General features: G+C 35.6%; 6 protein-coding genes, 2 long non-coding RNA genes and 1 pseudogene across 12 annotated transcripts; 5 read left to right on the plus strand and 4 right to left on the minus strand.

The window, feature by feature from the left end:
• Positions 1 to 122: 122 nt before the first annotated feature.
• Positions 123 to 1445, minus strand: LOC115961515. The gene is made up of 2 exons (XM_031080493.1): positions 1158 to 1445; positions 123 to 1058 (listed from the first exon to the last, which is right to left on the minus strand). The coding sequence occupies exons 1-2, from the start codon at positions 1443 to 1445 to the stop codon at positions 123 to 125; spliced, it is 1224 nt and encodes a 407-aa protein (XP_030936353.1).
• Positions 1446 to 4540: 3095 nt separating this feature from the next.
• Positions 4541 to 6530, plus strand: LOC115975020. The gene is made up of 3 exons (XR_004088048.1): positions 4541 to 4635; positions 6176 to 6250; positions 6360 to 6530. It is a non-coding gene; the product is annotated as an uncharacterized LOC115975020 (long non-coding RNA).
• Positions 6531 to 21074: 14544 nt separating this feature from the next.
• Positions 21075 to 36879, plus strand: LOC115975021 (putative laccase-9). The gene is made up of 6 exons (XM_031095647.1): positions 21075 to 21258; positions 21595 to 21746; positions 23897 to 24141; positions 33779 to 33904; positions 35072 to 35675; positions 36287 to 36879. Exons 1-6 carry the CDS (start codon positions 21151 to 21153, stop codon positions 36720 to 36722), a joined length of 1671 nt encoding a protein of 556 aa, XP_030951507.1. The 5' UTR covers positions 21075 to 21150; the 3' UTR covers positions 36723 to 36879.
• LOC115975022 lies at positions 30522 to 32273 on the plus strand. Its single transcript, XR_004088049.1, has 6 exons — positions 30522 to 30746; positions 30853 to 31062; positions 31214 to 31306; positions 31409 to 31480; positions 31573 to 31925; positions 32049 to 32273. It is a non-coding gene; the product is annotated as an uncharacterized LOC115975022 (long non-coding RNA).
• A 395-nt stretch (positions 36880 to 37274) lies between the features above and the next one.
• On the minus strand, positions 37275 to 67258 carry LOC115975023 (hydroxypyruvate reductase). 4 transcript variants are annotated; one of them, XM_031095649.1, is made up of 11 exons: positions 67116 to 67195; positions 64790 to 64997; positions 63134 to 63267; positions 46391 to 46535; positions 46179 to 46306; positions 44239 to 44310; positions 40078 to 40204; positions 39900 to 40003; positions 39345 to 39386; positions 37879 to 38091; positions 37275 to 37658 (listed from the first exon to the last, which is right to left on the minus strand). In XM_031095649.1, exons 2-11 carry the CDS (start codon positions 64857 to 64859, stop codon positions 37590 to 37592), a joined length of 1104 nt encoding a protein of 367 aa, XP_030951509.1. In that variant the 5' UTR covers positions 64860 to 64997; positions 67116 to 67195; the 3' UTR covers positions 37275 to 37589. The 4 variants fall into 4 exon arrangements, with proteins under 4 accessions (XP_030951509.1, XP_030951511.1, XP_030951508.1 ...); XM_031095651.1 differs by having other exon boundaries at positions 63134 to 63272; XM_031095648.1 differs by lacking the exon at positions 64790 to 64997 and having other exon boundaries at positions 67116 to 67258.
• Positions 67259 to 74689: 7431 nt separating this feature from the next.
• Positions 74690 to 75910, minus strand: LOC115961521. The gene has a single exon (XM_031080497.1). It carries the CDS (start codon positions 75908 to 75910, stop codon positions 74690 to 74692), a length of 1221 nt encoding a protein of 406 aa, XP_030936357.1.
• Positions 75911 to 77079: 1169 nt separating this feature from the next.
• LOC115961528 lies at positions 77080 to 77892 on the minus strand. The gene has a single exon (XM_031080503.1). The coding sequence runs from the start codon at positions 77890 to 77892 to the stop codon at positions 77080 to 77082; it is 813 nt and encodes a 270-aa protein (XP_030936363.1).
• A 23162-nt stretch (positions 77893 to 101054) lies between these two features.
• On the plus strand, positions 101055 to 106420 carry LOC115975025 (putative F-box/LRR-repeat/kelch-repeat protein At1g11620). 2 transcript variants are annotated; one of them, XM_031095654.1, is made up of 3 exons: positions 101055 to 101402; positions 103075 to 103111; positions 104938 to 106420. In XM_031095654.1, the coding sequence occupies exon 3, from the start codon at positions 104966 to 104968 to the stop codon at positions 106223 to 106225; it is 1260 nt and encodes a 419-aa protein (XP_030951514.1). In that variant the 5' UTR covers positions 101055 to 101402; positions 103075 to 103111; positions 104938 to 104965; the 3' UTR covers positions 106226 to 106420. The 2 variants fall into 2 exon arrangements, with proteins under 2 accessions (XP_030951514.1, XP_030951512.1); XM_031095652.1 differs by lacking the exon at positions 103075 to 103111 and having other exon boundaries at positions 101058 to 101402.
• A 4997-nt stretch (positions 106421 to 111417) lies between these two features.
• On the plus strand, positions 111418 to 127692 carry LOC115961535 (annotated as a pseudogene).
• Positions 127693 to 144179: the final 16487 nt, after the last annotated feature.

Consider the following 144179-nt stretch of genomic DNA (forward strand, 5'->3'; position numbering starts at 1 on the left):
ACATCTTTAGTTACTTGCTGCGAATATGCCCCCACCACTACAGGCAACGTGATGGTACCCACAGGCTGCACTTTCATTCCTCCAAACCCTATCAATGGCGAGCACACTGGACGAAGTTGATCTCATCCAAGCCTCATCTGTTGGAAGGCAGGGTAGTACAATATATCTGCTAAACTTCCGTTATCCACCAACACTCTCCTAGTTGTATAATCTGCGATGAGTAAAGTGATGACAATGGCATCGTCATATGGATGATGGATCCTTTCAGCTTCTTTGTCGGTGAATGAGATAGTTGACTCGTCAGTCCCCCTCGTCCTTGGTGATCGTCTAGAAAGCTGGACGTTTTGCACCACTTTGAGATACGTCTTCTTTGACTTGGAAAACTGTCCTACTGAAGTCCCTCCTATAATAACCCTTATCTCTCCAAGTGGGGGTTGTGATGATTCTTCCATTTTTCCCTTCAACTTCTCATCTTTATGATCTTTTCCAACGAAATGCCTCAACTTTCCCTGTCTAATAAGATTCTTAATCTGCTGCTTTAAGTCATAACATTCATTCGTGTCATGGCCATGATCTCTATGGAAGCGACAGTATTTATTTTTATTGCGCTTATTAGGATCGCCTTTCATCTTCTCTGGCCACTTCAAGGAAGGATCATCCTTTATCTGCATCAGCACTTGATCGAGTAGGGCATTTAAGGGTGTATAATTCTGATTCCTTGCTATGGGGCCTGTCTTCTTATTATCTCGGTCCTTTTTGTCGTCCGTCTGTCCCTTCTTTGGACGGGGGCCTTGTTCAAAGTGGCGGTTCGCTTCCATTTTCTGAGTTCTCTTCCTCTTCTTGGCTATGATTGCATCTTCTACATTCATAAATTTCTGAGTGGAATGGACGAGTTCAGCCATAGTTTGAGGCTCTTGCTTGTAAAGCTTGTGAATGAACAGATCTGAATTAAGTCTGTTATGGAAAGCTGCCAATAGCAACTTATCGTCCATCTCGTCCACCGTCAAAACTTCCCTATTAAAACGAGTGATGAAGGACCGCAAGCTTTCATTTTTCCCCTATTCTATAGTCAACAGGCTGGAAGAAGAACATTTGTGTCTCTGTCCTCCGATGAAGTTATTGACAAAAAATTTACTTAATTCTTCAAAAGAACTTACTGAATTCAGGGGTATTTTGTCGAACCACACTCGTGCTAGGCCCTTGAGGGTGGTAGGGAAGGCTCTGCACATTATTTCATCGGGAACCCCTTGAAGATGCATAGTGGTCTTAAAGGTGGCAATGTGATCAAAAGGGTCTTGTGTCCCATTATATGAATCTAGAGAAGGCAACTTGAACTTTGGTGGTAGAAGGTGACCATTGATGGAAGCCGTAAAGGTGGAATCAGTTCTATGGACCAAATCTTCTATAGGATTCACACTTCTCATGTTCTCTTTCATTTCTTCCATGACTTTCTTCATTTGGTCCATCTCTTCTTTCAAATGTGGCACCGTTCGTGAAGTGGTACCTCTTAACTGACTTCCAATTTCAGCATTTTCTCTATCATCATGACTCTGTGTTTGTCCTCCTCCTTCCCGCTCTTCATGTGTCTGCTTTCTCAGATTAATCTCCCTCCTTAATTCTTGGTTTTGGCAAGTTAACTCTGCCATTGCAGTCGCCATAGATTGCACATGGACAGATAATGTCTGCATGACCGGTGCAAATTGGCAATCGCGATGGGGGTTGCTTGAAGCGTCTCTGCTTCCCTAATGGCCTAGGCTAGTAGCCCTCGATCTGGTTCGTACCATTCAACCTTTTTTCACGGAAAAGAAAAACAACTGCAAAATAATCTTTCCCACAGACAGCGCCAACTGATGTTTCTCGGAAAATCAGTAGGTTGGATGATGCGGATTAAGATAATGTGTCGGACCTGAAAAAGAATTGACAAAAGTCAGAGGAGACCAGGGTGACCGGCCACAAATCCTCTGATGATGAAGTTAGCTTCTTTCTTTAGAAAATCTGAAATTTCAAGATTCTAGGAATATTGTCTAGAATGAACTTACCCTTCTTCACAGGAGTAGAAGTGTTTATATAGGTCGATGTAAGCGGTTATTCATCTCATAACTCCCTCTATTATTAAGAAGTCCGTAGGATTTGGAATCAACTCCTGTAACTGCCGTGGGAGTTATGTTTCTTGACTATCGTTTCCATAACTGTCGTTGGAAACGATTCATCACAAAGAGGCCTAATTTCCTTTATTAAGTGTAGAGCTCGTCCGTCCAAACGCTTCCAAATGACGGACGAGCTTTTTAAGAAACCTTGTCCGTCTAAACGCTTCTAAGGATGGACAAGGTCATTAAGGATGCCTAGGACGATCACTACATGCACTTGGTTCGCCCTAGTTGGTCTTTCTTTGGACGAGCCATATGGACGAGCTCAAGAGTTGACGTTTTTTGTAACACCATTAGTAGGTGGTCCAACTTATGCCCATTTGAATCAAATAGCTTCTGCAAATTACTAACTAACAAAAATAAAAGTTCTAAATATTCACTAAAATATGGTAGTTAAAACGTGAATTGTACTGTGAAAGCACGGACATAACATTTTGCCTGCTTTGCCTAAGTCACACGTACCTAATATGGGATACGCATGGGACACTGCTGCACGCATGTCCCAGATTTTTTTTTTTTTTTTTTTAATTATTGGACACGGCCTATGCCAAAAAGAGAGAAAAAAATAATCTATAACCTTGAATCTCCATTCTTCATCTTCAGTCTTAACTTTCTCTCTTTCATTTTTTGTTTTCAGAAAAACTTTTTTTTTTAGAGTTATGTGACAGACTACCTCCTCTTTTTCAATTTGACTTTTTAGTGGCTAGCAGTTAGCCACTTCTCTCTCAAACTCACGCGTCTCTTTATTTTTTTTACTCTTTCCCTGTCTCCCTTACGTCTCTTTTTTTCTTTTCTTTTTTTCAATTCAAATATCAGGATGACACTCACATAATAGGCTTTAATATACTTGGGACATGGGCTTAAATTATTAAAGGAGGTAAAATATTTTAGATCTCTATCATATATATATATATATATATATATATATATATATATTATAGACTCTTAAACTTTAATTAAATAAAATATTCATTATTGCTCTTAAATTGATACACGTATCTCTGTCATATCTGTATCCTAATTTTTTAGAAATTGTCGTATCATTGTGTTGTACCCATATCCAATATCCATATCCGTGCTTCCTAGTTAATAAGTAAACAATCTTTTAATCAATCTTTCCGTTTCTATATTAGTTTCACAAAAGTTTTCAATAAGTAAATATACATGCATGCACACATACCTAAGGACACTACATTAAAAACTGTGATATTTTCTATATATATATATATATATATATATATATATATTAGATTAACATGTTTGCTTTCGTAGATGGCCCATCTTCAAATATAAAACCATTTCAGCGCATGATGCTTCATTTCCAGCTGGAAAATGTTAGGACTATAATTTTTGCTACAACTTATTTACGTGGCAAGTTATAAGTGGTAGAGTAAAAGTACTGAGTTCATGTGGGTTCACAATTCCACTACTCACAACTCACCACATGAATAAGTTATGGCAAAGTTGTGACAAAAATTGTAATCATAACATTACTCTTCCCAGTTACATCACCCGGAATCCTTGCAACTTATTCCATGCTTGGTAGTGGCATTGATATCAATTCCTTCAGTAAGGTAATAGAACAAAAGTATATAAGAATCCAAATAAATGCATTAAGTTAATGTAAATTAACGACCACAACAATTACCTTCCACACCAATACCATACTACACGACAAAGTTTCATTTGAGTTGCATGAGAGAGAACATCTATATATATATATATATATATATAACCGAAACCTTTGAAACTCCCACAATTTTCCACGTCATCATTATTTTAAAAAAATTAAAAAACTATTTCTATTTCCTAGTCCAGGTCATCATTATTTTTAAATCATCATAATTATTTTTAAAAAAAAAATCTGCTAAAAAAAACCTATTTCTATTTTCCACGGCAATATCAAACCCGATACCCAAAATTTTTGTTCTCCTTCCCCAAAACCCAATTATGAATGCCATTCCTCTTTTCCTCTATTTCTCTCCCTTATCTCTCTTCTCTACCCTTTCAGCATCCTCTGATTTGTTTTTCAATCAAACCCGATAAAACCCTAAAACCTCTTCAAGAACTGACCACCACCGACTCTCACCGTTACAGTTTGCACACCCAGGCCAGGCCACAATATCTCCCGGTGCAATTTCTCAAGAACTCCTTGATAAGATCACCTTGAATCCTCAATCTTCCTTATCTTCTTCCTTTTTTGTTGCTGTTGTCCTAATCTATTTGCTTATAATTAATTTGTGGTTTTTGTTTCCATAGTTTCTGAACATTCTTGAATTAGGATGAAATCAAGATGACTTTGAGTCTGAAGGATTGATTTGGGGTTTTTATTAGTTTTGGGATTTTGGGGTTCCTAATTAGGGTTTGCTGAAATTATAGATTTCAATTGCTAATATGTTTCCTCTTTGTTCTTTTTTGTTTTTCTCAGGGGAACACCATAGAAGATCAAATTCTACCTAGGCTTTGTCTCTTGGCTTTTTGAGGAATGGTTGGTGATGTTTTTAATTTAATTTAGGATTTCCTCCCTAACCTATTCTCTTTATTTATTTGTTAGTCGGAGTGAAATTGTGGTTTTTGGGTCCAGTTTAGCACTTTGGTTTACTAATTTGTGTTTTTTTTTTTAATTTTATAAATAATTCAAAGCTTCTGAATAAGGTTTTAAATATATTTTGGGTTCTATTTGTTGTTATCCATATAATTGTAGACAAGTTATGAGTCTTCCATGTTTGAAAGACTTAATCTTCATCAAAATATATGAACACTAACAAAAATATTTTTAATTTTGCATTTCATAGGATTTAGTTTTCTGTATTTTGGTTGGTTGGTTTTGATTTAATTTATTGGGCATCAAACCTGTGAAGAATTCTGGAAAGCAAGCTTGATCAGCTTTGTGGAGGCTCTTTGTGTTCTAAACCTGCTTGTATGTTAGCTCTCAGTGCACCAATGAGTTCTAGCAAATCACACATCATCTCCTTGTAAGAGCAAAGTGTAGGTTAGCTCAGTATGTGTAACTTACTTATAAAAAAATGTAGGTTAGCTCAGTCTTTAGGCTTATCATAGCAATTTCTGTTGTAATTTTGTACAATATTAGCTTTGTCCCATTTCAATTCTTTTTATACATCGTATAGTTTCTTCTTATAGTGTTATAATTTTTTCAATGATATGATTGTGATTTAAAATGGTATGGAGAGCTGCAAAGATATTTTTGATCCAAATTCCAAAAGGAGCAGCTATGTTAATTGTTACTCCCTATAAGATGCATTTAGATTTTATTTATGCTGCCACTTCCCCTATTGTTATAGCATTGAATTATCCTCTAGACTTATTATATTTATAAATGCTCTTGACCGATTTCTATCTTTGAAAGAGACCCGAATAATGGTAAGTGGCCTACTTTGCAAATCAAATTCTTTTTGAAGCTACTGGCTGAATTCCACGTTGATGATAGAATATTGAAGGGTTGATTTGGAACCATTGTAATGTTTGAATAGTAGATCTACTAGGCAATACTACCAAAAGAGCATAATCAGCCCAACTTAGAGTTATCTAATCTAGAAGAAACTTGAAAGTCTTAAATTTTGGAAGCCTTGAACTATTTAGAATTGGTTTTCAAAAGGATCTTGCTGTTAGTCATTTACTGTTATTTTAATGACTTAATTTAAAAAAGATTGCATTAAATGACTTCATTTTAGGAGGTTTGGTTATTTTGGTGTTTTAGAAGGTGTAGAAGTGGTGGAAAAAGTTATGTTTACATAATGTATATTTTTTTACTTTGAAATCTTTGTGAACATGTACTTTTTTTTTCTTTCTTTTTTTTGCCTCCTATCCATATAGTTGTGGCATGTTCTTTTTGATTTTAGGGTAATTCTATTTTGCAAGTAACAATTGCAAAATTGCTGATTGATGTGCAATCATTAAAATGTTGAATTTTGGTTAAAAGGTTGATATCAACCTAATTTTTAGCATCTTTCACAATTTTAAGTGAATACATGTAAATTTGATCAAATGTTAATTTTTATGCCTTACAGGGCTTTGAGGAGTACATAAATATGATTTTGGAAGATGTTGGAAAAAGCCTCAAGAGGGAGAGCAAAAAACTTTAGGTGGGTTCATTTTCTCATTTTACTTTACTTTTAATCTCCCAAATGTGCATACTCTAAATGTGGTACATCTATTTTGTTATTTGTTGATTACATATCAAAAAATGTACAGGGTAGATTCTTCTTAAGAGATGCAACACAACAGTCACCCCTTTCTCTCTCTCTCTCTCTCAATAGTGGAAATAATGATTTCAGAAATTGTGTAAATTGGCATTATGTTGCCTTTTCAATCCCATTGAGGTCTAGCATCTTTGTTTACTAGCAATGTTAAAATTTAGATACATCTTGGACATCAAGAACGATTAATGTAATTTATGAAAGATACTTGATTGAATGAGTATGGAATTAACTATATTTGTGTAATTAATTGTATTGGAGTGTACTTATATCAGTTATATATTTTCTAAGAGAAATGATATGTCTACAACATTTTTACAATAAATCCTAAGTGGTAAGTTGTTACTAGTTGTTATTGTTGGAGCAAAAAAGTAATCTTAACGTTAGTTTGAAATTTGAACTAATAACAACTAATCACCTGTGATTTATTGTAAAAATATTGTAAAAATGTTGTAGTCGTAGCATCTTTCATTTTCTAAATATGATCTCTAGCTCTTGGTTATCATGATATCTCATTGTATGTGATAGATTTTATTACTTTGTAAGTGATAGATTTTATTGGTTTGGTATATAATTTATACCATGATATTGAAATATATATATATATATATATATATTTTTTTTATATTAGAGAAGTTATTAATAGATTTCCCGTGCATCGCACGGTTTAGCGACTAGTTTGATTAAAAATGAAAACTCTTATACAATGACAACCAGTCCAGTAACGTGTTAATTTATCTGTTTATGCTCTAATAGAAACTTTATTTGTATTATGCCTTCTTCCTAATTTTAAGAGCAAATGCGCAGAGAGAAGTAAGAAGAATCGTACAACAAGAGAGATAAAAGAGCTAGGAATGGTACAAAGTGAATGGGGTATAGGATTTTCTACCATAGTTCATTAATAAAAATTCTAAGATCCTGAATTACACAAATACCCTAGTAAAGTACAAAAGATCATCACATAGACATAGTGTTCTACAACACTTAAGTCATTAAAATAATTTACTGTATTTGAAGTATTTATTCAGAAAATTTTTGTGGAATGTTCCACCAAAAACATATCAACCTTTGATAGTACAAGGATGTTGGAGCATTTTAATATTAAATAATTAAAATGAATAAATGTTATAACATAAATGTAAAGATGTGGAAGTGAATATGGAAGATGAGAAGTTAGTGAAAATGTTTAATCCCACATTGAAAAGGAGAGAGACTATTTTATTCTTTTTAAGTGTGGTGATTAATGGGCTAACATGAATTGTCTCAGATATTGGGCTAGATACGTGCGCAAAGGGGAGGTGAAGGGTGGAGGTAGCCAACCAAGGGCTTGAATCTCCTTAAAGAGAGCGAGTGTCGTGTCTCAGTCCAAATAGTGTTATGTAATTTCTCTTTTTAAATTAATAAAATTCAAAAGTATTATTCAGTATCTCTTTGTGTTATTTCCATTATCATTGTGTTTGCACTAACAATTTTAAGGAGATTCATCACATGGAGCCTACACAAGAGAAACCAAATGAGCCTGTTGGAGATCTCAACAAGCCCTTTCACTTTAAGGGAGCCCACTTCAAGAGAGGGAAAGGAAAGGTCCTCTTGTACTTGAGTCTTCTCAAAGTCTCCTACATCCCCACTGACAAGAATCCATCAAAAGTTCCTACCGGTGAGATGAGTAAGGAAGAATATAGTCTCCATCAAAAAAAAATAGATAAGTATACAAAAGATGTGTTGGGTTCTAAACTTTAGGTTTAAATGTATTAGAACTTCGTTATGTAATGTTGGCAAACCATGATCAAAACGTTTAAACTTGTTCAAAGTATGTTTATGTGTAAAGTTGGAATCGAGTAATTGTAGAAAATTACCATTCAATTTCTGCAAGGTTCGATCTATCGAAAATTAGACTCGATCGATCGAACCTCGTGTAGAATGTTTTTTTTGCAGATTTTCTAACTCAACCTAAGCCCATTTGACATGTACGGTTTTATGTTTTTCCTTAAGTATAAAAGGAAAAACCCTAGCCACGTTTTATTTTGTTGTTTATGCTATGTATGTGAATATCTTGTGAGATCTAGAGGTGTTTGCCTTCACATATACTTAGGGTTATCAAGAATCAAGATTATGTCAAGACCTTGATGATCGATTCTGTTGCTGCATAAAGAGCTTAAAGATACAAAAGTGGGAGTACTTGTGCTTATTGTGAATCCAAGAAAGAAGTAGTCCGTGGACTTGGAGCTGTCACATGGTCATTGTAGTAAGTTTCCTACTTGAGGTAGCATTAGGATGTTAGTAGTCTAAGTCGCTATTGTGTAAACTTCAATTCTTTCATAGTGGATCTGTTTTACCCTAAGGATAGCTAGGTTAAATTCTCCCCAGGTTTTTTACCGGTTTGGTTTTCCTGAGTTATCATATCATTGTGTTCTTTATATTTCCACTGTTTTGCATGATATGATTGTTTTGTTTTAACCTAGATCTGAATAATAAACCTAAGTATTCACTTGGTTAAATAATTAGGTTAATCAACTTGTGCTTTAAGGGGTTTAAAAACGTACAAGATGAATATAATTGTCGCTCTTATCTTTTGAATTGTCTTGCCGATCATTTCTATGATTATTATGATATAACTTATAATTCTGCTAAGAAATTTTGGAAAGCTTTACAAAGCAAGTATGATACTGAGAAGGCTGGTGCCAAGAAGTATGCTGCTAGTAGATTTTTCCGTTACCAAATGGTGAATGGAAAATTGGTGGTGGATCAAGCACAATACTTTCAAATGATCGTGGCAGAATTAAGATCCGAAAGCATAAAGATTAGAGACAATTTGGTGGTAGCTGGCATAATTGATAAACTACCACAATCTTGGAGGGAGTTCCAAAAGACTTTGCGGCACAAACAAAAGGAGACATCCTTGGAGAGTTTGATCACATGCATCCGTGTGGAGGAGGCTAGAGGACAAGATGCACTCATGACACAAGAGAGCAATGGTAATTCCACCACAAAGGTAAACCTTATTTCAGTCAATAACAATATGCCCAAAAATCATTTTCCTAGAAATGGTCAATTGAAGCCCAAAAAGAGAGCCTTCACAAATAATAATAGACCTCAAGGAAGGGGAAACCCTAATAAAAATTACAATAAGAACCAAGGACCCCCTTCACAAGATTAATTTAATAGATCCTATTTTGTTTGTGGCAAGAGTGGGTATATTGCTCGATTTTGCAAATTTCGGAAATGTGAATCTATCCCGCAAGCTAATGTAACTGAAGAGCCTTTAGTGGCTATGATTACAGACATCAATATGGTGCAATATGTTGAAGGGTGGGGGGTAGATTCTGGTGCTAATAGACACGTCTGCTATGACAAAAATTGGTTCAAGTTGTACACTCCTTTTGAAGAAGAAAAAACTGGTATGCTTGGTGACTCTAGCAAAACCAAGGTTCTTGGGAGTGGTGAGGTTGAATTGAAATTTACTTCTGAACGTATGCTAACATTGAAAGATGTACTTTACACTCCGTCCATAAGGAAGAATTTGATGTCAAGTTTTTTGCTTAACAAGGCTGGCTTCAAGCAAACTATGGAATCTGATAATTATGTAATCACTAAAAAGGGATTATTCGTGGGCAAGGGTTATGCTTGTGATGGAATGTTTAAATTGAATGTTGAGAATAATAAAGCATCTACCAGTTCAGTTTATATGATTTCTTCTATTAATTTTTGGCATGCTCGTTTGTGTCATATAAATAGTAGATATATAGGAATCATGAGTAGTTTAGGATTAATTCCAAGACTGTCAAAAGATTTTGAAAAATGTAAAACTTGTAGTCAAGCTAAGATTACAAAAATGCCTCATAAAAGTGTTGTAAGAAATACCAAATTGCTTGAGTTAATTCACTCTGATTTATGTGAATTTGAGGAAATTTTAACTCGTGGAGGAATTAGATATACTGTCACTTTTATTGATGATTTCTCAAAATATACAACTATTTATTTGTTGAAAAATAAAAGTGATGCTTTTGAAAAATTTCAAGATTTTTTTAAAAGAAGTTGAAAATCAATTCGGTAGAAAAATAAAAAGAATAAGAAGTGATAAAGGCCGTGAGTATGAATCAAGTGCATTGAACTCATTTGTTCAGTCTTTGGAAATTATCCATGAAACTATTGCACCATATTCACCTGCTTCTAATGGTGTGGCTGAAAAAAAAAATAGAACTTTAATTGAGTTAACAAATGCCATGTTAATTGAATCTGGTGCACCTTTACATTTTTGGGATGAAGCTATTTTAACTGCATGTCATGTTTTGAATAGGGTGCCATATAAAAAGTCACACACCACACCTTTTGAGATGTGGAAAGGACATAAACCAAATTTGGGATATTTGAGAATATGGGGTTGTCTTGCTTATGTAAGGTTTACTGACCCTAAAATGCCTAAATTAGATATAAGAGCTACTACCTATGCTTTTCTTGGTTATGCGATTAATAGTGCAGCTTATAGATTTTTTTATCTTAAAAACAAAATAATTTTTGAATCTGGTGATGCAATTTTTCATGAAGAAAAATTTCCTTTTAAATTGAAAAATAGTGGAGTTGAAGAAAATATTTTGTCACAACCTAGTTCTTCTACTTCACATCTACAAAATCAAGAAAATTTTGAAATGGAACCTAGAAGAAGTAAAAGAGCTAGAGTTGAAAAGGATTTTGGTCTTGATTATTATGTTTTTAACATTGAGGAAAATCCCCAAAATTTAAAAGAGGCTTTAACATCACCTGATGCTATATTTTGGAAAGAGGCTATAAATGATGAAATGGAATCTCTAATTTCTAATAGAACTTGGAAATTTGTAGATCTTCCACCAGGTTGTAAGACCATATGTTGTAAATGGGTCCTTAGAAAAAAGTTGAAATCGGATGGATCAATAGATAAGTTTAAAGCTAGACTTGTTGCAAAAGACATTAAACAAAAAGCTAATCTTGATTTCTTTGATACTTTTTCTCCGGTAACAAGAATTGCATCTATTAGATTGTTAATTGCTATTGCTGCAATTTTTGATTTGAAAATTCATCAAATGAATATAAAAACTGCTTTTCTAAATGGGGACCTAGAGGAAGAGATTTATATGGATCAACGCAAAGGCTTTGTAGAGCTTGGACAAGAAAGCAAGGTATATAAGCTAACTAAATCCCTATATGGCTTAAAACAAGCACCTAAGTAGTGGCATGAAAAGTTTGATTCCTACATGATTGAGAATGGTTATAAATCAAATGAATGTGATAAATATATTTATTCTAAATTATGGAATAATTTACATGTTATTATTAGCCTTTATGCGGATGATATGTTGATTTTTGGCTCAAATATGCATGTTATAAATGAGACAAAAAATATGCTTAAAAGTCATTTTGATATGAAAGATCTTGGTGAGGCTAATTTTATTTTGGGCATGAAAATTACAAAAGCATGTGATGGAATATATCTTGATCAATCACATTATGTTGAGAAAATATTGAGGAAATATAATTTTCATGATCACAAAAGTGTAGCTACTCCTTTTGATTCTAGTGTTCATTTATTTCCTGTGAATAATGATGATGAGATTTTTAATCAAAAGGATTATGCTAGTGTCATTGGTAGTTTGCGTTATGCCACTGATTGTACTAGACCTGACATTGCATATGCAGTAGGAGTGCTTAACAGATTTACTAGCAAGCCTAGTAAAGATATTTAATTGGTAATGTCAGGTCTAGTACAATCATGAGATATTTAATTGGTATCAAAAGTTATGGCTTATTTTATAAAAAGTACTGAGATGCTAATTGGAATACTTTGTCAGGTAATTCTCTCTCTAACACTAGTTATATTTTTACCTTAGGTAGTGGTGCTATTTGTTAGAAATCTAAAAAGCAAACAATAATTGCTAATTCAACAATAGAAGCTAAATTAATAGCATTAACTTCAGCTAGTGAAGAGGCAAATTGGCTTAGAGATTTGTTATATGAAATTCCACTTTGGGAAAAGCCAATTCCACCTATATTAATTCCTTGTGATAGCACTGCCGCAATTGGTAGAGTTAAAAACCGTTACTACAATAGTAAATTCAGATTTATAAGAAGAAAGCACAGTACTGTACGATCTTATTTGAGTAGTGGCATCATAACTGTGGATTATATTAAATCTAATGATAATCTTGCAGATCCATTTACATAGGCCTTAGCAAAAGATAGAGTCTGGAATACATCGAGGGGGACGGGACTAAAGTCCATAGAATTATGAGCCATGTATGAGGATACCCAACCCAAGGACCAGAGATCCTAAGAATTAGGTTTAATGGGAAAAACGAATCATACGATGGTCCTAAGAAACGCACAATTTTTTTTTAATTATTTATTTTGTGAATAATTTTTTAATTGTTCATCCCTATGATGTAAGTGCATTTATCTTGTAATGTGGAGAGGTTGAGTAAAAAACTCTTAATGAAATTTGAAGCTCGTATGAGTGGGGTGTCAGAATTATAAGAGCACCCTTGACAAAATTTCACCTATATGAGTGTGGGGGTGGAGCCACTCCCTATGAGATTTGGACTTAATCTCAAATACACTCATGAAACTGGGATTAGCACACGGCCATAAAGTGCTAGGTATAAAAGCTCATGTCAACACCTGGGTTGTTATGTGTAAGCAGTGACGCTTAATTTCCCTAAAGTAGTCCTTGTTCAAGTCGGAGACCGCTACAACTCTGGAGTTGAGATCGCTGTTTTACTAAGTGAAGGTTCAATGCAGAGCACACCTTCATGATGCATAGTGACCCGTCTTTGCCTAGTAATCTCTCTTTAACTAAAAAATTTAATATTAAAATGAGTGGGGGATTGTTAGAGCATTTTAATATTAAATGCTTAAAATGAATAAATGTTATAACATAAATGTAAAGATGTGAGAGTGAATATGGAAGATGAGAAGTTAGTGAAAATATTTAATCCCACATTGAAAATGAGAGAGACTATTTAATTCTTTTTAATTGTAGTGATTAATGAGCTAATATAAATTGTCTTAGATACTGGACTAGATACATGTGCATGGGGAGGTGAAGGGTAGGGGTATTAAAAATAGAAATGAATCAGCCTCTTGGATCCTCCTACTTGACAGCCCATTCAGAGTAATTATCATATTCGTTGGTGAGTAAATGGCCCGAATTAATACTCTATTTTTATTATGGAAAATGAAAAGTCATTAACCCACTTAATGGACTATCCATTTGGACCTTTTTATTCTTCAAAAACTCCTTATCTCACCATTAATTGTGTAACTCTAGCCCATCAGATTAATATACAACAATTAATCTTATAACACCCACTACAGCAAAATAATGGACCTAATTAATCATGAAAGCTTAAAAATGTGTTAAAAACACAAGAGCTATTTAGACCCCCAAATTAAAGTTACGGCTCGATAGATTTTACACTAACTTAATTCTAAGTGCGGAATAGTGTAAATACGAGCGTATAAACAAACAAGCTACTCTAGTCCATAATCAAGACAACACAGCAGTAAAATGGAATGTAAAAGAGTAGGGAAGAGAAATGCAAACACAAGATAACACGCTAATGTGTTATCGAAGAATTCGGCGAAAAACCTCTCCGCCGCCCTTCAAGCGGTAATCGATCCACTAGATAATCAGTTGGGATACATGGGTTAGCAAGAGACCCTCCAAGCCTAATCTACCTAATATACCTAAACTCTCCAAGCTCCTACTCCAACAAGGCTTCTCGGAACCGTGTCTTGTCTAGCTCTTCGAATCCTACAACAAGCTCCATGTTGCATTTGCCATCCTTGGCTTCTTCCAATACTTCCCAGCAACACCAAAACCTCACTTGACACTCTGAAAGGGTGTGGTAAGTGTTTGGGCTATCAACCTCTCAATGGTATGGAAATGGAGAGGTAGGAGTTGAGGAAATCCACAAGCATATGTGTAGAGATATATGGGTATGATAATCTCTAACTCTTAAGGTTTGAGGCTAGGGTTTTCTCTCAGAAGTACTCTTTATCATTTGTGGATAATGTGGGTATATATAGTGTGGGTACAGATAGTGTGTATCAGATAGTACAGTCTGGCAGAAGAGAATGTTTCGCAGGTGTCTCGCAGGAACTGTGTCTTGTCTAGCTCTCCGGATCCTGCAACAAGCTCCATGTTGCATCTGCCATCCTTGGCTCCTTCCAATACTTCCCAACAACATCAAAACCTCACTCGACACTCTGAAATGGTGTGGTAAGTGTTTGGACTATCAACCTCTCAATGATATGAAAATGAAGAGATAGGAGTTGAGGAAATCCACAAGCATATGTGTAGAGATATATAGGTATGATAATATCTAACTCTCAAGGTTTGAGGTTAGGGTTTTCTCTCAGAAGTACTCTTTATCATTTGTGGGTAATGTGGGTATATATAGTGTGGGTACAAATAGTGTGTATCAAATAGTACAGTCTAGCAGAACAAAATGTTTTGCAGGTGTCTCGCAGGAAGGCCTTACCCGCAAGATACTCGCAAAACACAGCTATCTCCATCTGTACTGACTCTTCGCATTCCAGTCATGTACAAGGCACATGCTTCACTTCGCAGGATGCTTAGTTGCGAGCTACTCGTGAGAACTCTTCTGGCTTCAATTGCTTGAGTCTTCACACTCTCTCTCTAACACACAACCTTTACAATCAAATCCCACAATAAATACAGGGTACAAAATATTGAATATAATTACAATCAAATTTGGCACGGAATAAAAGCCAACAAAATACATATTTGTAAATCACAACTTTACAAATCAAAATAAATTGGGTTGTAATTTTGTGAGGCCCATTGAGCCTATAAATTGACTTATTCAAATCCAATCCAAGTTACTGCAATATACACACATACACACACACACACACAAAAATAAAATAAAATAAAATAGAGAGATTCTTAGCAAAGAAGAGTGTTCTTTTTGGTGGAGTTTTGGGCTTGAATACTTTGTGCAGAGGTCGTTCTAACCATACGACACTTGTTAGGCTGTTGTATCCTGGAGAAGACAAGTCAAAGAAGGTCTGCACCGGTTAGAAAGTTTAGCCAACCAAGGGCTTGAATCTCCTTAAAGAGAGCGAGTGCCACGCCTCAATCCAAATAATGTTGTGTAATTTCTCTCTTTAAATTAATAAAATTCAGAAGTATTATTCAGTTTCTCTTTGTGTTATTTCCATTATCATTGTGTTTGCAACAACAAAGGATTTTATTACAAGAAAAACATCAATCATCATAATCTACCACACTGTATCCACCATGCCATTGGTTATATAAAGCTTAAGAGCAAAAATGATACATTTATTAAGCTCATTAAGCCTTCCTTAATCATTAAATTTATTATCCTATTATTTTAAAATTGCTAGTTCAAACACCCAGGCATGATGGCCAAAACTAAGATTATGACAAATTTACAGAATATACAACTGATTTCTTAAATTCTTTTGCTTTTTGAACTTATTGTTACTTTCATGTTATGAAAGTGCACAATACTTTCTAACATAACCAAACTGAATGAGCACCTTAGTTTTCCACGTCCCCTTTGGAAAAATGGAGTATTTCTCATTACAGCAACACAAAATTCTTTGACACATGAATATTCTTAAGAAGAAACCCTCTTTCTTTATAGATCTACATTACTTAGCACCTTCCAAAATAGAATGTTAGCAAAGCAATCAATATTGTAAAGTAGGACAAAACCAAAACAGTGCAACTATAAAATTAAAGAACAAAAAAAAATTAAAGAGGGCGAGTGACCTACGAGCTAGGCCTGCATCTAGCAAGAGAAAGCAAACCTCAAAAAGTTAGCACCACACAATTAGAAAATTCCAAGGGAAATTTGTTTAATTAATTAACCCGTAATATGTATTCATAGGAGTACAATAGTATACTATGCCAAACCAAGGAGGTTGGCCAAGTTGGTTGAGCTCTTGGTCTCAAAGTGCTTGTACTTGGCTCGACTAGGTGTGTTCCCTAGTTCGAGTCCTGCTACCTGCACTTTGAAAATAATTTCCTTGGCCAGTGCTTTACCCCTTCGTGGGCTCACCCGGCACGAACAGTGATTAGTCTCTGGTTGAAAGCCTTGAGGAAACACTGTGGGAAACCAAAAAAAAAAATAGTATACTATGCCCATTTACACTATAAGGACAAAACTCTAATTGTAATTGACTAAGGAAACTTAATTTTAAGAGACATGGGAAATCCCAATTATTGAATATAAAATAGCCTTTATTCTAGGAAACAAATAATAATCTAGGATAAATTTTTATTTTGGTCCTCCAACTATTGAATAAAGTTCAATTTGATCTCTCAACTATTAATTGTATCAATTTAGTCTCTCTTCTTTCAAAATTGAGTCGGTTCATCCTTAGGTCTCTTGTCTATTTAAATTTTAATGGAATTAATAGTTGAAATTGATTTGATTTAAAAATATATACACTTTCTATAATAGGAGATTCATGGAAGAAATTGACTTGATTTTGAATGTTGAAGGACTAAATTGATTCAATTAATAGTTGAGAGACTAAAATGACACAATCAGTAATTGAGAGACCCAACTAAAATTGACCTTATAGTTGAAAGAACAAATTAGTAATTTAGCCTAAAAATCTAATAACCTAATTAACCACTCATACCTAAAATAAATCAGAATTAACCAATACAAATACAATTGACTTCCAAAATTAAAATAACTGTTGGCATGGGGGTGTCAATCTATTTTTTCCCTCTTTTTCTTTTTCTTTTTCTTTTTTGGGAAAAATACTATTTGGTTCCTAAACTTTACCAAAAGTTTGATTTTCATCCTTAAACTTTAAAAAGTTCATTTTTCGTTCTTAAACTATTAAAAAGTTCATATTTTATCCCTAAACTATTGGAAATTTATTTCCTTCAAGTTTACCAAAAGTTTTTTTTTTCATCCCTAAAGTATTGAAAAATGTTCTTATTCCATCCCTATTTTTGTCTCTAAACTATTGAAAAATTTCTTTACAAAGTTGAGGGATGAAAAAATAACTTTTTAAAGTTTAGGGATGAAAAACAAACTTTTTGCAAAGTTTAGGAAGCAAAATAGTATTTTACCCTTCTTATTCTTCTTTTTTTTTTCTTTTTTTTTCTTTTTTTTTTTTGAAGATTTGGGTTTTGCTAGGAGATGGATTTGGTGGCTTCACAATTTTTTTTTTCCTTTTGTAATAGATTTGACTGTGACCCATGGGGGATACTTGGAAAATATGATTAGATTTTTGCTCTGATACCAAATTTGATGCATAAAAAAAAAACCAAAAAAACCTAACAATAAAATTGAAAAACATAAGCTTAAAGGATTGATGACCAACACCTAGGCTTACTTAGATGCACCCTTGATATAGTAACTATTTTGGTGTTTGAAGCGCTAAAAATAGTTTTTTAGTGGTTTTACAACATATCTTACTTTAAATTCTTACAACATATCAACCTTATGATTTTTTTTTAAATTAAATTAAAAAAAATCCTTCTCATTAATTTTTTTCCGATCCCAGAACATGACTGTTCATGTTCTTCCAAAGAACATCGTTATTCATGTTCTTACTCAAACAATATGTTTGGTTGCTTAGAAAATTTTAAAATCAAGATTTTCTTTTTCTTTTCTTGCATTTTCTTAGCAACCAAACCCATAAAATCACCAAAACACTAAAACCGAGCAAAAACCCAACAATTTGAAACCTCTAGTAAACCAAACCAAAACCTCCAATAAATCGAACCCAGCAAATAAACTCATAAACCCAGCAAGAAAACACATAGAACACGCACAAGTATTCACACACATCAAAGCCCACAAATTACAATTAAAACATTCAAAGCACAAAGATTTTCAACTATATACATTTTCAATTTCCCAGTAGAAACCGATTCTTTCAAATGAAAACCTAAAGCCCAGCCAATTCTTTCAATTTTTTGATTCAAACAAATCCAAATGAAAAGTCAATAGCAAAAGGCCAACAAATATATTATTTCAATTTCCTAGTTCAAACAATCTCATATGAAACTAAGAAGCCAAATCCATATGAACATATCATACCACCAATCAATAAAAATATCAAAGTGACGATGGACAGATCAAATGTGTTTGCCACCATCGATTAGTCACCAATGGACACATCATATCAGATCATCGCGACCCATACCAATAATAAATCCAACCAACAACCCACCACCGGACCCAACCGACCAACACTTCACAACCATCACGACCGATCTCAGTCTCTCTCTCTTCTCTAAACTTAGATCAAAGCCAAATCCCAAACCACGTCAACCACCATTGATATCAGTTTCTCTCTCTATCTCTAAACCCATATCAAAGGCATATCCCAATGACCACAACCTACGCTGAGAGAGAGAGAGAGAGAGGAAAATGAAAAATGACCGAAGTGTGTAGCACTGTGGTTGTTGATAAATTTAATTTTTGTGTGTTTGATTGTCAAGAAGTTAAAAATAAAAAATAAAAAATAAAAAATAAAAAGTTGTTTTGATTTTTTTTTAATTTAAATTTAAATTGAGAAATTAAAATTTTTCTTAATTAAAATGTTGACTTGGAATTTTTTAAATGTCAAATAAAATTTATTTTAATGGTCACGTTAATGTCATGTCTACCACTAATGCACTCCATCTTTGATGTAAGATATTTTCATTAGTAAGATGATGATGGAGATTAAGTGCGCATTTGGGAACCGATTAAAAATTAAAATTATTTTACTATTCAGCTTATTTTTACTATTATTTATAGGCTCTACTACACTTTTTGGTACTATTTATTGACCTCATTATATTATTTTAACTAACTTTTACCTTTATCTACAAAACTTTCAGGAATAAGTTTTCAGTTTCAGTAAAATAAGCAGTATTTAAACACGTCCTAAATTAAAAATAATTTTCAATATTTAGTGACCAAAATAAGAATTTCAAAAAAAGATCAAAATGAAAAATGGCCAAAATGTAATCACAAAAAGATATTTTTACCTTTCAGTATATGTGCACGTTTCTTATATGGTTTTCAATTAAGAATTAGGCGGGCTCCAGGAGAACATGTCTGACAGCTCTTTCCTCGGGAACATTGCCACATGGCCCCTTTTGTCCCCTTCTGTCCCACTTTTCTTGCTCCACTTTATACTCCATCAATAAAAACATGCCACGTGTTCACCTAATTAATTAAATACTACTATTAATTAATAACGGTAGTATTAATAAGTCAATAATGATAGTATTTAATTAATTAGGTGAACACGTGGCATGTTTTTATTGGTGGAGTATAGGATGGAGCAGGAAAAGTGGGACAGAAAATTTGGACTTGACTTTAAAAACTTTGTACCTGCCGGAGATTAAGGCGCAACTAATGTAGTATATTTTTTTTAATGAGATTAAAGCGCAGCTATAATAGAGCAACATCCAATTATCGCATTCTATAGAGAATCTAAACTACCAGTCAACAAAACAAAAAGCTTTTTGTTTTATAAGTATTCTAACTACCAGTAAGCAAAACAAAAGACAACGGTCTACATTCAAAAATATGTATTTTTAGATCCTTAAAAAAAATAAAAAATAAAAAAATAAACTTTTTTTATAATCCATTATCTACCTATTAAAAGAATTCAGAAAGTTAATTACTATCTTTTTTACTTCAAAAAATACCTCAATTTAATTAATTTATTCTTATTTCTAAAACATAAAAAAAAATTATGTTAAAATTGTAAATCGACAAAATTTGAAAATAAAAAATCTACCCCATGTACACAACCAAAACAACCCCATGTTTTTATAAAATATATATATATATATATATATATATATATTAAAACAACCCCATGTTCTCTATATATATAAAATACCACAAGTTCCTATTAATAAAATAAATAAAAATAAAAATAAAACTACAAAAATAGAGTCTTATTGTATATGCAAAATACATGTGACAGGACTATTTTAAATAAAGCGAGTACGTTTACATAATAAATAAATAAATAAATCTAAAAAGCTTATTTTCCAAACAAAAAATAAGGCTTAACTTTACATAAAATTCAATTTAATTACGAAAATTCATTTTTGTTTAATTTAATTTTTTTAATTTTTCACTTTATTCAATTCAGTCATTTCTTTGACTTTTGTCATATAAATTGAATAAAATTAAAAGTTAAAAGACTAAATGGAATAAAAACGAAGTTTCGGGATTGAACTAAACTTTAGTTATAATTAGATGTTAGAATTTGTAATTTTGCCAAAAGCTACGTTTTCAATCCAAAAAAGGCAAAAACTCTTTGTAAAGTCTACATTAGTAATAGTACCCATGGCGTTTTTAGACGACGAACTCAAAGTAAACTACGCATACGTACGTACATATATGCCGGTTTATTCTTTTCTTTTCTTTTTTCTTTTTTTGAGGGGAATATGCCGGTTTATTCTTGTGCTGGTAGATAATCACATGCCTTGTTTAGGTAAGTTGTAGAATCACGTGATACATTTTTTGGAGCTGAAAATTTGGAAATAAAAATGAAGTCACTAGAACACCACGTTTACAAATTACAAGACACTTATTATTAAATTCCATTAAAAAAAAAAAGACACTTATTATTAAATAATATTAAAAAAAAAATTTATATATATATAAGACACTTTCCCAATCAGTAATGACCGTTCCATTTGAATGAGGGCAGGCCTATATTTGAAGCTCTCAAAGAACGACGTCAACATCTCAAAAGAAAGAGTGAGCTGAGGAAAGTAAGATATGAATTCCAAGAACAAAGAATGTCTGTTGAACTCCATTGGCTTTCTGTTTCTTTTTGCACAGTATCTTTCCATCGTCGAAGGAGAGGTCCATTTCTATGACTTTATTGTAAGTACTTAATTACCATATTATAGTTGTCTTTTTATCTTTTAATTACCGCTGTACTGTTTCTGAAATATTGCAAATTTTACTATATAAGATTTATAAATTAATGTAATACCAATCACAAAAAAAAATACTGATATTTATTTATTATGTTGTTGAAATCCATTATTCATATTCATTGTCATTGTAACTTTTTGTACTAAAATTTAATATAGTTTTAACATTTTACTTTCCAATACTGTGGTTTGAATGGATAAACTTGTCACCCGAATGAGAGAATTGTAGCTTACTGCTTTTGTTGTTACATTAATTTATTAATATATACTTCTTATTTCGCAGCTTACAGAGAAAAACTTCACGAGACTATGTAACACAACAAGAATGTTAGTTGTAAATGAGAGGATTCCAGGGCTAGTAATACAGGTACATAAAGGGGACACAATGTATGTCAATATTCACAACCAAGGTTCTTATGGGGTGACCATTCATTGGTAAGCTCAATCACTCTCTTCATAAACATGCACATGTAAATGCAAAATGCTTTTGAATGAGTATTACTGGTTTCTTATTAACTAAAAGTTTTTGAAAAAGAAAAAAAAAAAAAAAAAGCATAAAAAGAGGTTTTTTGGCATTCATATTTATATAAACGTAATGCTTGGGAATACATAAAAGAGTCTTCTAACTCAGTGACATAGCCTATTTTTTATAATTAGGAGAATTAGGATCCAAATCCACCCTCCCTATTGTAATATCAAATTATTTCTTGAAAAATAAAACTACAACATATAGATTTAGGAATGTAATGATGCTCATTTGATAAATTTTGTGAGAGTATGATATTCTCATATTAAACTCATTCACAGGAATTGTGAAGGATTACTAGTTAATCTAGAACACCATTGTATTATGTAAACATAAAATATTTTACACATTAAAAAAAAAAAAAAAAAACACAAGTAACATTATCTAATAAAAAATTAAAATATGAGAGCAGAGAGCCCCAAAAAAAAAAAAAATCCATGTACTAATTGTATTTGTAAATGTATGTTGATTAGTTTTGTATACCAAAAATAAATAAATAAATAACTAAGACATAGCATGGACTCTTCCTAATTACAAGTCTAATGGATAAACACGTTAATTGTATTGACACAGCATAAAGCTCATTTACATTCCTATGCTTTGTTGATTTAAATGCAGAATGATTTTTTTTTTTACAAGGTTTGATTACTTTAATACTTTTCAACATAGTACTAAACAATTGAGTAGTTTCTTAATCATTTTGGTATCTACTTTAAAAGTAGGTTCTTTAATTAAATTAGGATAATATTGATACACATTTTGGTATAGCAATCTACATTACACAAAATGTGAGGTTGTGTGATAATATGGATGCTGGTAATCTAGATTTTGTTAAATTATTTACATCCACATCATATAAATATAATACTTAAGAATCCTCTAAACATCAAAGGTGCCAATGAATCACAATCACAAAGCATCTTAAAACTAAACCAAGATTCAAAATATAAGATCAATAACATTATTATGGTAATGGTGGAGCATGAAGATTGTGTCGGCAGTAGAAATTCATTGCAGTACTAGTATGCATGGCCCTAACAATAGCCACAAAACTTCGTTAATGTACATGGTAAAAAAGCAGGTAGGAATAAGTCGAACATCTACCGTCCCTAAGCAAATTGTCTAGGTGTCATAAACCCAGGCATCTGTGTTTCTCACAAAAACATGAACTTTGGGGGAGTGGATCGATCAGATCAGATCAGGTAAGGTTATTTGATGGCACCAAGTTTTTACACAAGCATTCATCATTCATTACATTACTGTCTTTGCTATAGAAGTCCAAGGCAACCAAAGTAATAGTAAATCGAAGATCACAAAATATGAGAGAGAGTGAGAGAGAGAGAGAGAACAATTTAAAACTAAAAGTTCAATACGCTATAGAATTCTTATACTTAAAAAGAGTAAAACTATAACCACAAACTATCTTAAAATATTTTTACAAACTGCTAATATGACAAATTATTACTAGTCATCTTCTAGGCCTATTACTAACATAATTTTTTTTATTTACCAATAATCACCCACCACATTAATAGTTTGTAAAATAGTTTACTGTTTTAGCATTTTTCATTTAAAATTAAATGCAATAGTTATTATTGAGAGTGGTGTCATATTTTATGTAAAACTAAAAAATTCTAGATTGTTGCACTAAGTGATAAATACTGACACTAAAATTAATAAATTAATTTGACATTTGGCACAAAATTGAACTTTAATTTTTGAATCTAATTGGATTTTCTTTCAACTTTGAATATATATCTCTTTCACAATATCAAACAAGGAAATTGATAAATCCCTTTTCTCAAATTTCTGCCTCCTCCCAAATTTCTTATCCAAACACAGTTACACATAGACTCTGAACCAAAAAATAAATTGAAGTCTCTCTCTCTCTCTCATATACTCTAAACCAAAAATAAATTGAAGTCTCTCACACACATATTCATAAGGGAAAAAAATCAAACAAAACTAATGCAAGGAAAAAAAAAATCATCATTCTATCTCTTACATAAGTACTGCTCAACAAGATTCACATCCATGGATAATTTTATGGTTCTTTTAGGCACGGTGTAAAGCAACCGAGGAATCCATGGTCAGATAGCCCAGCATACATCACACAATGTCCTATTGAACCAGGATCAAACTTCACCTATGAGGTCATATTTTCCACTGAGGAGGGAACACTCTGGTGGCATGCACACAGTGATTGGACACAAGCCTATGTTCATGGTGCCATTGTTATCTTGCCTGCTATTGGAATAACTTATCCGTTTCCCAAACCAGATGATGAGGATATCATTATTCTTGGTATGCTTATATTTTTGAATTTCTCAATCCCACTAAATGTAAAAACAAAAAACAAAAACAAACGAGCAAACAAACTTTCACTTGTGTTCTGCATGGAATAAAGAGTCAACATCATTTAGCCCCCACCATCCCCATAATATAAAGCCAACGATGGAGTTACCATCTGGGTTAGTTTGCAATAGTGATGACTCATGGAATAACAAACTTTCACTTGTGTTCTACATGGAATAAAGAGCCAACATCATTTAGCCCCCACCATCTCCACAATATAAAGCCAACGATGGGACCATCTGGGTTGGTTTGCATTAGTTATGACTAGACGTGGCAAAACGGGCGGGTCGGGTCGGGTTCGGGTCGGGTCAATCGGGTTTGCAGGTTAAACGGGTCACGGGTCAAAACGGGTCATTTTTAAAACGGGTCAATCAGGTTGCGGGTCAAACGGGTCGCGGGTTGAGTCGGGTCGTGAGTCGGGTCGAGTTGACCCGTATTTTTCAAACAATTTTTTTTTTTTTTTGGGAAATAGATGCAATCTGTCAATTGTTTATGAGTTCTTTAATTGTGATTAGATTCTCACTAGTGATATTGTTACCAATTACCACTAAACACTTGAATTGATACCCAAATTTGGTGCAACTCCTATTCCAGCTTTCTAGAAACTAATCTTGGTATAATCTTCAATCTATTTAAAGTAGGAAGAGAAAATAAAGGTGGCAAATAAAAAATAACAAACTATAATGGAGTACATAACATATTAAGTAAAAAAGAATAAGTAAATATTTTATAAAAATTACACTTCAATCTAAATCTACTCAACATTGGTAAACGTGGCAAAACGTGCGGGTCGGGTTCGGGTTCGGGTCGGGTTAATCGGGTCGCGGGTCAATCGGGTCACGGGTCAAAACGGGTCATTTTTAAACGGGTCAATCGGGTTACGGGTCAAACGGGTTGCAGGTCAAACGGATCGGGTCAAAACGGGTCTGACCCGTTTTGCCATGTCTAGTTATGACTCATCACTTATATCATATCACCTACTATTCACAACTTTCCACCTAGACATTTATGAAGTATTATATCACCTACCATCACTTCTATTATTAGGATGTATAATAAAATAAAGATTGCAAACATCATCTAAAAAATTTAACTTTTTAAACTACATTATTTAATGTATGATGATATTCACTTTAAAAGGTAGGATTTTCTAGAGTCTTAACAATACAGATTAGAGCCACAGGAGGAGAAAAAAATTATAAAATAATGGATGTGAATGCTCAAATAAATTTATAATTCAAATAAATTGATACTAGTCATATTACAAATTTTATTAAAATTTTTAAAAACTAATATATCACCGACTATTAAAAAAATTTCAAATATTCACTCATGAGCTGATTGAGTTCTACTAATAATATTAATTACCCAATTTGACTATGGAATCAAATTTGCAAGAATGCATACCATTAAAAAAAAAACAAAAACAAAAAAAATTTTGCAAGAATGCAAATCTTCGGCACTACTCTCCCTATTTCATTCTATGTTTCACCAATAAAAATTTACTGCATGTACATTTATTTAATTAAATCTGCTTTTTTTTTTCTTATTTTGGGTTTTTTTTTTTTTTCCTATCAAAACCAAATTACCCAAAATAAATAAATAACCCAACACACAACAAGATCCGTCTCCCATGTTCACCCGATGCCATCAACGTTGCCGGTCACGGCCAACCACTGTCCCACTACCACCAAAAAAAATCCAAAACCAATCTCAAAGATCATAGGTAAATTCTGTCAGACCAGCAACCCCAGTTCAGTAGTTCAACCCAGCTAACAACCAAACAAAGATTCTCTCGTCGAACCCACTCGTTTGCTATTTGCAGTGATGGACTGATCCTTGCACTGAACATAAATCGTAAGTGTCAATTTAAACGCCACCTGTTGTAGTAGCCATTAGATGCAAGCACTCGGTCTTTGAAATCATATCTCCTAATGTTTACCCAAATGGAAGAGTTTGCATTTCAAGGCTTTTCCGAATTGTGTCAGAGAAAGTGTCTACGATGAGTTTGAGTGTGACAATGGGATTTGATTGGATTTAAAGAACTGTCCGGCAGTGGTGGATCTGCAGACGATGATTGACCATAACGGGCAAACGTGGGTGGTGGACTCGTTGGTGTGTTGGGTTATTTATTTATTTTGGGTAAGGATGTCAATTTTTCTCCACCCCGCTTGATCCACCCCTCCCCGCTTCGCCCCGCGCGGGTTTTCCCCTTCCCGCAAAAGCGATGGGGCAAGGATAGGGCAAGATTTTAGCCCCGCACCATGGGGCGGGGCAGGGATGGGTTTAGGCTTTTTAGACCCACCCCGTCCCGCCCCGCGTTACTAAAGGTTATAATTGTAAAATTTTCATACCCTAAAACTCTACTATTTAAACAAACATATTAATATTAGCATATTTTATTCTACCCAATGTGATTTTTTGCCTTTATTTTGTTGTGTTATACTATGAGATTTTTTTTTTTTTTTTTTAATGATTGTCTTGTTAAACACTTGGATATATTATTCAATTTTTCTAAAAATTGGTTTGATTTGATGGGATAAATTTAGTTGTAATTTCAAGTATATTTTTATTAATGAAATAGGTTTCATTAAAAAAATTGTACTAGTTGTAGGGCAAATTAACAAAAAGTAGAGTTTTATGGGGTGGGACGGGGCTTCGTGGGATCCCAAGGGGCGGGGATGGGGTGAGAAAGTATTCCCCGTCATGCGGAGCGGGGCGGGGATGGAACAAGACAAAACCATGCAGGGCGGGGACGAAGACCCCATCCTTTGGCCCCGTCCCGCCCCATTGCCATCCCTAATTTTGGGTGGTGGGAAGTTTTATATAATATGGTTTAGTTTTATAAATATTGGTAGGTTTTTTGCTTTTAATTTTTGTCAATTTACCATTTTAAACTCATTTTTATGTTTTAGGAATAAGGATAAATTAATTAAATTACGGGTATTTTTGAAAGTATAAAAGACAATATCTAACTTTCTAAATTCTCTTAATATATAGAGATAAATAGTTGTACATGTATATATATATATATATATATATATTTTATATGTAATATATAATTTCTATTCTAACCTAATCTAAGTGTATATGTGTGTGAAACTCCCTCTTGGAGACTTGAACCCCAGCCCTTGCCCCCTACACTCCATAAGCACTTATGCTTGTAGAGTGACCAACGCACCAAGGGTGCGCGGTGGTTATACATGTATATTTTTATTTGTGGAACATAGAGTTTGTAGCAATTGTGGAACATAGAAAAAAGTTGATTTGACGAATAAGAGAAAAAGAGGGGAGGAAGCCTTGTGTATATGGAAGAAGAGAAGTATATTTTTTAGTTTGCCTTATTAGGAGAACCACATGTTGCATCACAATCTTGATGTGATGCATATAGAAAAAAATGTGGTTGACAATATAATTGGCACAGTGTTGAACATGGATGGAAAGACGAAGGATAACTTAAAGGCACGCCTTGACTTAGAAGAAATGGGCATAAGAACTGAACTTTATCTTGAGGAGCTTGGTAGTGATAAGACATATAAGCCACCTGCTTGCTTTGAAATGACTACTAGTGAAAAAGATAGTTTTCTGCAAGTTTTGAAGGGTGTAAGTGTACCAGATGGCTATGCTTCAAATGTATCCCGTTGTGCTAAACTTAAAGAGCGCAAGATTTCTGGGATGAAGAGCCATGATAGTCATATCTTGATACAACAACTTTTTCCAATAGCTATCCGTAGATCTTTGCCGAATGAAGTGAGCAAGCATTTGATTGAGTTATCTTATTTCTTTAGGGAAATATGTTCCAAAGTATTGAGTTTGGAAGATCTTGAGAGTCTTCAGAAGATAATTGCAATGACGTTGTGTGAATTGGAAATGATATTCCCTCCTTCTTTCTTTACAGTTATGGTACATCTACTCATTCATTTTACTGACGAAGCCAAGATTGCTAGCCCAATTCATTATCATTGGATGTATCCCATAGAGCGGTAAGACATACATAGTAAGCCTGTCCATTTGCTTTCATTCAAATTCAATGTTCCATTGTTGATTTTCTTTATTCACATAGGTACTTGTCACGATTGAAGTCCTATGTTCGAAATAAGGCTTGTCCAAAAAGTTGTATTGCAGAAGGGTACTTGGCAGAGGAGTGCTTACAATTCTGTTCACGATATTTCAAAAATGTCGAAACTGTCTTCACTCGGCCTATAAGGAATGTTGAAGAATCTACAGGTGCGGTGTTGAGCATCACCTTAGACTCAAAATCATGGACCCAAGCGCATCGTTATGTGCTATTCAATTATGATGAAATTACCCCATTTCGCATGTAAGTAATTAAGACATCATTCAGTAGCGCTTAATGTCATAACATAACTTAAGTTTATGATACTAACACACATTTTCCTACACAGTGTGCACAAAGATCATTTAAAGGAATTTCACCCAAATGTAGCTAATGATGTTATTGAAAAGCAATACATAGAGAGATTTTGTCACTGGTTTAAGTATCATGTAAGTGTATGACATATAAAAGTATTTTTTGTTGTAACTTTCTTGAGATTATACTTTTAATAGAATACATCGTTTATATTAGGTGTTGTCAATGAATGTTGATGAGAGGGAGAAACTTCCTGAAAGAGTTATATGGCTTGCTCGATATCTAGATAATGAAGTTAAACGATTCAAGCATTATGTTCTAAATGGATTGAAGTTTCGCACCAAAGATTCTGAGGCAAATAGGAAAACTCAAAACAGTGGAGTTAGTGTTGCCACTAAAGGTGGCGTTACTTACTATGGTGTCTTAACTGACATTATTGAGTTGAACTATTCTAAGAAGTTACGACATGTATTATTCAAATGTGAATGGGTCAATGTGGATAGTGGAAGGGGATATAAGACAGACAAGTTTGGTTTCCCTCTTGTCAACTTTACAAGATTGATACATAAGAGTGATCGATTGATTGATGAGCCGTATGTCTTAGCTTCTCAAGCTTCGCAAGTCTTTTATGTGGAAGATCCAAGACATAAAGATTGGATGGTTGTTGTTAAAACAAAAGCTAGAAATGTTTTTGACGTTGGAACTGGTGCTTCATCTGATGATGATGTAGATAACTTTTGTGAGAATGTCCCTTATAATATAACCATTGAGAATGCACATGATGTAAATGATAACCTTCCATGGACTCGTAGAGATGTAGAAGGGACCATTTATGAAACACCGTTATTTGTTGAGCGTGAATTGGTTGAAGATGACAATATAGATGATGAAGAGTTCATTGATGACGTGTATAAGTCCAATGATGAGTCTACTAATGATGAGAATGAAGATGGTGAAGAGCTCAATGATGGGTCAAATGATGAGTCGACTGATGATGAGAGTTAATATGTCATTCATCTTTCTTATGTATTTCTATTTGCTTTGCTTGTGAAGAGTTTTAAAGTTATCTTGTGTAATCTTATTTGCATGTTTATGAAACTAAGTGGTTATGAAGTTGTTGTGTATTATAGGACAAGTTTATTTGTAATCCTTTGTAGATGGTTGTTGCTTGTTTCTTAAGATGTTAAAGACTTAGTCCATTTGTGTATTCCTATTTGCATGTTTATTAAACTATGTGGTTTTGAATATGTTGTGCATTGTATTTAAGTGTATGTGTAATTCTATTTCCATGGTTTTTGCTTAAGTTTGTAGAGATTCAAGACTTAATCCATTTGTGTGAATGAGAATATTGATAGACTTGATATAATTTGTTTAGTATATTTAAGATTATGTGTAATCTTTTTTGCATGTTATGAAACTATGTGGTTTTGAATATGTTGTGTACTATATTTAAGTGTATGTGTAATTCTACTTCCATGGTTTTTACTTAAGTTTGTAGAGATACAAGACTTAATCCATTTGTGTTAATGGGGATATAAATAGACTTGATGTGGTTTGTTTATTATATTTAAGATTATGTGTAATCTTATTTGCATGTTTATAAAACTACGTGATTTTGAATTTGTTGTGTAAATGAAGATATGGATAGAAATGGATATAAATCTTCTTTGCTTATTTTAGTTCTTGAAGGTATAAATGAAAATGAAAGGTTTAGTTATACGTGACGTTTCGGTAAGGTCGTCACAACAAGCCTCTAATGAAGATGTGGACCATGAGTCACAACAAGAAATTGGCCAATCATCCACAGTTAATCCATCAAATGCACCAAATCCAGGTATTTTATATATTTCTAAGATTATGTTTGTGATTATGGTTAATATTGTTTGACAAATATCCCATATTGCATGACAATGGCTTTTATTGTTTTATTCTCATTATAGTTTTGCCGCTTCCACGTGCTACTCGTGGTGCTAGCAAGTACTCAATCATTTGGAATCTCCCTGAAAATCACAAGATTGAATTGCCATTAACTAGTTCAAATCAGCCAATTAAGAAGGCAGGGAGGAACTTCACAGGTTGGTTGGGTACAATTGCACGAAACCCCCATTTGTGCCCAATTAAGTATAAGAATTGGACAAGAATGCCAGATGAATTTAAGGAACAAATATGGGATATTGTTCAGGTATTTAGGAAGTTATAGACTATATGTGTATTATTCTATCTTTTATTGAGTTTTACACAAATGTTTAGCTTGATATGGATTTTACTAACTAAGCTATTGCATGTAGTCAAAATGGATTTTGCCTGAAGAACCTGCTAAGTTAGAGGCAATGAAGAATAGGACATTGTCCTCAATTGCAAAATCTTGGAAGAACCACAAGTTAGCTTTGAAGAAGAAGTATTTCCTAGGAAGAGGAAATAGAGCACGAGTACCACCAAATGTAATTTCTGAAGATTATGAAGACCTTGTTCAGTATTAGAGTTTACCAAAAACGAAGGTATTATTCTATATTGATATGCTTTAATTGTTCTACATCATCATCAAAACAAGAACATTCATATGAATATCTTTATTCTACATTGAATATCTACCATGAAAAATATATTCAAATAATACTTTGTTTAAATATGTAATTTTTTTGAATGTAGGAGCTTGCTTTGAAAAACAAGAACAGTCGTTCTAAGCAGACAAATGTGCATACTGGTGGTTCAAAAAACTTTGCTTCATATGCAGAAGAAATGGTAATGACTTAATAATTATCTTGTAAATGACTTATTAGATTGTTGTTAAGTTTGTATGAAACCATTATTCCTAATTAAATAAATGAAATGACCATAATTTAGGTAACAACGCTTGGGCATCCTGTAGAGCGTGCGGATGGTACTCCAGTTAACACCGTAGCAGAAGGCAACATTGTTAGTAATATCATGATTTGCTAAGAGTAATATTGAATCTATTAACATTGTTAATTTCTAATGTGTTATTGTGTTCAAATTTTGAATATTAGGAAAAAATCAACGAACTGTTGAGTGAGTCCTCAAATCGTGTGCAATCATCTGACCTTACTGGTAGTATTGCATGGCACCAGATGATATATATGCTCAAGTGTTTGGTAATGAGCGCAATGGTCGTATTCGAGGTGTGGGATTTGGCCCAACTCCAAGTATGCATCCTGCCAAGAGCACTCCTGCAATTGCTCAAGTAAGAAGCCAAGAAAGGGATGCTGAAGTGACTCAGTTGGAGAATCAAGTGGCTTCTTTGACGGAGAAAGTGAATCGTTATGAAAACTTGGAGGAGCGAATGACCCAATTGATGCAACTAGTGCAAAATCAGCAAAATCATTCTTCAGAAGCTAGTCGGGTATTAAATTTTAATGTTTTAAGAATGTATTTGGTTTTTAAATTTTTTAAGTATAGTAACCATTATTTTGTTACTAGAAATGATTACTTTATGAACTTATTAGATACTTTAATTTGTATTCAGGGTGGTTTCGGTTTAGATCATCAATCTCCAACTCCTTACAGGTCACAGGCTTCATCCCATCAAGAAACTAGCATATAGCGGTACATGCAATGTTTTAAGGACTCCATGGGCTACTACATAGTTATTTTGAACAACCACAATTATTTTGGAACTATTGTACTTTGTTTATAATATTGTCATAGTTTGGGTGGTGGTTCTTTTTTGGTATAGGTAGACAAGTGTTTTGTTACAACCACATTTATTTTGGAAGTATTGTATTTTGTTTAATATTGTCATAGTTTAGGTGGTTGTTTTTATTTGTAGGTAGACAAGTATTTTGTTTAATTCAAGATGATATATGCATTGGTATTAAACACACACACACACACACACACACATATATATATATATTGAATCTATGGTTAACGTGTTATTGTGGAATATTGATGATCAATAGGTATATTTGATTTATTAAAAGTTTGTGTTAGTTATTGTTCAATTTTAAGCAGGTTTATATAGCATTTTTAGTATTTGAGAAAAAAAAAATGAGCAGGTTTTTGTGACGTTTTGAAAACGTCACTAAAAAGTAAGAGGAAATACTTTTTAGTGACACCTTTAAAACGTCGCAAATAATCAATCCTATAGCGACGTTTTAAAAATGTCACTAAAAACAAGGGGACAAATGCTTTTGTGACGTTTTTGAAACGTCACTATAGGTGTGATTATTTGCGGCGTTTTAAAAACGTCGCTAAATGTATTTTCCAACATTATATACAAAAATGTAATATTATTTAGTGACGTTTTATAAAACGTCGCTAAAAGTTTTTAAACATCACTACAGAATAACATATGGTGACGCTTTTCAAAGCGTCGCAATAGATCTATAGCAACCACTCTATTGTGACGTTTTTGAACGTCGCTATAGATCATTTGTGTCTATAGTGATTTTTTGGGTTTTTAGTAACGTTTTTAAAACGTCACCTAAACCCAGATTTCTTGTAGTGTGATATTTTTCAAGTCATAAATGAAATATATATTCGACTTTAATGCTTGCCAAACCTAACCCGTTTGTCATAATTTGAAAAGAGGTAAATGGAGATTGATGTGCTAGACAACGCATAGCAATTCAATTTCTTACAGGTCTACAATCGACCACCTAGGCCCTAGCCAGTAGCGATTGCTCCATATGAGTAATTCTTAGATACTCCTAGAGCATAAAAAATAGTCATCTCATATTCATAATGAGGTTCACTTATTATCATAGTAAAGTCCACCATGAATGTGAGAGAATGGAGCATTATTTATCTATATTCTTGGAATATCTAAGAATTTTTCACTCCTCATATTATGTTTCCTAATCTCACTATAATATATATGTATATTAGTGTCCAAGATTTTCATTTTTTTTTTTAAAAAAAAAAATGCTATGAGCAACCCAATCTTTTTGTATAATTGTATGTATAGAAACAACAGCCCCTAACAATACAAATTCCAAAATTTTGGAGGTAAAAAAACATTATTCCTAAATGTCAATGTTTTCTATAGTTATGAAGTAAAAAATTAAACTCTTCTAAAAAAAAAAAAGTAATAAATTAAACGTAGACTGTGTATTAATTGCATATTTAATAAATTTGATTATGCAAAATCATTTTGGTATCATCCCGTGCATTTTGCACAGGTTAACTGCTAGTGTAGGTCAATGAATAATATTATGCTATTGTATTTCTGATTAAGTTTTGTTGAGAATGCAGGGTCATTGTACAGTGGAAATTTAAAAGCCGAATTGGATTACGGCCTAATATATGGCAGTGACTTGCCACACTCTATTGCTTACACCATAAATGGCGAACCAGGAGATTTGTGTCCATGCTCCAAAGGTATTATGGTAGATTTTAGATTTTATAGCTCAGTGATACTTGGAATTAAGATCTTCTAGAATTTCTGAGAAACTCTATCACATAAAGATTTTTAATTTTGATATTTGGTTTTGTAATAAACGGTTCAAATTAAATCATGTCATAAATCCACTAGCAAGAATCTTAAAATGATAGTGTATTGCAATTAATACTCAATAAATTGGACACCTACATTGAGTCATTGATATCAATGTCAGCACGACAGTGAGAACAAAAGCGGAGGAGGACTAGAGGTACGAGCGTATGATAATGAAATTGGTTGTCCCATCATTTTTTTTAAGGTGTTTGCTAATATGAACCGTTTATTACAAAATAAAAGGTTAAAAGATTAAAACAACTCTATTTAGCATAATTTCCTAAAATCTTAATTCAAGATATCTACCCTGTTGGATCATTTTGTTACGGAAAATTTTAAATCTATGACAAAAAGCTTATAAGCTATAATGGCAATAAATGATATGGAAAATGTTAAAGGTATTACAAGTTTTTCTACATAACTGATGTGACAATAAACGTAATTGGTGGGTTTCAACCACCTCACAAATGAATATATATATATATATAGTAAAACTTGTAGTACCTATAACACTACTTTAAATGAAATTTATCATTTGTGTCACTTCAATAAAATAATAATAAAACGTTAAATACATTATAAATTTTACTATATAATCTTTACAAATTGATGTGACAATAATGAATACGATTGGTGAATGTCAAAAACATAATAAATGAATATCAAAATCACTTTTTTTTATGTGATCGGTGACACATAAATTTGTACAGGTTATGTAATAAAGAATATAATATCCCTAGCATCACTTGTAAGATAATAAATGAGTGTTTGAATTACTTTTTGTGATTAGTACATCAATTTGCACGACCTATATAGTAAAATCTATAGTATTTTTATCATCACTCTTTGTATTATCCCTAGCATTGACATTTTGCCAATCACACCCAAAAAAAAAAAAAAATGATTTCACATTCATTTATTAGGTTTTTGAAATCCATGATCATATTCTTTGTCATGTCAATTTACTAAAATTTGTATATATTTAGCATTATCCATAAATAAATAAAAAATCACTTATTGGAATTAATTGAGTCATAATCTTAATGTTGTAGAAACAACATACCGTCGGGTGGTTGATCATGGTAAGACCTATCTTCTTCGTCTAGTCAACTCAGTTGTGGCAGCAGATATGTTCTTTGCAATAGCTGAACACAACCTCACAATTGTTGGAATGGATGCAAATTATATCAAACCCATAACTACTAGTTACATAGTGATAAGCCCAGGACAAACCATGGATATTCTACTCACAGCAAATCAGACTCTTGGCCATTATTATATAGCTGCTCGACAATTCTGGAGCCAAGGTGTGGGAGTTACAGATTTTGACCATGTCAATGTCACTGCAATCATCGAATACAGAGGAAACTACACTATTCCATTATCTCCTTCCTTTCCAAGTACACTTCCCACTTACAAAGACTTAACAGCTGCCATAAAATTCTCAAACCTTTTTAGGAGCTTAGCAAGCAAAGACCATCCTGTAAATGTCCCCTTAAACATAACCACTAGAATGTATGTAACAGTTTCCATGAGTGAAATTGCTTGCCAAAATAGCACATGTACATCAAAAGGTGGAGATATATTAGCTACAAGCTCGAATAACATAAGTTGGAGTAACCCAGTTCCTATTGATATACTGCTTGCTTACTACAGGTTTTTTTTTCTCCCCTCTTTCCCTCTTTTATTTTATTTTTAATATACATTGTTTTATTTTTTGTAAAGAACGAAGTATCCAGTTTCAATGCTGTTCCATTTGTTCCTTTGCGATTGTGAGTGCGTTTAGATTTTGCTTATTTTTCTGGTAGTTTATTTTCATAGTATTTACCAAAAGATATAGTTTTGATAACTTTTATATTAAATTTATGACAAAAAGCTAAAAGTTCGATTATTTTCAAAAAAAAAAAAAAAAAAGGAACCCAAACGCACACTCTATGTCCTATGATACCACGGTAGTGATAGTTAAAAAGTTAGAATAAAAAACTATGACTTTTACTCAAATGACCGTGTAGAGTTTGATAATTACTTGGTCCTATTCCATATAATCAATTTATGTTTTAGTTATCTTTTTAGAGTTTTGATATTATCATTTGGTTGAGTTTTTTTTTTTTTTTTTTAATTGAATATTTTTATTAAAGGACTTCTGTCAAACATTGCATAGAATACTGACTAGATATGAATATTTTATCAAAAAGCAACATGATTATCCTTCTACCATATATGACAATACATTTTGATATTTGATTAAATTAAAATCTTTCATGCAGGAACATTAGTGGGGTTTACACTACAGATTTCCCAGACCAACCCCTTTATTATTATAACTTCACAGCTGACGAGCTCCCAACTGATATAGCAATAGCAGACCTTGGGAACAAGGTGAAGATGTTGAATTATAATGAAGTAGTTGAGGTTGTTTTTCAAGGTACTAATTTAATGAACGGCGCTGGGACTCATCCAATGCATTTGCATGGGCATAGCTTTTACGTGGTTGGATCTGGTTATGGAAATTATAACAATGAAACCGACCCAAAAACTTTTAATTTGGTTGATCCAGTCGAAGTGAATACCTTCGGTGTCCCTAAGAATGGATGGCTTGCCATTAGATTCGTAGCAAACAATCCAGGCAAGTTATTTTATCACTATCTTATATGTTTAGTTTATATGCATATACAAATTGATCTAATCTTCTGGTTGGTCTAAGAATTGTGGATGTTATTATCAATAATATTTGGCAGGTGTGTGGTTTTGGCATTGTCATATAGATAGACATATGACCTGGGGTATGGCTGCTGTTTTTATAGTAAAGAATGGAGGCACTGCTGAGACAAGTATCCACAAACCTCCTCCTCACTTGCCTTCATGTAATGTTCCATTAGAATTGCGGGTCCAAAACAATGATGGACCTGATGGAAAAGAAAATCAATCAATTTTTATCTAAATGGATTGATATACTTATGTACTAAATTTGTCAAACGTTGTATTGCATTAATTAACTCTATTTCCTAATCAAGAGAAATTGTTCAATAATCCTATAGCAATGTTCCTTCATTTCACATCTGCGAGATAAAATTCTACTCTAATCTAATATAAGTGTATATGTGTGTGAAACTCTTTCCTAGAGACTTGAACTCCAGTGCTTGTTAAGCTTTCAACAAGAAAATAAAACAATCTTGAACCTATATAATATAGCTTGTGTGATGAGTTTAAACTCAGCCTGTGTTCAAATAAAATTAAATGAAATCATTCTTGATATTTTAACTCTCAATTCGACTAATTTAAAAAGCTCGTGAACAAGATTGAGCTCGCTCAACAAGAAAATAAAAAGGCTTGAACACATAATATAACTTGGGGTTGAGTTTAAACTCGACTTGTGTTTGAATAAAATTAAATGAATCATTTTTGATATTTTAATACCCAATTCGACTCAATTGGTTTAATGGTGACAAAGGTAAAACCATGAAATAGCTTGGACATTCCAGCCCAAAATTTCTATGCTAGAAGCCTAAGATGGACAATCAAATGAAATATGAAATAGGCTTCACAATGAACACACTTCACTGAACCGAATCAGTTGACAAATTCTATCCCTGTCAATGAAGCGCCCGCATGAAGTTGAAGACTAACATCACCAACAACCTATCGCAAAATTAGCCAATTAGGTTAGTCAGTAGTAAAAGACTACTACCTGAATGTGTAAATTATCTGTACTTCTTCTTAAGTATTAAGTAGAAACTAGAAAAAGGCATTGAGAGAAGTATCATCCTTTCACTTATTTATTTATTGGCTTGGAAAGTGAACTACTATTGTTATCCACAACGTAAGCAGTGATCCAATATATATTAGATAAGGTGGATACCTTAGCCATGGATCTGTAAGAATGTTCTGTAACTCCAGCAACATGAGGTGTGATTATAACATTCTTGAACTTCAAAATTGGATCATCTGGATCAAATGGCTCAGTCCAAGCAACATCAATGGCCAAACCTCCTAAGTGGCCAGACTTAAGGTGATTAAGTACAGCCTCATAGTCCAAAAGACCCCCTCGAGCTATATTTACCAAAAGGGCGCCCTGAATTACCACGAGACAGAACAAAAGATTAGTAGAAATCAAATTTAAATGTATAAAGAAAAAAATGACAGGGAAGATGGCCTAAAAATTTACTTATTAGGTCTTGAGTAATTCGTTTCGAAAGTAATTTCTAGGAAAAAATATAAATTATACCCGTTAAGTTTGGTCAATGTCATTTTAGTCCTTTAAGTTTCACTTTAGCCATTTTAGTCTTGTAAGTTTACATTTTTGCTCATTGTCAATCCTTCTGTTTATAATTACCTTCAACTATTATTAAATTAATTTTTATATTAAAAATTTATTAAATTTTCTTTTAAAAAGTTTGTTATAAAAAAAAAACATGAATCCAGATATTCATACATGCCAAACACTCGAATTTTCTTAGATTATCAAACCAAGGAACCTAAAAAATAAAAATAAAACCACCAACCCAATACCATAAATAAACCATCGTAAAGCCACCCAAACAGCACCCATTGTCACTGAATTCAACCATCAAACCTACAACAACCCATCACTGATGACACAATGACGCCAAACCTGATTCTGGGCAGTCGCTGAGGTTGAGGTTGGTCTCAGTGTCAAAAACCATGCTATCTGATCCCTACACGTGGTGCACAACAACAATGACGTCAAGGCAGTGGGGCTTCACGGACACTGTCAATATCGTTGAATTTGCCACGGTTAAGAAATCGATTCCTCCCTATTCTTGACCGAAGAGAGAGACAAATTATGGAAAATATAAATGTCTCATATGCTTTGTTCTTCAGATCGGTAAATTGAAGTGTACTAGGAGCATCAAACTTTTCATGTTGATGAGGTCCATTAAAAAAGCTTTGAAAGATGGTCTCCTCCTTACCTTTTGACATCTGATATGGAAGAATAATTGGGGTTGTGAAAAGTTTTGCAATTGCATTAGCTTTCACAAGGAAGCCATTTTGCCTATGTTGATGAGATGAACTGAATGTGCTGCCAGTGAGAAGGGGGGGGGGGGGGGGGGGGGGGTAGGCAGAAAAAGAAGAGAGGATTTTATAAAACAAAATATATATATATATATATATATTGCAATGCTAACCAAGCACAGTTAAAATAACTTCACAACTGATAAATTGCAATCAGTCCACCAAACTATAGCCATTCAATTATACTGAAATACGAATAAAATGATTGAATTACGCAAAAATATATAATCTACATCATTGCAAACAGAAATTATATTTTCCTATTTAAACAACTAGCGCATAGAAACAAACCTTTCTCATTGAAGATATGAACGTCTCGTTTACAATGCCAGCCTGAAATTCAAAATAGATAAAATGTAAGTATGCACTAGACAATTAATTATTGGATGCTTCTGCAGAAAACTTGTTTATGTTTGAAGTCCCCACCGCTGGAAAGCACTTCAAGAATTGTCTAGCAGTGTCAGCCACATCTTGAGATGTCCAGGATTTTAATGAAACTTTTTATATTGAGGGACATTTCCAACATGTGTTTGTACAAAATGGACAAGAGGGAGACAATTATTGATAGATAAAATAGTACAATACTAGATTAGGATATATAGTAAAAGGTCCACATAAAACTTATGCAAAACATTTCGCATAATTAAAATAGAAGTGAGATTTATGTCCCTTTAGTGCCAACTTAGTTGCTGAAGTATTTTTTTTCATTAGAAAAAAAAATGATTGTCTTGCTGGCATGATCGCTGCCAGTAACCATTTTTTACACTGGAGATGTGAAACATGAATTCTACCATTTCCCACAGAAGTATACGACATAGGATGAAAAAGGCAAAGAAGCATTCTCACTGTTTGACGATTTAAACTTAGGCAACAAACAATTATGTCTGCATTGCTCGCAAACTTGTGAATGTCTTCATGACCACCTTTCTCATCAACCAAATCACCAAGAACTGCAAATGATGTAGATATAACATAAGAGTAATGCATTCTACAGCAATGGTCAAACTTATGGATCCTTACATACCATTAGTCTGGCAAGAATCTTGTGAATATGAGCCCCAGCTCCGTTTTGTAGCAATAATTTTAACACCAAATGCTCGCAAGCGCTTTGCCAAGTCAATCCCAATATTTCCAAATCCCAGAATAAAGACCTGTATAACTGAAGAAAATCATTTTCCTAAGACTTACTAGGACTATTTATGATGATGATGATGATGATAAGAACATATAGAAAAAGATATCAAAAGCTAGAATTCCCACTTTTTTGTTGTTAGTATTGACACTTAATTCCCAATGCAATCAGTCAAATTACAATTTTAGTACACATGTCACGGGACAAATTACTGAGATCTTGTTGAGACACTCTTGCCAAATCAGAACTTCAACTATTAGCTAAGTTCAGCACATGAAACTAATTTTTCCTGCTAAATTCACAAAGGGAATGTGAATTCTCCCCACCCCAGACACACAAACACACTTCTCTCTCTTTTCGCTCAACCTCACAGTTTTAAAATATTCCAGCAGCTAACATCAATCTATTTAGCCTGAGACTCTGAGACTTCCACTTGAGTTAGGTTTAGTAATAAAATCAATCATTCTGTGCCATATGCTCTTAGACCATACTTTTCCCCTTTTTTCTTCCAGGTACAATATTAGTTCACTTCTCAAAAGTCTTTGTTTCCGTGTACATATAAGTTACCAATCACACCATAAAAAAATCTCAATGATTAGTGACAGCCTCATAAATCACAAAACTCCCCACTTTCCACTAATTTAATTCCCATATTCGTGCTAAGTGTGCGCGAGGAGGAACATGTGCCACCATTGCAAGTGGTCGATCTCTTCCAACCAAAAATTAGGTATCAACAAGCGCAAAGGGGGGTGCAAGCATACAAAGGAATTCCAAGAAAGCAAAAGATGAGAACAAAAAAAAAAAAAAAAAAAATACGATAGTATTATCTGAAACTCTAACAAATTTGAAGTAGAAGATGAAGTTGAAGTCCGTGTCCACTCACATGAAGTCTTCAAAAATAAAAATATCAACTTCGTTACTGCATTTCCTTCCCTCAAAACAGTTACATTCCTTTCTCCCGCCATATTCACTGCATTAAGCATAACAGTATAGCCTTCCATATCTCACCATTCTCTCTCTTACCAAAGTGTCCATTCCAACAGGATAATAAATCAACAACTCAGATGGGCATTGCCCAACTAACACCAAATAAGAAGTATTAATGACCACATCCCCTAGCAATTTCAGAGTGTAAAAGTGGATGAGCCATTTCTCCACAATTAAATGCACATATAGTATCATTCCATAATGATTAAACCCCAACTTCTAAGATTATCCAAGTGAAAAATGCCACTCTAAAGGGTACATGAACTCTTGATATGTTTTGCCATTGAAAATATTTTTCTTCCCCCTTTCTCCCTCATTGTGACTTTCACCTGGAAACCATGGTTTTTCCACAGACATTTTTTCATTCTATCTTCCTCCTCCCAACATATCTTCTTTTTTTTTTGAGTAGGTCCTCCCAACATATCTTAATTGTATATAGGTTATCCATGAAATGCTCAATAGATTCTAAGCTACCAATATCATTTTTTTTTATGACGTGAAACCTCACCAAGGAAAGGCCCTTTGGACCCACTCCTGGAGAGTAAATCACAAATACACGACCCCATTCACCAGAACTAAGTATCAAGTAATCCAAGGGAACTCTTAGTAGGCATCAAACCTAAGAAGCACAGGTGTGGATTTGGATTCGGGTTCGGGTGCGGTGCGGTACAGCAACTCGGCCATTTTTGAAAAAGTAGAGTGCAGGTGCGAGTGAGGCAGGATACGTTTATTAATAAAATATTAAATAAATTTTTATTTTTATTTTCTATATATTGCTAAATATATTTTTCATATAATGATAAACATATACTAATTTAAGAACAATAGTAGATAATAAAGTGAATACATAACAATAGAGAAATATTATATCCACAATATTTTCACCAACATATTTAAAGTGGTAGGTTATTATGAGTTGATATTGATGGGCAAAAAATTAATTTTAGTGGTAAGTTCAAATTAGAACAAATAAAAACCTTAAACTTATAATTTGTTATGAAAATATTGTAAACAATTGCTTCTCCTAATAATAATACCTCTTTTTTTAAGAATAAATAAACATTAATATATATTATATACCATTGTATGTACTACCTAGTCTGACACTTGCTTAGAATTTTTTTTTTAAACATTTCTTTGTCATTTCCAAAGCTAATAACATGTGGTCTCAGTAAAAAACTAAAAGTTGAAACTTAAAAAGAGTACTAGACTCTAGACAATAGTAGAAACATAAATTAAACAAGGAAAATACCAGTGCGAAACGAAGAAGAAGAAGCAACGGAGAAGAAGAAGATGAAATGGAGAAAAGAAGAAGAAGAAGAATGGCGGCCGGCGACTTGGGTTTGTGTTTTTTTTTTTTTTTTTTTTTACACATATTTCAGCCTGTTTCGCCAGATACGGGCCGATTCAGCTCAAATTGGAAACAGGGGGAAAAAAAAAAAAAAAAAAAAGGACTCGCCACGGACGCGCGTGCAGCTGCGTCAACGGCCACACGGTGCATCCGTGCATGTATGGTGCAGGTGCGGCGCCCCTAGAGCCACACCCGTGCTTTCGAGCATCGAACCCACGATGTGTTTACAACTCATCCTAAACCTCCAACCACTGGGCTGCACCCTGATGGGTATTAGATAGTCTTCCACTCATGCATCCCTATTTTTGGCAATTAGGGAACTTTTTCTTTAGTGTAGTTCCACCACTCCATGGATCATGCCAAAATAAAATTCTAGACCCATTTTTTTTTCGCATCATATCTAACAAATCTGGTAGAGATATACCATCCTCTTCTCAATTATGATATATTTCCAACGACTCACTCCATATGGACTTGTAGCCACTTCAAAACACCATCCCTCCAAAAGACAATAATTAATATCTATATGTTTTCTCCATAGTGCATTTTCCATCTATGCATTACACCAGAACCATTTCCCAAGATGTGCTTGATTCAAAACCAGATATTTTTTAACCCCTAAACCTCCATAGAGAATGGGTGTACAAATAACATTCCAATTAACTAAATGGAATCTAACTTCCTCACCCATCCCACTTGAAAGAAAATCTCTTCGAAGTTTCATCATTCTTTGTGCCAAATTTTCAAGGAAAAATATAGATAATATGTTGAAATTTTTGACACATACTCTTAATTAGTGGAATGACAACTTATTGAATGAAACACTCATCATTTCTTTCTTTCTTTCTTTTTTAATTCCTTATTTTCCTCTTTTTCTTGTTTGTTGCAATGCATTTCTAACAAAAAACAAAATATGTTTCTCCAAAAAAAAACAAAAACATAACAAAAATTCATTAGACACAGAAAATTCTCAAAGAAATATTTATTCTGAAGATTGGTTTGTCGCAACGCATTCCTAACATAGATGTCATTCTTGTTTAAACAAAGACCTAGAAAAATTCAAAGGAAAAAAAATAAAAAATAAAAATCTAGAATCCTCTAGACACAGGGAAAACTCTCAAAGAAATATTTTATTTTGGTCTAATAAAACCAATCTACTATAATGAAAAATGTATATGGACTCTTTATGATTCCCACTAAGCTTTTATTCTGAAATAAAATTATAAAAATAACCTTAAACCTCCTAGGACTCAATTGAAAGACTAAATTAACAGAATAAAATAAGCTAAATAAAAATAACTAAATTTTAGACATGAAAAATTAAGGTCAGTGGGTTGAGAATCATGGACTATGAGAGCATTTGCATTAATTTCTCACAATTCTACTTCTCGAAAAAATTCCTAGGAATCTTGTTCTAAATCAATTTGGGTTTACTAAGAACTACAATTTAGGCAAATAGAATTTAAAACTTTAATCTGTTGCTTGGTTTTCTTCTATGTATTTTCTCTATTTTTTTCTCCGTGTAATTTTCTGGTTTGTCCTGTGCTTTTCATGCATAGAGTTGCCTTTCGTATATATATCATTCTTACTTATCAAAAAAAAAAGATTTTCACTTGGCGGCAAAATAGGAACATTGACCAAGGAAGAAAGAAATTAACTCAGATGCTTTGATCACAGGAAATTTGTGAAAGAAAACCAAGAGAACTGAAACTCACTGTTTTTCCAAGTAGTGTGTCACCAACTGGCTCTCCAAGCTTTCTCTGCCTTACAACAATTTGCATCTCATTCTGCAAGAATAATGCAAATTGTCTAGATTAAAAAATTCAAGAAATTTATACGATGTACATAGGTGTAAAGTCAATCACATAATCATAAACTCCCGTGTATATGAGCACCACACTATAAACAAAGAAGCAAAGCAAAACTTTTGCAAAGGCGTGTATTTACATATATGTACACACGTGAATTACCATCCCAACAAACAACACATCCTAACAATTATGTCAAACTTGTAAAAATTTAATTAACCACCTAATATTGATTTTGGCCTCAAATTTTTTTGTTTAAGAGAATAGAGAGCCCTAATTTTAAATGCAGTAATTCTAAAAGTCACAACAAGTTTCACAGCTGCTGAGGTGAAACGTTGTTAATGGTAAATAACAAAATGACATTAGTAGTGGACCCATATAAGAACCAATAAAAACTTGCCAACTCAACTATTTTGAATATTTTTTTGCCTATAGCATAACTCTTTCAAATGAAATAGCTCATCGCACTTGTTAGAAACTAATAAAAATCAGTTACCAATATCTTGCATCAAAGAGTGTTTCAAACACGTATTGTGGCAAAACCTCTACTATAATTTTGGAAAACCCTTCCTTTGTGTGTGTGTGTGTGTGTGTTCAAGCATGCCAATGAGTTATAGCTCAACTGGGCACTTCCTTCTCCTATAATAATTTGTTGGAGGGTGAGACTGTGGTTGAACACCCACTGGCTGCATAACTTACCACTCAAAAAAAAAAAAAAAAAAAAGTGTGTGGGTGTGTGCAATGTGTATACAGCTTTCAAGTGACTATGAAGCTATCAACCAAAACCCCCACATGTCAAAATGAGCCTTAACCTTCTCCCCCTCGTTTGTTTTCTTTTCCAATGAAATTAGCATCAATAAGTCCATTTAATATTTACAATAAATTGTTGAAATAATCATCTAGTAATTTATCGATTCATTTTCTTCCTTCTACTTCTCGTCTCAAAGTGACCGTAAGGGACAAACAAGTACATATTCCACAAAATACTAGGAAGATCCCATCCTACAAGGTCAACAATTCAATTGCTGACAAAGAGAAGGCAGCATGACCTAAGCAACTTCAAATGCAATCTTCTGGTTTATGTGCCCTTCATAATCTCCAAGATAGAAATGCAGGTGAGGAACATTTTGTTTAAGAGGGACAATGATTAAAACTGTGTAGGTAGCTTCTTTTTTTAATTTTTTATAAGTAACTATGTATGTAGCTTCTTGAATTTTGAACTCCTTGTGTTACGTTATTTCTTACTGCTTGACAAATAGATAGGGACAGCACCAGTGGTAACTGATTACAGAGAATTGCAAATTACAATTCTAGAACACTGCACGTAGCAATGAGTATGATCAGGTTGGGTTTGACCCAATCAGGTTTGCTCCATTATTGTGATCGTGTTGAAATTACCCAGATACACAGGTGCATATCAATCCATAAACCCCCCCCCCCCCTTCTCTCTATTAAAACCAAAAAAAAAATTTGATTAATCAGTAACATGAAAATTAATAAAATGTCAAATATCCCAATTAGTAGGTCTATCACAAGATTAATCCAACTTATGCCCATTTGAGTCAAATAACTTCAGCAAATTACCTTTTTTTTTTTTTTTTTAAGTTCTAAATATTCACAAAAACACAGTAATCAAAATGTGAATCGTATTGTGAATCATTTTTTTTTTTTTTCTTAATAAGTAATCAGTCTCTCCATTTCTTTTTTTTCATTTTTTTTGATAAGAAATCAGTCTCTCCATTTCTATATTAGTATCAATAAGTAAATAAACACGCATGCACACATACATACCTAAGCACATTAAAAAAGGTGTTATTTCTATATTAGATTAGATTAGACTAACATACTTGCTTTCGTAGAAGGCCCATCATCAAATATATAGCCATTTCTGCACATGATGCTGCATTTCCAGTTACATCACCCGGAATCCTTGCAACCTTGATTCCATACTTAGTAGCAGCATTAATATCAATGCCTTCAATAAGGTAATAGAACAAAAGCATATAAGAATACAAATAAATGCATTAAGTTAAGGTAAATTAACAAACACAACAATTACCTTCCACACCAACACCATACTGCATGACAAGTTTCATTTGAGTTGCACGAGAGAGAACATTTGAGTCTAGCTTCATGTTTTTCACTACACACATGTGGTACTTCTCTATGACATTGGGCACGTCATCAAGGGGAACATCATCAACCTACAATGTCACAAATAGAGCTGTTCAATGAAAGAATGATAGCAAAAGGTTGTTTTATGAAATCCAAATATATAATGAAACTCTAAATATTTTCTTATGTAAGTCAATTCATTTATAAATAAAAAAAAATAAAAAATAAATAAAAAAAAAAAGACATTAACGAGATCCCACCTAAGTTACATAAGAAGTGAATTGATTAAAAATGAAAACTGTGCTACAATGACAACCAGTCCAGTAACATGTTTATCTGTTTATGCTCTAATAGAAACTTTATTTGTATGATGCCTTCTTCCTAATTTTAAGAGAGAAGTGAGAAGAATAGTAGAAAAAGAGAGATAAAAGAGGAATGCGCTGAATGGCACAAAGTGAATGGGTATAGGATTTACTACCATAGTTCATTAATAAAAATACTAAGATCCTGAATTACACAAATACCCTAGTAAAGTACAAAAGATCTTCACATAAACAGTGTTCTACAACACTTAGGTCTTTAAAATAATTTACTGTATTTGACGTATTTATTCAGAGAATTATTGTGGAATGTTCCATTAAAAACATGTCAACCTTTGATCATACAAGGATTTTATTACAAGAAAAACATCAATGATCATAATCTACCACATTGTATCCACCATGCCATTGGCTATGTAGAGTTTAAGAGAAGAAATGATACATTTATTAAGCTCATTAAGCCTTCTCTAATCAATAAATATATTATCCTATTATCCTAAAATTGCTAGTTCAAACACTAAGGCATGATGGCCAAAACTAAGATTATGACAAATTTACAACACATACAAGCCTGATTTCTTAAATTCTTTCGCTTTTTGAACTTATTTTTACTTTCATGTTTTGAAAGCACAATACTTTTTTCTAACATAACCAAACTGAATGAGCACCTTAGTTTACAGTTATTCAGATTTTCCACAATATAGTCCCTTTTGGAAAAATATAGTATTTCTCATTACAGTAACACAAAATTCTTTGAGATGTGAATATTCTTAAGAAGAAACCCTCTTTCTTCATAGATCTACATACATGAGCACCTTCCAAAATAGAATGTTAGCAAAAGCAATCATTATTGTGAAGTAAGACAAAACCAAAACAGTGCAACTATAAAATTAAAGAACAAAATAAATGAAAGAGGATAGATGACCTAGGAGTCAGCACCTAGGCTTGCTTGGAGTCAGCATCTAGCAAGAGAAAATAAAACCTCTAAAAGTTAGCACCACACAATTAGAAAATTCTAAGAGAAATTTTATTAATTAATTAGCCTGTAATTTGTATTCATAGGAGTACAATACTATGCCTATTTACACTATTAGGACAAAACCCTAATACTAAATGTAATTGACTAAGGAAACTTAATTCTAAGTGTCTTGGGAAATCCCAATTATTGAATATAAAATAGCCCTAACTCTGGGAAACTAATAATAATCTAGGTAAATTACTAATTTGGTCCTCCAACTATTGGATAGAGTTCAATTTGATCCCTCAACTATTAATTTTATCAATTTAGCCTCTCAACTTTCAAAATCGAGTCAAGTTCATCCTTTGGTCTCTTGTCTATTTAAATTTTTATGGAATTAATAGTTGGAATTTATTTGATTTTAAAATCTTTACACTTTCTATAATAGGAGATTCAAGGATGAAATTGACTTGATTTTGAATGTTGATGGACTAAATTGGTTCAATTTTTTTTTTTTTTATGTAAGTAATAAGAATATATACATATGTCAGAAAAAGGAGTCACCCAAGTATACAGGAAATATATTAGGGTGAAACAATCAATTTCAAGAATTACGTAAGTCTAATAAATCAACAATAGAAAAGAAAGAAAGGTTCCTTATGGCAGTCAGCCAGTCCAATAAAGTTCGGAAAAAGAATAACTTGAGATTAGGCATAGAATGCTCGGTATTTTCAAAACTTCTATTATTCCTACAATGAGGGATAATCATCCAAATGTGATCATTTCGATGACAATCAAATTGACCTTACCAGCAAACTAGAAGCTCAACTACAGATTTTGGCAACACCCAAAAAACTCCAAACAAACCAAAAATCATGGACCGCAATTATGAAACGATGGGGCAATGTAGCACAAGGTGGTCAACAAATTCACCATTACATTTGCACATATAACATCAATCTATGATCTTTACCTTTCCCTTCCTTAAATTGTCAATAGTTAAAATATTACCCAAAGCTACAGTCCATACAAAGAAAGCTACTCTCAAAGGTACCTTGGATCTCCATAATTTTCCAAGGAAAAAGGTGATCAGTAGTAGTAGTATCAATATTAGAGTCCAAAAGTAGGTAATAAACACCTACCTTGAAGCCCTTTTTCTTATCCGGTTGCCAACACATCTTATCCTCTCCAATCCCCCTATTTCTGAATCATAAATGGTAGTCATGAAAGTCATCAAGGACTCCAATTCCCAATCTTGTATTGCCTGCTCAAAGTGGAGATCCCAGTGAAGAACCCCATTGGTGAAATGCATAGAATCTGCCACACTAGCATCCTTATTGAGGCTAAGTCTAAATAACTCAAGGATACAAACAGCAAGAGAAGTCTGCCCACACCATCAGTCTTGCCAAAATTTCACTCGTGTTCCATCCCCAACCTCATAGTGAATGTGAGAAGACAAAGACGGACAGCCCTGTCTACTAGTTCTCCATAGACTAACACCATAGGGACTAAGGACTAAGCTAGTACACCACCCCCATTCACTATCATATTTCACCTCTATCACTCTTCTCCAAAGAGCATCTCTCTCAAAACCTATGAAGCACAGGTGCATTTCCGAATTCGGGTGTGGGTGTGGGTGCGGGTGCAGGATTCGGCAATTTTTGAAAAAGTAAGGTGTAGGTGTAGCGATTAAAAAATTATTAAAAATATTTTTATATAGTAAATTTAATATTTTTTATATAAAAAAATTCAAATAAAGGGGTAGAGTTTATTATTAAAAAAAAAATTTATTTATGATTTGTTTTTAATAAAATCAATATTTTTGGTAATTGTAAACAAAAATCCACCTTCCAAGAAGTTTCCTTTGCTCCTTTTCCAATTCCCAAGCCCACTCACGTGAAACAATTGTTTTTCTCACCTACTTAATTTATATTCTTTTGTTATAAACCTTTATTCTTCTTCCTCACCTATTCTAACCATTTCTCTCTCTCTCTCTCTCAAGGCCACATGAAGCAGAAGAATGCAGCCAGCAGCCCAAGGCCACATGAAGCAGAAGAATGGCAGCCAACAGCCCATTTCGGCCAGAATCGGGCTGTATTAGTCTGTTTCAGCGGCCGTTTCGGCTCCCGTTTCCGTTGGAATCGAGCCAAATCGAAGTGAATTGGCTGGTTTCGGTGCGAATCGGGAAAAAAAAAAAAGCCAAATCAACGCGTCAGACGCAGGATGCCACATCAGGGCGAGTCTAATGCAGGTGCGACGGCCTTGGAGCCACACCTGTGCTTTCTAGCTCAAAACCATACCACCACAATTGGTAGTTGAGGGACCCAATTGAACTTTACCTTATAGTTGAAAGAACAAATTAGTAATTTAGCTAAAAATCTAATAACCTAATTAACTACTCATAAGTAAAATAAAATTCAATTGACTACCAAAATTAAAATAAAATTTTCTTTGCACTTTCTCACACTATTCTCTCCCAATTATAGAAACCTTGTATATGAGTTTTGAAGTATTGGAAGGATAACAATTCTGACATTGGATACTTGCTTCAACTCTTGAATCATATTTGATAGCACTAAGAACAAAGAAGCCTTTCATTCCACCACACCATGAACTTCCACTGGAGTTACAAAATAATGTGTGATATTCATATTAGCTTTGGAAATGATACAACCTCCTATTGCTCAGAAATGGCTTCTCTATGGCTTTTTACCACCATTGCTGGAGAGTGGTGGAAAGGGATGTTCTAGCTGTTTTTGAGGAATTTTATCAGCACAGTAAGTTTGAGAGATCTTTGAACGCTACCTTTATAACTCTTATTCCCAAGAAAATCGATGCTTCTAATATTAGAGATTTCCGACCTATCAGCCTGGTGGGGAGCTTGTATAAGATCTTGTCTAAGGTTTTGGCAAATCGAATGAAACGGATCTTAGTTCAATTAATTTCTGAGCCTCAGAATAGTTTTGTGGGAGGCAGACAGATTCTTGACTCAGTTCTTATTGCTAATGAGTGTGTTGATAGTCGTGTGAAGAGTAAGATCCCAGGGGTTATTTGTAAGCTAGACATTGAGAAAGCTTACGATCATGTGAATTGGGAGGCTCTTCTGGATCTTTTAAAGAGAATGGGCTTTGGGGAGAAGTGGTGTAGTTGGATTCGCACTTGTATTTCAACTGTCCAGTTCTCTATTTTGATTAATGGGGCACCAGCTGACTTTTTTGGGAGCACGAGGGGCCTAAGACAAGGGGATCCGCTATCTCCTGTGTTGTTTTTAGTTATAATGGAGGTCTTAAGTAGGATGATGAAAAGAGTTGAAGGTGCTGGCTTGATCAGGGGTTTTCAGGCTATAGGCAAACGAGGTGTAGGGGAGTGTGTCTCGCATCTTGTTTGCGGATGATACTATTCTTTTCTGTGATGCGGATGTGGAGCAGATCCTTCATGTGCGTATGCTTCTCCTTTGTTTCCAAGCTGTCACAGGTTTGAAGGTTAATGTCTTAAAGAGCGAGTTGGTTCCTGTAGGGGAGGTTAACAATATTCATGCCTTGGCAGAGATCCTGGGTTGCCGGATTGGGTCTTTGCCTATGACCTACCTTGGTATGCCGTTGGGGGCTACCCATAAGTCCCCTTCTATTTGGAATCCTATTTTGGAAAAAATTAGTCGGAAGTTGGCCAGGTGGAAGAAGTTGTATTTGTCAAAAGGTGGTAGATTGACGCTGATTAAGAGTACGCTTTCCAACCTTCCTACTTACTATTTATCCCTTTTTACCATCCCTTCGCATGTGGCTAATAAGATTGAGAAGATTCAAAGGGACTTCTTGTGGGGGGATTCCAAGCTTCATTTGGTGGGATGGGATAAGGTGTGTGCTCCTAAGGTTAATGGGGGTTTGGGTATAAGGAAGTTAACTACGTTTAACAAAGCTTTACTAGGAAAATGGCTATGGCGGTTTGGGGTTGAGGAGACTCGTCTTTGGAGGAGGGTGGTGGCTCTGAAGTTTGGGGAAGAGTGGGGGGGTTGGTCTTCCAAGCTGGGCAGGGGTGTTCATGGGTGTGGTTTATGGAGAAGTATCCGAAAAGGATGGGAGGTGTTTAGCAAACACATCCGGTTTGAGGTAGGGGTGGGGGATAGAGTGAAGCTTTGGACGGACCAGTGGTGTGGGGACTCACCACTCCATCTTTCTTTCCCGGTAGTGTACGGGATTGCTTCTAATAGAGAGGATTCGGTGGCCTCGTCTCTTGAACGTTTGGGGACCGAGGCTCGGAGAAGTTGGAAGGTTCTTTTACTTAGAAATCCAAATGATTGGGAGACGGGTGTGGTGGATGATTTCCTTCAAACCATGGGTTCAAACTTACCTCAATCTGAGCAAGGAGACCGCATGGTTTGGAAATTGATGAAGAAAGGGGTTTTTGACATCCACTCATTCTACAATAAGCTCTGAAGCTCCCTGCCTATTACCTTTCCTTGGAAAGGTATTTGGAAGGCTAAGGCTCCTACTCACGTCTCCTTCTTTGTTTGGACTGCGGCTTGGGAGAAGATTCTTACAGGGGATATTTTGCGGTATAGAGGATTCGATTTTGTTGATTGGTGCATTTTGTGCCGTTGTAATGGGGAGTCGGTGAATCATTTGCTTCTCCATTGTGACAAAGCTTATTTGTTGTGGAGCATGGTTTTTAGATCCTTTGGGATTTATTGGGTTTTGCCAAGATCGGTTGCAGATATGCTTTTCGGTTGGTGGAATTGGTTTGGAAAGCACTCTTCTGGCGTTTGGAATCTAGCTCCGTTGTGCCTAATGTGGTGTATTTGGAGGGAGCGTAATTGGCGTACTTTCAAGGATAGGGACAAGTCTGATGACCAGTTGCTCGCTTACTTTAGTGGCTCTCTTTTTGATTGGTCTAGGGCTTGGAGACTCACCTCTAGTGATTCTATTCCTATGTTCCTTAGTTCTCTTCTCTGTAATTAATTTGCTATTTGTTGTCTCCGTTTGTTTTCTCTTTTCTTTTTCTCCTCTCTTTTTGTTTGTTTCCTTCTCTGTATTCTCTGTTCTGCCTTGTGTTTTCATGAGGTAGCTTTTAATATATATCTTTCTTACTTATCAAAAAAAAAAAACCTCCTCTTGATTCTCTTAAGCACCATGGTATCAATTTTTCCATTTCATCAAACTTTGTCACTTGATGCATCATAAAGGGTTAATCAGTAGCAAAGAATTCAAAAACTCATTTTGCACAACAAGTGTACCCTCTGATTTGTTGATATCTAGTTGAACTTTCTCCTCATCAAGTAGGGGAAGTCTTCCTTCTCAGCATTAAGCAACATATATGACTCTTCAACAATTTGAATTAAATCTACTACACATGATTCAGATATTTCACCATACTGTTTAGGTATTACAATTTGTTCTTCCTGCTGCACAAGCGTTAAACACCTTCAAGGTTATTAGGCAGCCTTTGGATGGAGGACTCCATGAACCTAGGCAGCCTTTAGATAAGTAGCGTAAGACTTGGACGAATTTCACTAAATTTTCACGTTTGTTCCATGGATGACTATGCTGGAGTGGGCTTAGAACTAAAAACTCAGCAAATAATTATCTTGTTTTCTTCAAACTGTGCTACTAACTATTTATTCCATTGCCTCAAAGTGTTTCTTCAATCTAGAAAACAACCATGATGAGATTGGGGAAGAAATTTCTTCCAAAAGGATTAGGATAAATATTCATATCAAATTTTTTCATTTATTTCATCCCTATCTTTAATAGCAAGTTTGTGCCTCCTAATGATGGTTTGTTGGAGGTCCTCCTAGAAATGTAGGGCTTTACCTATTAGCTTCATCTTTGCAAAATACTTTCTTGTTATTTGATAAAACCTACTTATTCAAAGAATTGGTCCATCTCATTTAATCAATTGGTGAAAATCCACAGATCTTTCCACAAATCATTGTAACAAGAACCTGGTATACCAACATGAGCTGCCTGAGCTGTTCATTTGAACTGTTGACAAGTCACAAGCAGTGCAAAGCTTGCAGTCCAAAGAAAAATAAATGGTCCATCACATATGAGATAACAAAGTGTTGGATCATATAACACTGGGTCCAACTGTCGCGGACCTAATTACACTAATAACAACATGTTTAAAAATGCCTTATTTTAATGTTGGAAACTGCGTTGGAGTGTCAACAATAATTACAGCCTTCACAGGCCCTTCACAATGGGCCCTAGTACAGGTTGCGCTCCACTGGCAAAATTTCCAGTGATGTGGTGACAGTAGGCAGCTGTAGACACTGCTTGAAGTGCGAATGGCAAGACTGGCAGATTTGTGTCATGGTGGACCAAACACAATCTTGGCAGCAACACACGAGATAGTTTTTCAGGCAAGGATATCAATGGCAACACAGCAGTTTGGGCCAAGAGCAATGACCAAGAGTTGGGAAACCTTGAACCACCGGTGGATCTGTGGGTCTTGGGATGGTGCAATGTGGTTGGTGGGTATGGATGAGTTTGTGGGGTCACCTTGGATTGTTGACTTGTTTTTTGGGTACGCATTACTGGTTACCTTGGTCAAGCTTAACAAGGGCTTTGTTGTAGGTTGGGTTAACAGTTCTGGTCTGGTTGTGACAGCAACCTGGGGTTACAATGATATGGGTTTTGGGCTATAGATAATTATCAACATAGTTGTCAGTATTGTATGATACGTAATACGTACCATATCATGTACAAAGAGTTCCATATCATAATGGCGTATTATTAGTGCTCATGAATCATATGATACAGTGGTGCGTATTGTATGAATCCTATCGTATCGTAAAATCATACATATCATATGATACATAAGACATGTGCTTTAAAATGGGTTTTTTTTTGTTAATATTCGTGCTTTTATTTGAATCCAACAAGTTGTTAAACTTGTTTTTAACACAAAATTATTAGGTTACTTAATTTATTTCAATAAAATAACATGTCCATAAGTTTTTTTTTCTTTTTTCCCTCTTTCTCCTACAAAATTTGGACTACACACTTATACTTCACTTTCATATTTGCAAATTTCTTTTCTATACCACGAATAAGATATTAACTAACAATATAACTATTCTTTTTATTTTTGTCATTATTGTTATAAGTCTAAAATGCTAAAAACCCCAACAACAAGACCACTCAAAAAGACTACGTTGGCATAAAACCTTTAACTCATCCAGCGTCTTCTCATTGTCCTCAAAGGAGTGACGATTTCGTTCCAACCAAACAATCCACATTAAGCGCCCTAGAATCAAATTCCAAATGTTCGAATTATGCTTCCCAAGCCATTGATGCCAACAAGATAACAATCCTGCCACCAATCCTAGCATAACCCAATATATACCAAAAGCCTAAAGCATAAAAGTCCATAAGGTATGTGTAACAGGACAATGTCAACCAATTCCCCATCACAACAACACATATAACACCGATTTGTCAAAGGGTGACCCCTAAGCATGAAATTATCCAAAGTGAGAATCCGATCATGCGCAGTTGTCCACAAAAAGAAAGCCACTCACTTAGAAACCTTTGGTTTCCAAACACCCTTCCAAGGAAACAAAGAATTCGGGGTACCCCGAATCGCATGGTAGTAAGACCGGGTGTCAAACTTACCATCACCTTTGAGCCACCAAAAAAGATTATCTCTCCTATCATCCTAAGGAATACGAGTTTGGATAAACTGAAGTAGAGAATAAGATGTAGCTAGCTCCCAATCTTCAAAAGCTCTATAAAACCTTAAATCCCACACTCTAACAGCACCCCCTTCCGGAATCCACAAAACCTCATAAATACAAGCATCCTTGGCAGCTGAACAAACATAGAGCTCAGAAGAGATCTTTTAGGGTATTATCACCAATCCACCTATCATGCCAGAAGTGGATACGAGTGCCTTCACCCACTACAAAAAACAAATGCTTAGAAAAGCTCTCCCACCCTTCATGAATGCTTCTCCAAATGCCACATCCATAAGTCCTCCTGCAAACTTTAGTACTCAATCCCCCTTGACCCTCACCATATTTTATGGAGATAACTCTCTGCCAAAGATGGGTAACTTCATAACCATACCTCCATAGTCATTTCCCTAATAAAGCTTGATTAAACGACACCACACTTCTTATCCCGAAACCACCCAATTCGATGGGTAAACACACCTTTTCCCAAGCCACCAAAGGATATTTGAAACTCCCCTCAGAAGACCCCCAAAGAAAATTCCTCTAAATACTTTCTAATCTAACAACCACAGCTTTAGGAATAGTAAAAAGAAATAAAAAGTATGTTGGAAGACTTGAGAGAGTACTCTTTAGTAACGTGAGCCTACCACCCTTAGATAAATAGAGACACTTCCACCCTGATAGTTTCATTTCCATCTTCTCCAAAATAGGATTCCAAATCGAAGCTGTTTTAAAAGTTCCCAACGACATCCCCAAATATTTCATAGGCAAACTACCCACTCTACAATGAAGAATATAAGCTAGTGCATCTAGATTATTCACCTCGCCAACAGGAACAATCTCACTTTTCCCAACATTTATCTTCAAACCCGTAAAAGCCTGAAAACAAAACAATGCCAACCTTATGGACAGCATCTGTTCCCTAGAAACATCACAAAATAAGATAGTATCATCAACAAACAACAAATGGAAAATACGCCTACCAAAAGAATTCACTGCCCCCACATAAAAACCCCGAATAAGATTACTCTCCTTTGTCTTCCCCAAAGGTCTGCTTAAAACCTTCATTATCAAGAGAAACAAAAGAGGGAATAATGGGTCTCCTTGTCTCAACCCATGAGAGCTTCCAAAAAAACCTTTAGAGGATCCATTTACCAGGACTGAAAAACAGACAGGAATAACACAAACCTTAATCCACCCCCTCCATTTCAACCCAAAACCCATCCAGCCCAACAGATAAAACAAGGCCTCCCAGTTCACATGGTTGTATGTTTTTTCAATATCAAGCTTGCAAACCACACCTGATAACGGCTCTTCATCCTACTATCCAGGCATTCATTTGCAATGAGCACTGAATCCAAAATCTGCCTTCCGCCAACAAACGAATTTTGAGTCTCAGATGAGATTATCCAAAACCGCCCTCAACCTGTTAGCCAACATCTTGGACAGCGGCTTGTACACACTAGCCACCAAACTGATAGGGCAAAAGTCCTTAATGTTAACGGCATTACACTTCTTAGGAATTAAAGTGAGAAACGAAGCATTCATTAACCGTTTAAACATGGACTGCCGATGAAAATAATCAAAAAAATCCATGACATCCTTTTCCACAACACTCCAACATTTGTGAAAAAAAAGCCATGGTGAAACCATCAGGACCAGGGGTTTTATCACCCTCCATCTCCCTTAAGACCTGGATGAGTTCCACCTTCGTGAACTCCTTCTCTAAGGACAGCCTCTCATCATCTTCAATACATGCAAAATCTAACCCATCCATAGTAGGGCGCCCCACCTCAATTTCCTCATACAACCCCTAATAGAAGAGAACTAACTGAGAACGCACATCAAAACCATCCTCATAGAAAACACCATCCACCTCAATCCTCTTAATTTGATTAGCATTTCTATGTGAGTTTGCTAATCTATGAAAGAAACGAGTATTATTATCTCCCTCCTTCACATACAAGGCCCAAGACTTTTGTCTCCAAGAAATCTCCTCAAGAAAAGCCAACTGTTCTATGTCTCCTTTGAGTTGAATACGACGAATTTGTTCACCATTTGATAGACCCACCAACTCCTCTCTAGCATCTAAACCCATCAATTCAATCAAAAAATTCTTTCTAAAAGCCAAATCACCAAACTCCTCCCTATTCCACCTTTTTAAATCTGCTTTCAAAGCCTTCAATTTTTGTGTCAAAATAAAACTTAGAGAGCCCGCAAAATTGTACCCATTCCACCATTGCTGAACATCAACAAAACCCTCAACTTTCAACCACATATTTTCAAATTTAAAGGCACTCGACTGCATCGAACAACACCAGCTTCCAACAAAAGTGAGCAGTGGTCTAAAATAACACGAAGAAGCACCCATTGGGATACATTCTCAGAATGTTCCTCCCAATCTAGAAAAACCAAAGTCCTATCAATTCTTGACATAGAGGGAAAACCAGAATCTCTAAATCAAGTGAAGGAAGCCCCCTCTAAAGGTAAATCAACTAAAGAATTACTCTCTATAAAATCCGAGAATGCAAACATAGAAAGGCTAAAAGACTCACAACCAAGCCTTTCACTTGGATACCTGATAATATTGAAATCACCTACAAATCACCATGCCATGGGCCACCTGGCACGCACCTGTGATAACTCCTCCCACAAAATAGACCGCTATCCATCGTCATTGGGGCCATACACACCTGTACAAGCCCAAACAAAGTCATCCACCACTCCTCTCAATAAAACAACAGAAAACTATCCAATTACATCCAACTTTTCAAAAACCCTCTTATCCCAAATAAGCAAGACCCATCCCGAAGTCTGCATAGCTTCCAAAACAGCCCAATCAATGAAAGGACTACCCCATAAACTCCTAACAAAAGTAACGTCTATAGAAGATAATTTCGTTTCTTGAAAACATACAATATCACACTTCCACTCTTTTAGAAGATTCTTACAAACCTCTCTCTTCCGGGAATTGTTAAGCCCCCTTACATTCCAAGAAAGTAGTCATAAAGTCATTTAAAACTACCAACAACCCCCACAACAGTCGAAGAAGCTCTACTCCTACTCCTAGAAGAGACACCATCATAATTATCATTAGAAATAAGCCCCTTAAGCTCCCTGAGACCTCGTGACCCTGAGTTTGCAAGTCGCTTAGGCACCTCATCATCAATCACCTTGAGACATTCCTATTCCAGAAGGCGAAACAGAGCCAAACATTGAGCTTCATGATACACAATAGGGAAACCCACCATATTACAGAAATTTTTTATGAACTGGGACACCCAATTCGAAGGTGGCCCAGACTCTATCACTTGAGTTCCCTCTACAGAATCCTGAACCAGCAACTCTCTGAGTTCATTGGGTCCCCATCGAGACAGAGGGTCACACTCCAACACACAATTGTCTCTCTCCAATACCACAACCACGGTCATCCACCCCACTAGTCTCCCACGGTAAAAGGTGAAGCCCAGAATCTGTCTGAAATTCCTCAACAAAATCCACTGACCTCTGCCACGTCGTATCATCATAGTGACTACTCCTCTGTTCTTCTTCGTGATCTTCCCCTTCCCCAAACTCAGCTTCCACTCCATTACCCAAGTCTGAGGAGAAAATCGATTTTGAACCACCCATGGATGACGACAAAGGATCGGCAACACATCTTTCAGAATCAGAGACTTAATCGCTACCGTCGCTGAGCTAACCACCATATCACCGGTGAACCAAGAGTCTCAATTACCTATTCCATGAGTTACCTCGGCATTGGAGCCCGTGACCATGGAAAAAACAGCCTTGACGAAATCAAGATTAACTGCAGCAGAGCTACATCTTGACGCCAAGTCTTTTCCGGTCTCTAGATCACCAAATACTCTCATCGGCATCGTCCCATCGCTACTTGAGCTCTCACCCACCTGTCTCTCTAACGGCGGCAGACCCCGAGACTCACTCTCACCCAGCTAATTTTCTATTGGCTTCAGAACTTGGGACCCCAGCACATACAAAGGTTAGGCTACGGGCTGGACTAAGGGTTGGGCTACGGGTTGGGCTAAGGGTTGGACTAAAGGCCCTTTGCCTTTAGGGTCTTCCAAAGCCAACGTTTGGACCTTGTCAAGCCTAGCAAAAACGATACTATTAAAAATAGGAGGAATGGGCACCCGGGTTTCTACATTTAAAGGCCCATACTTAATGACTTCATTGGGCTTTAGCCTAAAGCACTTTCTCTTCCCATCTTCAAATTTTAAAAACTCTCAAAGCCATATTCTCAGCAATCAACTTAAAAATAAATGCACGTGTGGGTCTGCCATTAAAACTATTTTTGGAAGAATCAACAAGAATCACGTTATTTCCCAATTTATCTCCCAAAATTTCAAAATGCCTAAACTTCTGCTGGTTCCCATAATTATTCACAGCTTGCCTATTCTGGCCACCAATGGCTAGCAGAAAAACACCGCTCTCACCTCCATTACCTGGCCTTGATTTGTCACCGGGAAAGAAGAGGCCTAACTCTTTGTGAAACAAAGACCATCCAGAACGGTTAGTGCTTGTTGGTATCATAACAAACCCTCAGTGAGCCCCACCATAGTACTCAGCTATGGCCACAAAAATGCTAGCCTTATTCGATCTCCCACAAAATTCCAACAACTTATTATTTTCCCATAAAGTTTACAAAGAGAAACTTTCCCCGGAACCCAATCACGAATATCAACAAAACAAGAAAGGATCCACTCAAAGCCTTTACGTCCTACCCAAATAGTGTGCTTGATATGCCAGCTACTCTCATGTATAGCATACAAATCAAGCCACCCACCATTGAAAGAAAAAGAGAAAAACTTTCAATCAATATGGAAAGAAACTTTTCTGCCCCCATGATCCGATAAAGGTAAAGAGGTATTAAGGTGTGAAACTGTTTTGGTATCAGTTTTAAATAGTGAGATATCGGGTGACAATGGAGGTGTAGGCACAGAAGGTTTTTTAGGCAATGTAGATGGTTGTATGGGGTGTGACGGATGAATTGAGCTAGGGGGGATTTCTGTAGAAGGGTGAGAAAAGGCGTATGATGGTAATCCAAAAGGTGGGAATTGAGGTGGGAACAAAAAAGGATAGGGAGAGAGAAGGAATATGTGGGACTGCCGGTGGTAGGAAGGGGAAGAGAGAGGGAGTTGGGGACGGTTGATAGGTAATGTAAAATTTTATGAAATAAAAGAAAACAGCCAACCCAAGTACATTGGGAATGTACTATAGGGGCACAAATTGGGAACCAAAATTACAACGATCAAGTAAAAAAGTAAGGGAAGAACAAGAAAGATGACAAAAAACCACACTCCAATCAAGGAGTGTGCAAAAAAAAAGACTTGTGTGCAAAAAAAGAGACTTAATCTCTAGCCTAGAACGTTCACATCCCTCAAACCTTCTACCATTCCTTTCACACCAAATACACCATATCAAGCAATGAGGCACAAGTCTCCAAAAATCTATGTTGCGATGTCGTCCAAACTTACCCTACCAAGACTCAAACAACTCAATAACCTTGTGAGGCATAACCCAGTGGATTCCAAACAAACTAAACACCAACAACCACAACTCACAAGCTATGGGGCAATGAAGTAGAAGATGATCCACTGACCTCCCACAACTCTTACACACATAGCATCAATCAAAAACTAGCACACGACTTTTGCTAAGGTTATTTGTTGTTAAGATCTTACCTAAGAAAGCAGAGCATGAAAAGAAAGCTACCCTTTGAGGAACCTTTGATTGCCATATCATTCTCCAAGGGAAGGATAAGAGAGTAGGAGGGTAAAAAGAAAGATAGAATCCTCTAACCTCAAAACTTCTACTCCTTGCTAGCTTCCAACAAACCTTATCAGGACCCAACCCCCCGTACAGTCGAAGAGTAGACCATATCCATAAACAGATCAACAGATTCTTGTTCTCAATCTTGAGGTGAACGACGAAATTTAGCATCCCAATGAATCCTCCCACCAGACCAACATAGAACCTCCGCTACTGAAGAATCCTTTGTCCTACTAATGCAATAAAGTTTTTGAAAAGCCTCTTGGAGAGTACGATCTCCACACCACACATGCTTCCAAAACTTCACTCTAGTACCATCCCCCACATCATACAGAAGGAGTTTAGAAAAATTCAGCCAACCACTTCTAATGAATCTCCACAAGCTAACACCATAAGCACTTGTCACTTTTTTCATGCACCAATCACTCCAAACATTCCCATATTTTGTCTCTATAACCCTCCTCCATAAAGCATTAGTCTCCATGCCATACCACTACAACCATTTTCCTAACAAGGCAGAATTAAAACTCCTCAATCGTCTAATACCTAGACCCCCAACCTGCAACGGCTTACAAACCTTAGCCCAATTAAACAGGTGTAATTTAAATTCACCACTAATACCACTCCACAGGTGTAAATTAGTTATTAGTTGAATATATTCTGAATTTATAATGAATATACTCTTTATATATGTATATATATAGTTTTTTTATAAATTGTATTAAGTATTTGTGTATCTTGCGATACACAATACAATATGATACACAATACCAAAAAAAAAAAATCAAAAATCAATTCACGTTTTGACAACTATGACCATCAAAAAAAATCTTCCATTTTTCTCTCTTTTTTTTCTTTTTTTGATGATTTTTTTTGCTACGAGATGGATTTGGTGGCTTCACAAATTTTTTTTTTTTCTCCCTTGTAATAGATTTGACTGTGGCCCATAGGGATGCTTGGAAAACACAATCAAAAATTTGCTTTGATACCAAATTTGATGCATAACAAAACCAAAACAACCTAACAATAAAAATGAAAAATAGAAGAATAAAGGACAGATGACCTAAAAGTAGTCAGCACCAACCAAGAAACAACAAAGCCTCTAGTAGTTAGCACGAGACAATTGGAAAATTTTAAGACAAATTTTACTAATTAAGAAAACTGTAATATGTCTTCATAGAAGTGCAACACTACGCTCATATATAGATTACTAGTGTTGAAAGACAAGAATAAAAGCAAGAAAGAGAGAAAATACAAGGGTAATGTAGTTCAACCTAACAGTCTAAGTCCATGGGATAAAACCCTTGGGGCTACGTCTTTATTGTATTCTCAATTATTGTTACAATGAACCCTAGTAAGGTATATGTAAGAGCTAGGGTTAACCCTACATGGGCTTACAATATATTAGGCCTCTTGGGCTATTACATTAATATTAACCCAATATCTTTAATAACTAGGACCAAGCCCTAATATAAATTATAATTGACTAAGAAAACCTAATTCTAATTTCTAAATGGCTTGGAAAATCCCAATTATTGAATTATAAAATAACCTTGGTTGTACCTAATACACAAAGCTCCCATTTTTACGGGAGCTGGAAGAGATCATGGTAGGCAACCTTAACCCCCAATTTTTTTAGAAAATCCCAATTATTGAATTATAAAATAACCTTGGCTTTGAGAAAATAATAATAACCTAATTAACCACCAACATCTAAAACAAAATACAATTGAGTGATTGAACAATAAAAATAATTCCAAAATAAAATAAAATTTTCTTCATGCTTCCCGCATTACATTGCTTGGAGGGTATATACTTATTAAAGTGACTTGTCTGAATTAATCCCACATCCATTCATAAACTTCATTTTATTCAACACAAATCTAATAAAGAAAATGCAAGGCACAAATCAAAGATGGAAGAAATAAATTAAACAAAGAGAAGTACCTGGACAAAGGGGTACTTTTGCAAATATTCTCTTGTGTAATTCTGAGAAGCAGGAAAATGTGGCCCACAAAAAAGGACACGGGTAAGGTGCGTGTCACTTTCACTAACCATGCTCTCAACCTTTGACAAAATATCTGCACTGGAAAACCTTTGAATTAAAAGAAAATACTTTATCTGAGAGTTTGTAAAACAATGGAGAATTATACACTGAAGATCTAAAAGAGTAACGCAAAAGAAAATGAACAGACGACACATTACACAAAAAGTAAAGAACCATGCTTTATAATCCTTTAGGGAAGAGAAAGCCTTTAAAAATGTCACACTAGAGTTGTCTGCAAATGGTTCGTTATGCTGGATATCATGAGATTATGAACATTTTTCCCCTTCTCATTTTCAAACTCAGCCTAAAAGTTTATTTTTCATTCATAGATGAAGAATTTACTAAGAGAAGAGAGAAGAACAAGGAAATATAAAACAGTCCCATCCAACCAAAGTTTCTAAATTAAAACATTGAGAGTTTCTATGACAAAGAAGAATCAAATTGAGGGTAAACAGAAAACCAAGACAATAAGCGAAGAAATACTGAATTGAGTTTAAATGGAAATTTCAACTCACTCAAAAGCCTACTAGTCTACTACAACATTTTTTTATATGAAAGTTTATACATACATACATACATACATATATATATATATATATATTCCAAAGGAAACTAACATAGTCCATGCTACATTCTGAATATTACATATTCAAGTTTAAGCCATCTAAGAATATTACATATTCTGCTGGCAAATGGTATTAACAGTTAAGGAATCCAAGTCTACTAGACTAATATGTTTATCTTTTCTAAAAGGATAATCAAGAAATTGGAGAAAAATTTAATGCATACTTGTGGACAGGTACTCCTTATAAGGTTATGGAGGCTAAAATCTGCAGGCGGACAGTAAGTACAGCTAACGAAGAAAAGGACTTCGGTTTTAGAAGGCTCCCTTTGTGTTTTCTGCTAAGCGGATCCTGGGACCATTTATTCTATCAGTGTGGGTTCTGGCTAGAGATGGTGCATTCTCTAATCAATAGGCAAATTGGTGATCGGCAACTGAGCTTTAGGGAGTAAATGATAATGCCAAAGGAAAAGGGCTGCATGCTACTATTTATAAAGTTGCTTAAACAGTCCAAAGAGCTCTCAACAACGAAGCAAGTATCAGAACATCAGGGATAAACATTCTTCTTGTAGAAGCAGAAGGCTTATAATTATGCTCAAAACTATAACAGTCTCAATGTCCCAACTCTGTTTCCCATCATAATACAACCACTTACGCAATAAGACTCTATGAGAAACCTCAAAAGTCAAAACTCCCAATGCCCAAGCCCGTCTTTAACCTAAAACATCCTTCAACTTCAAATAGTTGATAGCAAACTTTACCCCCATTCTGGCATATAGAGAATCTCTCTGAAGCTACTTCAACCTTTGCACAACCAAAACAAATATAGGGAAAAGGGACAAAATTCGTTGACTTAAAAAGTGCTTAGAACAAGTTTAAGTCTCCCCCACTGGCACCATCTCACTCTTTCTCAAGTATCTGTCCAAAACAAAATAGAACACTCTTCACAAAGAATACAACAGTATAGCATCAGCCTCAGAAAGAATGGAATTACCTGCAAACAACAGGGGAGACACTACAATCTCATTCCCACCAACCAAATCCCTTTCAGAACCTGTAATCATGCCTCCTTTTTTGCATGTTGACAACCATCCCACTCATTGCTTCTATAACTAGAATAACCAATGAAAGGAAGGGAGGGTCCTCTTGTCTTACCCCCTTGACATATCAAAAATCCAGACAACCTTCAAGGATTCAATCCACTAGGAGAAAAACATGAAGGGTAAAAATACATTCTAAGAAGAGATCATTCTATTATTGTTCCCTTAAATAATTATTCTGTTAAGTGAATAAACTACTCTAATAAATTACCAATACAGACTATTATTTTGCAATAAATAATACCATCCATGCAAAAAAATAACATCTCAACATTCATTGTGATAATGAATGAAAAATCTCATAAACATACATCTTACTATATACTTGTGCTGTTATGTGAGGGGTAGTAAAAACTAAGATAAGTGATTAGTATGCAAAAACCAAGGGTCCGTTTGAGAGTTTATAAGGGAATGGAATGGAATGATCATTAAATGAATGGAATGGAATGGAATGGAATGGATTTAGTAGGGAAAGGAATGGAATGGAATGTAAATAACATTGTTTGGAAGTGACATTGGAAGGAATGGAATGGAATTATTTTATAATAACATTACTATTATACCCCTCATTTTAAAGAACATGAAAAATAATCAATGAGAACTTATAAGTTATGTTATTAGTCGGAGTCCTAGTCAAAGAAATTATAGGCAAGTTTTCTGTTCATTATAAAATTTGGACACTTCACAATATGCTTTTGCGTTCTTTGGCTTAATAATATAAAAAAATTTATAAAATTTGGACACTTCAAAAATTTATATTTTCATATATTTATAAATAAATAAATAATTATATTAAAAATAATCTAATCCAACTCACTTAAAGTCCTAAACTACTATTATTTTAATTAAAATAGTAATTAATTCTGTTAATGGCTTAATGCAACAGAAAGCCAAAATCAATACCATCAAAAAAAAAAAGGCCAAAATTGAAATAAACCTTTTATTATTGATTTTCCTCATCACAAATATATTACTTTCTTCTCATTTTGAATTTTTTTTTTAGGGAAAGGGGAGGAATGAGTGTTCCCTCCTAACCATTCCATTCCCTCCCACTTAAACTCTCAAACAAGGGAATGGACCTTCCATTCCCTCTATTAAAACTCTCAAACAATGAGAGGAAAGAATATTCTAAAAATATTCCTTTTATTCCATTCCTTTCCCTCCTCCCAAACGAAACCTAAAAATAAAAAATATAATCACATCAAATTAACTTAAAAACAATTCTTCCAGTGAGATGCAGCTCAAGTGACACCTCCTCCTCCCGTTGAAAGAGCAAATTGAAGTGATGTAGCTAATAAACTACTTTAACAACTTAAAAACAATACTGCCAATGAGCTGCAGCTAAGGTGACACCTCCTCCACCCCTTGTTACAGCAAGGTGAGGTGACGTGTGCCTGTTTGGTAACTTGGTTTCAAACCGTACTTTTTTCAAACTCAACTTCTTTCTAGCTACAGCTTTTTCAATTCAAACAATCCCATTTTCAGAAGATTGAAAAAATAAGCTGAACCAAACAGGCATGTGAGTAAACTGCTCTAATAACATAAAAACACTTCTGCCAATGAGCTGTAGCTAAAGTGACACCACCCTCCCCTTGTAAGAGCATGGTGAGGTGATGGATTCAAGACCAACCATATTAATGCATGAGTTTTGCAGGTTTGAGGTCTCTCATACTCGCAGGAATGGTAATTTTACTGCAAATTTGTTACCAAAATATGCTTTAGGTGTTGAGCATTATGTTACTTGCATTGAGGAGAGCCCTTGTTCTCTCTCAACTGATGTAATTTCTTTTCATTCTGTTTAGTGAAATTCTAGTCTTAAAGTGGGTTAAAAACAATTTGTAATTTTGTATCATGAACTTCCAAAGAAAATATTTTTCGCATAATACATGAAGTGTATGGCAACAGCTAGTGCTAGATACTCTTTTGCTTTTAATCAAAAGGTGTATCAGTCTCAGAAAGGAGAACCCATTTGTCTTTTTAACTTTCTTTTTGTTGTGAAGACTTGAAATCAGTCAACGGCTTCAGTGGGGTGTGAAGATTGAACGCATATGATATGATAGGGAAAATGGGGTTCATTTCTCTCAAAAAGATATAACATAAATTATGTATTATTGATTGCATCAAAAGGATTTGGTGGAAAGGGAAGCGTTACAGAGACATAAAAATAAAATTAAAATAAAAAATAAATAAAAAGAGAGAGAGAGAGAGAGTAGTGTTTACCTGTGTGAAGCCTACAGAGTTTGGTGAGAGAAGAAGCGACATTCCAGAGGACAATCGACCTCCTTATATACATTCTTTCCCCACCTCTCTGAGTTTCTTTCCCAGGTCTCGTTCAGCGCGTGTTTCTCTTTCTTTTTTTTTTTTTTCTTTTTTTCTTTTTTTACACTCTTGCACAGTATATCTCATGTCTTTCAACCCGATACTAATTACTGTTTATACCAGATGGACTCACAAAGAGGTAAAGCGCTTACACAAAAAATTCAGTGTGTGTTTCATTTGTGAGTTTCCATTGCTGGTTTGGAATTTTGGTTTTTTTTTAAATAGAGTTTCAAACTATTAACAGCACACAAAGAATTTTTTTTTTTTTATATAAGATAGAAATTTTACTCTAACCTAATCTAAGTGTATATATGTGTGAAAGCTCCCTCTTAGAGACTTGAACCCTGGCCCTTACCCTCTACACTCCACAAGCACTTATACTTGTGGAGTGATCATCGCACCAAGGGTGTACGATGGTCAGCACACAAAGAATTTTGAATACTCGTTAATGTCATGAAATATGAGGTTATGTTAAAACACTAATTGAATTTTTTTTTTTTTTTTGGGAAGGCAACACTAATTGATATTTAGCGGAGGTAATATTTTTGGCAAAAATGCAAATAAACAAACCCTTTAAAATATTTTACATTAAAACAAATGGAGTGAAAAATTCGTTTCAGTTATTTAACTTTATTTTCATTCAATTGAGTTTTCTATGTTTTAAATTTATTCAATTTAGGTCTTTTGTCCAATTTCGTTAAATAATTTTCGTTAAGTATGCAATTAACTAATAAAAAAATTAAAATGAGATTCTGACATAAATAATCTATAAAATATTTTATTAGTTTTATAGATTTTTTTCATGTGAGACAAATATTTTTTAAAAGTTAATTTTAAATTAGATAGAATGTTTGAATTAAATAAATTTGAAACTTGGAGAACTCAATTTAATGAAAATAAAATTAGAGGACTGAAATGAATTTTGATCGAAACTTAAAGGGTGCAATTTGCATTTTAGCCTAATTTAAACTTGTGTTTCACTTTTTTTTTTTTTTAATAAACACAAAAGTTTATCATCAATTGAGTTAAATAAGAACTAAAATAGACAAAATGGAAAGGTTTAATGATTTGAGGTTTGACATGAATTCAAGCATAGTTCATATTCATAGTGTTGTGTAAAAAGTTAATAAATTTGAATTATTTTTAGTTAGACAAACAAATGGCATTAGAAAGTAAAATCTTTCAAATTTTCTCTTATTTTAATTTTAAAAATAAAATTAGTTATATGACTGAGTTTTTTTATGAATCATTTATATTGAACTCCTTATATTTTGCATTGAATTAACTCATTTGGCAAAAAAAAAAAAAAAAAAAAAAAAAATTTAATTAGACAGAATACATAGTACAAAATTTAGACTCCAATTGAAAACCTAATTGAATTTTCTCTTAGTTTTAACTTTAAATAAATATAAATATATTAATTTTAAAAGAAAAGAATTAAGCGCAAGTTTTTTCATTGGGAAGTTGTTGAATAAGTCTTAATACACTATGGTTTTTTTAATGGAGACAATGAAATTTGAATCTACGACATCAGCTCCATTATAATTACTTTTTATCATTATGCCAAGACACCAATTATTTTTTGGTGTAAACGAATTCAAACCCTAAATCTCTTAATATACTATATTTTTAGTTTCTACTTGTTCCTTTATTCATTATTCTTTATCGAATATTTTAGGTCTTTGGAACTTGTTACTCTACACAAAGCATCAAATCTATATATATAATAATAGGTAAAACTGAGAAAAAATCCAATTACATTTCAAATTGGAATTCAATTAGAGTCTAATTTTGTGCCACGTGTCTCATCTAATCTAAGTTTCTAAATTTTTGTGTTAAGTGAGTTAGTTTAATATAAAAATTGGATTTCAATTAGAGTTTAATTTTGCGATATGTGTCCTGTAGGGTTGGTCTTTGGGCCCAGGCCCAACAAGTAAGTGATTCTAGCCCAAAGAACCCTAGACAATGAATTTGTAGAGAGCAGGTTACAGAACTAGGGCTGGACGAAGTGAATGTTAGTTAATTGTATGTCATGCAGCAGTTTGAACGTAAGAATATCTCCTTAATGCCCATAGGATACTCAGTCCGAGGAGACGTATGGGTGCACTTTTGGCTCTGATCAAAGACTATTGCCTTTCTCTCTCTTTCTATATCCTTTTTGTTTTCAAATTTTCGATCCCTTCTTCATGGGGATTTCCTTCTCTTATATAGCCTCTTTAAATTGACAAGAGCCTTACACTTGTTAACCATCTGGACCTTCACTTGAGTGCCTGTCCCATCGGACATCCACCTTATCTTTCTGTGAGTTGCATTGGCCAATGTAACACTGTTCACCTGTCTTCTCCACATTAATGCGGCTGGAAAAGTAGCTTCCTTGCATTTAATGCGGCAGTGGTGGTTTCCCACCGGACGTCTTACATTTTCTTCCTTCTTCCTACTTTGTGAGGCTCATCCTACTACCCACATTTGTTTGGGATGATCCTTCACTGTGGATGGGGCGCATATTGGGCCAGTATTTGGTGTGTCCGAGGAGACATTCCTCCTCGGACGTCTTTTTAAATGAGTTGGGCTCAACAGGGTTAGGTTGGAAGTCTTTTGGTCCCCCTTTTCCCTTTTGGTCATGGCTAGACTCCATGCGAGGCCCAAGGCCCATTGTTGACTTGGAAATTTTACCCCTACAATAGCCCCTCAAAATTCCGGCTCTTTCTCTTTTGTCCGAGGAGGAAAGGCGGGATTTTGACATTCATAGGATCTTTTATTGTGGATTCCTGCTTCACCCGTGCGGAGATATGATTCTCACGTGCCTCATTAATGCTAAAGGTGTTTAATGACCCATGAGGTGCTAATTATTGCTTTCAGTGGTTTTATATCCTTTCGATCCGACGGTTGGGCGCCAGATCAACGGTTGACATCATTTCCATTTCTTTAGGCGAGAGTATGTCTATCTAGCTTCTCCCAAATATATAAGATTTTTTTGAAAGGCATTTCCTCCTCATTTTTTGGACAAGCACTCAAGCATTCAAAGCACTCCAGTACCTTCCCTTTCAGAGTGTTCAAGCCTTCGCGATCGTCCCCTTGAAAATTTCCAGCGAGTTCCTTACCCGTAAGTGCACATTTCTTTTCCGTTGCCTTTCCCGGCGTTATTCCTTAAGTAAATCATCATCGCATTGCCTAGGATTAGGGGGATGGGTAAGCTTGAGAAAATGGTAGACTCTCCGGCTGGTATGGAAGGTTTCAGGGCGAAGTACCATATTCCGCCGAGAGTAGGTCTGGAATATTGCCATTTGGAGGAAATTTTGATCAAGAGACAGACGAGACAGGTCGCCATTCCAATGATAGCCTTCGTGGAAGGAGGAATGACGATCCCAATGGGGAGGATAACTAGGGATTATTTGCGTGGTCATAGGCTGGCCCCCTACCAGTGCGCCGCGAACATGTTCCGCATCCTGGGGTGCATAGATGCCTTGAACGATCAGATGAACCTCGGCCTTTCGTGGCATGACGTGGTTCATCTATATGAATGTCATAGCCTCGGCGACTCATATTACCTAAAGTCTAGGTCCAACAAGGTGAGGTTGATATCCTGCCTTCCCAAGTCCAACAAAGGCTTGAAGGACGACCTTTTGATCGTCTCCAGACCATGGCACGACAGTATTCACTGTCCGATCAGGGCAGGAAAACCAGGTGGGACATCGTAGAATTAAATCCCCTGAAGGGGACTTTAATTTTGAGCTTTCTTTTCCTTTTTCAGTTCTGGTCTTGTTTATTTGCCTCCTCGGACTAACGTAACCCTTTCTTTGGGCTTCGCAGACAAGGAGCGAACGTCTCCTCGGCTAAGCTTGGTTAACATTCCGGCACTCAATTTTCTTCTAAGGTCTGAGATTTACGTGAGCACGGATGGACAACTGCGGTCCGCTCCTCTGATTTTGGACTACGTGCCTCTCTCGCAATCTGTAGTAGACGCTGGTCAAGCTATCAGGACCGGAAGTCCAAGGTTAGCACGCATTGACGTCTCCATACCGGGATTTCTCGCTTCGACAGACTTACCTCTCGACCAGCTGCCTGCTCAGCCCGTTCTTCCCGCAGCAGTTGTCCCTGTGGAATAAAGGACAATCTTCCAAGGATGCCCCAAAGGAGCAAACTACCTCCAAGGCTCCTCCTCCCCTTCCTCCCATGTCCGACCAAGCACTACAGCCTATGCCCATATTGAGGCGAAAAAGGCCTGTCGAAGAAATGGAGGAGGGCAAGGTTGGCCGTAAAAAGACTAAGCCCCAGAAGAAAGGCAAAGAGACTAAAGAGCCTAAGGAGAAGAGGACCAGGTCCGTCGATAGCCGAGATAAGGCGGCTATTCGGAGGGAATAGCGGACATGGTCGCCACGGGTCAAGTTAGACGGCGCCCCAATTTCCTGGGATGCGACTCTGTGGGAGTCTCAACGAGGGCAAGCGTCGTTCCTGGCCGAGGCCTTGCAGCAGCCTCTCCTTTTGCCTCGCGATATGGAGGGTCTTCGGGCTACTCGGCAACCAGACCTTTTCATGTCGCTGAAGAGGGACATGGCTATGGTAAGTGAAGACTTCTCCTATCTAGTCTTCCTGTTACGCATCTATTTATTCGTTATTCTCTTTTGATTAGGCCTTTACTTTTCTGGCGCAGGTCACTCAACAAATCTTTGTTGCTGAGGAATGGGCCAAGAAGGCTCACGAGGACCTTCACAGTGAGGCTCAGTCCCGCTGTGCTGCCGAGAAGACTGCTGGCGACCTCAGGCAAGAAAATGATCGCCTGAGCAGTGAAGTAAAGGAGGCAAAAAAGGGTCGCACGAGCGCGGAGGCCGGCCTTAAAAACGCCACTAAGCAGGCTGAGGAACTGCGCCAACAGCTCCGCCAGTCCGAGGGAAAACTCGAGACAGAGAAGTAGGCGGTCTCAGATCTCAAGGCCGAGCTTGCGAAGGTCAAGGAGGAGGCCCGCTTGGCCAAGGAGGCGACCGAGAAAGTAATGGCAACCTCATATGATCGCAGAGTTAGGGACACTGAGATTAGGCTGACCGAGGAGGTGGCAGCCGTATGCAGGGATTACATCACCATGTCTTGGGGTGTAGCCTTGGATCGGGCAGCAGTTCCAGCAGACTCCGATCTCTGGAAAGTTGAGAATATCTTTTTTCTGAAGGATATTCGTGAGACTCCCGACGCGGTTGCCCCTGAGGAGCCTCTCTCAACGAAGGCCTTAGCCTCGGACTCCCCTATGCCTGAAGCTGAGGATGCGCAGCCGGCCGCGAAGGACAAGTAGCCCGAGGACAATCTCTCGATCAGGGACGTTGTCGCACAGGCTAAGGAGGCCGTTCCGGGACCCCAGGCGGGAGATGTTCAGTCTGAGCCTGCTCAGGGTTAGGATTTAAGAAAGTAGTGTAGGACTTTATCTGTAGCTGTTTTCTTTAATCCTTACATTTGGTATTGTTAATGTATGTGGAAGATCACTTTTGGATTTCAATGAACGTTGTCATTTTCCTTTAGATTTTATTGCATTTATATCTCTCTGCTTTCATTATAAATGGATATCTACTCTGCCACTAACTGTTGAGAACCAAGCATAAAAGAGTGAATGTGTAAAAAATGATAATTAATGAGTAAAAAATGATAGTCAATGACTAAGTAAAACTGCTCCCAGGTTAACTTCCTCAAAGCCTGTGATCTGAGGGACCTAGCAGGACTTGGATTCTATCTAATACTTAACGAGAAATGATAGAGTTGTTAAATTCCCCCAAGCACGTGGTCCGAAGAGACAGGCAATACTTGGGTTCTGTTTAACACTTGGCGAAACTGATAGAACTGTTAATTTCCCCCAAGTCTGCGATCCGAGGAGCCAGGTAGGATTTGGGTTCTGTTTAACACTTATTGAAAACGGCTTCAAGGTTAATTTCCCCCGAGTCTGTGGTCCGAGGAGCCAGGCAAGACTTGGATTCTGTTTAACACTTATTGAAAACGGTTTCGAGGTTAATTTCCCCCAAGTCTGTGGTCCGAGGAGCCAGGTAGGACCTGGGTTCTGTTTAACACTTATCGAAAATGGCCTAGAGGTTAATTTCCCCCAAGTCTGTGGTCCGAGGAGCCAGGCAGGACCTGGGTTCTGTTTAACATTTATTGAAAATGGCCTAGAGGTTAATTTCCCCCAAGTCTGTGGTCCGAGGAGCCAGGCAGGACTTAGGTTCTGTTTAACACTTATTGAAAATGGCCTAGAGGTTAATTTCCCCCAAGTCTGTGGTCCGAGGAGTCAGGCAGGACCTGAGTTCTGTTTAACACTTATTGAAAATGGTCTAGAGGTTAATTTCCCCCAAGTCTGTGGTCCGAGGAGCCAGGCAGGACTTGGGTTCTGTTTAACACTTATTGAAAATGGCCTAGAGGTTAATTTCCCCCAAGTCTGTGGTCCGAGGAGCCAGGTAGGATTTGGGTTCTGTTTAACACTTATTCCGAGTAGTTGTACAGTAATATGGCGCAAAGGATTATGTCTTACTTTAATAACAGTACCTTTTCAGATTATTTACATTCCAAGGGCGTGGCACTACATGTTCATCCAAATCTTCCAAAAAGTAGGCTCCTATGCTGGCTACGAAGGTGATATGATATGGGCCCTCCCAATTTGGTCCGAGCTTTCCCTACGCAGGGTTTCTCGCAGTGCCCAGGACCTTCCTCAGTACCAAATCCCCTGGCACCAAGGGCCTCAGCTTCACCTTGACATCGTAACCTTGCTTGAGCTTTTGCTGATAGTGGGTAAGCTGGACCATTGCCCTTTCCCTTCTTTTCTTGATGAGGTCCAAGCTTTTTTCCATAAGTCCGTTGTTGGCACTGGGGCAGAATGCAGTGGTCCTTTGTGTTGGGAAGTTTACCTCCAATGGAATGACAGCCTTGGCCCTGTAGGTCATCGAAAAGGGGGTTTTCCCTATGGATCTGCGAGGTGTGGTGCGGTATGTCCACAAGACGTGGGCCAACTCTTCAACCCACCACCCTTTCGCGTCGTCCAGCCTCTTTTTCAGCCCATTCACTATAGTTTTATTGATGACTTCCGCCTGTCCATTACCCTGCGGGTAAGCCGGTGTGGAGTATCTGTTGGTAATTCCCAGCTCACTGCAGTATCTTCTGAAAGCCTTACTGTCAAACTGGAGACCGTTGTCCGAGATCAGTGTATGAGGGGTTCCGAATCTAGTGATGATATTCTTCCAGACAAATTTCTTGGCATCAACGTCCCTGATATTCGCCAATGCCTCAGCTTCGACCCATTTCGTGAAATAATCCTTGCTGACGAGGATAAACCTCTTGTTCCCTACTGCTTTGGGGAATGGTCCCAGGATGTCTAGGCCCCACTGTGCGAATGGCCAAGGGCTGGACAGCGGGTTAAGGTTTCCGCCAGGCTGGTGTATATTCGGAGTGAACTTTTGACACTGGTCGCACTTCTTCACATATTCCTGCGCCTCTTTCTACATGCTCAACCACTAGTAACCCTGCGTTATGGTCCTATGGGATAGGGACCTACCCCCCGTATGACTTCCACAAATTCCTTCGTGTAATTCCTCCAGGATGAGTTCAGTGGCCTCTGGATGCACACACAGCAAGTACGACCCTGAGAATGAGCGCCTGTACAGTTTGGAGTCATCGAATAACCAGAATCGGGAGGCTTTCCTCCTAATCTTGTTGGCCTCGTTCTTATCGTCAGGTAGAGTATCGTGCTTTAAGAACAGCACTAGAGGGTCCATCCAACTAGGCCCAACTCTGACGTTGTGGACCCGTATTTCGTTGGCCCTCGTCGTCGTTGGGCGGTAGAGATCCTCTACGAGAATAACCCGGGGAAGTGGCCGAGCCGAGGAGGTGGCTAGCGTTGCAAGAGAATCAACATGGGTGTTCCCGCTTCTTGACACATGCGACAGATTGAAGTGACAAAAATGGGTCTGCAGGCGTTTAACTTGGACTAAGTACTCTTGCATTCTTTCATCCTTTACCTCCAGCTCCCCGTTTACTTGTCCCCCGATGAGTCTCAAATCCGAGAACATGTTCACGAATTTTCCACCCAGTTTCTGGATTATTGACATTCCTTCCAATAGTGTCTCATACTTGGCTTCGTTATTCGTGGCGAAGAATCCAAGCCTCAGCGATTTTTCGATGGATATCCCCTCGGGGGAGACCAAAACGAGCCCTACTCCTGAGCCCCTTTGGTTGGCTGCGCCGTCGACGTGCGCTTTCCACCAACTAGGCTCTTGCTGAGTGATTGCACTTATCAATTTCCCGTCTGGGCTTAATGACCCTGCCCCTCCTTCTAGTATGGGCTCCGCAAATTCGGCTACTAAATCTGCGAGGACCTGACCCTTCACAGTAGTGCGAGGCATGTACCTAATGTCAAAGGCGCCTAGGATCGTTCCCCATTTTGCAATTCTGCCCGTGTAGTCGGCACTCCGAAGAATGGACTTTAGCAGAAGCTGAGTTAGTACAACTACAGTGTGTGCCTGGAAATAGTGGGGGAGCTTTCGCGTGGCTTGTACGATTGCCAAAACGGCCTTTTCGAGAGGGAGGTAGCGGATCTCTACCTCGTGCAGCGATTTGCTTACGTAATAGACGGGTCGTTGCGTGCCATTGTCTTCTCGGATCAGTACTAGGCTCACTGCATGAGGGGCTACTTCGATGTAGGCAAACAACACCTCGTCGGCATCAGGACTAGACATAATTAGTGGTCGGGCGAGGTATTTTTTGAGCTGTTAGAAAGATAAAGCACACTCCTCAGTCCACTCGAAATCCTTCCACTTGTGCAATAGGAGGAAGAAAGGCCTGCATCTGTCCGCTGCGCGGGAGATGAAATGGTTTAAAGCAGTTATCATACCGGTGAGCTTCTGAACCTCTTTGGGATTCCAAGGGGGCTGCATGCTTTGAATAGCTCTTATTTAGTCAGGGTTAACTTCTATACCTCTGTGGGTCATCATGTAACCTAAGAATTTCCCTGATCCAACCCCAAATGAACATTTGGATGCGTTTAGTCGCAGCTTGTACTTTCTCAGAATTCGAAAGATGTCCCCAAGATCTCTAACGTGGTCAGCCACTAATTTGCTTTTCACCACCATGTCTTCTATATACACCTCAACGCTCTTACCCATCTGCTGTTCAAACATCCTGGTTATCATCCTTTGATAGGTCGACTCGGCATTCTTTAAGCCAAAAGGCATCACCTTATAATGATAGTTTTCGACTGGGGTGACAAAAACAGTTTTCTCTTGGTCCTCGGCAGCCAGGGGTATCTGATGATAGCCTTGGAAGGCGTCCAAAAAACTCATTCGGGGGTGTCCGACGATCAAATCCACCAATCGGTCTATCCACGGCATGGGGAAGGGATCCTTTGGGCAGGCCTTGTTTAGGCCCGTGAAATCTACACAGACCCGCCATTTTTCGTTCTTCTTTTTTACCACGACTGTGTTGGCTAACCATTCGGGGTAGAAAACCTCCTTGATAGCCCCTACTTTCTTCAATTTTATGACCTCCTCTTTCACTGCGTCTGTGTGTTCTTTCGACGATCACCGAGGAGGCTGCTTCTTAGGCGTTATAGCCGGGTTAACATTAAGATGATGGCAGATGAAATCTGGGTCGACCCCAGGGGCCTCATAGGCGTCCCAAGCGAATACGTCCACGTTTTGTCTGAGAAAATTAACTAGCTCTGACTTCTCTTGGGTGGTAACTCTGAGCCGAGCTGAAAAAACCTCTCTAGGTCTGATCCGACGAGCACTTTCTCCAGGTTCTCACAGCTCACCTCCATGGCTGGTTCTCCACCATCCGAAGCCGCCAGGACCGGGGTCATTAATTGCTACAAGCGGTTCTCAGTTGAGGTGGAAGGTTCGCTATTTGGTCATCGTGAGATTGCAGACACCATGCATTGCCTGGCCCTGGTTTGGTTCCCTATTATTTCTTTGACTTGACCTCCTGACAGATACTTCACTTTTTGGTGCAAGGTTGATGGCACAGCCCTTAGTGCATGAAGCCATGGTCGGGCCACGATTGCTGTGTAGGGGGAGTACGCATCTACCACAATGAAGTTCACTTCCACCACGTCTAAGCCTGTTTGTACAGGCAGCCTAATCATGCCTTTCGGGGTGACGGTTCTTCCTTCAAAACTGACCAAAGGGGAGTCATATGGCGACAGGTCCTCTGGTTTCAAGTTCAATCCTTTATATAAGTCAGGATACATTACTTCCACGGCGCTGCCTTGATCAACCAGCACTCTTTTCACGTCATAACCTCCAATTCTGAGCGTGACGACTAGGGCATCATCGTGGGGTTGAAGGGTTCCTTGTTTGTCCACATCCGAGAACCCGATTAAGGGCGTGGCAATTATTCTGGCTCTCTTGGATTCCCTGTCGTCCGGCTCAGTCGGGAACCTGCCCACTGACATTACTCTGAAAGTGCTGGAACCGGTCCTTCCAGGTGCGACAAGAATGACATTTATGGTGCCAATGGGTGGCCTCAATGTACTTTGTCTGGTTTCGATATTCGACTGTTCCTGCCATCCTTCAGGGTGATGTAACAGGTGCCTCAACTTCCCTTCTCGGACAAGCCAGTCCAAATGATTTTTCAGATTCCTGCAATCATCGGTGGTGTGACCTGGCTCTTGGTGGTACACGCAATATAGATTCTGATTACGTTTCGAGGGGTCACCTGCCATCCTGTTCGGCCATTGAAAGAACGGTTCGCCCTTCACCTTCTCTAGGATCTTGTGTAATAGTTCTCAGAACACAGCATGGACTGCCTGTGCCCTAGTGGATCCAGACTGTTCTGCGTAGTCTCTTCTCGGCCTGTTACTACTATTAAAGCGGTCCGACCTGAAGTCCTTCCTCTCTTGAGGGACAACCTTCGCTTTACCCTTCCCCATCTGCTGGTCCTCCTTGACCCTTTTGTACTTGTCAATTCTGTCCATGAGTTGGCACACGCTGGTGACTGGCTTTCCAGTGAGGGACTTTCTTAAGCCATTCTTTGTTGGCAGGCCCCTCTTGAACGTACTAATGGCGACATCATCGTAATTTCCTTTTATCTCATTATACATTTCCCAGTACTTGTCTGAGTAGGCCTTCAGTGTCTCCCTTTCCCGCATGGACAAGGATAGAAGGGAATCTAGGGGCCGAGGGACTCTACTACTGGTAATAAAGCGAGAACCAAAAGCCTGTGTCAGCTGTTTAAAGGAATCTATGGAATTCGGCTTAAGGGCATCAAACCATCTCATCGCCATAGGTCCCAAACTGGACGGAAACACCTTACACATTAACGCCTCATCCCTGGAATGGACGGCCATCCTCTGATTAAATTGGCTTACGTGCTCTACTGGGTCCGTCCAACCATTGTATATGGCAAACGTTGGTTGATAGAACCGCCGAGGAAGCTCTGCCCTCTCTATTCTACACGTGAAAGGCGACTGGGAGATGCGATCTAGGGCCTTGCTCATGGCATCGTTGGCCAGGCCTTGGTAAGATGGGCTTTTGTGGCCGCGTTTGTGAGGTCTCTCTTCCTCGTAGGAAAAAGTCTCGCTCGGAGGGGTTCTTGATCTTCGCCTGTACTCATTATCCTCATCACTGCTAGTGTCTGTGCCGGATGAGGGATGTTTTCGCTGCGCTCAGCGCAGCTTCTTCTTCAAATCATCAATTTCTTGCTGTAAAGCCCTTCGATCGTTTTGCTTATGGGATGCATGACCTTTCCCTTTCGAGCGGCTCCTGCTTGTGTGAGAGGTGTTCACACTGCCCTCTCGTTGCTTGTCTTGGTCTTTCTCCCGTTCAAGATTCAAAAAATTGTCTTGCCGTTGGGAATCCGCACGTCCGGTTTGGGGCGACCTGATCTTTCCATTTCCTACAGTTTCACTTGTCGAGACACAAGTTCTTCCCCACAGACGGCGCCAATTGTAGGGTTGGTCTTTGGGGCCCAGGCCCAACAAGTAAGTGATTCTGGCCCAAAGAACCCTAGACAATGAATTTGTAGAGAACGGGTTACAGAACTAGGGCTGGACGAAGTGAACGTTAGTTAATTGTATGCCATGCAGTAGTTTGAACGTAAGAATATCTCCTTAATACCCACAGGATACTCAGTCCGAGGAGACGTATGGGTGCACTTTTGGCTCTGATCAAAGACTATTGCCTTTCTCTCTCTTTCTATATCCTTTTTGTTTTCAAATTTACGATCCCTTTTTCATGGGGATTTCCTTCTCTTATATAGCCTCCTTAAATTGACAAGAGCCTTACACTTGTTAACCATCTGGACCTTCACTTGAGTGCCTGTCCCATTGGACATCCACCTTATCTTTCTGTGAGTTGCATTGGCCAATGCAACACTGTTCGCCTATCTTCTCCACATTAATGTGGCTGGAAAAGTAACTTCCTTGCATTTAATGCGGCAGTGGTAGTTTTCCACCGGACGTCTTACATTTTCTTCCTTCTTCCTGCTTTGTGAGGCTCATCCTACTACCCACATTTGTTTGGGATGATTCTTCACTGTGGATGGGGCGTATATTGGGCCAGTATTTGTTGTGTCCGAGGAGACATTCCTCCTCAGACGTCTTTTTAAATGAGTTGGGCTCAACAGGGTTAGGCTGGAAGTCTTTTGGTCCCCCTTTTCCCTTTTGGTCATGGCTGGACTCCGTGCGGGGCCCAAGGCCCATTGTTGACTTGGAAATTTTACCCCTACATGTCCCATCTAATCTAATTTTTTTTAATTTTTGTACCAAATGAGTTAATTTAGTGTAGAAAAACGAGGAGTCTAATATAAGTAAACCATAAAAAATAAAAATAAAAAATTTGAATGATTTTATATTTATGAGCCTTTTTTTTGTAGAACTAAAAACAATTCAAGTTTATAAGTATATATATATATATATATATATATATTAATAAGTAAAGTTGAAAGAAAATCCAATTAGATTTTAAATTGGAATTCAATTAGAGTCTAATTTTGTACCACATGTCCCATCTAATCAAAATTTTTAAAATTTTGAACTAAGTTAGTTAGTTCAGTGTAAAAATTAGATTTCAATTAAAGTTTAATTTTACAACACATGTTCCATCTAATCGAAGTTTTTTAATTTTTGGTCCAAATGAGTTAATTTAGAGTAGAAAACGAGGAGGTCAATATAAATAAATCATAAAAAATATAATCATATATCTAACACTATATATAAAATTAGAGGAAAAGAGAGTTTGAATGATTTTATACCTATGAGCCTTTTTTTATAACTAAAAACAATTCATTTGGCACAAAAATTATATATATATATATTTATTTATTTATATTAATAGGTAAAGCTTAAAGAAAATCCAATTAGATTCTACAATTAAAGTCTAATTTTCCGTCATATGTCCTAAATTATTTATTTTTAAAGAGAGTTTTATTTTCTAATTTTGGAATTAAATGTGAGACCATATCATAAATATCCATTCAAGTGAGTTATTGTGTACAAAAACCAAAGAGTCTAGAATTAATAAACATAAAAATATTTAAAAAATAGACAACTTACATTTTCTACCTAATAACATTCTTACAAGACTTTTTAAAGAGTTAAAAAAAAATATAAGAATGACTATCAATAATATTTAAATTATATATGTAAGATTATTGTACTATGTATCTTAATGTGTATATTTTAAGCATAACTATGCATATGCATAGGGTTATAAGCCAGTTAATGTCTAAGAATTATATTCAATAGATTTTCTTTTAAATTTATCCTAGGCAATCATTTGTAATAGCTAATAGAGATAAATTATCAAGTAAAACTGCTTAGCTAAAAGAGGATGGCCAGAATATCCTTCATAGGATGGGTGTTGTCAGTTTCATGTTGTTCATCTCAATACTTCTTCTTCATCCAAATAAATAAAGCTAAAGATAAAACTACAAGTTGTCAAGAAGTTTAGGGCCTGTTTGGGTAAGGGTTTTTCATCACTCAATTTCCGTCACTCAATTTCCATCACTCATCACTCATCACTCATAACTCATCACTCATCACTCATTTTTTCACACTCATTTGGCAACATCACTTTTATTTTCATCACTCAATTTTTTCACACTATTCATGGGTCCCACACCTGTCAGCCAGTACAGTAGTTTTTTTTTTTTTTTTTTTTTTAGCACCCAACTCACCGAAGCTAATATATATATATATATAAAAAAAAAAGCCAAACCGAACAGCCAACCTAGGAAAAAGAAAAGAAAAAGAAAAAGAAAGAAAAAAAGAACAACGCAACCCAGAAAAAAAAAAAAAAAAAAAAAAAAAAAAAAAAAACAACGCCAACCCAGAAACCGAACAGCCAACCCAGGAAAAGGAAAAAAAAGAAAAAAAAAAAAAAAAAAGAACAACGCCAACCCAGAAAAGAAAAAAAAAAAAAAAAAAAAAAAAAAAACCTGAACGGCCAACCCAGGAAAGAAAAAAAAAAACAAAAACAAAAACAAACAGGCAACGTCAACCCAAAAAAAAAAAAAAAAAGTCAAAAGGTGGTCAAAAGTTGCGGCTGTGGGTCCCTCATGTGTATTTATTTACGGAAATGCCATTGAGTTATGAGTTATGAAAACTGAAAACAGCCTTTTGTTGTTTTCAGTTTCCATAACTCATAACTCAAAAATCAGAGAATTGAGTGATGGAAACAGAGTTATGGAAACAGAGTTATCGTTTGGCCAAACAACCTTTTTACTATGGGTCCCACTATTTTTGAGTTATGAGTTATGGAAACAGAGAATTGAGTTATCAAAAAACTCAATCCAAACGGCCCCTTAGACATCAAATTTTAGCACTAATTTTTTTTATATAGGAAAGCTAAGATTTATTGCATATGAGAAATAGAGATTACATCATGGATTAAAGCTTGATCAATAAAGCAAGGATTCTCTTCAATCCAAGCAAGATAATCACTAATGCCAAATACATATTTAGCTAAGAGATGTGCAGGTCTATTGTCCTATCTTCTAACATGGGAGAACTCAATCAGTCTAAATTCCTTGGCCATTTTCTGCATTCCCGATACCACTGCTTCCACAGATGATGGGGGAAGAGACTTCTCACAGAGGACATTGTCTACCAACAGAGAATCACCATTGAGGATAATGTCTTGAATGCTAATGTCTTTTGCAAACAACAACCCAGCTTCAAAAGTTTTTGCCTCTGCCTCAACAACCCCCATTGGGGCCATAATCTTCTTGCACAACGCTACTTCAACCCTTCCCTTATCATCTCTAATGACCACATTGATCCCCGCTACCTTTTGTGTAGAGAAAATTGTGCGCCATCAACATTTATTTTATACCAATTCAAATGTGGAGGTCGCCAAGAAGCATCTTACTCAACCACTGGTATTGACTTACTAACATCATCAATAGCTGCATTATACTCAGCAACATAGTTAAGGGCCCACTGCACCAATGATTTTTTGTTCTTCTTCTCCCCCACCACCCCCCCCCCATGTCTCACCTCATTTCGATTGTGCCACAATGCCCATGCAATTGTAACAACCTTCGCTGCCTGGTCATCACCAACTTCATTAACCATCAACGAAGTCCACAGCAGATCATGGAACGTGCAACAAACCTCCAAGTTCGAATTTCCCAGCCCCATGCCTCTTGAGTTTTCGGACAGCTCCACAGAATATGCCCAACAGACTCCGACTCCATTCTACAGCTATCACAAATATCGTCTTGTACAATTTGCTGCTGTCTCAAGTTTGCTTTCGTTGGTAAAGTATCATGACAAGCTCGCCAACCAAAGTAACGAACTTTATGTGGAATCGGTGAGTGTTAAACCTTCCTCCAGAAGCAGTGAACGTGACTACTCCCTGAGCTTTCTCCAAGATTGGCATGTTGGGCTGCTTTCACTACTAGATTGTAAGCGCTACTCACTAACTCTTGTATCAAATTGTAGGAACAATCTTGGAGAAACTACTATATACATGGGGGAAGTTGGCAACCATTTGTCTCCCCATACTCTAATACTTTCACCATTGTCGACCCTCCATCTAAGACCCTTTCTAACTAGATGTTGGGTTGCCATGACACTACACCAAGTGAAGGAAGGGTTGTTTTCGAGCTAGGCATTCACAAAATCACTTCTTGGGAAATACTTGGCCTTAAGAACCCTATACACCAAAGAATTATGACCCATCTGAAGCCTCCATCCTTGTTTTGCAAGAAGAGCCAAATTAAAGAGTTTTAGATTTTTAAAGCCCATACCTCCACATGATTTTGGTTCACACATTTTCTCCCAACTAAGCCAGGCAATTTTCTTTTCCTCTTTCTTTTGTCCCCACCAAAAGTTTCTAACCATATTTGTTAACTCCTCACAGAGAAAATTTGGTAGTTTGAAGCAACCCATGGTATACGTTGGTATAGCTTGGGCCACTACTTTAATTAAAATCTTCTTGCTAGCTTTGGACAACGTTTTCTTCTTCCACCCCGCTAACTTTTTGCCAAACTTCTCCTTGATGTCATTGAAGGTATTCATTTTATTTCGCCCCACAAGTGAGGGCAAGCCATGATATTTTTCATGTTTTTTAATCACTTGGGCCCCAAATCTTCTTTTAATCTCCTTTTGGATCTCCCTAGGTGCATTCCTGCTGAAGAATAAAGATGTTTTTACCCAATTCAATTGATGGCTTGAGGCTTTCTCATATACTTCCAAGACTCATTGTAAAGTGTCACATTCTTCTATGGATGCATTGCAGAAAATTAGGTTGTCATCTGTAAAAAAAGAAGTGAGAAAGCTTTGGACCACCACAGCATACAGCCAACCCCTTCATCTGTCCATTGTCAATCGTGGCTTTGATTAGAGCTGATAAACCTTTGTTAAGGGGAAAATTTTGATCTTCCTAAATAGAATATGGAGTAGCCAAGCCGAAACTCGAAGATGGGTCCTTGAAATAAAGCCCAAAGGCTATCGATGTGGTGTAAGTCCGCCCAAGCAAGAGACAAAGGTTGCACCCTAACAAGAAGACAACAATAAAGCCTAATAAATACGTTAGTGTTGTTAGTTTGTTATATTATTAGTCTTTTTACAGTGTCATAGTTCCAATCAGTCCTCTAGCAGTACGATATTATCTCCAGCGATAGGGGTGAAATTATACTTAGAGTCCAGCAGCCAATGATTAAATAAATTTAGGAAAGTGTTCACTCCTGGGGGTCCTTGTGTGTCTTGGTCAGGGGAATTTATAGTACTTTTAGCCATCATTACATCAATGTGAGGGAAAAATTCAATTGTTACAAATATATTATATCCTTTATCATAATAATAATAAACAATGATTAAAGGCTCCATAATTAAAAATAAAAAAGGAAAAATAGTATGGAATGAAGGGAGAGAAAGATCCCCAACTCAGTGCAGTAAGTATTAAACTAAGATTTTGGTGAGTGTATAATTATAAGGCATGAATGAGGTGAATGTGGGCTATTTTGAATGAGTGCGATGGGATTAACACTGAGATTGAAGTTTTTTGTGAGTAATGGGCTGTTTGTGTCTAGTTGGAGGACATTTTTGAGCTGTGGTGGGAAGAATATCTGGGATTAGATGAGTGTAGGCTGAAGATGATGAGTGGTGAGCTTAAGGAAAGCTAAACCACGAGCAAAGTAATAAACAAACCAGGGGTTTCAGAGGGAGTGGCTGTCTTGGTCAATTATGGGACGTTTATGGAGTAGGAAGGTGTAAGTAAGGTGGTGAATGTTGGTGTTATGGTGACTATAGGCTAAGAAAGGTTGTGAGTGAGCTCGAGAGAGTTTGGGAAAACTTAAAGAAAGCAAATAGGGATTAAATTTCTACAGAGTGTAGTCAATGACAGAAATTTTTAGAGAGGCTCCTTCCTTCCCCAGTGGGTTAAGGTGTGTATGCTTTTATAATGGAGATTTAGAGAAGCATTGATTGACAAGAATTCAAAAATGCATGACTCATCAAAGGTGACGAATCAAGGTTAAGCTTCTTGAGAATTTTTGGTCAGAAGTAAGAGATTCACTTTAAGGGGTGCCTTGCTTCTTTGGGCAATGATGGGATTTTAGAGTGCTTTGCATTTAATGCCATGATTTCTGGGGCTGAGCTGAATCAATATGATTATGGCGTGTATCAAGAACAAATCATAATGCTGCAAACTGAGATTTAGTCCCCCAAAAAGTAAGATTCAACACCCCAAGCCAGGTGTGAAGTTTTAGTCTATTTCAGGGGTTCCGTTGGAGATCCCTTTATGCCCTTCAAACCACATGTTCCCAAATTTTCCCCTTTAGGATTCCTAGGCTTGGCACATGAATCACGTCTTGAATGTTTTTTAACATTTATAGCATCAATTTGTTGAAGTTTGGTTTTAGCTCCCCTTCCACTAGAGGTGCAGTCTTGAGGAAGATGATAGAGTCCCTTCATCCTTTTGACTTTAGTTGATATAACAGCCCTTGGGGACTGTTCACGTCCGGCAGAGGGTGCAGAAAATTAATGGGACAGCCCTTAATCTATTCTCAAAGGCTTGGTTCCCTTGTATGAGTACCTAGTTGCTCTTTTTGGTTAGGAATGAATAAAGATTGTTTTGCCCACTCTCCTTTGCCTCATGCTGGTGTTTTTTGCTTGTGCTTGCTCACATGGGCTGGGTTGTGAGCACATGTTGCCATGGGCTTTCATTCATTATGGACTTTTATTAGTAAATATTTTTAGGTTTTTCATAAATACTTGCAATGGGTTATTGGGCAATTAGTTGTAATGTTTGAAACAATAGGACAAGTTTCAAAATACTTTTGTAAATAATATTTACTATGATGAATTCCATGTTGCAATAATGTTCATGATTTCTAATAATCGCATCATGTAAGGTTGAATTTATTCAACCATCTAATTGGCTTTATTTCGTGCCAAATTTGCTTGTAATTCAGCATTTAGTAACCCTGTATTTAGGTGGGTTTGATGTAAGGGTAGTGAGTAAGAGAGAGTGAAGATTGCTCAAGAGTGTGCAAGAAAACAGAGACTCGCGGCTGCAAGCCGCCAGATGCAGCACACGTGCCAAGCATGCTGGAAGATGAACAGTCATGCAAGTTGGAACACTACAGGACAAAACAGGACAACTGGCCATACGGTTATCTCGCGACTGGATATCGCGACTTAGTCAAGCCGCGAGGTCAAGCCGCGAGTCATCCCTGTTTTGTAAAACCTGACGTTTCACATTCCTCTCCCACTCTAGTATAAATACCCCTTTTACCCACGATTGAAAAAGAGTTTCCGGAGAGAATTTTGAGAGAGAAACCCTAAAGAAAAACAAGATTGATTCACCCACAATCTATACCTTAGAGTCTCTTCAAATTCCTCAACTCTCTTCTTCTCCATTGTCAAATCCTTGAGAGGCATTATACCAAACCTGGTTCTCACCATCATCATTACTGTGAGACAGCTGTTTAGATTTCTGGGAAGCAGTTAGGAAGGAACCAATCTTCATTGGTTGATGCTGCGGTCTAGTAGCAGAATTCGGGAAGCTAGAAAAGAAAAAGGTTCAGCGCAACCTCGTTGGAGCAAGAAGCTTGGAGGGCTTAGGTGCACTGGGTAGATTAGGCTTGGAGGGTCTATTGCTGTCCATGTATTCCAACTGTATTTTCTAGTGGATTGTTTACCGTTTGGAGGGCGGCGGAGAGGTTTTACGCCGAGGGCTTCGGTTTCCTCTTCGATAACACATCGCGTGTTGTCTTTGTGTTTGCATCTTCCTTCCTCTCTATCTTTGCCTTTTTATTATCTGCTGTGGATTATATTTTGTTTTGGCTTAGATAGTTTTTACCAATTCCATATTATAGCATTTGTTAAGTTTCCGCACACTAGTTGTTTGACATATTGCTTGAATTGGTTTAGTTGTAATTTGGGGGTCTAAACGTTCAAAGGTGTTTATACACATTTTTGAACTTTCACATCATAACTTGTGGGTTTGAATGTTTACCATGAGTGTCGAAGGTGTATATTATGGATGTCGAGATACAAATGATGTCCATGTATTTCATGGGTTTATAACATGAAATAAATAAATGTCATGGGTCTAACAATCATAACTTTCATGGGCTTTTACAAGATGATTGTCATGGGTTTTGAGAATAGATAATTCATAAATTCCACAAGCTTGTAATATTATAATAATATGTTTAAGAATTTAAAGTATTGTTCATTATTAGACTTTTAAGTGAAATAATTATGATATAGTATTTTGCCAAGTATTAATAACTTTGGGCTTTTGATAGAATAGTACCAAGTAGTTAGCTTAGGCTTTTAATAGTGCCAATATAAGTTAGGCTTTTAATATTGCCAATGAGAATTGGGTTTTGATGTTGCCAATGAAAATTGGGCTTTGGATAAATAAATTGCCATGAGTTTAAATCATGGGCTTTGATCATGGATTTGAATTCCATTGATAAAATTGTTTTGTCATGGACTTGAATCATGAGCTTCTCAAATATTGCCAAGTATAAGTATTCTTGGACTTTAAATAGAACATGATAATAAAATTGGATAAAATATGAGTTTTCGGGCTTTTTTGTGATATTTTATATCATAACCCAATTTAGATAATGAGATATGAAACATTTGTAATTAACATAATAATAGAGCAAAAAATATTTGGGAAAACCCAATAACTTATTAGTGGTGTTTGAAAATAAATAGGTGGTACCCAAATAAAATTAGGTGAAAAAAAAGTACCCTAACAACCTTTTACACATAAAAGAAAGAGGTAAGGAGATAAGGGGTCACCTTGACGGATTCCCCTTAATGGAATAATATTCCCCTTAGGAACCCCATTTATCTCTATAGCATAAGTGACAAAGGTCACACACTGCATAATCAAACATATCCACCTCTCTGCAAAACCCAACTTTTCCATGATTTTCTCCAGGCATTCCCATTCCACTCTATCATACGCCTTGCTCATATCAAGTTTAAGAGTCATTTCCCCCACCTTCCCTCCTTTTTTTTAATTAATGTGATGCATAGTCTCAAAAGCAATTAACACATTATCAATGATTGACCTTCCATGCACAAAAGCATTTTGGATTTCACCAATAATGGATGGAAGAACCTTTTTAAGCCTATTTGCTATAGTTTTTTGAGGCAATCTTATAAACCACATTACACAAATTGTTAGGCCTATATTATGTTATTCTTTTAGGTTCTTTTACTTTTGGAATAAGCACAATATGAGTTTCATTAAAATTAGGAGGAGAAATACCATGGTTAAGGAAATCAAGTACCATTTTAGTGACCACCGCTTCGCTAGTGCTCCAAAAATATTGAAAGAATAGAGAAGGCATACCATCCGAACCCAATGCCTTCAAGGGATACATTTGCTTCAAAGCCACTCTGACCTCATTTTCATTGAAGTTTCAAACTAGCTCTTGGTTCATGGAGGTTGAAACCTTCAGTTACTCTGCATTGAGGATCTCATCAAACTCCATCGAATTGCTTGATGTAAATAGGTTGCTATGGTAGTCCACCACAATCTCCTCCATTTTATTTTCATCATCCTGCCAAGCTATTGGTATCTAACAGCCCCTCCATGTAATTCTTTTTATGTCTAGCCAAGGCTTTTGCATGAAAGAAGCTTGAAACTAGTTAAGTCTTTATCGTTGGCACCATATTTCATCTTCTTTCTCCAACCAACAATTCAATTATATTCTTGTATTTTTCAACTCATGAACCATTTATGGTGATGATGGTTGCAATTCTAGCCACTTCAATTTTGTTTGTAGTGCAGCGATTGTCTTACCCACATGGCCAAACTCTAATTTGTTCCAAGCATCTAAAGAGGATCTGCAACGCTCCAAACAAGTGCCAAGCACCTAGTCCAACCTTGAAAGCACTCCCTCCTCCCATGCTATCTTCACAATCTCCTTACACCTACTACCCTTTAGCCACATGGATTTAAATCTTAAAATTTTACGCCTTTTCTTTTTCCTAGGTATCAAATGGAGAGTAGAGAAGAGTGGTCAGCTACTGAAGTGGAAAGGTGAAACAATTTTGCTATAGGGAATTAAGCCAACCAATCCGTTGTTGCGAGGGCACAATCTAGTCTCTCCCAAATCTGCACCCCATCAAACCGTTGGTAGAGCTATGTGTACTTTGGGCCAATAAAACCCATGTCACACAAACCACAGGTATTAATGGTGTTAACAAATAACTCCATCTGCTTCCTTGGTCTCAAGCTCCAGCCTTCCTTCTCTGATAGGCTAGTGATTTCATTGAAATCCCCAATTACAAGCCATGGTAGTAGTGAGGTACCTTTCAAATGCTTTAATTTTTCCTAAGATTCTGGTCTTTTCGCCGTCTCCAAATTTCCATAAAAGCCTATAAGATGCCACCAGCCCACATTTGCTCCCCTATCCACCCATGCATCAATATGGTCCTGTGAGTATGTTTGAATCTCTACTTTAACATTTTCTTTCCACAATAAAGCAATACCTCTACTGTTCCCATTGCTAGGTATAATTAAGCCATGCTTCATGTTACATTTTTCTTTTACCTTTCCATACATTCTCTTTTCGACTTTGTCTCCATCAAAAAGACAATGATGGGCTCTTCTTTATTCACCACATTTTCTAAGGCCTTAATTGTTCAGAGGTTCCTAAGCCCCCAACAGTTCCAGCTTAAGAGACTCATTGGACCCGACGGGGTTGCCCTGCAACCTCCGCTGATCCCAAGCTTTCAGTCAATTGATTGCATAGAGATTCAAAAACATTAAGCCACTTCAGTTTCTTTTCTTTCTTCACACCTTCAACCATCTCCCTATTTGCCACAACTGACTTGCATTTTTATCCCACATCCAGATCTTCTGAAGCTACCGTGGATTAAGTTTAAGTCCTACTAGGTAACCTTTTCCAAGTTCCTTGCGTTGGACTGTTTTCACATGAGCCTCTTTTGAACACACCTTGCTCAAATGAACTGCTTTTTGGCTTCGTGGTGCACTTACCCTTACTAGAATTCTTCTTGGGCCGAGCCTTACTACCACTCACATCCAACCGAGAGTCAGCCTAGCCCACCTTAAACCCTACTGCTGTGTTTACGACACTTGGATTGAGAATATCCTTATCCGTATTTATATTCGAACTCCTAGTATATTGCATGGGATTATCCTCCATAATTACAATGTTTATCAGATCACATCTGTTATCATCTTGAACCAGCGAGATTACAGTTGAATCAAATTTTGACCACATAATAACAAATATTTGGTAAACGCTCATACTGAAATGCTACCCATCCCTCGTTGTTTTGGTCCCATGAAATTTTCCTTCCGCAACATAGTGGTTTAGAAATATCCACTTCGACATGAACCCTCATAAAACTACCCCTTTTCATCTCTCCAACATCCTTCGGTTTTGTGACAGTGCCTATTGTTTCACCAATACTTATTGCCGCCTTTATCGTCAACAAAGAGAAGGGGAGGTTGTGAATCTGAATGTCAAAGCGAAGGTCTTGAACCAGAACAGAGCCTTCGTACCTCTAAAAAACAACTATGTGCCTATCAAAAGCCCATGGTACTCCTTGAATGATCTTCTCCGCGTCAACATCCAATTTAAAAGCTACCAATAAAATATTATTACCTCCATCAGTCACCTCGAAACTACCCTGAGTTCGCCATAGGGGTTGAAAAGTTTTAGCCACTGCCTTAATATTTAAGGATCTATAGGTGAAAAACTTCACAGTGAAAACAAAATCCAGCCTTTTCTAATCCCTTGATAAGTCCACCCTTGTATCTTCAATCTTTGTCAGGGATAGAGTTTTCCATTTTTGCGCTAGGTCCTCCATATTATGGTGTTGTGGGAAACCACAGCCACAACCAAAGAATAGAAAGACTGAAGAAAAACTAACGAAAAAATGAAAGCCCTACTAGTCCCATAGAAACTAGAGGGCATGCAACGTCCTTCACGAAGAGAAGGGGAACACTATGCTACAGTGGAAAGAGCAAAGAACTATCTCCTACTGAGAACCATCACTATTTAGCACTAAATTTGATAAAATGTTTAAATTATAAAATAAAATAAAATAAAAATTACAAACCAACCTCAAGAAAAGCTCTTTGGGAGCTAATCGTTGTAGAGCACATTTAGATGAAATGCATTTTATGAAGAATGCATTTTGGGCATATATCGCACTATCCTTCCTAGTGTCATACCCAACATTTTAAAGGTGTTAATTTTAGTTTTCAACACCTCAAAAAACTATTTTATCTATTTTAATGCATCACTTTACAATACACCTACATCAAATCTTCTATTTTTACATACAACTGTTGACACCTCATTTTGCAACCTGCATTTAACCTCATTTTGCAACCTGCATTTAACCTCACATGGAGGGTAGAAAGGTAATTTCGCCTTTAAAATATGCATTTTGATTCTGGTCACCAGTCCTTAATCCCATTTCACCAAAATGATCTTGATGTTGTAACGATTAAATCGACTGGTCATAAGCCCTAATCGGACCATCAGATTGAAAGTTATCATCTAATCAAGTTTTAATGGCCGAGATGCACTATCGCAAATTGAGTCCGACTATATGTGATTATAAACAATTGATTCCAATTGGTTATAATTATAATCGATTTGAGATTAATGATGTGTCATAATTTGATTGGTTAGGACTACATTTTATAGTGAGGTTGCATACACCTAATTAATTAGATAGATAAGTATTAATTATTCAATGAATAATTTGTATAATTATCTTTTAATTAGGGTAAATTTGGAACCAATTAAGTCTAAAATGGGAGTAATTTGAGCCATTTAATGTTAATTGAGAGCTAATTTGGGACCTATTAATGTTAATTGTGCTAAAATAATTTTCTAACAAATGACCTCTACTCACCATTTCATTGATATCTCACAGAATATTTTGAATCTGTGAATGAGGTTAATTTTTCCAAAAATTAGACATCCGGAGCTTCAATTAAAGCACAAGAATGAAACCATACTAATTAGAATTGAGTCAGATATGATTTTTTAAAGTTGACTTTACAGGCTGTTACAACAATTACGGGAAAACCGAATTTTGGCTTGCTCCTCACTCTCACCAATCTTCGCATTTAATGCACCAAATTTCTTCAAAGGTTAAAATAAAGTCTAGGTTTATGATTTTTTGTCAACCTTCATTAAATGGTTTTCTATTCATATTTTCTCTACCACTACTATATAAATCTCTTATTTCCTTCATTCCAAAGGACACAAAAACCTCATCTCTTCCCCTCTCTTGAGTTCTAGTGAAGTTGAGCAGTCTTTTCATATCTTGGTCTTCTTGAGACTCAAGGTATTGAGTGAGACTCACTCCTCCTCTCCTAACTCTTCTTTTCTTTCACTCTTAGGACCTCTACCAAGAGTCTCCTTCTCCACCATATGGATCTTGCATGAAAGTATAATCCATTTTCCTAACTTGTTTTTTGTGTTGCCATGATGAGAATTTAGGATTAAAACATGATAGTAACTATTTAAATTCTCTTGAATATGTTTGAATGTTTTTAAATGTTCTTATGTGTTCTTTATATGTTCTTGGTTGTTCATCATATGTTCATGCATAACACTAGCTTCGATCTTAAATCCACATAAAAATATGAAAAAGATGTTTGTTTAATAATTCTTTTAAATTCTTGAATCTAGGATATCACCATCTACACACATTCACTAGAATTTATTTGTCAATCCAAATTAAATGCTTAATAAATTGAATTAAGGTTTATCACATGCACACACTTTAAATTCAACATGCAAATTGATTGATAACATATTGGATGATGTGATATGAATGTTGGCCACCATAGTCTAGAAGACCAATTTCACCGGGTAAGGTGGGTGCCTAACACCTTCTCATCTTGTAACATAACCTCCGAACCTAGATCAAGGGTTGATAGATCAATGTTTATCCTTGTAATTTTCATTTTTTAGATTGTAACTAGGAAATAAAGTTATGTACTTATATCTTAGATTATATCTAGGACCAAATCCATGTAATTTTCCTATGTTCAAAGTAAATTCAATTGAAAATTAATAAAATGAGGAATTTGTCAATTTTGGTTTTCTTATTTATCCCAATAATTAAATAAGTGGCGACTCCATTGTAAAACCCTTAATCTAAAGGGGGAAAGATAACTAATCGAACCTCCATTTTGAGAGGTAATAACACAACTCCACCCATTCACGTGGGTTTGGCCCAACATCCTATAAAACGGGCTGGAGGCGCGATCTCTCACAGTGGCAATTCCATTGGGGATATTGAGAGTTAAGCTTCAAGTAGGTTATGGTGGCCAACCATGTCATTGTTTGTTTATTACTTTTTTGTATATAATATGTCTAATATGTCATTATTTTGCATGTCATGCATCATTTGCTTGAATGAAATTTATTTTATTTGTGTGTTAGCCCGGAAGCCTGGTAGTATTAGCTGTAGATTGTGGTCTTCCTGAGACTCACATACCTAGCGGCAAACCTACCACCCACCGCGACAAGGATCATCATGGTTATGCCATGATGGTTCGTAAGGACAAACTGTATCATTCGGACCAACGCATCGCTCCTGGCATCACAAGTTGGGAGGTACGATGTCCTAGCTTGTGAAGACCTTTAACCTACCTTCTACCCATGTTTTAATGACCAATAGAACCTACCTTTAGGTCGGTCCATGTAAATTGCATTGTATTACACATGTGTATGGACGCTATTTGAACCATGATGACTTAAGTCCAATGCTTGAACCCATCATTATTGTTTGAACCTTGTATGCTATGAATGAACTCAAGTCCAAAAGCCTATGATTAAACTCTACTTGGTATGGAAGCCCAAAATTGTTTCTTGAATCATTCTAAGCCCAACACTTGAGCCCATCAATAGTGTATACGAATGATTAACATCAAAAGCCAAAAGTTCACAAGATGCATGCCTTCCAAGTGTAAGCCCAAGTTCAAGCAAATACCAAATGATCATATGGTTCAAGCCTTCCAAGTGCAAGCCCAAGCCATTTCATCATAATTAAGGTTCAAGCGCACCAAGCCTCAAGCATCCTAAATGGACCAAGAAGAAGCAAGTGGCCCAACTTTGCCTCACTCCAAATTTGGTTTGCAACATCATAATTATTAAGTTTAAAGTTTGTTTGTTTGTTTATTCTATGTTTCTATGTTTCTTTGAATTCTAAAAATCCATGTAGCATTTGATGTACTTTGTTCATGTATATATTAAAAAAAAAAAAAAATCAAATGAGAAAGTGTTTGGACTAGGGGCATTGGGCCTTTGAGTCATTTAAAAAAAAATCTTTGAACTAGAACCATTGAACTTCCTAGTGACTTTTTCAAAAAGACCCAATTTTTTTCTTTCAAGATTTAAAAAAGAAGAAGAAGAAGAAGAAGAAGTCTCCTTTTCAAAATGGTACATGAGGATCACTTGGACAAAACATTTTCTAAATCTTGATGTTTAAAGGCTTGAGCAATCAAAAGTCCATGCACTTGATCCAATTTTCAAAAGTCTTTTGTTTCACATCATTAGAGCATTCATATTTTTTCTTTTAAGATGAATTTATTAAAAGAGCTTGAATCACTATGCCTATAAGCAAGCATTACTAGGGATAGGAGGCCATCTTTGGTTAAACCAAATTATTTCCTATTACCTAGAATGTTCATCATCCATTGCTAGCCCATTTGAGCCTTCAAACATTTAGCCTTTTTTTTGCACGAACCCACTAAAATCTAAACTTGGGGTGGGAAAAATTCAAAGTATGCATGCTTAAATCTCATGTTGAGGAGGAGTTGACCTTATAGCTTTGAAGCTAATTAATAAAGCTCTCCTAGAAGACATGAAAGACAAGTAGAGAATTCATTAAGCTAAAGATAAGAGATCATCAAAGAAAAATGAGCTTTCACTCAATCAAGGAAAGAGGAATGAAATTCCATCAATGTGAGAAAAAAAAATGTGCATTAAGTTTGAAGAACCCAAAATTCATCATGTCAAGAAGATTAGAAGGTTCATCCAAAAGAAAGTTCATCAAAAAAAAAAAAAAAAAAAGGAAAAGATTCATCAAGCACAAAAAGGTGCAAGTGCATTGAGGCAAGAAAGAACTCTAGAGAGTGCATCAAAATGACTGAAAATCTTTAAGCTGAGAAATACAAGGAGGGCAAAAGATCCCTAAAAGTTCATACAAGGAGGGCAAAAGGTCCCCTTAAATTCAAATCCTGGTTCCGTCCCTATTTGTAAGTTTAGAATACATCAACAAAATATTTTTGTTATTTTGGTTATGATTTGGACAACTAAGTTATGCCCTCTGACAATAGATTATATTTTGTAAAGTTTGTAATGTGACAATTTTATTTTGTAATATTAGATCGACTTATACCAGCCTTGAGAATACTTGGATTGACAAGCTACATTCGGGGTTGATATGTTTTGTTCTTTTGGTTTTTATTTTTATTTTTTATTTGTTAAAAAAGGATAATACAGAAAACTTATTTTCAATTTTTCCATGTAGAAAAAAAGGGCAATAATAATGGAAAAATGTTGTGCTATTTATTTATTTATTTATTTTGTTTTTAGTTTTTGGCATACTATATTTGTGGCCAAATGTACAACAACAACAACAACAACATTTATCAGAAGAAATGAAACAAAATATTATAGAGGGATGAGGGTATGAAGGTTGATTTAGTTTGGGTTCAAATATAAGATTTAAAAATATTGAATTTTATGTTAAACTGATGAAAAATAAGAACGAGTGCAAAATGCTAATTATGAAAAGCTAAGGGAGAAATAGAGTTTTTGAGATTGTGCAGCATTTCAAAGGGTTGATCCTTCTCTTTGAATTTTGGTTCCAAAAAGGCTTTAGAAAAATTTAATGAAAAAGTGAAAAAAGATAAAAATAAATTTTTAAAACAATGTTATGGAAGAACGATACAAGTGCGTTCACCTTAATCTCCCCAAATTGGGGGAAAGAAAAAGAGGAAAGTTGTGTTTTGGACAAAATTGTCCTTCCTCACCAACCAACAATTATTATTTTTTTTTTTTTGTCTTGGGTAAAATATCATTTTTGTCCCTAAACTATTACAAAAGTTCTCTTTTTGTCCCTAAACTTTCAGAAGTTTGTTTTTTGTCCTTAAACTTTGCAAAACGTTATGATTTCGTCATTCCATCCATGGCTATTAGTTTATGTCTTATGTGGCCTGATGAAGTGTTGACGTGTTATTTGACTTGGATTAAATTATTTTATTTAAAAAAATGTGGACACATGACAAATAATTGTTGGCACACATGGAAACCATTTTTAAAAGGCCAAAATACCCATCTCTCCATTAGTTGACACATCCAAATAGAAATCCATTACTCGTGTGTTAATCTCAAAATTCCCAAACTTGAAACCCCAACCCAATCGTGAAATACTCACGGCAACCGAATTGTTTAATAGCAACTTCCTTCCACCTACGTCAAGGAGAAAAAAAATAGGGCTTAGAACCCTAACGGCTTGGTTAGTGCGAAAGACCCAAAACTAAAATTGCTTTTGAGATTATTTTGTTTCAGTGGATCTTTACCGAGGTGTATAGATAATGGGGGGTTTTTTTTTCATTGGTTTTTTGCTTAATCATACCAAAAGAAGTATGATATTTTTTGTTGTTGGTATTTTTATGCTAGTTTTGTTGCTGACCGTTTTATTATAGATAATGGTAATTATTTTCATGAATTTCCAAGTTATACTACGTGATGTTTGTGTTGGAAAAAATATGTTTATATCGCATACAAAACATACGCAGTGGAAAATTAATTGATTTACTTTATTTGCAGTTGATAGCATATACTATGTAAATTTCAGAATATAAGAACAAGAAAATGTACCTTGGTGCAGTGAAATTCAAAAACAAAGATTAGAAGTATTTGGGAACACTTTTAATTTTCACTTCAATTCCACTTGTGCCTAAGAAATGTGGTCTCTCAATCAGTTTATATGTATATGTTTAAGGGAGAATTAGAGAGTGACTTACACTCACATACATACTATTTCATTCGCTTATAAAATTCTGTATGTTTCTCTCCTTATAACTGATTATCTAATTGGGTTAACCTTTTGAACCATTCCAATTTGGTTTTAGTATGTGGCTTGGAGTGGGACCAAAAGGGAACAAATAAGACACTAACTCCAATGAGTTTTGGGTTTTTTTGTCAACTCTTGACAAGCCCAAAATTGTTATTAATTATATTTAATATCACTATATAAATATAATTGCACTTTAGGCCTTATTAATAAATTATATCCCAAGACTTTATTATACATTCAACCCCTTCATTAAAATATTCGTAATAATACAAAGTCATGAATGATGACTGCCACTTTGAAGATTACTACATTTTAATCCTTGAGTACCCGGTTTGATCATTTAAGTTTACTAAAATGGTTAGGCCTAACACTCAGAATAACTAAACTCATTAAACTTATCTCAAGAGAATATTTTATATGTTCCTTCAACACTAAATGTGGCTGCCCAACATACTAAGATTTTGATTGTGGCTTTAGATTTCACTTCTGATATTTCAAAACAATCTACTCCTCATGATCAGGTTCATTATTCTTTTAGAATTAAGAGTTTATGTAAATAAAAGTCGTAAGATTTATTATTCATTTGACAGTCGTTAATAGAATAATAAATCTCATAGCAGTCCAGTTCAACATGTCTTAACACTTAAAACATATCAACTAGAAGTCTCTACTTCCATGATCAAGACAAATCATCTTAGTTGAAATGTTATAATTTTCGTAGATGAAATGCCCAATTTCATCACCGACTGCGAACTAAAATTCTGAATTTACAGAGAACTTATGACTTATATCTTCTGTGACTAAATCACACAAATTACATACTATGTATCTTATGGACTATATGATAATGTTCAAATATTCATGTTACCATTATTTTAAATAATAATAAAACAACTTTATTAATCACAACATAATGTCATACATAGTATCATACAATAGGATTTAAAGGGCACATATCCTAACAGTTAGATTTAGGGTCTCAAAGATATTTCTTTGTGTCAATCTATTAAGTCCTTGCTAGTCATTGCCTTTTTGAGTTCTTTTAATCTGGTGGCCAACTTCACAAAGGTTGGTAACTTATGAGATGTGAGTGGGCTGTTGCTAATTCTGTATAACCCAGCCGATAGGGGATTTTGGGGTTCTAAGCCATATTTTATCTCATCAACGCAGGCGGAGGGAGGCTATTGTTAAATAGTTGGGGCAGTTGGACTTTGGGGTTTTAGATTTGGGGATTGGCGTTCTATCGAGTTGTCAAATGAGGGCATAAGGGGTATTTTTGGTCTTTTAAAAAAGAGATTAAATTCTATAAGGACGTGGTGTAAAACTCATGTTTTACCCCTTCAATCCCAACATGCCACATCATCCTATCATATATTTAAGAATAAACACAATCACACTCAATTAATTCTAATACCCATATATAAATCCAATTAAATTGAGAATTTATTAAGATGTTATTAGGTGTGGTAAGATGTATTGAATTTTAAGTACAATGCTGATGTGACAATCACTTATTGGATGGTGTAAAACATAGGTTTTACACCCCATCCTTATAGAATTTATGGTGTGTTTGTTTCTATGTAAAATGGTTTCCAAGTGTAAAATATTTTTAGGTGAAAATATTTTCAGGTATTTGGTGGCATTTTAAAAAATATTTTGAAAAATATTTTTTAGTGTTTGGTTGTGTTCTTGAAAATACCATAGAAAACACATTTTCTACTTGTTACTCACATTTTCTCAGCTTCCAAACAAATATATAATATCATTTGTCAACAGAGAAATACAAAAGAAACAAAACCCAAAAAAAAAAAAATCATCAAATCCGATCAATTTGAGAGAAGAAGGAAGAGAGAGAGGCGATTGGGTTCGATCTAGAGGCGAGATCGTGCGGCAGAGGCGAAGGTGAGATCGCGCTGTGGAGGCGACTGGGTTCGATCTAGAGGCGAGATCGCGAGGCAGAGGCGAATGCGAGCACGATCAGATTGGGTTCATCGGAGATGGGTTTAAGGCGGCGCGATCAGATCGGCGATGGGTTTAAGCGGCGTGATCAGATCGGCAGGGTCGTGGGTCGGGGACTGGATTTGGGCTTCACTGGCGATAGCTCTCTCCGTCCTTCAGCTTAGGCTTGGCGTGAGTGATGAGAGTGAGTGAGGAGAGAAATTTTTTGAGGAGAGTAGAAATGGTTTGAAGGTAAAATGAAAGTGTAAAATGATTTATGGGTGTGGGGTGGGTATTTTACGGTCAACGGAAATGATTTTCCATTTGACCATATTTTCTATGCGCAACTAAACATACGGTAGGGTGTAAATTGTTTTCCCGAATCCATTTTCAGCTGAAACAAATGCAACCTTAATCTCTTTAAGAAATGGTTTCCATGTGTGCCAACAATTTTTTGCCACATGTTTATATATCTTTAAATAAAATAGCTTAGTCTTAGTCGGATACTGTGTTAGCATCCCATCAGGTCATATAGGACATAAACTAACATACATAAACGGAAGAACAAAAAATAAATTTTTGTAATAGTTTAGATACGAAAATGATATTTTACCCTTTTGTCTTTTTTTTCTTTTGTTTTCCGTTTCTTCTACTCCACTATTAGGTTTTGGGTTTCTTTTTATTTTTCCTTTGATTTTTGTCTTTTTCTATTATACCATTTGTTTATTTTTCTTTGGTTTTCTTCTTTAGATTTTTTTTTCTTTTACTGTACTTCTCATTAGTTTATTTTTTTAATTTTTTATCTTTTGTCTTTTTCTTCTTTTGTTTTTCCGTTTCTTCTACTCCACTATGAGGTTTTGGGTTTCTTTTTATTTTTCCTTTGATTTTTGTCTTTTTCTATTATACCATTTGTTTATTTTTCTTTGGTTTTCTTCTTTAGATTTTTTTTTCTTTTACTGTACTTCTCATTATATTTATTATTATTTATTTTTATATATTTTTTATCCTTTGGCTTATGCCACATTTCAAAAAAATTAAAAAAAATTGCAAGTGTCCATACACAATTTTTTTAATAAGAAAAGTGTTACTTTTTATTTTATTTAATAGGGACATAGTTGTAAATTTATACAAACTTTATTTTCTATCTCTCCACTCTTTTATTCTTCCATTTTTCCATCCCTTCTTTATTTTCTATCCTTTCACGTTTCCATATGGTCCGTTTGGTTCGGAAGATAGAAAAGTGGGAGGATAAAAAAGTGGAAGGACGGAAAAAATTTAGTTTTTTGTCATTTATGTTTCGTTTGAAGGGTGGAAAAGTGAAGTAATGTTTTTTTTTTTTTTTTGTTTGGTTGAAAAGAAAAATGGGAAGATAGAAAGTGGAGTTTGTATAAATTTACTCAAACACCTCTATTAGATAAAAATATATATATATATATATATTATTAGTTAAAAGCTTGTGCCTTGCATGGTTTTATAATAATCTTATAATATATATTTTATTTGAAAAATAATAACAAAATAAATAATTATTATAAAGAAATGAATAATGAGTTTTTAATTGCTACGCCACATGGTCCATGCATGCATCATGAATTGACGCAACCACGGCTTCTAAACCCAGCTTTTATTATATAATAATATATAATTTTTTATTAAAAAATTTTGTATGGATGGCTCTTCATTTGGTTTTTTAATAAATCATTTGGTTTTTTTAATTATTTGAAAATAGTGTGCTGAATCACGCTAGAAAAACTTTGTCCAATAAAAAGCAGCAAGATTGGAGTCATTTTGGCGGAATTGAGGGGGGTTGGACACTATCGACAAGGTCAAACGTCTCAAACCAAGGTCAAACATCTTAGGAGTTACTCCCACTCTCTCTCTCGATTGGGAGTACAGTTACTTATTCCCAGTCTTATTAGTCTCCCACAAGGGACCATCAAAAAAAGAGTTAGGTCAAGTTCCTATATATATTTTTTAATCATTAATAAATCAAATACAATTTGCTTTATTTATCACTTCACACACTCTCTCTCTCTCTCTCTCTTCACAACAAAATTACAAATTGTTATTATTGGACTAATCGTCCCAATTAAAAAGTCACGGTCCTCTTTTAAAAGTTTTAAGCAAACTTTCATCGCAAAAGTCTCAGAATTCATTCATACTAAACTGTGTAGCGGAACTGATCGGGTTTTCTAAGACAACGAAGGCGACACGACGGACGTCATCAGGTACGACATCACCACGATCGAATTCCTCAAATACTTCGGATTTTCGATTTTTACTTTTTTTTTTTTTTAATCGCTTTGAACAAAAGTAGATTTCATCGTCCAAATAGATAGATTTGTGTAATAAACATGTTATTTGTTGTATAATGAAATTTCAGCTCTCAGTCAATTTAGTGCTTACTTAGTTCTGTCTTTGAGTTTGCTTTGACACCAAATTTGATGCTGTTTGTGTAAGGATTTAGAAAGAAAAGCTGAACAAACCCTAAGCCATATATATATATATATATCAATTTTTGTAAGGATTTAGTGAACTCATATCTTGAAAATCTCACCTTGGATTAAATATTCTATTTGTTATTAATAATATGTTATTAATATGCGTTTCAAATTTTGTGTATGTTATTTAGAGTTTGATCTATAAAATTATTTTTTATGCATAATTTTAAACTATAAAAACATAAAATTTAAACTCGATTTTTGATCACCTTGAAATTTTACAAGCATAGAGGATACTAGAAGAACATGTAATCCATGGATTTATCAATATTTGTAGAGTATAGTGACGTGGTAACCTTGTACTCGCATGAATTGTGGGGTAGGATTTTTATTTTATGGGATACCACCATGAATTTAATTTGTGTGATCACAATAGTACATAATAAAGAGAGAACTATCACATCACTATACTCTTGGAGTAAATAAGGAAAGAAACAATGTAATTAATAACATTAAATTCAGAAATAAAATTCAAATCAAATGAAATCAATCAGTAATAATTCTGGCTTAATACATGTGGCCGATCTTGATTAATTTGTTGAGGATCCATAGGTGATCCCAAAATTTTGTAACTAAGGCTTGGTTAAAGCAGGCTAAATTGGTGTCATTTTAGGTTTATTTATCCTAAATGAATATTGAGAGTTCCTCAATGAGTATCTTCCACAAAGAAGCTAAAAGGGTCATGCATCCTTGTCAGCTCAAGCACGCTAAAAGTCATGTAATGATGTACAACAGTCTGACCTGGTTTATGCTACCTGAATTTTGTTTATCAGGAAACTGTTCCCATTGTCCTGGGAGTTCAAAAAAGAAAAACTCTGAATTGTTAAAATACATATCTTTGATTTCCTTCTTTTGATTTCTATCATTCACTAAAAATGTATCTTTGCGTTCAGTTTATTGAATTTTTGCTAGAATTGCAATTGGACCATCCGTTATTATTCTCCAGAATATAATAGAATGGTGGAAAAGAATACACATGGCTGACCCCGATTAGTTTGTTGAGAATCCATAGGTGACCCCAAAATTTTGTAACTAAGGCTTGGTTAAAGCAGGCTAAATTGGTGTCATTTAAGGTTTATTTATCCTAAATGACTATTGAGAGTTCCTCAATGAGTATCTTCCACTAAGAAGCAAAAAGGGTCAGAACAGAATTGAAAATCCGAATCATAGTTTTCGATCATTCTAACTTCTGTTGATTATATAGGCCTGTAGCAGCACACCACCTTTGTACTTGGAGGCCAGCTTGTTATCCTTCTCTCTCAATAAAATTCATCTTTGATCAAAAACAAAAAAATTGTGATCATTCTATCAATTATTTTTTGATATTGTAGTTCATTTGGTTCATAATTTTGGATTCACCTACCATTAAGATAAACTTCTGTCAATTTGGTTGCTGCAGATCCAAAACTGTGACAAGGACCACTTAAATGAAGTAGGTTAGATTCGCTGCAATTTTTTTTTTTTTACTTTTCTTTTCCTATGGATGAAGTATTTGACCAAATTCTACGAAGAGCATCATAAGTGAGTAAACCTTTCCGAATGGTTGGTAGAGTAAGAATATTAGTCTCCAATTCTGATAGTTTTTGCCTAACTGACAAGTCAGAAACTTATGTATTATAACTGCCAAAATTAATCCTTTAGTATCTCATTCCATGTTATGGTTCTACATAAATTATATATGATTACCAAATAATGATTTATTGAAAATTAATTCAATCACGCCTTATGTGATGTATTTGGCAAGACCATAAGGACATTTAAAGGGATCAAATTCACAGTGATAAAACTGAAAAATGATATTTTTGGAGTTGTGTAACTCTTTAGATTTTAATTTTAATTTTTTCCCACATTTCTCTTGTATAGTCTCATTTGCATACCCTTTCATTTAATAAAATTTAATGTGTAATAGGAGATTACTTCTGTTTTTTCCAACATATTTTGATTTTTCAATATCGTAGTTAAGATTACAAAATAAAGATACCTTGCTTTTGACATTCTTCCGCATATCTTTTACACCTTTGACTCAATCAGAACTACTGTATATTCTTGCATTGGTTCTTTTATCATGGGATTCCTTAGTTATTGCTATTTATGACCACCACTTCCACTTTGCTGATTTTTTTTTTTCTTCTTAAAATTATTTTATATTTAATATCTCTATTCTTGATGCTTTTCTTTATTATGACTATAATTGTCTTGTTTTAAGTTTTGATTTCAAGTACCTTTGAAGGGATTGAAAGATCGATTCATGAGTTGAAGCTTCTATTACTTCAGACTTTGCATGATTGGGCAAATGCTTCTAATGTTTTTCTTTCATTTCTTTACCTGATATGCTTGATTTTTGCATTTTCATTTTTACTTAATTTTTTCTTTGTTGCTTCTAGCACACTGCCTGTGTGCTTTTTTCCTCTGTATTTTCTTACATCTTTTTTCAATAAAGTTTATTACTAAGTATGTATAGGCTTTGGCCTTGTATGTTTGTGTACATATTTTAATGGTGACAGGGTTTATACCACACACAGGAAAGGAAATAGAATGGTACTGCTCCAAAAACAAGATAGTAGTTACCACACAAAATATCTTTCACTACATATATTTCTTCCATGATTTATTTATTCTTAGATGTATCATGTATGTGAATTCATCAAAATAAGGGCATATGGAAATGAATACATCATAAAAATATATTCAATTCATATTTTACTTAATAGGGGAGAAGAAAAGGCACAAGATATGGTGTTGGTACATTTTCATTGTCATATGGATTCTACAATATGAACTGATTAACTACCATTGATCCCTAAAAACTTAAGTTGACAGGAAAGAATGAATTTAATCATTATTTTAACGCTTCCCCTCATGTGTGGGTCCAGACCTCCCTTCAATAAGTGGGGTCCAGTACTTGGAATTTTAATTTTCTTAAATGGGAGTTAAGTGGACACATGATTCGGATTTGGGGCCACCTACTCTGATAACAATATGGTTTTCTTTTCCTTTCAGTACAAATTGGTTAATACTATCCTTTTGCGTGATAACATTGTTTTTTACATCCATTGCTTTCTTCTTAATACAGTCTTCACTTTGTAAATATTTTAATTTCCCCCCTTTATTTAATATAATTTCCTGAAATGTTAAGAAACTGGTTGTGTATGTTCCCCCTAATCCCTCAGTCTCACCCTCCATCTTTCTCTTTATATGTTTCTTATCTGCTAACAATTACAATCATTAACAAAATTTTTCTAAATGATCATTTTATCTATAGGTATTCCAACCATAATTAAAAAGGTGCAATGGCCAATCTAATGGGTGACAAGAAGGCAAGCTTTTTAAGATTAGTGGAGGAGAGAGCATTGTCAAAGGAAGAGAAAAAGAAGCTGCAAGATGCTCTTGTACCCTATATTCCTAAAGATTGCATCTCAAACGTTCTTCTTCGACTTCCTCTTGAGTCTCTTCAAAGGTCAAGGTTTGTTTGTAAGCCATGGTATACTATAATTAATAGCCTCAAATTCATTGATGATCATCTCGAAAGATCAGAATCTGTTTTGATCTTTATATCATCAATTAAAGAAGAAAATCTGTACCCTTTTTCTACGCGACCAATTGCAGTTGAGAAACCAAATACCTTTTCAGTTGAGGCAAAACTCCTTCAGTCAGAATCGGTCCCTGTTTTAGTGCAGCCAAACATAAACCCCACTTTGAAATATTATATCAAGTTCTTGGAAATTAACAATGGAAGGAGCAAAATAGGAGAATATAGTGTAAGTTGCACAGGCCATATTAGGGCTGCTTGCAATGGTCTAATTTTGCTTGAAAACAAACTGAAGAAAGGAGGACTTATAGTCATAAATCCTGTGACTAGGAAGTTGATTTCTCTTCCTCTGGGTACTTTATGTCCTGCTGATAAAGAATCGTATGGCTTTGCATTTTGCACTGTTATTGGTGAATATAAAGTGGTGCACTTGTTTCAGGATGAGTTGAGGTATTTCGGTTGTGAGATATTAAATCTTGGTACTAGAGTTTGGAGAGCAGTGAATGGACCTTCTTTTGGACTCTTGCGCTGGCTTGGATGCTTGCCTGTTTTGGCAATTGGAGCTTTGCACTGGGTACCTAATATTGATAGTAGTGATTACTTAGTGTCTATTGAAGTGGACAAGGAGAGGTTTCATACAATACCTCTCCCAAAAAGTAGTCGGTATCATGATAGGATTGTTGAGATGCGTGGTTTCTTGAGTTTTGTCACTCATGAAGAAGAGAACCAGATAAGCGTTTGGATCTTGAAGGGTTTAGGGGAACTTTGGACAAGGCAACTTAGTATCAAAATGGGCTGTATTTTGGATATGGTCCCCCTTTACAGTTTAAGAATCAAAGGAGATATGATTTTCAAGAGGGACGAAGACGGATCATTTTATGCTTATGATTTCCAACTCCAGGTGATGAGAAAAATTGAAATGGAACAGGAAAGATTTAAAATGTCAGGTATGTATCATCCTCATGTCAACAGCCTTATCTCATGGTCTAGCAGGGAAAGAAGCCAGGATGTGTTTTATTGATATGTTCCTTCATGTACAAATTTGCCAAGTATTAGCATAAAAGATTTTCCCCTTTTGTCAAACTTTTTCCCTATGACCTTGGGATTGCTATTATTTATGTATGTATGCACAGTTGGGGAGTAGTCTACCAATATATTATAGTTGACCTGACTATTTAGTATCCATCCTGTAAGTAAATGTTCTTATTCCACTTGATTCTGGCCTCTCCTCTGTTTTCTCTCTACTTCATCTCCACGATTGACAGGTGGAATAGCAGAATCTAGGATTAATTGTGTTAATACAAGAATTTTTGTTTTATGTATTTACTGTTTCATTCCGCTTGCTAGTTGCTAGCATAATAGCATTGTTTCATTTGGATTGATAGTAATTTAAGAATAAACAGAACTACTATGAAAGAAAAACATCATCTCTCTCCTTCTCTCTCTCCTCATTTGCGGCTTGCACTCTTGCAATTTCCCATATGCACAAGTTGTATATATACTAAAAAAGCCGCCTCTTTCTTTTCTATAGGCATACAGTCTCCTATTTCTATTAGAATAGGTTTCTTTATGTAATAGCAGGCTCATTATAAGAGCTTTAGTTTGGTGTGGGCTAGACTATTAAGGTGGTGTGCATCGCAATAGAAAAAGGGGGAAAAAAGAACGTTTCTGACAGGGATGGTGTATATTGAAGTTTGCTAATTGGAGGTCAAGAGGAGTTATATAACTTATATGCACAGGTAATTAAAAAAAAAAAAAAAAAAAACCCTTATAATGATAACTTGTGAGTGGCTACTACACAGCTTTTATGTTTAACAGTGGACTTGCATGGCTGTAAAGGTGGTTCTAGTTTTTGCTCACTTTGGGGTGTTTGGTTATGTTGGTTTAATTTGGGTCTAACCACAAGGGGAAAGGTTTTTGCTTGCTAGTAAGGTTGCTAAAAGTATTCCTAGCGTTAATGACTGACGCTTTTATGATATATTTAGAGTTTCTGCACAAAAATCAGGTTAAGTTTAGTTCTTAATCAATGAGAACATGCATCAATGGTAGGAATGACAAAAACTCCTAGTCCCACCTATAAATCGTATTTAGGGATGGAAAGCTCACCCCGTCCAGCTCTAAATGTGTCTATGTATGATGCATCTTACCATCGATGCAATCAAGAATAATGCATTCCATCAACCAAAGTGACAAAAGCCAAGACATCACACCATGCATCCTATCAATCAGAAAGCAAAGCACATCCCATAACATTCTATTATCTAGGACACTCCACTATCAGACAAAGGATATTCATTATTCAAAAAAAGAAGTCTCTACTCTCATTGTATCCGAAAACATCTCCAGTATTATAAATAGAAGATAAAGCCTTGAAGATAGAGCAAATTTTAGACAAGAAAAGACTAGAGCTTTCTTCCATCAACTTGTCTAATTTCCAACTTACATTTTTGAAACTCATCTATACATGTATTTTAGTTATAAGCTTTCATTTCAAGTGATTTCATTACAAGTATTTCTTATATCCTATTTATAATTTATTTTCTATAAAATATATCTATTACCATGATAAAACACTTGTTTTCTCTCGATTTGCACTTATGACTATTTTTCTCTTTACTATTTTCATCTATCTTATTAATGTAAAAACCATCTCATTAGGAATAATAAAATACCTTTTATCCATCCCGCTCTTAATTTTTTTTATAAGAAGATTGTGGACATGACACCCTTGATCCGACCCGTTGTACCCTTTGCCATCCTTAATCGATGGCTAACATATGGGTCCTATGCCCTTGAAACTTGCCGCATGTATACATATGTTTAGTTGAATGGGGATCCCTGCCCATCTTCTCAAATTTTGTCTTTGCCACCTGTTAAACCACTTGTTACATCGCCTAAATTCAGAATCCATGGCCTTAGGCCTCAAACATTGGCTGACTTTTTGAGGATGGGCTGGAATAGATGAGCAAGCTCAAGGTCCAATTATTTAAGAAGTTAAAGCTATGAAGATTGAGTTGGTTGCTGTAAAGGTTAGAGTACTCGAGGGCCCACTTTTTTTGTGGCCTTGTTTTGCTTGCTAATTAATTGGAAGAGAAATATCAAATATCCAATACTGTTTAGTGTAGTTCTTACTTCTTAGCTCTTGGAGGCTCAATGTTGTGAAGTGCAATTCATTTATTGCATTAGGCTTGGGCTTGGTTGGGCAAGACAACATTGTCCATTTTTTAAATATTAGCCCTGAACAGAGGCTATTTGGCTAATTAATCTTAATATGATATGTTGAAAGTTGTTTGAGGTTTAATATGTATATATTTTAACAGGTAAAGTTCAGAGAAAATCTAATTATATTTTAATTGGATTCTCAAATTTTGCGTTGCATATTCCATTTAATTTTTAATTTTGTATCAAGTGAATTATTGAGTGTAAAAATTGAAGAGTTCAAATCCAATTAGTTTATAAATTGGATTTTAATTGGAGTCCAATTTTTCATCACGTGTCTATTTATTATTTAAATTTTTGTGACAAGTGAATTATTGGATGAAAAAATTGAAGAGTCTAAATCAAATTAAATTCTAAATTATATATATATATATATAATGAGAATTTAGAAATGTATGCTTTAAAAAAAGTGCAAACTAATACTATGTATAATTTGAATCTGTTCTAAAAAGAAAATTTATAATTGTGATTGTTTTAATTATACACATGTATATGCACGAGGCTATACATTAGTTGAAGATAATTAGAGGTGAGATAGTTCTTGGGTAAGTCTAGAAATTAGAAATATTCAGCAAATTTTATTTAAGTCACTATACTTAAACACGAAATACAAGTGAACAAAGTGCACTATTTGTGTTCAACAACCGTCAAGAACTACTTATTCCGTCTCTCTTCCTCTAGCCTTTCACTCATTCAAATGCAACAATTGTGGGCTTCTGGGTATTAATAAGAAAAATATCAAGAAGCCGATCGATGGTTGTGTATTCAAAATCCTGATATAGACTTGAAGCCTCAATATCGTCCTCCCCTAACTCAAAGCCCATCGTCTCACCCTTTACAAATATGCTGTGAAGGATAGCCACTGGAATGTTATAGGACGAGTATAAACGTATTTTGGATGGCCTAGGAAGATGCTTGCCTTCACCATGAACTTTCCTATGTACCCAGTTCCCCCAAATGTCAGGATCTTGCTCTTCTCTGCCAATGCCATTACTCTCCCTCTCTTACTTTCACATATTCTAACATCACATCACATCACATGATGCTATATTTATTTGAGTAATTTTTAAATATTTTCGAAGTATGTTCCGTTAATTAAATTCATGATAAGATCTACCATGAATATAAGAGAATGAAGCATTACATTACCATACTTTGAAAGTATGTAATAATTTTCTATTTATAGGCCTGTTTATGAAGCTTTGAGAGATTAGGACACTAAAAAGTCTTTTCTTTTTGAGAAATTGCATGGTAGAGTTCTTAAACTATTATACACTCATTTTGAAATGGATAAATTCAATTATTTTACCATGTCATCAATAGTTTAAATAGATATAAAAAAAATGTGTCAATTTATTTTATAAAAAATATTGATAATAGATGATGAAATACAATTCACTAATTTCAAAATAAATTGATAGAATTTTAGAAACTCCACCTTATTTTTGATAGTTGGGAGGGCAAGGGGAGTTTCAAATCTGAATGTCTCTTTCAGAAATACTAAAAAGTGCCAACTAGTTTAATTACAATGAAGGACTAAGATTTTATCTTGGGGGCAAAGTTTGAACCAAAAAACATTAACCAATTAGGAAAAAGAAATATACTAAAATTTAAAACTAAATTAATATATGAAAAATAAAGGTCACATCTTTTCAAGTATTAAGAAAATATATGAACAGAAGAAAAGATAAAAAATTACTAATTTTTAATTCATTTTAACTAAATTATTTATGATCTATTAAAATAAAAGTTATTGTCATTTTTTAAATTATTTATAATTGATTTTGTACTAGATTTCACTACAAGTTCTCTATCAATGTACAAAATCAAAGAGCGGTATAAAATCACTTTTTATTTTGTTGCAGAACCTAGTTTTGATCATAATTATGGATGAAAATTCTCATTTTGTAGTTGCAATAAAAATTAGAAAAGTAAGTACAAGTACAACCATTATATAACAAGTTGATATAAGTTACTGATTTTCCAGTACTTGTCAACCTTGCACAATAAATACATATATACGCACATATATAGGATTATATTAATATTGAAAATTTTGGTTCGAATTCAAAGGCTGATTAAAACATTATATTATATATTAAAGTGGAAACTCAATTAATTAAGAATTCAAAAGAGATTCTAGTTGCACTCCAATTTTGTACCAAGTATCCTTTAAATTGACCTATAATTTGCTTTATGTTAGGTTTTTGACTAATTTTATAAAGTGAGTTTCATTTATCACTTTAGTAATATTTTTAATTCTTTCATCAATTTATATTATTTTAGTACTTTTTTATTAGGTAGACCCCACAATAAATTATCCTTAAAGAGCCTTAGAGCAATTACATCAGGTTGTGTAAACTTGTGCAAAATAGAAAAAGGTAGTATTTTTACACATTTTGGCTCAAAAAGCACCCACATCAGTTGGGGCAAAATTGTGCATTTATGCATAATTGCTACACTAAGAGCATTCACATCAGCTCGTTTAAAAGATTCCGTCTATTTTACATCAAAAACCTACTTTTCTTATTTTACACTATCATTTTTACAAAACACCCATATCAGTTCATCTATTCTATCACCACTCTTATTTAAATAATCAATTTTTTTAATTATTTTATTATTCCTCGCCTAACCATTACCGTTTTTATACCCGCTTTCTCTCTCTCTCTATCATATTTCTGATTTCCTTTTCTCTCTCCATCTGATTTCTTTTTCTTTCTCTATACCCGGTCTATCCTATTTCTGATTTCCTCCTCTCTCCATCTGATTTCTTTCTCTCTCTCTATACCCGGTCTATCATATTTCTGATTTCCTCTTCTATATCTCCATCCGATCCACTCTCTGTCTCCGATCCGAGCAGGGAGCACGGCGCCGAGAAGAACGCCGATCCACTCTCTCTGTCTCCGATCCAAGCACGGCGAGAAGATCGCCGATCCAAGCACGTCGATCCGCCACAAGCGCCGATCCGCTCTCTCTGTCTCCAATCCAAGCATGGCGAGAAGAACTCCGATCCAAGCACGGCGAGAAGAACTCCGATCCAAGCATGGCGAGAAGAACACCGATCCGCCACAAGCGCCGATACACTCTCTCTGTCTCCGATCCAAGCACGGCGAGAAGAACGCGGATCCAAGCACGCCGATCTGCCACAAGTTCTGATCCACTCTCTCTGTCTCCGTTGGTGTGTCCGTGTGTGGGTGTGTTTGGTTTTGTGGTGTTTCTGGGTGATTTTTTGTTGATTTTGTGGTTGATTTTTTATTTATGTTGTTGATTTTTGATTTTGACTGTGGGAGTGTGTGTATAAGAGGAAGAAGCAGTTGATGATGATGATGATGAGGTTGTGCAGATGGAGAAGAGAGAGAAAAAAACGAGCAAAATTATAAATTATTATAATAATGTATAGACGAGCTACAGTAACCGTGTATATATGCACGGTTACTGTAGCTCATGGAAATTTTTAGATGATTTTACACAGATTTACATGAGCTGATGTGGGATGTTTTTTGGCCAAAATGTGTAAAATTTGCACTGTAGATCTATTTTAGAAGACTTTAGATGGTCTGATGTGAATGCTCTAACAGTGCATATATGCACGACTACTGTAGCATTTGCATATCATATTTTTATATGCACGACTACTATAGCATTTGCATATAATATTTTAGTATTTTTTTCTCTTCCACCCTCTCTTCTTCTCTCTATCCCCTCTGACTCTCACCTCTTTCGCTTTCTCAATCAGATCAGAACGGCGAAATACACTCTTAGCTCTCTCTTTCTCTCATTTCATTCCTCTAGCTTCCACGGTTGCTGATCGCCACCAATCTCTTGTCGCTGACCAACATCACACCACTGCCGCTGATCAACATCAAACCACACGCCGCCTGATCAAATCGCCGCCGATCACTCTCCCTTCACTCTCCGTTTGTCTCATTTGATCAAGATTAAACCATTGCCGTCGATCAACTCGTTGATCAAGATCAAACCACTGCTACACGAAGCCTGATCAAATCGTTGCTAGTTAACTTACTGATTTCTCATTGTTTGATCAGTGGGTTTCGGGTTGGGTGGGTTTTTGATCTTGGGTTGGTTTGATCTTGAGTGGTTCGCCGATCGGGTAGTGATGGTGGTTGTGATGGGTTGACGGAGAAGAGGAAGGAAAAAGATTCTAAAAATAAAAAATAAAAAAAGAAGAAGAAGAAGGAGAAGATAGAGAGGTGGAGATAGAGATAAGGATTGTGTGAAGAAGAAGGGGGTGTATTTAGAGGAAAAAGGAGGGTTAGGTGGGAAATAATAAAAAAATTGAGGGAAAATATTATTTTAATAAAAAAGTGTGTATAATAGATAAACTGATGTGGGTGTTTTGTAAAAATGATAGTGTAAAATAGAAAAAGTAGGTTTTTTGTGTAAAATAGACGGAATCTTTTGCACCGAATGATGTAAGTGCTCTTAAAGAGAGCATTCATATTAACATTTTCCCGTAATAATAAAACACATGATTGCATGAAATGACTCATGTTTGTTAGTTTCAAAAATGACAGTATCGGTCATGTAGCCAGTGTGGTCCAGTGAGTATGCCTAGGCGTATGGAAAATTTCCCTCCATAGCTTCTCCAAAAAAACATTGAGGGTCCATTTGGATAGAACTTATTTTGCTGAAACTAAAAACTGAAAATACTGTATCAAAATCATTTTTAAATGTATGAATAGTATTGAGAGACCCATTTTTAATGAAAAAGTGACTAAAAAGTGAAGTTTGTGGGATTCGTGAACAGTGTCGGAAGCACTGTTCACGGGAGAATAGTCAAAAGTTGCAGCTACTATTCATGAACAGTAGCCGTAACTGCTCAAGTCCCACTAAAACGCGGCTTGAAATGGAAAAAAAAAAAAAGGGAGTAAAACGCAAACGTAAAACTCAAAATGTGTATCCAAACCCCACCTGAAAGGGCATTTTGGCTTGGTGATATCACAAATGAGTTATGCTGGTGCACATAAAATGGCATAATTTATGCCACAACTCACTCACGTGGTGAGTTATGAGTGGTAGAGGGGTGACAAGGAGTCCATGTAGAGACACCTTTTATCACTCATAACTCGCCATGTGAGTGAGTTGTGGCACAAATTGTGCCACTTTATGTAGTACTAGCATAACTCATCACAAATCTCAGATGACAAAAGCATGTGGTTTCCGAGTTTCAGAAGCTTTATATGATTTTAATTTGTCGTCTCACTAGAGGGCAAAGGATATGATTAATATACAGTACACAATAATATAGCTATCTAGTTGTCCAAGTTATTATTGCTCAAACAATCAGGCCTGTTTGGTATCTTGTTTAGTATTGTTATTTAAAATATGTGAAAACTGTGATTTAAAAAGTATTGTGATTTAATATGTGTTTAAAGTAATCACAATGCAAAAAATGTGTTTGATACTATGTTTTAAACAACATATTTTTAAACGTGAAAAATCATAATTGTGTGTTTCGTATTTTTTTAAACAAAAAGTTGTACTTATCTGACAATTACTGTACATTTACTATTATTTTAATTATTACTCAATTCTACATTATTACCGTTAGACTCTCTTCTTCCTAAATCCACTTTGCTCACTACTTCCTCTTCTTCCAAATCATCTGTTTTCATACCATCAAATTTAATCTCCTGTGCTCATACCATCAAACTTGAACAATAATATTTTTTGCCCATATCATCAAACTTCAATGGTCCAAACTCAAACCCAGCAACCAACATCAAATTTCATAACCCACAAAACAACTGTAGCCACATCAAAGTTGTACCCAATAACCAACCCACACAACAATAATTATTTTTACATCAAATTTGTACCCAAACACACGGTACCCAGAAAAACCCAAAAAAAAAAAAAAAACCAGAAAAAAAATGAACCCAGAAAGACCAGACAAAAGAAAAGCCAAATTACTATTCTATCCAACTGAATCACTAGTCATCCAACCCAGAAAAAAGAAAAACAAGAGAAACCCATCGACTAGGATATTTACAAAAAAAACAAAAAGAAGAAGAAGAAAACAGTGTGCAAGAGAGAAAGAGAAAAAAAAAAATAAATAAAGAAGAAGAAGAAAGAGTGGCATCGTGCAGGAGAAAGAGGAAATGAAAAAGAAAAAAAGAAAGAAAGAAAGAAGAAGAGGTAGAAAGAAAAAAGATATGTGCAAGAGAGAGAAAGAAAAGTTGTTGGGTATTGGGTGTTGTCTAATTAAAGTGGGCTCCACTTTTTGAAAATATTTACAGTTGTGCCGTTGAGCAATTGTCTGCAACTTGAAAACTAAGGAGCTTTCTAAAATCAATGTTTAAATAACATATCTCAAACACTAATAAAAAAAAAACAACTTTACCAAACATGTATTTTGTTTTTGGAACAACAGTTTTAACACGGAAAACTGTTGTTGAGACATGCAGGAGAGCTCAATGAGCATGAGAAGATTGTATCAGTTCTTTGGGAAGTAGACATAGTTCTCCACATTGGCATATCCTCAAGTTCTTGACCAACTCAAAATCATAGATGGTATCAAAGATGTTGGTAATATAAAGGTACCCATTCTCTGTTGGAAGTTTTGGTAAGGGGTAGGCCAACACGTTATTTTCAACTTATAGTCAATTTTTATTAATGAGTTGACGATAGAGACCAAATAGACTACAAGTTAAAAATAACATGAACTATTTTTTTTTTTTTTTTGTGGATAAAACACCAACTGCGATTTCTTTAATTAGGACAAACAGTCCAAATTGATTACATCTTTGAGAACTTGGTTTGAAACGATAGGGGGGGTATCCTCCACCCAAATAAAGCATTCATCCACACATTTGGCATACTTGGCTAAGATATGGGCTGCCATGTTGCCATCTCTACCAACATGAGAAACTTCCCAGGATTGAAAGTGTTGCAGCCGAGAATTTACCCCTTCAATCACCTTGCTAATTGAGCTTGGCAGGGGACCAGCATCAGTAAAGGCCTTCACCACCTCCTGAGCATCTCCTTCAATGATAATCTTCAATAGACTTAGGTCTTTGGCCCGTAGAATACCTTCCTCAAATGCCATAGCCTCAACCTCTAGAGCCTCCAACGGAAGATAGATTCTTTTACTCAATGCTCCCATGAGTTGACCCTTCATGTTTCTAATCACAACCCCAACTCCACAACTGCCAAAGTTTGAAAAGATTGCGCCATCTACATTGACTTTATACCACCCGTCTCTCAGTGGTCTCCATTGGACTTTGGATGGGCCAGGACATCGGACTGAAGGAGTAAAAGGCTTACAACACTCCTCAGTATAAGCTCGTGCTTCCCCTGCAATTAGCTTGGGCTGTCTACATTTCCCCTCATGCTTAAGGGCATTCCTATTGTTCCAAATTTTCCATGTTGTGATCGCAAAACTCTCCCAGTCTTGGACATACTTAGACTTCTTCAAACTCCACAACACATCAATGAACTCTACAGGGCAGTGTGGCAGCTGCTTGGTAATCAAACCCATTTCCTTCCATACTTCTGAGACAAACTTGCAGCCCCAAAGTATATGACCCGAGGTTTCACACAAGCCATAAAATCCACAACTATCCTCCACTATAATTTTCCTCGATGCAAGCCGATGATTTGTTGGAAGGATATTTTTGCACACTTTCCAAAGGAAATGCTTCACCTTGTTTGGACAATCCAGTTGCCATAGGAATTTTTAGAATTCCTTCATTTTTGTACTGTCTGATGTGCTCCCCATTTCTTCTATCTTTCCTCCTTCCTTTAGGAGATTAGAAGCCATTCCGTAGGAACTTCTGACTGTGAAAGAGCCATTCTTAGTCCAAGCCCACACCAGTGAATTGTTAGAGAATGTTGGGTTGATGGGAATACTCAAAATAGCTTCTGAGTGAAGAGGTAGGAAAGTGCTTTTGACTAGTTTAACATCCCAAATTCCTAGCTCCTTTTCTATTAGCTGCTCAACCCTATCCAAGCCCTGCATATGGCCTCTTGGGCTGACTACTTTGAAAGTATTAGGGGTTGGAATCCATCTATCCCTCCATATATTAACCCTCTTCCCATTCTCGATAATCCACCGTGACCCCCTCTTAATAGTCTCCCTAGCAGCCAATAGGCTTCTCCATACATATGATGGTCTTTAACCCAAATTTGCTTCCATAAATGTACTCCTAGCAAAATATTTTGCTTTAAGGATTTTGTGAGTAATGGAGCTTGGGTTTTGATGAATCCACCACCCTTGTTTGGCTAGAAGCGCAAGATTGAAGGCTTTAATATTCTTGAATCCCATGCCGCCCTCGGACTTAGGTTTGCACATCTTTTCCCAAGAAACCCATGCCATTTTACTCTCCTTATCCTTCTGCCCCCATTAGAATTTGCTTACCATCAAGTTCAATTCTTTGCATAGGGAGTCCGGAAGCTTGAAACAGCCCATTGTATACGTAGGCGTGGCTTGGGCAATCGCCTTGATCATAATTTCACGACCAGCATTGGACAGCAACTTGCCTTTCCAATTTGCTATTTTCCTTCTGACTTGGTTTTTTATCTGATTAAAAGCCTTCTTCCCTCGCCCCACCAACGGAGGCAAACCTAAATATTTTTCATGTTGTTGAATGATTTGGGCCCCAAACAGCTTCTTAATTGCTTCCTTCATGTCATTATTAGTATTCCTACTAAAGAACAATGAAGTCTTTTCCATGTTCAGCTTCTACCCTGATTCATGCTCATAATCTGATAACACCTTCATCACCTGAAGGCCCACATTAATACTTGCTCGGCAGAAAATAATGCTATCATCTGCGAATAATAGGTGGGATAGTTGGGGAGCACCACGGCACACCGACACCCCTTTAATATTGCCCTCTCTTTCCTTTCTCTTCAGCATAGCTGAAAGACCTTCCGAACAAAGAAGGAAGAGATAGGGGGATATAGGATCTCCTTGACACGAACCCCTTGATGGTCTTATTCTTCCTTTCGGTTCCCCATTGATTAGAACAGAATAGGACACCGTCGTAACACACATCAAGATTAGCTCAAAACATCTCTCTTGAAACCCCATTCTTCTCATCACCGCCTCCAAGGACCCCCACTCCACTCTATCATATGCCTTACTCATGTCGAGTTTTATTGCCATTAAGCCCTATTTTCCTTTTCTTCGTTGGTCGATACTGTGCATTGTCTCAAAAGCCGCTATAACATTATCAGTTATTTGCCTTCCTGGGACGAAAGCACTCTATGATTTGCTAATGACATCTGGTAGAATCTTCTTCAACTTGTTTGCAAGAATTTTTGCTACAATTTTATAGATTACATTACATAAGCTAATAGGTTTAAATTCCGTTATTTTTTAGGGACATCTGACCTTAGGTATTAGGCAAATGTAAGTTTCATTTAAGCCACTAGGCAAACAATCAGAGTTAAGAGACTGGAGAACACACTTAATGAAACTATCTCGTACCACAACCTAATATTTTTTATAAAATATAGGAGACATACTGTCGGGGTTGGGGGCTTTGGTAGGGTGCATCTGTTATAAGGCCTTCTTGACTTCCACCTCATTGAACTCCTTGAGTAGAGACTTATTCATGTCTATCATGATTTGCAGGTTTATAGACTCCAGACTAGCCTCAAAGGAAGACGGATTCACTGTGCTGAAAATGTTCATAAAGTAATCAAGGACTTCCTTCTCAATATCCTCTAACTTATCATACCACACATCATTTACCCCTCTGAGACCTTCAATCCGATTAATCCTTCTCCTATGGTTTGCCGTCGCATGGAAGAATTTCGTATTACGATATCCGCATTTGATCCATAGAGCCCTGGATCTTTGATTCCACAATATCTCCTCCCTAATTAGACTCTCATTAATTTCCTTTTTTAGTCCGTGGATTTCTGCCGCTGTTTCATGCAGTAAATTCAACTCCTCGAGGTGCTTGAGCTGATCCTGTTTCAACTTCACCATTTTGTTAACATTCCCAAAGACCCTGTGATTCCACCGTCAGAGTTGCCCTTGACATCTTTTAATTTTCTCTTGAATTTCGTCATCAGGTCTCAACGAATCCCAAGCCCCTTAGATCACCTCTTTACACCTATCATCTCCAGCCCACCTAGCCTTAAAGAAAAACCTTTTTTCTTTTCTCGTTGATTTTGGGGGATTTTTTTTCCTCAGAAATAAAGCCAACAAATAGTGATCAGATGCTGACATTGATATGTGATGAACTTGCGCCTTCATAAATCTCGCTGCCTAGCCCTTGTTAACCACCACTCTATCAAGGCATATGAGGGTCCGTTGACCACCAAAACAGCTGTTGCACCAAGTGAAACTACTCCCCACAAAACCCAAATCGTGTAATCTGCAGGCACTCAGACAATCTCTAAATCTTCTCATCTGATCGGCGTCTCGATTTGCCCAATCAAGCTTCTCGTCGGGGTGGGTGATTTCATTAAAATAGCCGAATACTACCCAAGGGAAATCGCATTGATTCCTTAGTGACTCAAGTAACTGCCGAGATATGCCTCTCTTCCTAGCATCTGGGTGTCCATAAAACCCCATTGCCCTCCATGGATTTGAACCCTTTTCATCAAACACCACCATATCAATATGAGAATTGGAGCAGCTTTTAAACCTTATATCCAACCCTTCCTTCCAAATCATCGCCAGACTGCCACTCTTGCCATCACTTGGTACAACAATCCCCTGGGTAAGATCTAACTTTCGTTCAAAGCCCTTCATTCTGCTTAATCTTGCTTTGGTCTCCACAAGGAAAACCAGGATCGGATTTTTTGATTTCACCTTGTTAATAAGAATTCGAACCGCCGGGGGTGATCCAAGACCCCGGTAGTTCCATGCCAGGACACTCATCGGGCTCGGCGGCACTGCTCCATAGTTGCCGCCTCACCGCCATCCATTTGGTTTTCATTCTTCAAAGTAACATTGGCTTGCTTCTTTTTTTTTCCTTCTTTTCTGTTCTAATGTGCTAGGTTCAAGTTCCTGACTAGGTAGAGGGCTGGATCTCTTTTTGCCCATGTGGTCCAGCTCCCCATTCTCATCTTTGTTTTGGGCTTTCTTTGTAAGGCGCTTCCAGTGGCCGCTTTTTGGGCCCAGAGTCTCAGCGACCTAGCCTAATTTTTCATCATAGCACATGGCCATTGGGCCCGTGGCTGCCTCCTCCCTTATTGGGCTTCCTTCCCTAACTGGGCCTTACAAACTTGGCGCCATTCGAAATACAACTGATCCTCACTTTTTTGTTGAGTCATTATCTCCCACAGCATTTCCTCTCTCATGTTTTTTTGAGTAATGGGCTCGTTCAAAGTTTCCTTAACTTGAAGAGGAAAGATGCTTCCAGTGTTTGTTTCAATGCTCTTGTCCATCCTTCTTTCATGATGGTTTCTTGGTGTCTGGTAATTGACGTCTACTCCATTTGTCTCATTCTTTGTATACCTTTCCCCAATGTTCTGCAGTGTTGACCCCTCATCTGCACCCAAACCCTCACTTGCAGGTGGCGTGTAATTTTCCTTCGCCGGGATCCTCCCTTCGCTGCTAGCTAGTTTACCTTTGCTGTTAACCTCGTCGTTTAGTCCGCTTTTGGTTCCTTCACTCCCCAATCTCCTCGGAACCTCCCCTCTCATCCAGGCATCATACTGAAGGGTTGTTTGCTCCACCTGGTTGTCTTTATCTGAGGTTACACCGCAATCCCGCAGGTCATGGCTAAGAAGGCCACATCTGTAACAAAAATTCGGAAGTTATTCATATTTGAAACTAATCCATCACTGCTCTCCACCTTCAATCATGACTTTCTTACCTCGGACTAGTTTCTTCGTAACGTCAATCTTCACCCTTACTCGAAGGTACTTCCCCCAATGGACCCCTGATTTTGACCCATCAACTGCCATCACCTCTACCAATTTGGACCCTATTGCCCGACCCATTTCGCTGGTTCTACTCTTAAGAGGGAGATTGAAGATCTATATCCAAAATGGGGCTTGCCATATGGAGATATCCTTTGGCACTAGCTCACCTTCAAATTCCTTAAGCAAAATCAGTTGCTTTTCATAGCTCCACGGGCACATCTCCAATATTTTCTTTTTGTCGCGTTCGTCGCCAAACTCAACTAAGTATAGTTCCTCCTCAATCTCGGAGATTTTAACCCCCTTGTTTGGTCTCCAGAGCATTCTCAAGTTTTTCCTGAGTGAGTCTAAGGCAATACTTCTATGTGTGAGGACTTTCATGACAAGACAAATTTTCCCTATTTCCTTAGCTGCTTCTATGCTATTACTCCCCAGATTTATGCTCTCGTCCTTCTCTTCCGTAAAAGAGAGTTTTTTCCATAGCTCTTCTAATTCCGTTGTCATGTTTACAAAGACTAACACGGCCTCACCACTGGGAGGCCACAACATTCTTGCAAGGAGGCCTGCAAGACTCAATTGCTACTACATGCACGAGAGCATGAGAGCACATTGATTGCCTGGTCTTGTTGATAACATGAAATAAATTGACTATTATTAAAGCGTAAAAAGCAAATTGACAATGAACCCAAAATAAAATTTTCTTCTAAGGAAACTATAACATTTTTCTTTTGCCAAAGCACTTTCTAGGAAGCAAGAGTTTGTTCCAACCACACCTTTTTTTTTTTTGGGGGTTAAAAGGAAAACTTCATTAAAGATTAACTAGCTAGAATGGCCAAAGTAGCAGAATTAGCAGTTGTGAGTCTGCCATAGTACAAACCATACATATCCGAGTTTACAAAAGTGTTAACATCATCCAAAGAAGGATTATCAAATACAACAAAATCTTCAAGTTGTGACACACCCCTTCTAGCCAAGGCATCAACACAAAAGTTTGCTTCTCTAAAACATGTCAGAGGAGAGAAGGAGTTGTTAGTCTCTTGGTTAGATTGCAATAAATCAACAATAGTTTTGGCATCGAGTTCAACTATAATATTTTGAATACCTAGCTGGGTTGCCAGGCTTAGCCCATCTCTAAGAGCCCAACACTCGACCATCACACTCGTTGCAAGCCTTATAGAACGTGAAAATCCCTTCACCCATCTGCTTGCACTATCTCTGATAACGCCACCCCCACCAGCTTTTCCTGGATTCCCAAGCGACGCCCCATTTGTATTGAGCTTTAGCCAATTCATAGGAGGTTTTAGCCACCTTCTGGAATTGTCACCCTCGGATTTTGGCTTCTGATTTTCCCCACTTCGTAAAAGTAATCCAAGGCTTGATTGAAGCACGACTTATGGAGAACAAGATTGAGAGGGGTATTGTCAAAACAAACCTTGTTCCTGTGCTTCCAAAGGAACCAGATCTCGAAGGGAAACAATGAACTCCACATTATAGCAGAATGATGGATAATGCCACTTTGATAGTTTGCTTTGAACCAGTCAACCAGACTTGCATTGAAGGTATATCTGAAAATTGGGGGCACACGGATCTTGTCCCAGAACATGTGAGCAAAGTTGCAGTCCCTTATAGTGTGAGTTATTGTCTCCTCTTGATCATTACATACGGGGCATTTTGTGCAGTAATTGATACCCCTCTAAGCCAAAACTCCTCTTACCGAAATGCTATTGTGGTGGCAAAGCCACATGAAGTGCACAATTTTTGGGAGCATATCAATTTTCCAAATCCAGGATCCTTGAAAGGAGTTATCTGAAGGTTGTTCCGGGTTTACTAAGCGATAAGCAAAGTTTGTGGAGAACTCACCATCCTTAGACTCAGACCAAATAATTGAATCTTCCCTCTAGTTAAAAATTTGAATAGGAGTTGCTTTAATACTATCCTTGATGGCTTGTGGGAGATCAAAGGAAATTAAATTCCAGTTCCAAGCTTTATTTTGGATCAAGTCAGCCACCTTTAAACTACTTTTTGTAAGGGGCAGAGGACCTTCAATAAGTTCCTTTAAGGTTTTTCCTTTCACCCACCTGACATACCAGACACTGGTTTTTTCACCATTACCTATTCTCATCCCAATGCCTTTAGCAAAAGTAGAGAACCCAAGTTTAATAGTTTGCCAATTTAGGGAAGAGGGCAAACTGTCAGCATCATGTGCTCTTCTCCTTGAAGTTGAACAGTATTTGTTAAGTATCACTTTGGCCCATAACGCTTCCTTCTCTTGGAAGATTCTCCAATTTAATTTTGCGAGCAAAGCAATGTTTTTCCCCCTTGATGCCTGAATTCCCAGACCCCCTTCTTCCTTGGATTTAAGTAGCTTGCTCCAACCAACAAGATGGATCTTTCTTTTCTCATTTGTCGTACCCCAAAGAAAGTTTCAGTTAACCTTGTCCAATTTCTCACACAAATGCAAGGGAAGGGCTGCTCCTTGCATCATGTATGTTGGAATAGCAGACATGACAGATTTTCCTAAGACTGTTTTGCCAGCAAAGGACAGAAAGTTAGCTTTCTAGCCAGCTAATTTGGACATAACTCTTTCAACAACAAACTTGAATATGTTTTTGTCCGATCCTTTATGTTGGATTGGGAACCCAAGGTACTTTCCAAATTTGAGGTGGCATGGATACCAAGTCTCTCACAAACATTTTCTTTCATCCTCTGGTCTATATTGGGAGAGAAGTAGATCCTAGACTTTTCCACGCTCACTTTCTGCCCAGAATCCAAGCAAAAGGTTTGTAGGACTTCCAAAATGGCTTCACAATTTTTATCATTGACCTTTGCAAACAATATTAGATCGTCCGCAAACATGAGGTGAGAGAAACCAACATTCTCCCAAGATGCCTTTAAGGGGGACTAGCTACCTTCCACGCATTTTCCTTCAATGAGATGGGTTAAATATTCCATACACATGATGAAAATATAAGGAGACAGGGAGTCTCCTTGTTTAATGCCACACTATGGGTGGAAGGTTTCCAACTTGCTTCCATTAACAAGGATAGAGATGCTTGTTGATGTGATACAACTCATAATAAGCTTGGTGAGATTGGGGGGAAAATGGAAAGGTTGAAGAACCTTGTAAATGAAACACCATTCTAATCGGTCATAGGCCTTTTCCAAGTTAACCTTGATGGCTATGAACCCTTCCTTCCCCTTTTTCCTATCTAGAGCATAGATTAATTCTTGGGCAATTAGGACATTATCTAATCCTCTTCTTCCGGGGATGAAAGCAGCTTGCATAGGCAATATAAGATTACTTAGAAGTGGTCTAATGTGGCCAACTATGATCTTGGAGACCACTTTGTAGATAGAGTTGCACAAACTAATAGGTCTATATTGAGAAATAAGCTCCAGATTATGACATTTAGGAATAAGGGTGATGAGGGTTTCATTCAAGTAAGCTAGTACTAAGCTGTGTGTGAATATGCTCTTGATTTTTGCACAAATAGAGTGCTTGACGTCATGCCAGAAGTGTTGGAAAAAGCTTGCATGAAGTCCATTCGGGCTTGGAGCCTTGAAGGCCTTTAAGGCCCATAATCCTTCCTTGATATCCTCTTCCAAGACCTCCCTTCCTAAGCAATCTTGATCCTCTTCCGAGAGAACTTGACAAGAGAAATTCGAGACATTAGACCTAAGTATAGACAGATCCATACCCGTGGAGTACAGGTTAGAGAAAACCTTCTGAATGTGGTCCTTGATTTTTTTCTTCCTCAAATATCCATTCCCCAACCCTATCTCTGATGCCTCTAATTTTATTTCTATGCCTACAGATAACTGTGGAAACATGAAAAAAGATAGTATTTTGATCTCCAAATGTGGCAGCATTCAACTTGGATTTTAGGGCCCAAAACTCTTCCTCCTGAAGTAAGATTGATGCATATTCTTCAATCAATTGCTTTTCTAGACGGAGAAGGGACTAACTGGGATTATTGGCAAGGCTTTTCTGCACTCCATTAATTCTGGCAAGCATCCTTCTCTTTTTAGCAAAAACATTGCTAAAGACAACTGTATTCCATTTCCTTACCCTCTCTGTAAAATTTTTTGTTGCCTCACGGAGAACAAAATTCTCAACCCAAGCATCCTGGACCACTCTAGGGAATTCCGGGTGGCGGAGCCACATGGTTTGAAATCGGAATGGGCTGTTCGAGGCATTAGGGGAAGGCTTGTTCAGCTCCACTAAAATTGGGTGGTGATAAGAAAAAGTGCAAGGTAGATGGGTGATAGTTGCTTTAGGGTACAAAATGCGTCATCCAAGATTGGCGAAGCACCTGTCAATCCATTCTAAGATAAGGTTCGATATCTGTCATTTGTTAATCTAAGTATACTTCAGACCAGTAAAGCCTAGGTCAATCATATTACAATTATCGATGTGGTCCTTAAATTCTAAGGCTCTGTTGATATTCACTTGCCTGCCCCCATACTTGTCCTCCCTACACAGGATTTCATTAAAGTCTCCCAATAAAAGCCAAGGAAGGTCATGTAAATTGGCAACTTCATATAAATTAGACCACATAATGTGTCTTTCAACTAATCTAGGACTGGCATAAATAGCTGAAATAAACCAAGATTGATTCGAGTAACATACCTTGATGGTGGCATGTATTTCTTTTTCTGTGAATGCAAGCAGATTCACATCAGCATCTTCCTTTTTCCACAGAAGCCATAGTCCACTCGTAAAACCTATGGTATCCAAAGTAATAAACCCATCAAAGGGAAGCCCCTCAATTATTCTCCCCGCTTTGTCACCTCCAACTGTTGTTTCAGTGATGACTATGATTGAAGGTCATTGGTTAATCGCGATCTCAAAAATCATCCTTTTGAAATCGGGGTTCAAAGCCCCTCTGCAATTCCACATAAGTATATTCATCTTGACAAACTGTCCCAAAGTCACCTCAACCGGTCTAGGGTTCAACATTGATGCCTCCACCATGCTCCAGCCCACCCTCCGCAAGAGGTCCTTACCCATTGTCCACTTTGGTTTCCAAACCATCATGTACCTGAGAATGTCGAGAGTTTCCTCCTTGCAATAGATCAGAAGGTCGCACTTCTAGACTGGTTACAAGATCTGGATTAGCTTTAAAGTTGGATGATTCCCTAAGTGGGCCGATGCTATCCCTTTGAAGTCCACCAACCTCCTTTCCTAAATGAGCCATCTCGATTCGTTGAATGCAGAATCATAAACTACTATCAACCCAATGGCCTCTACTGGCACTTCCTTTTGATATTGTGTTGTGACTTCCAGCACTCCTACTACTCCAGGAAGGCATGTGTTGTCAATTCTACATCAATATACAGCTTTTCTACTCACACTGTCCTTTTGCATATAATTAACAGTGATACAAATTTATTCTGGTTCAATGGTTAAGTCCAAAGTATTATTATTTAAAAAAAAAAAAAAAAATCTCTAACTTTGAACCTTTTTTTGAATGGCCTACTAGAGGTTCCTTCCATCGGATTTTGGATGCGAAGAGGACAGGGTAACCCCTCTTCTCCCTTTTCAAGATTTTCTAGATAAAAAGAAAAAGATCAGGAGGGTCATAGAAGAAATTGGGATCCCTTACACATTTGTTTCTGCAAATTGCTTTGTTGCATATTTTGTCAATATCTTGCTTCGTCCACACGAGAAACAAGATGATATTGTAGTATATGGAAGTGGTAAAGCAAAGGGTATGCCTATAATTAAATTTCTTTTTCTCAATCATTTTTAAAATTCAATAAGCATTTGTTGTTCTTTAATTTATATGCAGTAATCACCTTTTTTTTTTGTGAAATTTCTCATGTATGTTTAGCGGTGCTAAATTATGAAGAAGATGTCGCACTCTACACTATCAAAGTGGCCAATGACCCTAGAACATGCAACCATATTGTCATTAATCGGCCCTTTAAAAACATCGTGTCACATCTCGAATTGATATCACTTTGGGAGAAGAAGACTAATCGGAGTTTCAATAGGGTTTATGTCCCTGAAGAAGAATTGGTTCAGCTTTCTAAGAGTATATAAGAATTGCAAACAAATTTACTATGCAAGGCAAACATATATTTTTACTAAATTATCAATTACAATAAATCTCAAGACACATTTGATAGTTTTTAGATCCCTTAAAAACACAATTGGATTAACCTAGGTAATTAGCCAAGTTGTTACTTAGTCCAAATTAACAAATCTAGGTTATCACAATAAAAAAAATCATCTCATGCAAAGCAACAGAAAGATAAATAACACAAAGATATGATCATTCAGGAAACCAAACCGGTAAAAACCTGGGGATAATTTAACCTAACTATCCTCAAGGTAAACCTGAATCCACTATGAAAGAATCAAAGTTGTTCAACAGGACTTAGACCACTAACATCCTATTGCTATTCACCAGTAGAAACTTACTGACACGACCACGTGCAAGTTCCGAAACCACAGACTCCTTCTTTCTTGGATTTTCCAGCAAGTACAAGCACACCTGCTTGTGTTTCTTTAAGTTCTTATGGCAACAACTGAATAATCATCAAGCTCTTGAAGAAATCTCATTCTTGATAATCCTAAGCTTATGTAAAGGAAAGCTCCTCACAGATCTCACAAGAGATTTACACAAACAGCAATATGAGCAACACTAAAACGTAGCTAGGATTTCCCTTTTATACCTAGGGCAAATTAGAAAACCCTAAACGTTTTAATACAAGACTAGGACTGAGTTAGAATTCTGCAGAAAACGCATCTGACCCGATTTTCGATTGATCGAGCCTAAACTTCGATCGATCGAACCAGGTCGAGAGGCTTAAATGAATTATGCATCAGCTTATTCCAACTTTACATAAATGAACCAACTTTGAGCAAGTCTAAACACGACTAAACATATTGTTTTGATCATGGTTTGCCAACAATACATATTAGAGTTCTAAATACATAAAATCCTAAGTCTTTAGAACCTAACAACATTCAATTTCACAACATGCTAAAGTAGTCGATCATGAGTGGTCAACACTATCTACATACCACTTTTTATATTGACCTATCATTTTTTCTCCACCACTTTCAATGGACCAAATTAATCAGCAAAAGTGTGAAAATAGATGTATTTGCAATATTGTTGAATTAATCAAGCTCTATGCTCTCCATATGTATCATATGTCAGTTTTACTTCTAAATATATAATAATTTATTTATTTAACTAAGAACTATTATTTTGTGCAGCCAGACCAGCTCCAAATAACATTCTAGTGTCTATCCTTCACGGCATATTTGTAAAGGGTGAGTTGATGAATTTTGAGCTGGGGGAGGACGACATTGAGGCTTCAAGGCTTTATCCAGATCTTGAATACACAACAATTGATCAACTTCTTGATAATCCCCCGAAGCCCACAATTGCTGCAATTGAATGAGTGAAAGGCCAGTGAGATATGGAATAAGTAGTTATTGGCAGTTGTTGAACACAAATAGTGCACTTTGTCCACTTGTATTTCGTGTTTCAGCATAATGACTTTTAAATAAAATTTGCTGAATATTTTCTATTTCTAATTTTCCATATAACCTCTTTTCAGGACTTTTAATATATATATATATATATATATATATTTATTTATTTATTTATGTCTTGCCCAACCAAACTCAGGCCTAGCTAATACAATAAACTAGTCGCTAACTCGTGCGATGCACGAGAAAGCTACCAATTTTTTCCAAATGATTTGACATTAGCTGTTGGAATTGAACATCAATTCTCTAGTAGCACGTTCTTATTTTTTAATTTCATTTATTTCCTGCCTTCTATTAAATATTCAATGCATTCATTATATTTAAAAAACGTTGAAGTTTAGATATTGTTTTTAGTTCCTCTTGATTTTAAAGACACAACTATTGAATCTCAACAACATACCAATGCAAATATTAATTACTTAAAATTCAAAATAAATTATTTATACATGATAAGTTACAATTAAAACAATATTGAACACTACAATATTTAGAAATTAAATGTATATAGACAAACAATTAACGCTATAGTAAAAAAAAAAATCCTCAAATAACTAAATATAAGAGTTTAATTCCTCTTTGTTTCAATTTAAAACCAAATTGTGCATAAAAGCAAAAAAATTTCCTTTGTTCCAATACGTCTTTAGTATTAAAATCACAAATTCATTAAAACCAAATTGTGCATAGAAAATCTTAGAGATTGAAAGACAACTTTAAAGTGTTTTTTGTATCTTCTTCCTTTGTCGGTTTGTAGTAGTCCCTGAATATGCCATTTTGTTTTCCTTAAGTACAGATGTTGGTGTAAGTTACACATTGGTTTGAACATCAAGTTTTTGAAATTTTGTACAATCACCATCTTCTTCAATTGATAAGTTTTTGAAATTTTGTACAATCACCATCTTCTTCAATTAATATGTTTATACCAAAATCAAGAATAAAATGAATATATTAAACAGGCAGTAGCAGGACGTAGTGAACAATAAACACAATACTACTACAATCAAATCATGCCCAATTTCTTTCTCAAAAAAAAAAAAAAAATCATGCCCAATTTCTCTGTACAAGTAACAGTAAAGCTCTTGCGAAAAGTTTGCTGCAAAGGTTACCTTTTTAGCATGGTCATGGTCATGTTGTGGTGTGAGCTAAAACAGAGATCTTTGATTAAAACAAAAGACAGATTTTTTTTTTTTTTTTTTTTTTTTTTTGTTGAGATATAAGCATCTATCAACTTTTTATTTTATTTATAATTAAATTTAATGTTCCAATCTTCACATATAGTCAAAGACTTAAAAAATTTCCTAAGGAATAATAATAACAAACACACAGAGACGGAGAAAAAGAAAATTGCATGAGCAGCAACAATACATACCATTTGAAAGGGATCAGATCTTCATACACATTCACAGAGACAGAGACAGAGACAGAGACAGAGTATTAAAATTGTGAGCTTGACCGACGCCCTACCTCTGAGGCCGACCGGTTACCTTTTTTGATTATCACCGGCAAAAATAAAAAGGAGACCATGTCTGCGGCGATGAAGAGAGAGTGTGGGTAAAAAAATTAATTTATTTATCAGAGAGAAAGATAGTTTTTAAAAATTAAATACTATATTTATTTACGTAAGCTGTGTCAAAAAATATTTAAATTGTCTTATAGCTTTAGTTAGGATTCAAGGCAAATATATTATTTTTGGGTGTTTTTTTTTTCCTTTTTGATAATGCCGGTTTGAAATTTTTGGGTGTTTTTTTTTTTTTTTTTTTTTTTTTTTGATAATGTTAGTTTGAAATTTTTTGTTTTTTTTTTTTTTTTCTTTTGATAATACTGGTTTGAAATTTTTGGGTGTTTTTTTTTTCCTTTTTGATAATGCCGGTTTTTTTTTAGTCTTAAAAAGTTTTTTTTTTTTTTTTAATATTGTGCGGACGTGGAAAATTGTAGGAACTTCAAAAGTTTCGGTTTTATATATATATATATATATATATATAGATGAATTGTTCTACACAATATTAGGCCAGCTCAATAAGACCAAAGAACTACACTAAACAGTATTGGATATTTCTAACCAATTACCAAATTAATTTATTTGAGATTTTTTACTTTACTTTTATTGGACTAGCTCAAAATTTTCAATTGTCAATTCTAAATTTTGAAAGCTAATTCTAAAATTTCAGGGGGCTGCAGGTGAAAATTTTTTTTATGTGGTTTATAATTTTTTTACTAGTTCTAATGGGAATGGCCACCTTTTGCATTGCCATTGTTTTGAGGTGGGATAGAATATTAGATGTATTTTACTACTCTTAATGAGGTGGTTTTTACACTAATAAGGTAAATGAAAAAGAAAGGGGAAAGGTAATAGAATATGTATAAAAATAATAATTATTCACATTTCTTTTTTCTTTTGTTGAATGTTTGATTCACATTTTTTTTTTTTTTATAATCTTTTTGAAACATAATTTCAATCTATGACGTTCACTCTTAATGATTAATTTGTTTTTATCATTAAGTCAAGACACTTATTAGTTTTTTTTAGTGTAGATAAAAATTAAACTCATAAATATCTTATTTGATGATAAGAGATTCTTAAAAAAAAAAAAAAAAGGAACCTACAAATTGATTCACATATCTAAAAACAGCAATACAGCATTATGCATGGTTCACAACATATTTCAAAAAAGCCAAATTGTTGGTGAGATACAAGCCAAAAAGTTACCCATTATAACTAACTTATAGTCCATTGTGTATTCACACCCAAAATTAAAGTATAATTGGAGTTAGTGGTTTTTTTTTTTTTTTTTTTTTTTTTAAATAATTTAAGAAACTAACACACAAGCACATAAGGAAAAGAGAAAGAATTTCTAACACAAGGGCAACACAAGGAAAATATTAGCCACAACAACACTTATAACTCAAAATAATAAATCAAGTTGTATTTGGAGATTCTAGCGGAGCCATGTTGGGACAAGGGGGGCAATGGCCCTCTAGAATTTGTTAAAAAAATTATTAGATATATATATATATATATATATATTAGTATAATAATTATCCCTGCCAATTTAATTTTTATAAGAATGCAAAAGAACTGGCCATCCCATTTCTGGATTTTATTTTCATAAATTTCATTACTAAGCTTTCATGAAAAGAATAAAATTAGACACAATATTTCTACAACTTTACAACAACCCTAGATATCAAGATGTTAGTGTTAAGTAAAAAGGTGATATCAGCGATGGACTTATATGAGAATCAATAACATATTGCCACTTAAGTTTTGTTGAGATTTTTTTTTTTTTTGAGAAAATGTTGTGACTGTAACACTACTCAAAAAATGAAAGAAAACTAAAAAATTTCTAATTTTTTCTTCATTTTTTATTGAAAAACTTATTTCGCTTACTCTGGTCTGGCCGTTTGGATTCGACAGTAGAAAGGTCTCTTTTTCATTCTCAAAGGTTTACCGCACACGCCATCAGATCTCTTCTTCATTCTTAATGGTTTTACAGCACACAACCAAATCCAAGCCTAAGGAGCATTAATTGACATCAACTCGTTCAAATTTTTTTTTGGTCTATTTTAGCATTAAAATTTACCTTTTCTATTTTACATAACTACTTTTCAAAAACATTCATATTAAATTATCTATTTTACACTACATTTCATTAAAATATTATTTATATATCAATTTTTAATCTGTGTGTGTGTATAAAGAAGTATTAAAAATGGATTTGCATGTGAATAGTAACCATGTATATTTATACAGTTACTATAAGGGACGGACCTAGAACTTAGAGTTAGGGGGGATGGCTTTACAACTGGTTGTGTATAGTGACTTTGACCTTCAACTCTGTTGTTGTTTAATTGTTGGAGGTTTTTTTTTTTTTTTTTTTTTTTTTTTTTTTTTTTTTTTGTGCATTGCTGGGTAAGAAAAAATTATTTTGTTTAAAATTTTTTAAAAGGTCAAGTTGTTTGTTTTAGGTCAAATTATTGACTACGGCTAATTTTTTTTTTTTTTAGTTTTGCTATTGGTAATTTCTGTTGTTGGACTAATTTTTTTGGGCTTGTATATTTTGTTTTATATTTTAGATTTATAAATCTTTTTTATGGTCTTTAAAATGAGGAAAATGTTAGAGTTACAAATTTTTTTACAAATTGCTGATGTGATGAGTGGTTATGAGTAAGTAAAAAAATAACATAAGTGTTGAGCTCAAATGCGAACCAATAAGAATTCGCTACCTTAACAGTTTGTAAAAATGTTGTAAAAAAATTTGTGACTATAACAATACTCTTAAAAGAATCAATGATATTGTTAAATGAGTAAAGGTTTATAATTTTATAAAACAAAATTACTAAAACTAGTAACCATGGCTCCATCCATGGTTACTGTAGTAGCAAATATTAAATAGCAATGTAAATTTACACACTTTTAGATTGACTAATTAAGTGTCCGTTTGGAAGCAGTTTATTTAACTTTTTGTTGAAAATTTTTTGTTAAAAGTGTACTAAAGTATACTTGTACCCTAAAAAAATTTGAAAAAGTGAAAAAATGCGGAAAAAAGTGAAATTTTAAAAAGTTTCCCATGCTCATTATGGTAGAGTGGAGATCACTATGTCCACTTCTCAAAGTCCTGATACACATGTACATGCTCGTTCAGTTCTCCTTGTCTCAATTGAACATATATAGTTCCTTTAATGAATTATTGATGCTGCTGCTGCTGCTTCGTATGTGTGTGTGTGTGAGAGAGAGAGAGAGAGAGAGAGAGAGAGAAGGGGGGGGGGGGGGGGAATATTACTTGGACAATGGTGACACCCATGGATTACAAATCCTTGTGTAGGTCTGTTTTGGAAGAAGTTGTTTGTGGGGTTATAGGACGAGTATACACGTACGTTGGATGGCCTAGGAAGATGCTTGCCTTCACCATGAACTTTCCTTTTACTCTGTCTCTCTACTTTCCACCCATTCCTACGTCACCTCACACGCACATGTTGCTATATTTATAGGCCTGTCTATGAAGCTGCGAGGGATTATAAGGATACTTCAAAGTTTTTAGTAAAATTATACGGTAGAGTTCTTAAATATTATACGCTCATTTCGAAATGAATCAATTGAATTTTATCATCAATAATTTAAATAAATAAATAAAAAGTGACTCAATTTTTTTAATAATATTTTAAATATTGATAATATATAATGAAATCCAATTAATCCACTCACATCAAAATATATTTGATAGAATTTTAAGAACTTTATGGTAGAGTTACCTTAAGAACTCTCTCTCTCTCTCCTTGAATGTCTTCATTGGAAGCACTAGAAAATGCCAATCTGTTGAACTACCAAAAAGAAAAAAGGAATTGAGATTTTATCCTTTGGGCCCAAAGTATGAATCAAAACAATTAACCATTTAGGAAAAAATAAATATACTAAAATTTAAAACTAAATTAATATAGGAAAAATAAAACTCACATCTATTCAATATTTGAAAAATATGAACAAAAGAAAAGATACTAAAAAAAAAACTAGTTGTCAATTCGTTTTGAACTCAATTATTTATAATCTATTAAAAAAAAACTTATTTCCATTTTTTAAATCTTAAAAAAATAATTTATAATTGATTCTTCACTAAATTTCACTCCAAGTTCTCTATCAATGTACAAAATCAATATATAAACAAGTTGATGTAAGATATTGATTTTCCAATCCTTACCAGCCATGCACAATTCAGAAATATATAGATAGGAAAAAATGATATTGAAATTTCTAGTTCAAAAAGCAAATTGGAAGGATGATTAAGTCATATATAATATATTAAAGTGGAATCTCAATCAAGAATCCAAATAAGATTTAATTGCACTCTAATTTCATACCAATTATCTTTTTAATTGACCTATAATTTAATGCCAAGTGTCATTCTAATTTAATGACAAGTATTTTTTCCCCAATGTAATTTCAAGCCAAGTGTTATTCCAATTATACTCTAACTAGCATGTAACCCGTGCTACTACACAGGAATGGTTAATTGTAGTGATGCTATTGGTCATTTTTTTTTTTGTTTTTTTGGGTTTATCACATGGATGATATAATTAGATAAAACAATGAAAAAAATATTGCATTTTATTATTTAAGTGATGCTATTGGTGTATGTATATAATTTTTGGTTTATCACACGGAGGATGGCATTAGATAAAACAATGAATAAAAAAACAAAATATTGCATTTTATTATTTAAGTCGTACTACAATGAAAAAAATATATTAAAAAGACCTATTAACCGACTTAAACATTTCAAGGTCGATTGAGCATCTTTTGCACATAACCACAAATTCTTCATGACCATAAGGGTAAGGTTCATCACACTTCAAATGTCCCACAATCCATAATCATTCCTTTTGGCAAACCATTAAGGAAACAATGACCAACAAAAACATTTTTCTTAAAAAAAAAAAAAATCCTTTCTAGATCTCCTATGAAATGTTTTATTATAGCAAAAATTAACGAATTTATTGAATCTTCAATTGGTTGTTCTGCTCATAGTATCACGATTATATATTACCATGACCCAACTTTTCAGAGTTTGAACTTTCATTTGGAAAATGAAAATCAAATGACTTTTTTTGATTATGAAAAAAGAAGAAGAATAATTAAACTAAATCTTCTCGTTGGTATTTCAAGTTGGAAGCAACAAATAACTTTTCTATATTGCCAACCTTGGAACTGAAGTTATTGAAAAAGTTAGTCATTTTATGAGCAGCACGTTGTAGTTTATCAGCTTGTACATTAAGCATTATAGATTTATCATTTTGCATGGCCTGAAGATGGACAGGACAAAAATTGGAGTTCTAGTGGGAACAAGCATGGGAGGTGATGAGTCAAAAATTTACAATCGTCATTAAGCTGAGATCGTCATTAACCAAAAGAAGACGTTATGCATTTATTACGCTCATTGATGACAAAATGTAATGGATGGAGCAGCGGTCACAGAGTGAGCTGTGAACTTCAGACAGATTTTGTAACACACTAGCCGTTGAGCATAAATACAATGATTCATTGCCCATTAATTAGGCGCATAACTATAAAAGAGAAGGTAACAGAAATTAAAGGTACACAAAAAAAAAAAAAAAAAAAAAATACTCTACAAAAATCACTTTCCAGTCAATTCTCTATAAAATCTTTCTCCCTTACTAACTTAAGTATCGAAGGTGGTTTGGCTAACGCCACACCAGCATGTTACTCTTCCACCTAGTTCATTTTGCAATTTTCCTCCAGTAGAGACAACCCCAATCACTGCTTTGTCCATCCACTATGACGATGAGCTCAATTGATGATTTTTTGTATTATCAGTTTGGCGTCATCTGTGGGAATCGCTAATCATTCAAGCCATCTTTCCCAGTGACAAAAGAGTTCCTCAAAGTACGAGATGGAATCAGAAATCGCACAACAGGTAGAAGCTGTGCAACAACAACAAATCCAGGCCCTCCTTGCTAATGTGGAAGAGCTGACTCGCTAGAATGACAAGCTGTGAAAGATAATGGAATCCCAAAATGTAGAACGTCGGCGAACAGGAGAAAACCAAAATGAAGAAGAATCAAACTCCCAAACCAACAGGCAAGACAGGACCTCGGGAGAAGATTCCTCCATGATGGAGAATGAGCTTTGCAACATGAGGAAGGAGATGGAAGAGTTAAAAAATACCACGAAGGACAAAGGCGAGGAGAATTTGGATGAGATGATTTGAAGGAAGGACTCACCATTCACCACTGAAGTACTAAACCGTCCCCTCCCACCAAAATTTTGTCTCCCATAGTTGGAATCATATGACGGTTCCAAGGATCCCTTGGATCACATTGAATCATTCAAGATACTGATGCTGTTGCAGATGACCTCAGACGAGGTGATGTGCAGGGCATTCCCAACGACACTGAAAGGAGCAACTAGAGTATCTTCATCATGTGATGCGGCTAGTATATATAGCCTTTGTTGAATTCTGGAACCATTTCTAGTGGGTTCCAAAGTTAATGGTTTGAATTTGTGTTTTGGTTGGTATTGGCCACTGCGATTTATATATTTATTCAATGATTGACTCAAATGCTATGATATTCAAATTATTTGAATCGTTTAAGCTTTTAATGAATGTGTTTGATTGCGATCATCTGGTCTGTGTGGTGGCTTTGAAATGGTGCTGCATAATGGGAGCGAATGGTGCAATGGTGTATATGATCCATGGTCTACAAAGACCAGACTTCACTATTCACTATTCATGGATCATCCTTGACAATCGTGATGATATTAAGGTTTAGATGTAAATGGCCATTAAACATGTCATTTTCATTAATGCTAATAACATAGCTTTGGCCTATTATGTCCAATGGCGTATTTTCCTCAAAAAAAGAAAAAAGAAAAAAAATGTTCAATGGCATATGCATATGGGGCTGATGAATAAAGAAAAATTGGTCAATATAATAGAGTCAAATAGTTTGAATCTATTTTAAATTCCCAACAGTTTGGATGGTTAATTGTTTTGTAAGTTGATATTTTTTTTGGTTTTTAAGTTGGGTTTTATTTTGACTAAATAGTGAAAAAGTTCAAGAATCAAGCCACACCAACAATAGCAACAATAATATTGAATGATTTCTTTAAATGTCTTACGGATGTTTTTCTTCTCAATTTCTCATTCTCTTCCTTACACCTTATCAATGCTTTTCTTCTCAATGACAGTTTTTTTGTTTTAATATATACATCTTATGAAACGGTGAGTAGATATAGAAACTTAACGGACAAAATGATAAGTCACAACTGTTCGATATTTTTAAATGTATATATGACACTAATCTATGTAGTCACGTGGCGCAATAAGAAGTGGTCTCGTTTCTCATTCTTATTACTTTCTCTTTTTGATGAACATTCTTATTACTTTCTCTATCTACACCATATGGATGTTTGCTTATCTATGGCAGTTTTTTTGTTTAATATATGTTGTGAAATTTTAAAGTACTCGCAAGTGCCGAAGTATAGTTTGACAAGAACAAGGTCGAACTCACAGGGACTTGTATGAACGTAAGAAAATTAATCAAATCTTAACCAAATAAATTCTAATCTAGTTTAATAAAAATTGATTGTTTGAAATTAAATAAACTAAGCAAAGGATATAATATAAAGCAATATAGAGATTAAACAACCTAAAGAAAGGAATTAAGGTTTTGAAATCCACCTTGTTAATTCATATCAACATATATTTACGATCATTAATTTTTCCCTATCATGGAAAATATTATCATTAAAACTTATGATTAAAAATCTAAAGCATGCTCTTTTTCGCTTCCAAGGTATAAAATCAAATCATCAGTTGTATTAGTTGACAAACAAATCATTAGAGATATCCAATTTTAAAATAAAAAAATAATAAACCAAGTATTCAATTAATTAAGATAAATCCTAAATCATGAGAAAAACATAATTGAACTCATATCTAGAATTTTATCTTAGTTAATTGATATGAAGCAAGAACAACTATTGTGGGAAAAATTAAATCACATAAATACTATTGATAATCTTTAACAAGGTTTCATCCTCAACCCTAATTATAAATTTAACTACTCATAGTAATTGAAATAAAATACAAAAATAAAATACTAAACATTAAACTAAATAGTGGAGAAAGAAATAGTGGAGAAGAGATACAGAGGAGCCACATGCGGCTGCCTCTTACTCCTATTCTATGTTTTGCGCCCCAGCCCTAGCTGTCTATTTTCTCCCCCTTTACACAAACTGACCTAGAGGCTTATATATGAAAATAGCCGCCTTACACACTACGTTATATACCTAATACAATCAGAATAAGGAATTCATATTCCCAAGCCATGCACATGCAAGGGACTCCTTGCTTTACACGGTGACTTTTATTTCTTTTATGACACGGACACCTCATTGCCTGATTGTAGGAGTTTCTTTCCTAGCAAACTTCATCCATGTTGGATTGCATCTTGGGCTTCTTCTTGAATACACGCTTGGGCTGGATGTTCTATTTCTTTGGGCTGAATCTTTACTTCATGGCAAGCTCTCTTCTCTTAAGTTGGCTTTATAATCGGCCTGGCCCACCTAGCATACGACTTGTGACTTGTTCAGCCTTTCAACCGGAATAGCCTTTATTTTCCATAAAACAAATATAATATATAATTAGTCACAAAAGAATATAAAAGTAAGGCGAGCTATGCAAATCTGACGGTATTTTTATTGTATATATTACATGCACATCAATATATATCTTTTTTAGAAACATGTGAAACCATGAAAGGTTATAATGATATGTTATAAACTTTACTTGGAATGTTGCTATTTTGTAACTATTACCAAAAAGATAGAATATAGCGTCTTTAATTTACTATATAGGTTATAGAATACAATGGAATTGAAAAGTAAAAATATTACTGAAACATTGCGTTTTATCCCACCAAATGATAAGGTACAATGTTTCGGTATTTTTAAAAGTAAATGTGGTGCAAATTTATGTAGTCACGTGACGCAACGAGACACGGTAAACAAAAAGTCAAATATTTCGGCTATTAGTTATTATATTTACATAAATATATAGATTTTGTGTCAACTATATTTTTATGCAAATTCATGCCTCTAAAGTTACAGAATATAAAAAGACAGGATTTCAATTATTATATTTCTATATAATATTACGAATACGTACAATTTATTAGTTATTAGGTAAAAAGGTTTCCTCTCTCTCTCTCTCTCTATATATAAAGATTATTGTTAATCGCATTTGTACTTAAAACTCAATTGAGAATTCAAATAAGATGTTAATTGTTTGAGTTGTGCAAATGTGCATTGAGTTTCACCTTGGGTGTTTACTCTAAGTGGATCATGGGTTTATAAGTAATTACAAGAAACTCAAATTACAACTTGAAGAATCAATTTTTTTTGATAGCTTAATCAATTTGAGTTATAATTATGCGTGGAATTGGCTAACACTTTTCCTATTTACAAATGCAAATTGCAAACACTAATAGGTAGGCAAGCTCTTTTTTTAAAAAAAGAAGATAAGTCTGTTAGGGAAAATGTTTCTCTCTAGACTAGTTTAGAAAGAAACCTTGTCCATAAGTTAGTTAGGCCGACTTTTAGTTTAGCAATTGTTGTTAGTCTGGTGGGTATGTACTGTCCTCTTCCAATCCAACTATAATGGAAAATGAAAATGAAAATGAAATCCCCCTCCACAGCTTTATGATCTCAAAGATCATTGGAAGGGCAGGTTTTTTGGCTTGGTGGCTGGTGTTATCACAATTCAGATGACAAGCATGTGATTTGGAGTTTTAGAGGCTTTATATCATTTTTGTCATATGACTAAAAGGATCACTAATATACAATAATATAGCTATTCAGCTGGCCAAGTTGTTATTAGTAAATAAGTATTGCTTCCTTAAAATTTGATCCTGAATTTTGATCACCGATACAGAAGTATCTTGTTAATTAATGGGATGAAAAATCCATTGACCGTAGCTTAAAATTAGACCATTTTGGGTCATGAACTTCTTTTTTTTTTTTTTTTTTTTTGTGTGACCAAAATGCAAAACCCACCTCCTAAGTCATCTATTAGTGTTCTATTAGTTGCTGCCGTCAACTTACCAAAACGACGTTTTGGTCTTTAGTTAATATATATTTGTTTCTTAGTTTACAAAAACCTTAATTAAAAAAAAAAAAAAAAAAAAAAAAAAAAAAAAAAACAGAAGCTGAGAAACTTGAGAGACTAAGGGAGAAAGAGGGGGAAAGAGAGAGATTGAGAGGGGGAAAGAGAGGGAAAGAGAGATCGGAGAGGCTAGGTTGGTAGGTTGCACCTGAGGCCGAAATCCACTTGTTTCCTTGGATGAATTTGTTCATCGTAAATTTGCTAGCTACGTGAAGACTAATGGTTTTCAGTCCCTTCCATTTGACTCTATTTTTTGTGGAAGAAACCAAGTCCATAATTTTGGTATTCAGAGTAAAATAATGGTGCTTGGGGTTGATGTGCCAACCCATGGTAACCATCCATTGGGGTTGATTAAGCTCCCTAGATATTTTGGAGGAACACTGTTGTTGAGTAATTCTTCCACATACGTCCAAGGTATGTCTGGATAGAACTCAAGTTCCCATAAGGAGATATGGTGCAACCTTTCTCTCTAATTTATTCTTCAGTCGTGGGGGAGGGAACGACGTTCCCCTCTAATTTAGTTTATGGATTTTTTTAATTAACGTTTTTGTGAAATTAAGAAATTAAAAAAAAAAATTAAAGACCAAAATGGCATCGTTTTGTTAAGTTGACAACAATAACTAACAGAACACTAACAAAGGACTTAATTGAGAGTGAATGAAATTTAAAGGACTGAAATAACAAAACCCAAATTTAGAGAATTAAAATAAAAAATAGTCAAACTTATAATATTAATTTTGCATTTTGACATTTAAAAAAAAAAAAAAAAAAAACTTAAGAATTTTGTTATATATAGGGTAGCCCCAACTTTTTTTTGGCTCCACTATTGCTTTATGGAGGGAATAGGATAAGGACAAGGCACTCTCAAATATCATGCAATCAAGAAAAACACAAGGCACATGGGTTCAAACTTCAAAGTTTATTGTACAAAAGCTGAAAAGCATTATTCAGAAAAAAAATTAAACACATGAGAGAGAGAGAGAGAGAGAGAGAACCCGCTTGAGAGTTTACACTTGAGTTTGAGAATTGGCGTGAGAAGGGTAGTATAGCTGAAATGTTAAAAAAAAAAAAGAAAAAAAAAAGAAAGAAAGATATTTATAAGAAGATTTAGAGGTTTAGGGTTTAAGGTTTGTAGGGTTTAGAGATTTAGAATTTGTAAAGTTTCAATTTTCAATTATACCATTTGTAAATTATTGCAATTACTCACTTTTCTTTTTAAATTTAAAATATATGTTGGATATAAAAGTTATTTGACAAATCTAAAATAAAATAAATATTTATTTGTTATTCGAGTTAAATGAGTTGTGTTAAGTAGGCCATTTCGGGTTGACACAAATAAATTGGTATGTCAAATGTATCTATTGCAGGTTACGCAAGTTGACTCACTTATGACATGTTTCTTATTATATTGCTTTCGGATCGACTCGTTTATGATCCAAACTCATTAAGGCCCAACCCTAACCAGAAAAAACTTGTGTCGGGTTCGTGGGTTAGGTCGAATATTGACACCCCTACCTGACACCATGTGACATATTCCGCCTTGACGGTCATCACGTATCAAGGGGTCGTCAGCATATTCGACCCATAAGATTGTGACCATGTCGATCAACTCTGTTATCAGGGATCCATCACGCATCCTCCTAACCCATTGGATTGTGACTATGCCAATTGACTCCATCATTAGGGATCTATCACGCATCCTCTTGACCTATTGGATAGCGACCATGCCGATTAACTCTGTCATCAGGGATCCATCACGCAACCATGCCAATCGACTCTGTCATCATGGATCTATCACGCATCCTCCTCGGATCATTCCCATGCCGATCAACTATGTCATTAAGGATCCATCAAGGGATGTCATGCATCCTCTTGACCCATCAGTTTGGAAGACCAACGGGCCAAGACCTCCTTTCTCGCGATGATAGATTACTCCAGACTCCACATAGGATTTGCATGCTTCCAACTCATATGCCTCTACATGGAAATAACTTGCACACTGATGAGGATAATTTTTTATTGATCATCACGGGGTGTCGAACCTTCCTCGATTGATCATCGGCCTTACACCTAAACTAATCCCAAAGGGATGACTGACCCCATGGGCCATTGGATCCAGGTTGACGATCCAACCTCCAATCCCAACAAACCATCACCTTAGGGTTTCCCATGGAACTTGTGTGGGGTCCACTCATATGTCCATATATGGAAATTACTTGAGCATCACGACCAAAGATCCTACCACACAATCAAATCTCCTATACATGGGAAGGTGATCCCAAATATCTTGGGATCCTTCTCTCTACAAGGAAATTCCCCCGTATCAAGGGATTTGGGTCACCTCTCCACTACTATATAAACAGCAAACCATAACCCTTTTGAGGTGCGTGAATTCTCCCTAACTTTTGCGCTCTTGAGTTCTTGGAGATTCTTCTATCACTGACTTAACCATCAAGGGTTTTTGGCCAGCACCCCACCAATACTCTCTGATTGGTTCTTCTCTTTTTGTTCTTCCGGTACACCCACTGGCACGTGTGTGGACAATCAACTCACTAACAATTTTTGTGCATCATTAGAGATCAATTCTGTAGTCTGTACTACTACCACACAACCTGTGGTTTCTGAGGACTGAAATCGACCATATATATAACAGATAGTCTTATTGTTTGAACAATAACAGCTTGGCCAACTGGATAGCTATTATTTGCCATACTATTATTGTCTACTGTCTATTATTCATCCTTTTGGTGAGATGACAAAAATGATATAAAGCTGCGTCTAACTCCAAATCACATGTACTGTGATAGCACCAAGCCAAAACCTGCATGCCCTTCCAATTTTCTTCGAGATCATAAAGCTATTGTTGGATTGGAACTTCGGAGACGACTATACGTCGTTACTTACCCACTGGACCACCGAGACACTAACTGTAGAACCAATAGTGTTTGCAGTTTGCATTAAGTTGTACATAGTACATAATGTTATTTTCGAAACTAACAAACCTGAGTCACTTCAAGCAATCACACATTTTACTATTATTAGTATTTTTTTTTCTATTTTTAGTTTTATTCACATTTCTTTTTTCTTTTGCTGAATGTTTGATTCAATTTTTTTTTAAAAATCTTTTTGAGAGACAATTTTAATATATGACGTCGGCTCTTAATGGTTAATTTCTTTTTATCATTGAGCCAAGACATTTATGAATTTTTTAGTGTAGATAGAAATTGAACTCACAGATATCTTATTCGATAATATGAAAAAAAAAAAAAAATAGAGGGAACCCACAAATTGATTCACATATCTAAAAAATAGCAATACAGCATAATGCATGCTTCACAACATGTTTCAAAAAAAGCCAAATTGTTGATGAGACGCAGGCCAAAAAGTTATCAACCATAACCAACTTATGGTCCATGTGTATTCACACCCAAAATTAAAGTATAATTGGATTTTTTTTTTTTTTTTTTTTTTGAGAAACAAACACACAAGCACGTAAGGAAAAGAGAAAGAAGTTCTAACATAAGGGCAACACAAGGAAATGTTAGCCACATCAACGTGTATAACTCAGAATAATGAATCAAGTTGTATTTGGAGCTTCTAGCAAAGCCACGTTGGGACGAGGGGGGCTATGCCCCTCCAAAAATTTTCAAAAAAAAAATTATTAGATATATATATTAGTATAATAATTATCCCTGCCAATTTAATTTTTTATAAGAATGCAAAAGAACTAGCCATCTATAGACATTGCATTTTGTACTTGTTAATAAATTTTGATCCTTGGCCCCAATGATGAGCTTGACATATGTCAATCAAGAGTAATTAAAGAGTTTACAATAGTTTGGAAGTAATTACAACTCAAAAGTGCTCAAATCGTTTTGAAATTGATACTGAAAAATGACTCATGCTCACTGTTTGAACACATGGGCTTCAATTTGAATGCAAAAATTGCCTAATTTGGACTCATATTAAGCGAGTTATGACTATTTTAAGTTGGGCCAACTGGACAATCCGATTTTTTAGGTTTTAAAACTTCATTTTAAGGGCCCAAAACATAATGCTTTGATGTAGGCTGGCCCATGGACCCTTGAGAACGTCCAAAGATCATTAAAAAGTCTAAAAACCTTACTTTTAACTTATAAATACTCATCTTATGCCTTCAATCAAAACCTTAGCTAGAGAGAGTCATTTTTTAGCCTTCATCTTCTCTAAAACCCTAATTCTCTTTTCTAAAACATACACACAGCACCTTTGCACCTTTTTTACAAATTAAAAACCTCTCATTAGTTAGTCTTAAGGCAAAAACTATTTTTCCAATTTGATTTCTCAAAACCTTTTTCAAAACTAATCTTGTTCTTGAGTTGTAATTATCAAAAACTATTGTATTCTTTAATTCTTTTGTTCTCTCAACTTAATCTTTATGTTGTAGGCACTGAAAGGCCGGTTAAATACCAATCAAGTGTGTTTTCATAAGTAAGGTGAGTCTCCCTTCATGGCTTTTCCTTGAATTGTATCTTTTATAACTTATTCTTGTTGTTCTTAATGGATTTATATGTTGTGTATTCTATAGAAATATGATTTGATTCTATTTTATTTTGATTTGTTGTGTCTCACCATATTTTGATTAGAAAGTTGAATGTTTGGATATTTCGATGAACATGTTTTGATGTGTTAAGTGTGTTCTTCTTTGTTGTTAGATCCAATGCATTTTTAGAAATAGATTT

This window comes from Quercus lobata, chromosome 2, assembly GCF_001633185.2.
Source record: "Quercus lobata isolate SW786 chromosome 2, ValleyOak3.0 Primary Assembly, whole genome shotgun sequence".
NCBI classification, from domain to species: Eukaryota; Viridiplantae; Streptophyta; class Magnoliopsida; order Fagales; family Fagaceae; genus Quercus; species Quercus lobata.

What these genes read in the sequence shown, in the direction of transcription:
- LOC115961515 (XM_031080493.1), bottom strand. Translation starts at nt 1,445, where the DNA reads ATGGAAGAAATGAAAGAGAACATGAGAAGTGTGAATCCTATAGAAGAT. An exon ending in ACAAAATACCCCTGAATTCA is followed by an intron (nt 1,059 to 1,157) that starts GTAAGTTCTTTT and finishes ACTATAGAATAG; the next exon opens with GGGAAAAATGAAAGCTTGCG.
- LOC115975021 (XM_031095647.1), top strand. Translation starts at nt 21,151, where the DNA reads ATGAATTCCAAGAACAAAGAATGTCTGTTGAACTCCATTGGCTTTCTG. An exon ending in TCCATTTCTATGACTTTATT is followed by an intron (nt 21,259 to 21,594) that starts GTAAGTACTTAA and finishes CTTATTTCGCAG; the next exon opens with CTTACAGAGAAAAACTTCAC. An exon ending in TTTGTGTCCATGCTCCAAAG is followed by an intron (nt 33,905 to 35,071) that starts GTATTATGGTAG and finishes TTAATGTTGTAG; the next exon opens with AAACAACATACCGTCGGGTG.
- LOC115975023 (XM_031095648.1), bottom strand. Translation starts at nt 67,188, where the DNA reads ATGTATATAAGGAGGTCGATTGTCCTCTGGAATGTCGCTTCTTCTCTC. An exon ending in GTATGGTGTTGGTGTGGAAG is followed by an intron (nt 46,307 to 46,390) that starts GTAATTGTTGTG and finishes ACCTTATTGAAG; the next exon opens with GCATTGATATTAATGCTGCT. An exon ending in ACACACTACTTGGAAAAACA is followed by an intron (nt 40,205 to 44,238) that starts GTGAGTTTCAGT and finishes TCAGTTATACAG; the next exon opens with GTCTTTATTCTGGGATTTGG.
- LOC115961521 (XM_031080497.1), bottom strand. Translation starts at nt 75,910, where the DNA reads ATGTCTAGTCCTGATGCCGACGAGGTGTTGTTTGCCTACATCGAAGTA.
- LOC115961528 (XM_031080503.1), bottom strand. Translation starts at nt 77,892, where the DNA reads ATGGCAGGTGACCCCTCGAAACGTAATCAGAATCTATATTGCGTGTAC.
- LOC115975025 (XM_031095654.1), top strand. Translation starts at nt 104,966, where the DNA reads ATGGCCAATCTAATGGGTGACAAGAAGGCAAGCTTTTTAAGATTAGTG.